This window comes from Passer domesticus, chromosome 4 (assembly GCF_036417665.1).
Source record: "Passer domesticus isolate bPasDom1 chromosome 4, bPasDom1.hap1, whole genome shotgun sequence".
Classification (NCBI taxonomy): domain Eukaryota; kingdom Metazoa; phylum Chordata; class Aves; order Passeriformes; family Passeridae; genus Passer; species Passer domesticus.
In genome coordinates, this window is record NC_087477.1 from 60236127 (window position 1) to 60380305 (window position 144179).

At 37.4% G+C, this 144179-nt stretch overlaps 2 protein-coding genes across 4 annotated transcripts; one reads left to right on the top strand and one right to left on the bottom strand.

Moving 5' to 3' along the window:
- The first annotated feature begins 7299 nt into the window (after positions 1 to 7299).
- ATP8A1 (ATPase phospholipid transporting 8A1) lies at positions 7300 to 109478 on the top strand. Of its 3 annotated transcripts, none has more exons than XM_064418292.1 (37): positions 7301 to 7547; positions 15126 to 15240; positions 16453 to 16552; positions 17242 to 17340; positions 20277 to 20322; positions 24263 to 24303; positions 25117 to 25190; positions 29273 to 29342; positions 29943 to 30070; positions 33220 to 33331; positions 34156 to 34321; positions 36557 to 36684; positions 39271 to 39348; positions 41745 to 41833; positions 42364 to 42408; positions 44969 to 45041; positions 47031 to 47136; positions 48347 to 48429; positions 48633 to 48682; positions 53416 to 53485; positions 54489 to 54573; positions 58064 to 58203; positions 60016 to 60154; positions 61335 to 61399; positions 66304 to 66476; positions 69042 to 69225; positions 69335 to 69445; positions 75994 to 76068; positions 76185 to 76307; positions 78815 to 78893; positions 82268 to 82329; positions 85485 to 85541; positions 85994 to 86101; positions 96691 to 96779; positions 97186 to 97278; positions 104601 to 104692; positions 105030 to 109478. In XM_064418292.1, exons 1-37 carry the CDS (start codon positions 7499 to 7501, stop codon positions 105125 to 105127), a joined length of 3495 nt encoding a protein of 1164 aa, XP_064274362.1. In that variant the 5' UTR covers positions 7301 to 7498; the 3' UTR covers positions 105128 to 109478. The 3 variants fall into 3 exon arrangements, with proteins under 3 accessions (XP_064274363.1, XP_064274362.1, XP_064274361.1); XM_064418291.1 differs by lacking the exon at positions 25117 to 25190 and adding an exon at positions 27760 to 27833; XM_064418293.1 differs by lacking the exon at positions 42364 to 42408 and having other exon boundaries at positions 7300 to 7547.
- On the bottom strand, positions 108966 to 115970 carry SHISA3 (shisa family member 3). The gene is made up of 2 exons (XM_064418294.1): positions 115588 to 115970; positions 108966 to 114742 (listed from the first exon to the last, which is right to left on the bottom strand). Exons 1-2 carry the CDS (start codon positions 115880 to 115882, stop codon positions 114291 to 114293), a joined length of 747 nt encoding a protein of 248 aa, XP_064274364.1. The 5' UTR covers positions 115883 to 115970; the 3' UTR covers positions 108966 to 114290.
- Between the last annotated feature and the right edge of the window lie 28209 nt (positions 115971 to 144179).

The following is a 144179-nucleotide window of genomic DNA, read 5'->3' on the forward strand; positions in this document are numbered from 1 at the left end:
TGTGTGCCACCAGTCATTACCCTTTTAGCATGTTCTTATAAGATTTGCCCTGACAGAAGAAACCAGTCTAGTATAAACATCTGCATTTTGTTTCTCTTCTGTGGTTTTAATCTAGTATTTGCATAAGCATGTGATCAGCCACAAAGAGGCCATCTGGCTGGCCACACTCTCCCTGATCCATTTTCTTTATGCACCAACAGTGCTTGCTCCTGTGCCATCTTCCTTGTGGATAAATCCACTCACCACAACACTATACCCAAACTATCAGCATGACTGTTTCAGTTTCTGTCTGCTGAGCAATGAATACTTGTGTGTTTGCCACAGCTTTACAAACATCAAGGAATGCCTGCAGAATGCTCCAATAGCCTTGAACCCACTGTGCAGGCTAAGTAGTCTGGCAAGAGTTCAAATCTTTACCTTGCTGGTTTGTTTGGTTTTTTTCAGACATGATGAATTTCCTCTTATTTTCTACAGCTGTGACTGACTAGCAAGAGAGTCACATGCAGACCTTGCTTTCATGTTCCCCTTTAACTGTCTGCTCTTGTATGACTGCTCTTTCTGTTTACCCAGCTTACTGCTTATATCATGACAAGGTCCTGTGAGGTCCAGCAGGTAGGTACTGTAAGAAACTGCCTCTACTGTGGACCTATATTTATGACTTAACACCATGGAAACCCAAGCTGATGATCATTTCAGCCCAGCCTTGCATGGTCTTGAACACCTGCAGAGAGACTTTGACAAACAGGGCAATCACCAGTTTGAAGTTTTGAAGTATTGACTGGGCTATCACCAGCCAAATGAAATTCAACATGAAAAGTGTTGAAGTGTTACAGACTCTGCAACTGAAATGGGGCAACCCTGGATGTACAGACAGACTGGGGAACGAGATGCTGGAAAGCAGTGCCACAGAAAGGGACCTTGGGTCCTGGTCAACAGAAGGCTGAATGTTACTCAGCAGTGCCCTGGCAGCCAGGAGGGACAACCCTGTCCTGGGAGCATCAGGCACAGCATCACCAGCCAGGCAAGGGAGGGGATTGTCCTGCTCTGCTCTGCACCAGGGTGGTCTCACCTCAAGTCCTGCGTGCAGTATTGGTCAATATAAGAAAGATATTAAAATACTAGGAAGTATCCAAAGGAGGGCAACAAAGATGGTAAAGGACCTTGAGCAGAAGCCACGTGAAGAGCAGCTGAGGTCACTTGGTCTGTTCAGCCTGGAGAAGAGGGGTCTGATAGGAAACCTCACTGCAGTTACAACTTCCTTTTGAAGGGAAGAGGAAGGGCAGACATTGATCTCTTCCCTGCAGTGCTCAGTGACAGGACCCAAGGGAATGCCTGGAGTTGTGTTAGGGGAGATTTAGGTTGGATATTAGAAAAAGGGTTTTAAGTTGGACACTGGAATGTGTTTCCCAGAAAAGCAGTCACAGCACCAAGCCTGACAGAGTTCAAGAAGCATTTGGACAACACTCTCAGGTCCATGGCATCACTCTTGGGAGGGAGGGCCAGAAATTGAAGTCAATGATCCTTCCAACTTATTCTCTGATTCTCTGATTCTGTGACTACCTCTGAAAGGCTAAGCACTGCTCTTAGCATTATTGAGGCCAGGATCTCACTGTAATAGGGCTGGCATTATTCATGTCAATATCAAAAGAGAATAGCAAAGGCCCTTAAGGATATTCTTGTTCCAAACCCCCTGCAATGGGCAGGGAACCTTCCACTCAACCAGGTTGCTCAGAGCCTAATCCAGTCTGGTCTTGACCACCTCCACACCCTGGGCAACCTATTCCAGTGCCTTACCATCCTTACAGAAAATAATTTCTTCCTCATATCTAATCTAAAACTCCCTTCTTGATTAAGGCCATTTCCCCTCAGCCTAACACTACATGCCTTTGGAAAAAAAAAATAAACCTGTTCAAGAGATAAATAAAAGCTTCCAAAGCTGAGAATTTGAAGTCAGGTGTGACAACTCCTAAAGTATATGGTACAATGGACAGAAGACAGCAGAGGTCTCCAAAGATCTCTTTCTACATAGCCTCTGTCTATATCCATCCCTCATTCTTGCAAATTGACTTCTAGCAAGGCCTATTTTGGGAAAAGATAAACAGTAAATTCCCTTCCCTCCAAGTGTAAAAAAGCAATTATGAAAGAAAAGGATAATGACGTAGATTTAAAGAAGAACTGATACACTGACTTTATTAACCAAAAGAAATGCTCCTGATGGCACATTTAATAGTATCTGTACTGTCTTTTCAAGGCCAAGCTACAAAACAGACCAAGAACTGACCATAAATGTGTTGCACCATTGCAGATATCTAGGTTTGCTGCTTCCAACTTCCCCAATTCCTTTTAGCATGTGAGATCATAACCTTCCAGGAACTTGCATGTCTGATGTGGGCCAAATGATGCTGCCACACAGTGTTACAGGATGCACACCAGAGATCTTCTTGCAGACTTCCATTGCAAGCAACCATGAGTTTGGTTTTATTCTATGGAATTATATATCCGTAAGTATTTTGTTCCTTCAGTGCCATGAATGTGGACCTGTAAGAGTATAAAGAAAATTTGAGTAAAAGATCTTTAGGCTCAGGTATGGAGTTTGATCTACAAAGAACGGGATATACAGATGTAGCATCTGTTACACTCTGGATCTGCTTTGTTTCTGTTTGTCTGGGGTTTTCATGCTTTCCAATGATTTGTTTATGCAGTCAGGTACTGTTACAGCAGCTGAGGGAAAACTAACAGGAATGCCTCCACAGGTTTCTATAAATCAGCCTAGAGACTGAATTATTTAATGTGATTTGTGGCATGTTCTATATGTCTAAACATCCACTTCAGGGGGTTGAGGTTTCTTTTATTAACATGTTTTGCCTCAGAAAAGGAGAAGTTTTGTATTTCATAATCATAAAGGATATCAACATAAATTTACACCGGCTTGTATGAAACAAGCACATTCTATAATAAAAATTTCACAGATGTAACATGTGGGCAAACAGAAGATTTGCTGTTTTCTGTTAAACTAACAAAATAACTGTCAAGAATTTCACTAGAAATATTTGAAATATCAGCAAATTCAAATGTTTTTAAAAACTTGCTTTGGAGATGTGTTTATCTGAGAATATAAAACCTAACATGAGAAATTCCAAAGTTTAGAAAATAATGAGTTAATATGTAATTTTGTAAATAAAACTAATTACCATTTTAATGGTTTCGGGAAGAATTTTAAAGCACTTAATCTGATCTACTTATAGAATAGATAGCAGAAGCTTATGCTATGGTTGATTCCCCATATCTTTTTGAGTTTTAGATGTAGTTATTTATAAAATTTCATTAGACACTTCCCATGTTATGGGAGTATCCTGTATATTCAATTACAAAAGTAACAGGTCAGAATTATGAGAGTTTGAGATTAACTGCACAGCCAACAGTTGCTGCACTATCCTATGAAGCAGAAAAAGACATATACCAGAAATCCTTTCCACAAAGCTCTGGAAAAGCAGCAAAAATTACAGTATTAATTTTCCCTTCCATTACTGTATGAAACCTGACCACTTATCAATATATCACAAAGGGAAACTGCACCCTGAAAATTCACATGAATTAATAGCATTACTGGGAAAATCTAGACTAAAATTTTATGCATGTCAAGTTTGTGAAAACTTCAAGCCTGCAGGCCTCATTTATCCTGCTTTATATATGCAGTCATTTTACATAGCGTATTTTTTACCCTGGTAGGCTACTACAGTACACAGTTAGTATACCAGAAAGAATGAAAACTTCTATATTTTCTAATAAAGTAAGTGTTTATACTATTTGCAAGGACAGATTTGAGTTGGGTTAAGCAGTCTATATCCCTGAAAGCCATTACAGATGAAATGGTGATGTAAGACTGGATCATCATAACTCAGTCAAATCATCAAACTATGGCATAGTGAAGGTGATATTTTTGACATATGTATAAACGTGTATTCTTTCACAATTTTCTTTTACTAGCTCAACATTTCAGCTGTCATTGCAAGACATTTTATGTCTGAAATAACTTATTCCTCTCAATGAATATGCAATTTTTCTGCATATATTTTAAAAACGAGGTTTCTGTCATCTTTTGTTCCAAAAGGTAGGGTGTGCTAACAAATTAATGCTAATAAATTTCTATCTGTTCCACCAGAGCTTCCACATATTTCAAAATACACATTGAAATTGAAGAGAAAACTTAATTAAGAGTGTCATCTAATCTTTAAAGCAGAATATAGGCATATTGTTTAATTTATAGCTATGTTGGAAAGCAGACTGGCTTGCTTCTGTTTTGCAGTCCTGTCATGTACACTCCAAACAAGTGATGATCCAAAGCAAAATATTGGATTCCTTAAATATAGAGCACATTTTCAAGTGCATAAACTAAGCATAGTCTCAGCTTAAAAAGCTGCAGAAGCCTTTTCTGACCTGTTTGTATCAAAACAGGCAGGGTGGCATGCGGAGATGGAAACTTCTTGAGTAACACAGGTTCAATTTACACATAAGAGGTGAAAGGATGGAGCTCATACAGTTGTCTTCCAAAGGAAAGAAATAAATATAAGGGCCAGCTGGTCTTGCTAGCAGATCATGTTGGGAGAAATGAAGAAATAGACAATACTGTTCTTCTCCTGGAGTAATGTTGCAAGTGGACAGGGAATGTTAGGAAATATAGAGCTGAGTTGCATTCTTTGGATGACATCTGGATGAACTGTCTGTTGTGTAACTAAATGGTTAAACGTGTTTGTCTTACCATTGAGACTTTGTAGAATAAAACCTGGAAAAATGGAGAATTTCTTAACTGATGGCAAGAACCTTACTTATTCTTTCAAATATTACTCATACTATAACTTCAAAAAAGGCCTCTTCTTAAAAAAAAAATAAAAAGGACTTTTAAGCTTTCATAGTACCTCAGAGTACACAAAAGTATACCAAGATTAAGGCTAGTAATTTTTTTGCTGCACTGTTTTGTGAGGTAGATAGTGGCCTTATTTGTAAAATAACTATTCACAATTTTAAATAACACTTGGCAGCATTGTTATAGTATCTTCTGTTCTCAAGAGGGTATACTTCCAGCTGCCCAAAGGTATCAGTAATAAGCTCTACTTGCCAGGGATATTACAGCCAAAAAACCCAGTTTAGACATAAAATAGCATCCAAATGTGGATTTAAGTGACAATCCTATTTGTCACCAGCACTGCAGTAATTTGGGAGGAAATGCATGTTGACTGGCATGTATATTGCTTATAGTGAATTTCACAATTCCATTGCAGCCTTTTAACAATAATGAAGCTGCTAGAAATTGCAAACCACCACTCCCACCCTCCTCAAGATTCTCTTCCACAAAAGGGCCCCATTGATTCTGGGAGATTTATATATATATATATATATATATATATATATATATATATATATATATATATACATATGTATATGTATATACATGAGACCCCAAAATAACTGCTTCAGTCAGGCTTCAATGGAATGTCACAGAAAACTAGAAGCTGTTTCTTGCTGAAAGTAATTTGCACCAGCCAAGACTGCCCACGGCTGACTGACCCACACTGAGTATTTCTTTAAACTGGATGAGCAATGCATGCTATTTCCAGGCACTTTTGTTTTACCAGAAAAATGCATGAAGAGACATCTTTCTACAACCTTTGTTTCTGGTTCAGAAAAGAAAGAACGCACAAAAACACAAACAACCCACACAGACTGCTGCATAGGATGATGCAGAAGAGCATTCCCTTTTGAAGGATACCCTCGAGCAGGTTTTCTGACCTGGTGACTTGAAAGAAATCCACAGTATTTATTTCCTAATGCAGTCTTCTCTGAAGCAAAGTGTTCCTCTTCCTTGACACGTGAGCTCAGCATTTAAGAAAAACAAATTCTTGGTTCACTTTCCTCCATGAATGATGCACTGCTTCATACAATCATAAAATCATTAATGCTGAGAAAGACCTCTAAGACCATTGACTCCAACCACTAGCATAATACTGCCAGGCCCATCACTAAACCCTAAACACCAACAACATCAACATGTTTTGCTTGATCCATTTACAGAGATTAAATTTATACATTTTTATCAAATATTCACTCTCTTGCTGTCAAGAAAGACTATATATCTCTTATTTTCTTATAGGGGGTGTATATGCTCTCCAGTGAACACAGCAGCAATCCCACATCTGTAAGCTGTGTTATGTACTTTCTTGAGGACACAATGGTGGCCTTTAGGGGACACGTCAGCCTCAAAACCACTCAAGATTCATGAGACAATAGTAGCTTTATTCCATTCCATCATCATCTAGGCAGCCATAGTATGGTTTATGCCTGAAACAGATACAAGACGTAATTACGCCAAGCAGACCTGCCTCCAAATCCCATCACCTTTCCTATTTTCTTCTGCATCCCGTTTTTGCCGAGGCTGCTTTCCACCGAGGCATGGGCACGGCGTGCGGCACTGCTCAGCCTGTTGCCGTCAGCCCGGAGTCACGGTCTGGAAGCGAAAGCGCTGCTGCTGCTTCCGCCCGAGGCATCTGCGGCTGGGACCTCCTTCCCAACAGCCCACACGGGAGCAGCGCTCGGCTTCACACTGACTCACGGCTGTCAAGCTGCGGCATCCTGACTGAGATTAAAAATAAAAAGTCGGGCGAGAGTTTGAAGGCTGCCTGTCAAACAGAGCGTGGCACAAACACGCTCCTCGCCTGAATGAAGGCTATGGAACACCGTTTCAATTCCCTCTCCGGATGAACGCCTCCCGGCCCCCACCGCGCCCGAGACCGAGGGAGGGAGGGAGTCGGGGGCTCCGCTCTACACATAAGCACGGCTGAGCGGCTCTGCCGGCTCGCCGCCAGGCGCTGCCCCCCGCCCCTGCCCCCCGGCAAGGCCAGCGGGGTGCACACGCTCGGCGGGGCCCCGCTCAGCCCGCCTGGCCCGCAGCACTCCCCGCCCGCCGCGGCTGCCGGAGCCACCGGGCGACCTTGCCCGGGGCTTCCCCGCCCGCCCCCAGCGCCGGGCAGCGGCCCAGGGCTCGGCGCGTTCCATTCCCCCGCGTCACGGGGTGGGGGGCGCCTCGGAAGCCCTTCGCTCGCTCCAGAGGCGGGACACACACCGCCGTAGTGCCGGTGCCCGGTTAGGCGCGGTGACCCGACAAGCCCGAGCACGGGGAACAGGGAGATAGCGGCGGGACGCCTCGGGACGGGGAGGCGCGGGGGGAGGGCGGAGTTGGTAGGTTCCGGAGGGGGCCGGCGAGTGCGGAGCGCGGGCGCCGCGGCTGTCAGTGAGCAGCGGCGGCGCCAGCGGGGACGGGCGCAGCCGGGGAGAGGCGCTGCCTCGGGTTGCCGGAGCCGCCGCCTCGGGCTGCCGGAGGAGCCGCCGCCGTCGGGACCCGCCGCCCTCGCCCCGGGCCTCGCAGCGGCGCAGGGCGCGCTCCGGCGCGCGGCAGGTGCAGGGCGCGCCGTCGGAGGGAGGCGGCCGCGCCACCGCCCCGGCGATGCCGGCGGTGCAGAAAACGGTGTCCGAGATCCGCTCCCGCGCAGAGGGTAAGAGCCGCCTGCCTCCCCGCGCCGGCAGGGAGCGACGGGGGAGCCCGGCCGGCGTTCCGGCGCGGAGCCGCGGCGGGGTGTCCGCCGCCTGGCCGGGAGGGGGCGGTGGAGCCGGTGTCGCGCCGCCGCCGCGCTCCTCAGCCCCGGCTCCTGTCGTGCCGTGCGCCCACCGTGGGGCTGAGGCGGCAGCGACCCCAGCCTGGGGCGTGAGCGGGGGCGGTGTTCTCGGGGAGGCCTCGCATTTATGGCTGTCTGTATCCGGTGAGCCCCGCGCAGCCTTGTGCCCCTCAGCGATGGCAGCGGTGCTTTCGCTTTCCCTGCGGTGTGTGGCTGCTCGGCCGCCGGCCCCAAGCGGCAGCGGGGGCTCATGGCCTGGGATCCTCGGCCCGGGAATAAGCCGGAATCCCGCTTTTGTGTGTAACATGTACGTGTGCGCTGTTCATCGCAAATAAGCGTTTCTGATACACGGCTTGTGCCAGGAAGCTTCGGACAGTGCTGAAGTCTCGTGCCTAAGTGGATTTGTTTAACCTCAGGTAATGTGTCAGCAGCTGCCTTGTGAAAAGAACCATTGCAGTGGAATTACATTACTATAAGATTTATTTTATGCAGAAGTAACATTTGAAATCTTGGACCCCAAAGCAGCAGTATGTTGGGGCTGCCTGTGATTTTTGGTTGCTGTAGGTAACAATAACAAATGTCCCGGTAGTGGCATAAGAAGTATTGAGGCAGTTATGCTGTATTTATCCCCTTTTCTGAAAAGTTTCTTGCTTAAACCGTATATCCAGTTGATGATTTTTTTTTTTTTTGGCTTTGTTGTTCTTTGTTTGGTATAGGGAGGCAGAAACTTCCTCTCTGTATCTTTTTTCCTTCTTCCAAAGAAAGAATATTTTATTTAACTTTTGTGCAAGAAAAAGCACAAAGAAACATAGGTTAGAAGTGGGCTGTTAGATTGATGTTCTTTTCCAGTTCTACCATGTTATATGCCTTCCTCCCCCAAAAGTAGGTTGGTAGGAGGTCTGTCTCTGCCTAGGAAATGTTACTGACAAAGACATAGAAGGATGCGTCTTTCTAAGAAGACAGAGAGAAGGTGAATCCTTTCAGGAACACTTCTAATACGTGTTTACAACCAGAGCAACAGTCTATATAATCATAGTGATTAGTAGATGTATATAATGAGACTAGTTAAATGTCCAATTTTTCAGTGCTTAATTTCAATTCCTTTTCACTTACCCTTGTTCCAGATAATTGGTTTTCACTGCAAGCTGGGCATTGCATAAATAAATAGGGAAAATTGATGCTGTCTTTAAAATTATCTAATTCCAGAACTCTTAATGGTTATTAACAGAATAAATGTGGTGCTCCCTAAAGGTAACTGGCTAAGATTTAAAATTGCAATAAAAGGGGGAAAAAAAAAGTCTGGTTTATTTTTCAAGGTTGAATGGCTGTGAAGCAGTTAAATACTGGGTTTAAGAAGCTTACCAAAACCACTTTCTTTAGGACTGACAGCAGGTATAAAGCATCTTTTAAGAAACTTAACTTTTAAGTTGATTCTATATGACTCGTACTGTGTATATATAGTACTACTCAAAAAAAATTGAAATCTGTTGCTGTTTTCTTAATCTTATATTAATGTGACACTAATTAATTGGATCTATAGTCTTTGTTTAGATATAATTCGCAATGAAACCAACATAAATTAGTTTCTTTTTTTTTGTTTGTTTTTGAGATGAGTGCTTCCAAGTCCAGATACTCCATACAGTTAGACTACATAGTTGCCATTTCTAAACAGCTCTTTATAAATGCTACTGTTTTCTAAAACAGAGAACTCCAGCACTCTGCTGTGTATTGACCAGGACATAAAGGAACTGTCAAACCCTAGTTCTGGCAACAACCCAAGTCTCTTAGATAAGCACTATGCCAAGTGATGATGAAGCTGCTTTCAGAGAGCTCCACCAAAGTCTTACTCCCAGTGCAGAGTTGTTACTGGCAGGGTCCCTCTGTGTTCTTGGAACACTGGTGATACTGTAATCACAAACAACAGCTTCCATGACTTCTGTTGTGGTGTGGACCATTCCTTAGTCTAAGACTTTTGGGGTCTGACAGATGGTAGTACTTGCCTTATTGTAGAATGTTGGTATTGTATCTATGGGCTTAGTATCTCACTTTTCTCTCCTGTCCCTGCAGCAACTCATTCCTGCTTCAGAAACCTTTTCCATGGATCATGAACTACCTTACCAGGCTGGACTGTCTTGAACACCATCTCAGAGAGAACTAAGCTCTCTCTCACATGGAGAGATAGTGATACTGTTATTAGAAAAAATGAAATGTGCTCAGATGAAACTAACCAAATCAGAAATGTCAGAATGATGTGCGCATGTAGCATTCTCAAGAAGTGGTCAGCAGTTGCACAGAAGAATTGACACTACAGTCTGTAATTTATTGCAAAATAAAAATTGTAGGTGTTTAAGGGTTTGTAAGTCAACATGTTACCTGCATAGAGAAAGGAATTTGAGCAAAAAGGAGCTACTGATTTTGTGCCATTCTTCCAAACCTCTGCAAATTGTTCGTGGCTGATAAAGGATAACCAAGCATGCTTATAACCATGTTTTAATAGGTTTTTGTGTCTGTTATCCTGTTGCAAGTAATAGGTGCTGCTTACCATTGTGAAGTGGTATGTGTATCAATAAAATCTCGCTCAAGGCACAGAAGATCTGGACCTCTCAAATAAATATAGGAAATTGGTGTCATGTATTCTGCAATTGCAAAACACAAGGGGAATCTTTGAGTAGTGTGGCCTACATAAAGCTTTATTAAATACAGTAACTAACTGTGGTTATTTTAGCTATATATAGCTTCCAGTTAATATATGCATCTATTAAATAATATGAAATTGAATCATTCAAGTAATTCTTTTGATGAGATTCTGGGTAAGTGGAATTGTTCTTCTCAAGCCTTATTAGGGTTCTCTGAAGATTGAAGCATTAATCCTTTTCCTCTGTGTGTTGGTGGAGTTCAGTGAACTATATTAGGTCTTTGAGAAAGGGTAGAGAGTTGAGATGCCATAATGCTGCCTACTAACACTAGTAGGTAATAACTAGTTCTTGTTGGTGTTCTTGTACAAAATCTAGTCAACAGAAGCTGAACTGGGGTAAGGTAAGATGACTTTCACATGAAGAAAGAATGTATTTTGAAATTCTGTAGTGGTCATCAGATTGTCTTCAGTAAACTATTGGTTTTTGTAGTGCCTAATGTATCCTTAGATATTTCTGCTTTTGGTCTTTAGGACTATATAACAGTTTACCAGATTTAGTGATCTGGTTTATTTCTGCCAAGTGTGTTTTGATCGCAGTGTTTCACAACAGTGAAAAATCTTTGTTTAGTTCTATACAGGCTTGGCCATCTCAGTAGTACCAGCAGGTTCAAGAAGGTCATTTAAATGTCCTTCTGTGCTCTGACTCTTCAGAAGGACAGACTGATGGGTCAGGTTCCCAGTGCCTGTTCTGCAACTGAAGGTCTGTCATGGCTTTGCAACAAATAATTCTGAAGACACTTTCTTTTTCATAACAATTCCGTCTTTGAACTATGCCACGTGCTTCAGAAATATGAGCTAGCAACCAGACTATTCTGGAATTGGCTGGCATAGACTTAGTTTTCTTCCTAGCAGCAGATACAATGCTGTGTTTTGGATTTAGGATGAGAATAATGTTGATAACCCACTGATGTTTCAATTGTTTCTGCAAAGCACTTAACACTAAATCAAGGACTTGTCAGCTTATGCTGCCCTGCTGGGGACGAGGCTGGGAGTTCAAAAGGTAAAGGAGGGGACACAGCCAGGGCAGCTGCCTCCTAGCTGACCAAAGGGATATCCCAGACCTTTTGGTATTATGCTGAAAAAAGAGAGAGTTGGCAGGGGGCTGGCAGCCTGCTGCTCAGGGAGTGGATGGGCATTGGTCAGTGGTTGGTGAGCAATTGTGCATTACTTGTTTTGTGTGCTCTTTTATCATTATTTTCCCTTCTTTTTCTCTCCTATTAAGCCGTTTTTATCTCAGCCCATGAGTTTTATCTTTTTTCTGGTTGTCTGCCGCAGCACTTGGGGTAGGCAAGTGAGTGACTATGTGGTGTTTAGCTGCCTGCCAGGTTAAACCACAGCACTTAGTTGTATAAGAGGTTCTTGGCTGCAGCATCAGCATTCAAAGGTTTTGAAAGCTCTACTTAGAGAATAAAAAAGAAATTTTTTGTGATGAAGAGGAGTGTATTAAAATCCTTTTGGCAATTTGTTTGGGTTCTTCTTTCCTTCCCTTTATTTCCATATTGTAGTATATTTGTATATAGCATTACAATCTTGTTGTGAAAATGAGACTCTTTTAAGGAATGAAAGCCAAAAGTCTAAACTGCCCTACCTAAAGTTAAAATTAGGGGTATGGAATATAGTGTTGGTGTTTTACTAATGTAGAAACTTCATAATCAGGACTGGTTTAGGAAGAGTCCCTGCAAATACCGAGTGTTTGAAGAGAGATCATCAAAAATTTATTCCAAATTTATTATTGGGTCAAAATATGGTCTTCAATGGGTGCTCTTGTTGAAAGAAGCTCTAATTGGTTTGGGGGCTGTGTTTGTTTGTTTCATTAGTTACTGATTTATTTGCAATTTGTTGTTAGGGAAGATATTATGGTTTTTTCTCTGAGTTAGGCTGCCAATTGAATCTGTGTGGTTCCTTGAGTATATTTTTCGCACCTGTTAAGGTGGGCCAGTCTGTTAGGTTGGCTTTCCTTCCTCTGGAAAGACTTCTTGAGATAAATACTGATGTTTGAATGTGTGTGCCTTTCATTAGGAGAGGAAGGAAATAGAGAAATTGCAGAGGGTGGATGTAGTAGTGGGGTTTTCCTGTACCATAATAGAGCCTGTGAATTATGAATAGGAAATGGGATGAAATAAAAAGTTTCTGCTGAGCCTTTTCTCAATGTGTGGAGACTTGATCTTGCAAAATAGTGTCTGAAATGCATTTTGAATAGGTAAGAGGCAATATACTGGGCCCATGGACTGGTGAATGGCTTGGGTTTTGCCTAACGTGTTTGCAAGCATTTATGGAATATGATAGAAATAAGCATTAAGTTTTCATGTACAGCCCTAATTATCCTTTATATGCTATACATTCTGATGTATTCAGTTGCGTTATAACATAGGAATTTTCAGTGTCTTTTCCTCATTCTCATACAGAATGGACAGTGTATTTTTAACGAGCAACTATATACACACATTACTGGTAGCATGTTAAAACTTGATGGTGATTGATTTATACTATACCTGTTGATACTTTACAAGCTCCAGCCTGAAGACTGCTTAGGCCTGTTGTCAGCAAGGTGGTGGCTGACTGGTTGACAAAACATTAGTGAATAGTCTTGGGAGAGAAGAATAAATTTTTACAGTTGATAGTTGGGATGCAGGCTGGTGCAAGATTCCTCATAGTCCATAGAAGAACATACAGAAAGCTCAACTTTCACTGGCTAGTGGAGGCAGGTGCTGGGAATGTCAGTGAGTCTAATAAAACTATTTCAAATTAAGCACACACAAAATTAAGAATATGCTGATGCCACTTCTCTGGGAATAATCTAGCTAGTGTCACAAAGAAAATCTGGACCAAGCGAAGGAATCTCATTAACCAATGAGACCAACCAATTAAGATTAACCAGCTTAATGGCCTTGGCTTCCAATGATCACATCCTTCCAGCTCAAGATTGGTCCATCACAGTGAGCACAAAATCAAGCCAAGGTGGCAGAAGGACTGGATGAAGCAAGGCATTTGACACTGTTCCCCGCAATATCCTTGTTTCTAGAGACACATGGATTTGATGGATGGACCACCCAGTGGATAAAGAAATGGCTGAATGTTTGCATTCCAAGAATTGCAATCAACAGCTCAGTGGAAAGCAGTGACAATTGGCATTCCTTAGGGGTCAGTATGGGAGCTGACCTTTTTGTTCACATTTTGTCAGTGATTTGGACAGTGAGATTGAGCAAGTCTGCTAACAATGCCAGGCTGTGTGATGTGGCTGACATGCTGGAGGGAAGGGATGTCATCCGGAGGCACCTTGACAGCCTGTGTGAACCTCATGAAGTTCAACGAGGCCACATGCAAGGTCCTGCACCTGGGTCAGGGAAATCCCAAGCACAAATACAGGTTGTGTGGAGAATGGACTGACAGCAGCCCTGAGGAGAAGGACTTGGGGTGTTGGTGGAAGAGAGGCTCCACAGGATTTGAGTGTGCATTTGGAGCCCTGACAGCCAACCACATCCTGGGCTGCATCAAAAGAGGTGTGACCAGCAGGTCCAGCTGTCAGCACCTCGATGGGCAGATGGGTGCCTCTGCCCATCTTCTCTGCTCTTGTGAGACCCCACCTGGAGTACTGAATCCACCTCTGGGGCCCCCAGCATAAGAAAGACAGACCTACAGAAGCATGTCCAGAGGAAGGCCACTGAGTTAATCACAGGGCTGGAACACATGTGAAGACAGGCTGAGAGAGTTCAGCCTGAAGGAGAGCAGGCTCAGAGGAGACCTCCTAGCAGCCTTCCAGTGTCTACAGGAGGCCTGCAAGAAGGTTATAGAGGAACATTTAACGAGGGCATTTATTGATAGGACAAGGAGGAATGACCTTAAGCTGAAAGAGATTAGCTATTAGAAAGAAGATCTTTACTATAAGCATGGTAAGCATTGAACAAGTTGCCTGGTGAGGTTGCAGACTCCCTGTCCCTGGAAGTGTTCAAGATCAGGCTGGATGGTATTCTGAGTAACCTGATTGATTGGAAGGTTCCCTGCCCATGACAGGAGGGTTGGAACTACATGATCTCTAAGGTTCCTTCCAAACCAAACCATTCTATGAATTAGCAAGGAGTCCTTGACAAAGCTCACATATAGAAAAGGTGAACCTACAAGAGGTCAAAGCAGCAACAGGTGGCTGTAGGGGAGTAGAGAGAGATGGACTTAGGTGGCATAGTCACAGCCTACCTGGGGTTATAGATACCATTCTTGTTCTTGAGACGTAACAGCAGGAAGATGATGACTGAGAAAGGTGGTGCCTCTAGGCTGCGTGCTGCAGGGAGCCCAGGAACAAAAGGCAGAATAGCATGCAGTAAACAGCGTCTTCTTCCCGTGGTGTCTACTGATAAGATCAGCTTTCAGGAACCCCAGGATCCTGATACCAGTTGGAAAGTCCAAAACAAAAAAGACTTTCCTTGGTGGAGAGTGATCAGTTCAGGGAACAGTTAAACTGGCAATACAAGAATCCATGGATCTAATAAGATGCAGTCATGAATGCAGAGGGAGCTGGTAGGTCTCACAGATATGCCACTCTCAGTGATCTTTGCAATGTAAGGATGGTCAGTGGCGAGTGCAGGTTTTTACTGAGCTTCTTGAATATATAAAAAAGACTTTTCTGTTTTTTCAGGGGTCATTACCTGTGAGAAATGGAAATACATTGAGTTCACGTCCACAATAAATGTCCTTTTTGTCTCATGAAGTGCCTTGACTCTTGTGTAAGTAAATCTGTTTATATGGAAAATCATGCTGTGTTTTTACAGGCTATGAGAAGACAGAGGATGCTTCAGAGAAAACTTCCCTAGCTGATCAAGAGGAAGTGAGAACTATATTCATCAATCAGCCCCAGCTAACCAAATTCTGCAATAATCACGTCAGGTATTTACAAAAACACTAGAACACTGCATGCTGAATAGTAAAATTGAAAAGGTTTCATTTATTCTACTGTCATTTCTACTGGCCACCAATGACAGTCCAGAAACTGGAGGGAGGAATGAAGTGAAATGAGGAGACAAGTAAGCTGTTTCAGTTACAAACCCAACCTTCTGAATTTTTAAGAATGGAGTGGGGAAGATACAGCTGCTTTACAGCTGTACCATCAGTGTGTCTCTAGAGGATGGATTTGTTCTTCAGGTTTCAGTTCAGTTCCTCTTTGAACCTATTCCTGGCAGCTGAATGCTGATGCAGATGTACTGCACTTGAGCACAGCATTGTTTGTGCTTTGGAAACACTTGGCTTTTTCAGTCAGCCACTTACAAAGATGCTGTAGTTGCCTGTGAGGCTAGTTTTCAGTTTCAGGTTCAGGCTTTAGGGACTTTGTTGATGGTTTATGTTTATGCTGGGTTTTTTGTTTGCTTTTAATGAATTTTAAGTCATACAGTAAATACTTGTAAAGTAATGTGTGTTTAGATCTGATAACATCCTGACTGCTGTTGTTAAAACTCAAAGGAAATGAACAGCAAAGATACCTCTGTCCCAAGTAGGTGTATTTTCTGACGGTACCTTTGATAATGTGCAGAAATTTTGTAGGCATTGAGAATAATGGGGGGACGGGTTGGGGAGGGTTTCCATGACTTTGAGAAACTTAATATGCTATTTCTTGGTGTATACAACTTCTCCTTCTGTCTTTTGCTTGGTTACAGAGTAGAGGGCTTCTGCAGTATACAGTCATTCCCCCCTTGTATTGACAGTTTTATGCAAGGTCAAAGTAAATATGACTGACTTAAAAAGAAGTTGAAATATTCTTAGAAGTCTTTTGCTTAAAAGTTTTTGGCATGATTGTTTTTGCATATATTATTTTAGAACCTTAGATGGTTGGTGGTCTGTTCTTTAACATTTGTAAAAGGCTGACAGAGAGATGGGAGCTCAAACGTTTTGTGAGGATGGCTTAGCAGAGATTGTTTTGCCAGGATAAATTTTATTCACTTCTTCCAACCTAGCAAAAGCACACTTAATATCCAGTATTTATCAGTTTAGAATCAAAAAGCAAACTGTTTTGTTTGAAAGCTTGTATAGCTGAGAGGGAAAGAATACATTTGAAGAAATTTTTGTTCAGTAATAATAGCATGTGTTTTTGTCTCTTCCTTTCAGCACCGCAAAGTACAACATAATCACATTCCTGCCAAGGTTCCTTTATTCCCAGTTCAGAAGAGCTGCTAATGCATTTTTTCTTTTTATTGCATTGCTTCAGGTAAGATCAACAATAAGATTCTAATGTTTTAAACTTGCTAAGAGAGCATTTATATTACAGACAGAGATACTGAGATACTTGAGGTTGCTGTACTGTTCTTTCCAAGCTAGCTGGCCTATCAGAACAGCTGTATCATGTAGACATATCTTCAATAAAATGCTTGGGTTTGTGGCTTTCTAGCTCCTTGGAGATAACAAAATGCACACAAATATTTTTCTATAAAACAGGTTAAGTATAGCTGAAATTCTATTGGGTCAAAAATACTTGTGAGAAGAAAATTCCATTTAAAAATATCTGGCATATACAGAAAACTGTTACCTGTTGTTGTCATTTCTTCTAGAGGTATATATACTGAGCTATATGAGCAAAAATTTAAATTGGAAAGTTTAGTTATATTTTATAAATGTATATTTTATTTCAGTTTGAAACACAGAAAAGGAAAGTGAATATTCTGCAAACACTAAAACTTTGGAAATAGTACCATTGAACGCTATACTGCTTAAAGTGCAGATGTTCTTTTATTGTGTCAGCTGCTTTTGAATTGAAGACTATAAAGCTCTCTTGGAAATAATTAACACCATGTCTAAAAAGTGAATTCACGTGTCTTTATTTGCACAGAAAGTACTGTTTCTTGTATTAAAAATGTTTTCAACCAATGCAAAATATTTTTTCTTTTTTTTTTTTAATAGCAAATACCAGATGTATCACCAACAGGCCGCTACACAACATTGGTTCCTCTCTTATTTATTTTAGCTGTAGCTGCAGTGAAGGAGATAATAGAGGATATTGTAAGTATTTAGTAGCAATATTTTGTAAATACCTATCATATTTTTCATTTATAGTATTGCAAAAATGGTTCCCAGTTGTCAAATCCATGTCCAAGCATTTGATGTACCTCTTTGTTTCTAATGTTCCCATGCATGAAATCCTTAGTTTCACTGTTGTGACTTTTCTTGGTTTTTGTAAACAGATGGGAAATAGGCCTTTTCAGTTTTTTTCCTGTTCCTCCAGTCTAGTGCATTTAGGAAATTTGCATTTCCTAATTGCAAATTTTCCTGGTGCTAGATATGATCTTCTGACTCCTGATGTCCAGGAACAGACATAGAATTGGTCCTTGTTAGGCACCTATGCTAGGCTTTCCTAGGCTCTTTCTAGTCACTGTCTGTGGTAGTGGTTGTTTTGCTTTCTTCATGCATTAAAAGAAAACTTTTTTTAAAAGAGGTGGGACATTGTCAACATAGAAGCATCCATTCTGATTTATTTTATTTATTTTATTTTGAGGGAGAGAAAGGAATTTCAGTTTCTGTTTTACTTCACACAAAAGATGTTGGAGTTTTCTGAGTACCTTCTTGTCCTTTCTTCACTAAAACTGTATGATAGAAACCTGTCTCTCTAACTTGCTTAAAATAATTTAGTCTTTTCATTGATGTCTTTTGTATCTAAGGAATTAAAATTATCTTCATTATTTACCAAATCATTCTATATACCAAAAATTTCTTTATCTGCTTTTGTTTTATTTTAGTTCTGCAGGTATATTAGGAGGACAAGACATTAGATATGTTATGATACAGAAATGTCTTGTCCACTAGAGAAATAGTGTTCCCATTTGTGGGCTCTTCTCTGAGTTTTGTAAAGGGTTGCAGGTAGTGTAGTCTTTCCTTGCACACAAACAGTAAGCTGCCTGGGAACACCGGATTTATTGTCTTTGAGTAGAATTACAATGTATATGCAGAAACATGACCAAGAGGAAGAGTGTTGAGCTGCAAAGGAGGTTTGGGATGGAGAGTGGTTGGTCCCATGCTGCCTTTATTAATCGGTTTTCTCCTCAGTTACCTCTATCAATGGATGGTAGGCAAGATATAGGCTCCCTAGGTTGCTGAAGCTCCTGGATCACAGAGTTATGTGGTCCTGCAAGACACAATGAGGTTTACGTTAAATATTTTTCTTCTATTTGTCATTTCTAGTTTTTGCTGCCTTACAGTCAGCTTCTCCTTAAATGCCTTTGTTGCTTTCGCTTTACATAAACAAAATCCCTTTTTAAAAAAAAGCCATAAAATCAATTCATGTTCTTTTAGATATTTTTAACCATTCTGCTGTTAATGCTTACAGACTTACACCATCTGTCAGTGTCTAGGCAAATATAAAACTGAGGATGCTGCTACTGTACAAAGTGTCCTTTTTGAAATTATCTCATCCACTCGCTTTTCTTTTGTTATTTATTTCTACCATTTGCTCTTTGTAACTTGAAGTGTACAGTTTGGTGGGGCAGGGGAGAAAGGCAGGGATCAGATATCAGATATAGTGGGTTTTGCATATACTAGCTAAATAAAGTTCTCATTACCAAGTGCTACAGAGACACCTAAAACAAATACAGCTGTACCATTGTTTTGCTGAGAAAGCTGACCACTTTCTGCATAGTAAAATATTCAAAGGGTTTTCTCTTAACCATTAACTTTCATTATGTCTCAGTTTTTTTACACAGTGAAACATCTAGGATCTCCATGAATTGTAATCTTCATCTATATAAAAGCTTTTGGATGGGAACCTTGTATACTGATAACAACAAATACACTTGTCAAAATAATAGTTTTAGTTCAAGAACCAAATGTTTCTCATTCTGGAATGAAATACTAAGAGAAAGACTTTAGCAGAAGATACTATTCATGAACAGCATGTGTTTTCCATATATGCTTCAAAGGAGCTAGCAGGATTTGTGACATGCAGTGTTAGTTTGTCAAGTGTTTCCAATAATTTTCACCTGTCACACCTCAGAAAGCACTGGATATTAACCTTATCAAAATGGAGGAGATTCACCCTGTGGGCAAAAAGACATCTGCTGTGGTCAAGTTAGGTTTTCCCTTTGATCAAAGGTTATTTATCTGCCATCTTTTTGAAAGGAATATCTTCTGGTTATCTATGAAAATCTAGTAAAAAATAATATTTCAATTTTACAAAGTTACAAGGTGGCCTTTTAAGAGCTGCTGCTTCAGAGTCAAATCAGCATTTTATTGGCAATAAATCACTGACGTATCTTGACCCATTTTTCTTCCATTTTACAAGATTGCTTCTATTGTGTTTGTATCACAAGGCATGAATTCTGAACATCTGTTTTAAAATCCTAAATAGCATGTTCAACTAGTACTCTCCTAAGCTTTTTGTGTCTGAGTTTGGTCATACCTTGAAAATGCTGGCTGTTAATAGGTGTTTCAGAGCTATATTAAAACTGAGGAGCATCATCACCTCTTTGCAGGCGTGTGCTGTTGATTTTTTATTTGTTTGTCTGTTACTGTTGTTGAAGTCTGCAGGCAGCTTTGTAGAAATGGAGTCATGATGTTTACACAGTCATTGCCTGACTTCAGATGTCTGCATGAGACCCTCAGATGGAGATAGTGTTCCATGATCTTTGCTGTGGTAGAGTCATCTCCAAGTTCCAGGAAAGGGCAAAGTTAGGTATTGAAATGCACCAGTTCCTTATGTAAGGAACATGTCCAGATAGAGATTGCCCACATGAAAGGATATTTTAATACAGTACAATTAGCCTGGAACTGGATGTGACTTTCCTGGTGTTCATAACTATGCAAGTAATTAATAGTCCTGTTTAAATACTTACGTGGTTTATTGAATAGATGAGGAGGAGGGTGTAATAGATGGGTTTTTTGTTAGAAGTATGAAAGCTTTATCTTATCCACAAAAGTCTTTAACCACTCTGCATTTTTTAATTTAGAAAAGACATAAAGCTGATAATGCGGTGAACAAGAAACAGACTCAAGGTAGGAAATTTTTTAAGCCTTTTTGGGGGGGATGTTGAACTTTTGCACATGGTAGTAATACATCTTGAACTGCTGACATCATTGAGTGGGAAATCACATGTGCAGATTACATGAAAATTTCTAACGTAAACAGTTGAACTAATAATTTGCAGTGATGTTAGCCCCACAAAATAGAATGTGTTCTAGATTAAGGTTGTGAGGTTGCTAAGAAACTTGAGCATTTATTCATTTAGCACAGGTGATGCTGTCACTATTAGAAGATTGTAATCACCTGTATATTTAATAGACCTACATTATAATTAAAAGTCTGCATATCTGAGTACAAATATAATTTTTTTTTCAGCATCAATAGGAAGGAAGCATCAAAAAAATAGAGCCATCTTTCTATGCTGCTTCAAAGCTGTGGATAAAGACTAATGGAATTTTTTTGGGGTTGATTTGTTGGGAGTTTTTTATTAAATCAATGTACCAGTTTGATTAGAAATTATGAGATACTTAGCCAGTGTACCCTAACCAAAATATTGGCATGTGTTTTTTTTAATAGATTTTGGTAAAGTGGTATAAAACTGGGATTATTTTAGCTCAGGAAGTGAAGTAGATACTAGTATACTAAACGTGCTTTTCAAGGTAGTATGTCAAAATTTAGGTTCCTGCTTTGCTGCTCTTCAGCTTTTAATGTTACTTGTTCTGAGGTAGACCTCTTGATGGAATTAGTCCTGTTTTTATAAACAGAAGGAGGAATGAGTGTCATGTGAATTTGATTCCAGAAAATATGAAAAATACCACAAAGAGAAACATCTTCCATGGAATCCTTTTAAATATATAATAAAAATAACCATTATTTTTTTAGTGAGAAATGTACTCATCACTTAAAGATAAAAAATTGTGTAGGACTGCTAAATACTGGAAACATAAATTTTAAAGCCTACCTAAATTGTATGTAAATCTTTACTTTAAAATATAGTTGGGCTGAGAGGGCGAGATAGGTTGGGAAACTATTGAGCATGTAGAAACTACTGAGCTCCATAGCAGGTATGGAGAGATTAGGATGGGTAAACAAAGCTATTGACTGAAATAACAGAAATAGAAATCTCCAGAGGCCTGGAGAAACAGATAACCTATTAGCAATACATAAAAAAACAAAGGAAGACAATATCAACATCCAAAATTCTTTCATCAGCCACTCATAGTTTTTGAGATTACAAACAACAGTTTTGGTTGCAGTGAAATCTTAAAATGCCTTTTCAATTTTTCTTTTTGTCCAGAGAGTACAAAGTTTTAATAAAAGGCTTTTTTTAGTCTATTTTCTGACTCTTCTTGGTTATCTCTTATCAGGGTCTTTGGTAAGTGTTCTTAGGATTCCTGAATGTTCATTCATGCAGGAGAGTATCTGCGAAGTTAAAGGTGTGATGAGGAAAATAAAATACTGCTTGCACTGAGAAACACATTTCTTAAGCTAATGCAAGATTCACATATGTGCAGCATTGTGAATAATCTAAAATGATGTAGATTTAGATCTAAATATGATCTAAAAATCAATTTTTAGATGTATTGTCAAGTACAATCTATTGTCAAAGCAATAATTAAAAAGTTAATCAGTATGGTACTCTCTAACTTTGTTTTCATGTATTCAGCAGTTCTGTGACCCTGAAAAGCAGTGATGTGCATAGTACATTGGGTATGCAGCTCCACCTTTGGCTGCCTTTTAAACACACAGAATTGTTAGTGAAATGACATGAGCGTGCATAGATTCTGTATATGGGTCCCCATTCAACTTTCTGTTCCTTAATGATGATCTGTATCTCAGTAAGCTATAAGTAATTAACTTTCTATAAGTTTAAAGTTTACTATAAAAAACCTTTTGCAAAGGATTTGGATGTATTAGACTGCATTGGGGGTATTTTTTTGTTGCCTCAGGCTGCATACATGTATGATACAGGAGGACACCATCAGACATTCTGACAGGATGAAATCTGCATTTCTGTGGTCTGGTGAAGTAGCCTTCTGTAGGGCAGATGGAAAATGCTTTTGAAAATTAGTTGTTAGAGACAGCTGAAAAGGGGAAGATACAAATGAGAAAGGCTGCAGAAGGCTTTATGGTGCAAGTTCTCTAACCATTATATAAAAGGTGCATAACACCACTTCTTTTCTTGTTCTCATAAGAAAATGGATTTAAGTGTACGTTAGTGTGTGTTAATTGTCCTTAATAGCTTACCGGATCAAGCTAGGGTTAGAGTTCTCTTGAGCTTTCAGGTGGCTCAGCATGTTTTCATGAGTCTGACTCATGTGTTTTTGAGCTGATTTTAACCAGTTAAACCAGCAAGAAACAAATCCAGAAAGAGAAAATGATGGTATCCTTTAATGGAGTGGATTAAACTGGCTCATCAAAGGGCTCACCAAACCCTGCAGGCAGTGTGCCGAAAGCAGTGAGTGAACACCTTGGCATGGGGGTGACAGCAGGACAGGACCTTCCCTTTGCAGCCAGAAGCCCCCTCTTACAAAGCCCCTGGCCACATCTGGTGGCATATTTCAGGCATGCAGAACTCCTGTTACAGTTATTATACTGTAACTTTTTGTGAAATGTAGTTGACTGGACTGCTGCAAGGTATATTTTTAATTCCTGTCAGTTTTTTCGTCTGATTGGTGCCATGGCCCCATCAGTATTGCTGTATTATAAGCTGTGTTGCTGGCACAAGGGGATGGAAATAGGTAGTTGGCAGCACAATTATCAAATGTCTTGGGGTCCTTAGGACAGTGTTACAACCAGTCATCATGCTGAATCTGTAGTTTTACCAGTGGAGAGAAATGGTTTGTCAAAATAGATTTTGTATAATGATCAGCTGGTTGGTGAGGCAGTCATTAAACATCTTGCTTACTGTCAGAAAGGGAGACTGTCCCATCTACCATTGCCCTGAGCATATCAACACTGATAAATCTGGGGGAAGGACAGGGAGGACTTACTAAACAGGTTTGTGTTAATAATGATTGCAAATACCATTGAGGTACCCAAGAAGAGGAGTCAGTCTGGACAGACTCTCCAAGAAGACTTAAATGTAAAAGCCATGTGTAGTCCTAGATTTTGATCCACTTTTTTGAAGTCAGCACACTCTTGTGTAAGAATTTGGTCCTAATTGGGAACTGAAGCTTCCTGATGGTTTGAAAGCTGGAAAACACGGTGAAAGGGAGCAGTCTCTTAAAGTTATCTGAGTATTGATACATAGCAACATGTTTCTTTTTCTTTTTGCACATCCATCTTCAGTAACTGGGGCTAAAAAACCTTTACCTTTGTTATTCTCTGAAAATACAATCTTGGTAATTAACTGGTGACAAAGCATGGTTTTTGTATCATAATAGTAATGCATAAAACCAGAATAGTGGAATGTGGTTAGAATATCAATTGTTACTATCGGGGGGAAAAACTATACTAAATACTACTCTGAATAGCGTGGGGTATTTTCAGGATATTTTTGGAGGAGGTGACTATAGTGATCCTTAAGTGCTCTTGTATGCCAGTAACAACAGAAGAGATAAATTATAGTGAGCCTTCTGGCACTTTTAATGAATATTGAATATATTCCTCTCACCCCCCCCCAATAATTTCAAAACTTTTTAACTTCAGAGCTTTTTATTCCAATTACTGATTTATTTTGGAAAACACATTATCATAAAATCTATATCAGGTTTATTTGATTCTCAAGCCTTGTAAAATGTTCTCATTGACTTTGTAATATGATTCAATGGCACAAAAACTGTTATTAAGAATATGTGCTATGTATTTGAAATGCTTGATCTGAATTCATGAAACAAGGCATGCTCTAAAGTATTATGTAAATGAGATGTGTCTGTATGGCTTTTCATAAGGAATCTAGCATATACCTGTATACTGCAGTTAGATTGTATGACTGGAAAATTCTTTTTTTTTTCTCTTTTTTTTTTTTAGTACTACGAAATGGTGCATGGGAGATTGTCCACTGGGAAAAGGTGTGTGTCTTTATTGGTCATTTTTAGAGCATAATGCATATTTAATATTTGGTTTGTTTCTCCATTGAATTGTTAATGATAAAAGTAACTAGTATTATGGGAAATGCATAATCTCTTGTATTTTTTTTTTCTTTTTTGATATTTGTCTCAAAACGTACTTTGAGGTCAAGTCAGTTTTGATGGCATGAGTTCAAACTGGTCAAGGTCAGTGGGAATAAGCTGAATAATATAATGGCTGTTGCAAAATTACTCACTTCCTTAGTATAATGTGGTTTGCCAAGGCAGAAACTTCTTTAGGGAAACTAGTTACTTCCTGTATTTGTTGAACTTCATCGGCTTAAATCATGAGAAGTTTAAAGGCATATATGCAGTGGTTAGGAAGGGCTTTAAAGGTATCTTTCAAGAACTAAATGTTATGCTATCATCTAGTCACTTAGTTTTAATGGTTGCCGTATGAAATTGGCTTATACCTTTTAAGAAGCAAGGATATAGTGTGATGCAACAAAACTGTGGTCTTAGGTGAGATTAATTTCTTCTTTAACTCAACTTCAGTCTTTCAGTAAAGTATTTTACAAAATCAGCAAAATTAAAGAACTGCATAGAGAAGGCTATTAAAGGCTTATTAAAGATTAGATTTCCAAAGGATTGCGGTAACTTTTGACAGAACTCCAGCTGTACAATCTAACTTCTCGAAGTGAGTGAGTTTCTAACAGTCTTGCTAGCAAATTCAGCAGGTAAATATTTACTGTGCTTAAAACAAGGGTATAATACATTTTGTTTGAGACCATTAACCAATTCCCAGTTTTCTTTCAGGTAGATGTTGGAGATATAGTTATAATAAAAGGCAAAGAGTATATACCTGCTGACACTGTACTGCTCTCATCAAGGTAGAGATGCCCACTGATACTTATAGTGTAGAGGCTGGTTTCTCTACCCTGCATTTATTTATTTATTTGTGATTGCTCCAAGGAAATAAAGAATAAACAAAAGTGCTGCTGTTCTGAAGTGTAGTCTTGTGTTCATTTGGTCATTTATCATTTAAAGCAATGTTGATTTTTTTTAAAAACTGTGACGATTGCAGTTTTGAAATTACACTGGCAATCAATTTACTCCTAAGAAAAATGTAGTATGTTAATTTTGTTGTTGGATATAATAGAAAAAAGGCTGGTTCTCTGTCTAAAAATTGGACGTCAACTGCCATATTTAGCCATGTTGGCTTTTTGATATATACCCAACAAATTTCATCCCTTAAGTAAATCAAAATTGATGTATTGCAGGGAACAGAAATGCTTTCTAAATTATATAGTCTCCAGTTTGATAATTGAATCAGGGAAAAAAGTGAACATGAGATGTGAATCATCAAATTAGTACTGTCTCAACACTCACTTTGTTATCTAATATATATATTATGAATAATTTCATCAGTTGGAAGCAAGACTTAATTTTCAGCATGTCATGCTGTGACCCTTTTTACATAGACAATCAGAGATTGTTTATCATCATTTCCTTGGACAGTTTTATTTAAGAAATCCACATCTTAAGTGGGAGATGCACGTTTTTCAACATCTATTTGATCAGGTCAACAGACAACATATTCTAAGAATCCTTTTTAATGGATTTTACCTCAATGTGAATGTATTTTTTTTCTGGCACAAGCAGAAGTGTTATGTGTATGACTGTGAATTAAGTATAAACCCTTTATGACCTCACTGAAGTTAATTAATCTACTCATGCCTACAATTAATAAAGTTAAGATCCTGTGCATTTCTGTTGACACACTTTGATATAACGTAGTACATTGTTTCTCTGTCTTCCATTATATCTCAAAAGTGCAGCTGTTTCTAAAACACTTCTAATAAATTATTATCAAGTGTAAAGTAGTTCCCAGAAAATACTGTAAATTTCCCTCATAGTCTCTCTTCAGTACAAGTGTTAGTCATAATTTAGCTTGTGTTGAGTGTCCTTTGTAAACCTTTTACTTCTGCACTTTGAGAAGCATTTACAAATTCTCCACCAAGATCTTTGCTTCTCCACCAAGAACTTTTCAGGCCATACACCAAGCAGCAAGGACACTTTTTCTATTGGCCTGATAATAGCTTCTTTCATGCTAACCATAGTGTCCTGCAGGTGGAAGAGGTTTCATCCTCTCAGAGCAACTTCTTCATAAAATCTTCCTGAGTAATCCCCTAAATTTTAAACATTCCTAGATGTCTTCACAATTTTGCCCTTTCAGATTTGGAGGACATTGCATCATAGTTGTGGTTTACACACAGGAAAATACCAACTGCCTGAATAGCCTACTTTGCAATCCTTGTACCCCTAAAAGAATCTTGTATCACGATTTGACAGTGAAAATAATAGTTAGCTGCTACTGGACTTGGTCAGGACGGTTTCCACTTTGTTTAACCCCTCTTTAGTGCCCTTATTAGAACACACTATGTGTGACCTGCTATGTTTGTCCAGCTATGACCATTACTCTCACTGAATTTTCCTGGCAGCTTTTTTTCTAGGATCCAGTTTGAAGTGGGGACTCTTTGAATCACAATTGCTTTTCTAGGCCCAGTTCAGGCATTTCTTCCAGCTAAAACTTATTCCCTAGTTAAATTACTAGGATCCTGTTCCAGCCTTGTTCCCAGGAGAGAGCCCTGTACTACTACCTGACCTCTAATTCTGCCTGCATACTGGCACGTGCTCTCCTCCATCTCTCATCTCCATTTGGCCATGTTTCTTCTGGAAGACTCTCATCAATTTTGCTTTCAGGTCCTTATTGATGCTCAGCTACATTTTAGGTTCCAAAAGCAATGTGAGTCTGTGGGCCTGGTTTTAATTCAAACTAATAATACTGGATTTTTTTTTTTTACCAGCAATAGCAGTTTCTGAAGAAAAAGAGGATCTTATTTATTTTAGGAAACTATAATCTCTTACAGTGAAGGACATAAACCTCTGAGATTTAATTCTGTATGGTTCTTGCTAGTTCAATGTGCACTGAAATTTGCGAAACTGGAAAAAAATACAGAATAATTTTCAGCATGTCTACATAGAAAAGGTACTTGTTACCTGGCTCTTCAGAAAAGCTGGTGAAAAATTGGTTGTTTTAGCTTTTATTTTCTTAATTGATATATGGAGAGGCTGGAAACTTGATGAGTTGAGAAATAAGCATAACACTTTTTTTATGTTTACATACAATGTCAGTGTGTTTTGCAGCTTTAAGTTTGTGCCTTACCGTAAAATAAACCACTTGAGTAAAAATGAAAGTGTTCTAGCTCTTTTCTTTCTGACCTGATTAAAATAGATTTTGAAAAAATTGTCATCAGACATTTTAATTAACATGTATTGTTTGAATAATAATTTTAAACTCTGTCTTTTTGTCTTTGTTCATTTGTTTTGTTTTGTTGTTGTTTTTTTTTCCCCGTCACTTATTTTTCTGTTCTAATCATTTCAAACTGGGATGTGTAGGTGGCAGTAGGGGAAGTAGTGAAAGTGACCAATGGGGAACATCTCCCAGCTGATCTCATCAGTCTGTCATCAAGGTTAGAATAAAGTAGTTGCACAGGATATGTGTATGTGGGTCCTCAAATACCAAATATGAATAACACTGCCGTGTTGATAATCTTTGCTATTCATCTTTCTCCAAGAAAACCTACATATTTATAAAATTAGAAAGGGTTCTTTTATTAAATGCAGATCATTAAAGTAAAAATACACAATAAAACTTCAAGAAGTTAAAACTGTTTCACTCCTCTTGGTTTTTACGCCACCCCTATGAAATTTTATCAAACAAGTTGTCATTGAATGAGCACAGTTAAACACCAGGTTAACTATATGTTTAAGAGGAATATGCATGTTGCTACCAACTTGCTGTTTTCAGCAAAGAATATAGTTTAACATTGGTAGGACTGGTAGAGGACCCTCTGCACAAACTTGGATGTTGCACAATCTCTGCTGCATGTGGTGGCAAAAGCAGCATTGTTCTTGTGTATTGTGACAAAATGCATGTTTCTTAGACATGTCAGCTTTATGCTATTGTCTGCACTCTTACCACACTTTGTTTTTTCCCTAACAAATCAATGGGCCTGCCTTGATCTAACTGTAACTTACTTTGGAGGTCACTGTAATCTGCTGCAGTTCTTGCAATTAAGCATGTGTCTCACTTGAAATGTCTTTGCTGCCTTAGTTTGTTTTAAAAGTGCTTTACAAAAATGCTGTTTGTTTTTTATTGTTAACTAATAAAAATGTTAGAATTGCGAAAAATGTTAGAATTGTGAAAATGTCTTACACAGGTGGTTCCATCCAAGCAAGCTAAATAAAAGTTATTTATATTTTTAGAGAAGTTAGCCAAGAATAAAACAGTAGCCTGAATGCACCTTATTATAATTTTTCACATTTTAATGCTTATACTTTACCAAATTGTGTTACAATATCCTACTTAACATTATCCTGCAAATAATGTAAAGTCACTTATCTGTAGCCACTTTTCCATTAATAAATGAAATTTTAAAAATAATTAATGCTCAAATTTCATGCTAGAATGAAGGAAAACACTAGAAGCATTAAAATGGTGTAGGGAGTAAACCTTTGTTCTGTAAGTGTTAAGGTGTTATGACTTATTTGATCCTTTTCAGAATCAAAACTGTCTTTCGGTCTTGTTTCTGTCTTAAACTCCTGCTGCCTGCTCTAGTAAGCACTACAAATGCACTACACTGTGCCCATGTGTATCTCATGTGTAAAGATAGAACACTTTTGCCGTGTACAGTGATTTTATCAATGTTTTGTTTAAGAAAATAGGCTTTGGCAAACTTCTCTGAAAATATAAAGTACTGTTAGTTTTTATAGATTTGGCTGTAAATTATTCTGGTTTTGAATATTGGTAAGACAAACATGTTTGCATAAATAAATATTACAAGATTGCAGGAAGTTTATGGATTCTGCCATTATAATTTTGAATTCAGGACTTTTTTTCTCTTGATAGTGAACCACAAGCCATGTGCTACATTGAAACATCTAACTTAGATGGTGAGACTAACTTAAAAATTCGACAGGTAGGATTTTCATTTTTGGAAATATTGCTAATATTATTTTTGTCTATTAATGATTATAAAAATATCTTATTACATTGATGGATGTTCTAGAAGACCGAAATTTTAGTGTTTTGAATAAAAAACTATGGATTATTGGCCTCATAAAAGTGGAGGAATGAGTGGTTACTCCTAAGTCATTCTTTTGCTTTGTTTTAGGGCTTTTCTTTGGGAGAGTAGGTAGACACGTCAGTGGTTTGGTATTGACTTTGTAGAGAGCAGATGATGGGGCAGAAGCCCTGCAGAAAGCAGCTGATGGGGCCAGTACTGTCCTTCAGGGACAGGTGGGGAATAGCAGATTTTGACTGAATGTACTGTCACTATGCAGGGACATTCTTGCAGAGTTCTGTGATGGATGATGACCCTGTCTTGGTCATGGTATTTTCAGATGCCAAGGTGACTTTTTCACTGCAGCCCCCAATTGCGACAGTAAAGTGTAGCTGGTGCGTTTTGCTCCCATAGTTTTCTGGTCTTGCTATTAGATCATAGAAAGATTTGTTATTAGATAGTGTTTGTTACTGGATAGTGTTTTTTAATGCCATGACAAATGAATTTTGTTTACAGGGTTTGCCACTAACATCAGACATCAAGGATGCAGAAAGCTTAATGCAACTCTCTGGCAGAATTGAGTGTGAGAGCCCAAACAGACATCTCTATGACTTTGTTGGAAACATCAGACTGGATGGGCATGGGTATGTAAATACGAGGAAGAAGACCTTGGGAGATTCAGTCTAACAGTAGACAGCTATGTGTTCTTAAACTACTGAAGTAAAAATATGAATAGTAAATCTTTGTTTTGCATATTCTCTGCTAGACTTCACTCTTTTGAAAAACTAGAAGCATAAAACCTTACTTCTGACATCTACAACTTGAGTTGTTTTATTAGTTGTCCTTCAGAAAGTGTTAAGTATTAATAATAGGAGAGATTGCTAATCAAATTCTGACAGTTCTGGAATATGTGCCTGGTAGCTCACTTCTTAGGCATGTCATTTGTTACAGAAGCTGAAAAGAAATAATTTCTTGTCTTTTTTATTTTTTTAATTATTCTTTTCTTCTACCTGTCTAAGTGTAGAATGGAACAGAATCCATTGCAATGTACCTCAAATTCTTCTAATTTGGTAGCTGAAAAATGTTTAATACCTTAGTTTACTGAAAGTATGTTCCTTTAAAAATAGAAAATGTGCACTTACAACACAACTGTTAAAAAATTCTTTAAATACTAAAATGCTTACCAAATACTGATAGTCAGGGTCCTCTGTGAATTCACTGAAGATTTGTTGCTAGATCCAAAATTGCTAGATCCTTCATTCCCAAAGATTTCCAGCATTTCTTATTTATTTGGTGTTTATTTCTCCATATCCAGTATTGTACATTTTTATGGTTTTAGACTAATACATATAGTGCTACTTACTAAATACCTCTTTTTTTTTCCCCCTTAATATTCCATTTTTTTATTTACTGATTTCTTACAGATGCACTCTAGGATTTTTCAGTCACAAGAGTGTGGATATATAACAATTCCACTGTACTTGTCATTAAGAAGAGAAAAACATTTCCCTGTAATTCTTCTCTGAAGGTAATAGTTATAACAGATCCACACATTCATTCTTCCTCCCTGGCTAGAAGGAAAAACAGCCTTTCCTTTTCAATCTAATAATTTAATTTTTTTATTTGATTTAAAAAATAAATATTAAATGTGCTGACGGTTGTTATGCCTTCAAGAATGGGTAACAGGCCGCCCTCTGCTGGTCAAGAAATTTTTCATTTGAGAAATTACGTTTTGGAATATTTTGCCTATAGTTCCTCTGCAGTAGAATAGTTCTAAAAGTGTGGGTCTAATATAATATTTACCTTCAGTGAAAAAGAATTACAGGTAAGTAACTCTTTTTGGATCTTGGCCTTACTTTAACCTGAAAAATCAGGAATGTGTTCTTTTTCTGCCTGTCATAGAGGGAGTGCAAATTCATCTAATTGATATTTATTTGTCCAGATCTTTAGACCTTCCTACCACATTATGTAGGTCCAGCAGTTGTGATTTACACTTTATTCATTACCATCTTAACGTATTTGCAAAAGCAAGAGAGGTAGAGGATACTGAAAATGTGTCTCCCTCTTCTTTCACATAATATAAGTCACTGGAGTGCCATAAATGTTGTATCTTGTTTTCAGGCTTTTCTTTTTCCCTTCATGGGAGGGCAACTCAAAAATAAAAAAAGTTTTCTTTGTTTTCCAGTATTCAAGGAGACAAAAGACCATTAGAGGTATTTTGCCTTTTGGCTAAATCTGTGAACTAAAAGAGGCAAAAGTTTTCTGACTATCCTCAGCCTTTGAGTGAGCTAACCCTTATCCCCAAAGTGTGCAACTCTTTATTATGAGTATACAGAAGCATGTCAGCTTGGTTTTAGTCCATGAAGACAATTAGCTAGAGAAAGGACAAAAGTTTTGTAGCCTGATTTATATGAACCTATGACTTGACAGTGGCTTGGTGAGTGGTGAGGGGATTGTGCAAAGCATGGTTGAATTCTGGTTATCCAGGCCTTAAGTATATGTGTTCCTGAAGACATTCTTAAAATTTTGGATAAGAGTGAAGTATACTTGTTAACAAAAACATTTTGTTGTGTAAGTTTTCACATGTATCTCAGAAATTACTACCTCTTAATATACCCTCTGCCAGGAAAGCATTTTAAAAGCATCTTCCCCCATTGAGAATATCCTTTACTGAATACAACCCAAGCATGTTGGTGACAGTCAGTAGTTATGTAAAATGCAAGAGAAATGAGATGTGTTGAATCAGTTTTAAGAAGGCTGAGGTTGGGAAATAAGACACTTGAGATCTCTGTCAAACCATCACTTTATTAGAGTGATCACAATATTGAGTATTTGTAACATGACACCTGGCAGATCTGGGCTTTCTATACCCTAACTATACTCTTTGAGCTACCCAAAATGTTACTAATATCATGACTTTTTCAGATGCTTTATATTTTATATAGCAGAGATACAGCTGCTGTCCTTAATCAGTTAATTTGTGAACTTAATAATGTATTGCTTTCAAACAAATGCAGGTAGTAGTTTTAGGTAAGAATTACAAACACTAGAGGACTTTTGACAAGTGTGAACTGCCAGCTGGTATTTATAAAAAGAAAAGTATCAAAGCAGGGCATGTTTATCCATGGAAAAACGTAATAATTATCTAAAATTTTTGTATTTTAAGAAAATCTTGACATACATTATATGTATAAAGACTGTCTGAATTTAAGACAATTAGATGTTTCCTATGTCTTTTGAGGGTGTCTTTCTCCTTAACTATACATGGTTTTAAAGGAATAACAGAACAAAATATACATTATTTTGCAGTTTAAAGAAGGTGCATGAAATATTATTGTGAATGTTAAATAACTGTGTTCATAAAGGATGGTTATTTCATTAGAAAAATGGACTAAGCTGAGAGTCCACAAAATTATTTCATTTGAAAGTTACTTTGAAAATCAATTTTTTAAGAGATCATTTAAGAGAAAAATTGATAATCATACATCACAGGAGAATTAGATATTTTTACTTTCAGTATACTTGGTTAGTAGTACAATCTCAAAATTAGTAGTCCCTAATAAAAATTAGGTGGTAATTAATATTTTTGAAACCTTAGATTTTTGGCCTGGTGTTTCTCTCTCAAGTTTTCTCTAAGTCAAAACTCCCAAAAACTTAATTCTGAAATTAAGGTTTCTAACCTATTAACAATAATCATGCAAATTTTGAGAAATTCATTTTAACAAATGTTGATTACATTTAATCATTGACATTGGCTGGTTTAGTGTTAAAATGTAAAACTTCTTACTTCTAGTACTGTTCCATTGGGATCTGATCAGATTCTTCTACGAGGAGCTCAGTTGAGAAATACTCAGTGGGTTCATGGGATAGTTGTCTATACTGGACATGACACAAAACTTATGCAGGTTTGTCACTTCGATTCTGTCCAACCTGTCTGTTTTATTACCTTAATTTACCATTTTGTGGTGCAGAAATATGGCTTGATTCAATATAGTACTGAAATGTCAGTAGTAGAGCATCTTTTATATCAATTAAAAGCAATAGAAATAAAGCAATTTCTTGTTATTTTAGTCACTTAGTCCTAAAGTAGTTTTTTCACTCATAAGTATATTCATTGATTTTATCTTGTAACTTGTGCTTTGAAAACTCTTTATTAGGAAGTTCTGTTTTCATACTTTGTCATTTTTATTTTTGACTGCTCCTAAAACTGTCCTGTTGTGGGGCTTTCTTTCCAGTACAAAGATAAGCATTCTTGTCAGAAAACAAAATGAGGAGGAAAGAGACTGAAATTACTTTGCCTGATGTGTTTTGAAGTATCAGAATTGAGATGCACCTGTTGAGAAAAAATAATTTCAGATTGATCATTCATGCATTATTTATTATTTGTCTAATTTGTAAAATAGTTACTTGAAGAAGTGTGTCTGTATTAGGAGCTATCTTCTGTTGCACTGACAAGGTGTATTCACATTCATTTTTAATGTTTACTGTTAACTATTGGTGTTACCAGTGTTCTGTGATTGTTTAAACTTCTTGTGTCACAATTCCAAATCTCCAATTCACAGATTTCTAAGCTGCTGGGTTTTGGGTTTTTTTAAGTTAAGGCATTTTTGGTGATGGTGTATTTGGGAGAATATTTAGAAAAGGATACAGTAGCATGTAATTTGAAAAGCAAGAACCATGTTACCTCATCTAATATTTATTAACCACTGTTGGTTTTTGTCTTTTGCAGAATTCAACAAGTCCACCTCTTAAAATGTCTAATGTGGAACGAATTACAAATATTCAGATTTTGATTTTGTTCTGCATCCTTATTGCCATGTCTTTGATCTGCTCTATTGGTTCAGCTATATGGAACCGAAGGCATACTGGAAGAGACTGGTATCTTGATCTAAATTGTAAGATCTAAAATATTATATTAATATTTTAGTATTTGCTTGCCTTTCATATTTGGAAAGGAGGATAATTACCTTCCCTTGCACAGTGTGTTTTTTTGTCAATCTCTCTTTGTTTGTTGACTAAAGTCATTAGGCTAGGTATATCACAGCAAGTATAAAATTTGACTTATTGTGCTTGCTGTCTGAGCTCTTGCTAAATTCAGGAAGGGCAAGATGATTTGTTTGTCTCTACTTTTTTCAGGCATTCCATCTCTGCAGCTCAGCAAGGTCTGCATTAGCATTCCACTGGCATAAACAGTCAGCTTCCTAGACATCAGTCTTTGAGCTGTTACTAATAGATTACATTTAAAGCTGCAGTGACTTTTCTGAATTTTTAAATTTGTCTTAGGAAGTGATGCTGTGGCTTTATCATTTTTACAGGGCTTTAACTAATCAATATCAGAACTTAATAGTAGAACTTAATCAATATCAGAACTTAATAGACTCCTCCTAAAGAAGATAAAAGAGACACCACAGGTCTCTTTTAACATATTATACTGGGCAGCTGTAGGTAAGCTGGATGTAGGATAGTGTGATGTAGAACAGGTCTTCACAGCAGCATGCAACATACTGACAGAGTCTGACCCTCTGTGAGGAAACAAGATTTAAAAGAAGTTTTCATGAATATAATTTGCAGTCAATTATTCATGTTTTCAGAATTTCTTAGGGCCCTTTTTACTTAGGCAGAACCAGAACTGAAACAAAGCTCCTGAGTACAAGGTTTCTGAATGTAGTCAACAAGAGGGGTTTTTTGGGGTTTTGGTTAAAACCCTTAAACCCTTAAAGAAAAATCTTAAAGTTCTGATTTGAAGGCACTCCTAAAGTTTCCGTCTCTGCATTTATGATGAACTTTGCTTCCCTTCTTTTTGATGCTGAGAAAGAAACTTTTTTTCTAATTAATTAAGAAACTTAACTTTCATGTTTTTCTAGTGAGGTAAGAAAAAGTGAACTGGTTCATAGAATATTGACAATTTCAGGTTATATCAAAGAAGGGCATTAGATGCACTTCATCTGTGCTTTTTTTTTTTCTTTTCTGGGATATATAGTAGTTTTAAGGATATGGTGGCTTATATGTGGTTAGCACAGAATTGAAGCAGTTAATAAGTTGTTGTTATTCCTAAAAAAAGAAACATGAAATAGTGGCCATTGATATTTTGGTTTGTGTGTTCTAAACTGAGTATCCATGACAGTTTCTTTTCTGACGTATGTCCCATGATTGCATGAAATTGTTTTGGGTTTTGTAAGGTATGTCCTTTAAGGCTGTATTCACGATATAGGTGTTCTGATACCAGATATGTAAGAAGCCTTATAATGTATATGTAAATGCATTTTATCCCCCTTTCCCCTTAGTTATTTAATTTTTTTAGCTGTCTGATCCTTTAGGCATTTACATCATTTCATGGTGGAATTGATATTAATGAAAGTCTCCAAAACTTTCGTTCCTGGATCTTACAGTAACAACCAAATCCACATTGGACAGACAGTGGAAACCTATCTGAGGCTGATTTTCTTTGAGATACCTTAAATACAGCTAGGCAGGCTCCATTTTTTACCTTTTTGCTGTACTTCACAGCAGACTTTCCCATTCTCATCCTCTCTGAGGTGCTACTGCTAGAGTTATCTTTAAAAGAAAAACTTAAAACTTTAAAGGAAAAAGTAGTATAAAACTACTTGTTTTATATGTCAATATTCACATTTCCACTTGTTCAGAACTTTCATTAAACTCTCTAATTTCATATCTTCCTTTCATGGGGTATGAATTTACCTCTTTTGCAGTATTTTGCTCTGTTGAGGAGACCATATGATTGTGTGAAGGTGGATGGAGAAAAAACTTTATATTTCCCCTTTCAAAATATTAAACTATAATATTTTGAGTTTAAAACTTGGTTGCTTATATAGATATTCCCAGATTTTGATATTACAATGTGGAAAAAGAGAGAATGGCTGGTAAGTTTGCTTTTCAGAAATTGGAGATGATTGCACATTGCAGAATTTGAACTCTGCTATTATAACTGAGATCCTTAACTCTGAGGAATGTCTTATCTATAGGCAAGTGATACTGTAATTAATTCCAAACATTCTTCTTAGAACACTTTAATAAAAATCAGCTGTTAATGCAATATTTTGAATACAGTACATATATATACTTCTAACTACAGTCTCAAATATTTATTTGATTACTTTGTTTTTTGGCAGATGGTGGAGCAAGCAACTTTGGATTGAATTTCTTGACTTTTATCATTCTCTTCAATAATCTTATTCCAATCAGCTTGTTGGTTACACTTGAAGTCGTTAAATTTATCCAGGCATATTTCATAAATTGGGTAAATATTATTTTATAATATTTATTTCAAAAATCAAGTGGTTCACAAGTAATTGAAATGATGGATTGTTTGTCTATGTATACCATTTTTTTCAGGCTTTTTCTAAATGCTGTTTATTTATTATTGGTGGAATCTGAGGAGATAAGCATAAATTATTTCATTTAGTGCACTTTATAGATTTATAGCTACACCAGATTGGTTTTTGAAGCATGTTTGTTGTGAGGAGCAGAGTGAGCCTTCTGTGGATTGCAGATAGAAACTTAAGGTTCAAATATTCCCCAAATCATGGTTAAAGCCAAACAAGTTTAAATGTTGATACCAAAAAATAGATACATTTTATTTAACAGTAAATGAGAAAGAAGGAAGTACAAAAAGGGGGTGGGGAGAGAGGAAGAGTGAGAGAGACAGATTAAATAGAAATATATCACCCCTCTGTGGGTCCCAACATTGTGTCATTGGTCCTCTCCATCTGGTCTTCTTGTGGTGAGGGTCCCCCTCCAAAAGGCGTAGAATTCAATGGATTCATATCTAATTTCCCAGCCTGATTTGGACCATGTGGAAACATCCAGGGCAACTTTGACACTGTCTCTGGCAAGACTCTGGATCAGTTGCATCATTTTGTATCATGTGCAGTGCTCTGATGCAAGGCCTCAGGAATGAGTCTGGGGAGCACTTTGGGGGTCTTTGATGATTGTGACACCCCTAAGGTTGCCCCTCACATGAATGTCCTGTGGATGTGGCTTTGCTGGGGTGGTGGGGGGTTGTTTTACAGCTGAGCCAGTTTGTGGGACAGAGGGTGGGTGTTCACTACCTCTGACCAGAGGTTGCACCACACACCCAAGGCCCTCCTCCTCCTCCACCCTTGGAGGGGAAGGAGTCTGTGCAAACCTGGCAGCAGGAGATAAGATTGGGAGCTGTGGCCTCCCCTAGCCCAAAGCTAGGGAGGGATGATTTTCAGGGCAGCTGCTGGGCTTAGCCCTTCCGTGGATGCTCCCCCAGCCTTATCTGTTTCTTCCCAGACCTGAGATGACTGAACAAAAGTGTCCTTTTATCTTATCTCAAGTTCTGTTAGGCGGCTTAACTCACAGTCCAAGGTTTCATTCAGGGGGCCCATTCAAGGTGGGCTTTGGTGATGCAGCTTTTCACATCCATGCTTAAGCCATGAACTATAACATTTCAGTCTCTTGACAGTGTTTTTCTGCTTTTTACTTTCTCCTTATTGGTTTTCAGGTATCAGTTTCATTCAGAATGATCAGAAAAATGTGGTTTGCAGTGTTGGGGACTTTTGTCCAGTTTCATATTTTATTTCCAGACTTTGGCATTTTGCTTTGGTATTTTGCTTTTTTTTTTTTTTCCTGCACACAACCCTAGTTTAATGGAGTGGGGTTCATTGTACAAAGGCAGTGTCTGCTAGTATTATCCCTTATGAAATATAAAAATATCATTTGACATATTTTCGGTTTTTTTTCTTAATGAATTAGTGGGGAAAATGAAGGGTTTACCCTGAGTGGGAGTGAGCTGTTTTCCTTAAAGCCGTGTAAACATGCCTTCCATTTTTCCATTTTTTTCTGAATGTAAATTTATCATAGCATTCTGAACACTTTAATCTGATTCCTTGATCAAATGTGTGAAATAGATTTGTATATGTGAGATATGTTATGGAGATACAGATAAGAATGCATGTGAAGTAGCAGGTGAAGCATATGCTTTATTTTAAAAGTTAAATACTTTTGTGAGTAGTCAGCTGGTTTTGATTTCTTGAGGGTTTTTTTGTGCTGTAAAACAAACTGTTCACAAGTTGGAGAATGCAGTGAAATTCTTTCTTAATTTTCTCTATTTTAAAATAAATATTCAACAAAGACCCATCTTGAATGTGTAGATTGCCACTGTTTATACAAGAAATCAGAAAGGCCGTTTTACCTTCTCTTCCTGCCCCAGTTTCTCATTACTAGGGATTAGTTGCCTTTAATTTATCCTAATCTGGGACTCTGGACATTTATCTTAAATAATATTTCTCTTTAAGTGTAGATTATATTTGTATGGAGAAGTTGGTCATCTGCAATTTGTTGCACTACATTACTATGTTTGACAATGCTTTAATCTTTTACTGTATTTAAAAACAAACTCTGATGTTTATTTAACAAGTAAGAGAAAAAGAACTCACACCATATGAATTATATCTTATGTTTATTGTGTAATCCCAAATTTATCTTCATGTTTTTATCTCGAGATATACTTATCTTGCTATTTAGAAATGACTGGTTGTGCATACAATAAAAGTAGGTAATACTAACTTCTCCCTAAGAGTCATTTCTGCTTGTTGCTGATGTCATTTTATATGTGTGGGTAAACAGTTTTTCAATAATACTGATCACTAGAAATAATCTGAGCAAAATCTTACTTCTTCTGGGGACTCTTGGAAGTGATCTGATAGTGTCTGTGGCTTCCCGTGTTGAAATAACCTAAGGTAGATCTATTCATGTGTGGTCTTTTTTTCTACACTTAACTCTTCTATTTATGTGCTAGACTTTTTGTGAAAAGTTCTGGAAGACTGATTTTGAAATATATGTGCTTTTTTATCTTTAGGACATAGACATGCACTATGAACCTACGGACACTGCTGCGATGGCTCGTACTTCCAATCTCAATGAAGAACTTGGACAGGTAGATAAAAGAATTATTGATTCTGGCTCGGTAATGAAATTATTAATATGAGGGTTTATTTAGAAAAAATATATACTCTTGCCTTAGTATTTGCTTATTTCTATTCTCTTTGTTTCATGAGATATTTTTAAAATACTTTGTAGTATCAGTGAATTAAAACCAGCGTTACATGAACAATCTCTGTATCAATGTGCATGTGGTAATCACAGAAGATTGAAGTGTATCCAAAAAATTACAAAATGAAAGGAATTTTGAGCATTAAGGCTGTCTGTGGTACAAAATTTAGTCTTAGTATATACCTTTAAGATAATGTGTGTCTTCAGGATGTCATTTTTTTGTCACATGCTCTGCATTCCTCAGAAGTGACAGCAAGTATCTTAGGGTTGAATCAGTTCTATACATGTCCTCTTTTCTTGCCACTAAAGACTGGAAGCCATGAATGGAATGGGGGCTGAGTTAAACCCTGGAAATTTGGGCTTAATTCTTTGTGCTTTGGAGTTCTCTTTTAATACTGTAAAATCAGTTTGACTTTTCACAAGGCATCACTTGTTATATGTTGTTCATAATTAGCAAGTATGACTTAGTACAAGTGTGCCTGGGGCAGAGGGTGTGCTTCTAGAAGAACTACACGTGGTATTTGCTCTTCCAGTCAATTGCATTTGCAGTCTGGCTTTAAAAACATGCTGAACTTTCTGGTACACTGGTGGTGAGCAACTCTTTCTGTGGAAAATAAATTACAAGCTCATTTAATTGAATTGTATTATGAACACAACTATGTATGTTCTTGCATTTCCTAACCTAGAAGTTCTCATAACTAATTATTTACTTTATTGCATGAGCAAGTAAAAGTTGTCTCTAGCTTTCCAAATCCAATAAATAATTGCTTAGTTTTAGCCATATAGTAAAGCAGTCCTAGGGAGTAATACATAAGACATGCCTTTTGGAAAAACTGGTTGAAGGTTAACATGTTCTATGACTGGTCTACATAGAGGAGTACAGAGCCTTTGCCCGCTGGGTTTAACATGTATATGCAGAAAATTTTGTTCTTTTCCTGGCTTTGAAGGGGAGTACAAGCTACTCTAGTGGGGAAGAGTCTTTGTTGAATCTTAACTTTCCTTCTGTTTCGTTTTACACAACCTGTTTTTTCTGTCTCTGCAGCTAGTTGGTTATTCACATTCCTAGACACATTCTTTCCTTTTGACTTGAGTAGTTCTTGTCTTAATTTCTTAGGATTCTCATCAAATTCTCCTTCACCATCAAGAGCTAGTCAGGCTTCTTGGGATCTCCAGTTTCATTTTCTCAACAGATTCTTAATTTGAGCAGATTTTTGTACGGAGACCAAAAGACTCTACTAAAAAGAGTAGGTTTCTTCTTTGAAATACATGAGGGATGCACATAATGAAGAGATTTCCCCCAAGAGATCTTCAGGTTTTATGAAAGGCAAAACTTTGGTGTTGGGAAAAAAAGGTTGACTTTTTTTAGCTGCAGTTCCCATATTCCCATTGTGCCCACACACAAGAAAAATTATACAATTTGCAGCATAAGCCTGACACAGAAAGATTCCTTCTTACTGCTGATTTGACTAAGGCATAGTTCCTCAGAAACATTTTTATTAATGCATAGCTTTATTAGTCCCAGCTATAATGTAGTTAATTCCTAATTGAGAATCCTTGGATTTTTTTCTTAGTTAGAAGTAAATTTTAATGAATTGAAGTTTACCTGTGACTCATATAAATTTTGGTTCATCACAGACGACCTAATTTCTTCATACATTAACTTTTTTCATAAGATTAGGTTTAAACAAAACTTTAAAATATCACAGGTTCATGTATTTTTTTGAATTTTAAAATGCTTTACCTAGTAGTTTCTGGAACGGAAGGGTTTATAATGCCAGGGGAATAGAAGATGTAGAGTAGGTATAAAGGAATGTACTTCTCCTTTTCCTGTAATTTGGCATTTCTAAACTGTTGTGCTTTTACTAACATTTTGGTTTTAAGAAGATATTTCTGTGTCAAAAGATCAGTTTAGAAATGCATATAGATACTTTTCTTAGCATATTGCTTTCTTCCCAAAGTTTAATGTTTTACTGGCAAATTCATTGGTCTTCACAAGTTTGTTTCACTTCAGCAATCTGTAAAGATGGTTAATTACACCACTGTGCACTGAAGACAGCTTAAGTTTCCTGACATCTCAGTTGATTGATTTCTTTGGAAATGGGTATGAGGGCTGTGTATCTGCCATGTTTATGTATTGATTTTGTTGCTGGATTTTTTTCTATAAACTGTGAAAATTGTAGAACAGGTAAAAGTATTTCATATGTTGATAGTCATGAATTGTACTAGATATGTCACTAACTGCTGAATGTTGATGTATAATGGATTTTATAATTCATTCAGGTCAAATACATATTTTCTGACAAAACGGGTACCCTGACATGCAATGTCATGCAATTTAAGAAGTGTACAGTAGCAGGAATTGCGTATGGGTAGGTATTTTTATATATGTCTTCATCTGTGTGCCTCTGCCTGTCCATATGTATTCATGCATTAATACTGTAGTTAAAATAAACTTAAACCTGAAAATATCTACAACTTGGTCAGCTTTTTGTGACTATAAAATGTTACTTATAAGAAACAGGATCACTTCTGTCATTTCATCTTTTTTTTTCGACGAGGAACAAAAATAAAGTTGAGATACCACAGGCTTTCTGCTGTTAGGCAACTTCACTATGCATGGTTTTGCCATCATTTACCATGTTTAATGTTGTTAAAAACAAAAGCCTTGCAAGGAGACTTGCAAAAACTTGGTTTGTTATAGTTTATGAAGTCTCAATAGAAAGACGATATTTTTGCAGTTATCATTGCAATCTAGGCACTAGCAAAATAGTTGCAAAGCAGGGTTTTTTTGGTAATTTGTTTTATTAACTAACTACTTTTTTAACACGCAATCCAGTTTTTTAGCATTTGTGATTCTTTCTCCTCTCCCTGTTCTGTTTTTTCCTTGCTTCTTGTGCAGCCATTGCCCTGAGCCTGAGGATTATAGTGTTCCTTCAGATGATTGGTAAGCTCTAAAAATCACTTAGCTTCTGCTGTTTCTTGAAGATTCAGGTTTAAAAATACTGAGCAATATATTTAGATATGGAGCTACATGTGAGATAGTTCACTGCTCAGAAATTAATTCAGCATTGAATTCATGCAGACTGAGCATCTTACACAAAGTTATGCCATCCAAATTCTATGGCATTAGGTTGCATACTCTGGAATAGAATCTCTAAGTGGGTCCCTGAAATATAGTGTAGTCATTATACTAGCAGTCCTGGTGCAATCGGAAACTACTTATTGGACGGAAAGTTTTGTCTTTTATTATATATCTGGTACTATGGTAACTTTAATCACACTTTTGTACTGATAGTCAGTAATATGTTAGTAATAATCGTAATAATATGTTTAGGAAAAAAAAATCCATGTTTGAGAGTGAAAAATATGTAATGTTATTGTTACTCTTTTACTTCCTCCAGTTAGTTTTAGAATATTAGCACTACATAGTTCTTAACTGGAACTGATATCAGAGCACCCAAATACACTTGGGATTAACATTAATGTCTTAATGAGGACTTCAGGAAAGAAAAGTCCTGGCTTCCTTTCTGCTGTCATCTACGTGAACCCCTGTGCTTCTTCATCATACTTTCTTACACTAAATATTTGCAATACCATTCAAAGTAAACTCAGATACATCAGAGAAGAAAAATGTCATTACAGTCTTTAAATTATCTTTTACTTTTTGAACTGACAACAAGACAATGTCACACAAAATTGGAATGTGTTGTCATCTTTTGTTGAAAACATTTGAAGGAAAAAAAATCTTGACTAAATTAGAATTAATAATTCTTTGTTTAGATAGAAAAAAAACTAAAGTCAGAAAAATTCCTCCTGCAACACATAAAATGTAGTACACACACATACCCCAGAATCTTACGTGACCTGAATATAATTTGATGTAGAAGGAAAATGTTTCCTAAAGATGCATAAGTTTGCTTAACTGCATACAAGTAATTTCACACTGCAGTGCTTACATGAAATTAAGCATGCTTGGTTATAACCGTTAATGAAAAAGGACTAGTTTGGAATAAATATTTATTCACATAAATATCTTTATGAACACATCTGAAATGGATAAACTGATATCTGAACAGTAGTTTAAAAAAACCCAACCCAAACCTTATAGGCAAAGAATATATTAGAAAATACTTAGAAAAATGTGATACTTGAAATTTCTTGGTGTGTATATCTATTGCAATTAATAAAATCTCTTTGTGCCAGTAACATTTCTAGCACTAACATGACTAATACACTAAATCCCAAATGGGTTTTTTTTTGTATTAGAAAGAATTGTTTTCCACTTTGTTAAAACTTACTCTGCAAATATTGTTCTTTATTTTAGCACTGAGAATCTGGAAAATTTATATCAGAAAGCTTTAAGCAAACAAAGCTTAATGCTTAGACTCTAAACAAATACAATATGTCTGAAGGTGTTAATATTGGCACTTCAAGATCTATTTGCTTTGCATTCAAAAAAGAAGTCTTGCTGAAGAAGAATGCTTCAAATTTTTCACTGTAATTAGAAAGTTAGAAAAAGTAGTCTTTGCATGGCTGTACAGAGGACATTCTGGATTACTGCAGGACTAAAACAGTTCACTTTCAGTTTTCATAGAGAATCTTTAGGCTGCCTTTGCTTATTCTTCAACTTAAATCACCAAATGTATTTATTCTTTTGTAAGATTACGTAATCCAAAGCAAGACCCAAAGTAAATGAAAAAAAAATTCCTTCAACTAGATTCACTTTTCAGCACTGTTTTGTTTTACTCAAATTCAGTCATCAGATTGTCTTAATACTTAGCTGTAGTATTGAGACTGTAGCTGTAGTCAGCTGCAGTAACAAAATTTCCTAGAAGTATCTACATATCTGAGCTCTCAAATTCAGCCAAAATATTTGGGCAATTTTCGAGATGTTAATGTATGACTTTATTTCTACAGAACCATTTCCTCCTTGCATCTCTTAAGTCCATACTTGACCACTGGTTCTTTGTCTTCTTTGTCTTTCAATTTGCTATGTTCCTTTTTGATCATAAGCAATAGAAAGCAAACCCTCTGCATGGAGACATCTCTGATGCCTGAACTCATTTGTTTATCTCTTTCAAATACCAGACTTGCTTTTTTGCAGACATTTAGAAACCTATCCCAAAACTGCTTATTTCTTTACGAACTGTGATCTCTTTGGGCATATATATTTTTTGTGTCCCTTCTGTAATCTCATTCTAGAGATCAGAAGACAAGAAGCCTCAGTTTTATGTTGTGGATATATTTTTTACTTCATCCTTCATTACCTGATTTCAGCAGAAAGACTTTGCTGGATTTAAGTGTATTTATATAAACCAAGGTTTCTTTAAATTAAATAAACTTTGGAAATGTGAAACAAGTACCTTTTCAATTCTTTTTCTCACAGTGCGTGATTGTGGCCTTTATTGTAGCAGCTATAGCCCAAAACTTGTGTTTGGGTGATTTGTATATAAACTGTTAAAATCATGCTAAGAGTGATCTCTTTTTTACTCAATTATTTCCAGGCAAGGCCCACAAAATGGAGAAGAAAAAACATTTAGTGACGTATCATTACTGGAGAATCTTCAAAACAACCATGTAAGTTATGTTATATTATCATTGTTTTGTGGCATGTAGCCATTGCTTCCAAATTCAAAATAATTCAGAAGATTATGTCCTTTGAGAGAAACAAATAAATTGTGTATTTATACAAAATCAGCATGACCTCATGAGTACTTTTGTAATTGTTGCTGATATATGTTAATTAAATCCAACCCTTATTTTCTCCCCTCCTTTTTTGTTTTGATGCTGTGGTTCAGATGTTACAACTTTGAAGCGGTCTTGTGTTCTTCTTTCTCTGGGTGTTTTACTGGTACTCCTGCAGTTCAGATGATGTCATGACATCCATTAAAGCTTTCAGGATAAGCCAAGTTACCTTACATCCTGACATGACTTACCTGGGCTTGGACAGGAATCAGGAGTTAACCATATGCATTGGGTTTATGTACATGCTTCCATAAGATTAGATCTTCAGATGATGAAATGAAGGAGGCATTTTGGAGACTTATATTTGCCCCAAAGAGACAATACATTTCTCAGAAAAATAACAAGTTATTTATTATCTGATTAAGAAACAATACCATCATTACAACTTTCTGCTTTTTGTTTGTACAAGAGACTTTTTTACCTACTCATAACCAACACCTTCTTTAAACAGTGTAACTGTTTGTTCTCTTTTTGAAGAGTTAAAGTAAATTGTGCTTTTCTTTTCTGAAATTTTGTCCTTGCAGGAGGCTAGTTCCAGTTTAACTGACAGACAGTGAAGCATCTTTTTCTTACCAATGGGGCAGTCTTTAATGGTAGACATCTGAGAACAATTCTCAAGTGTAACTAAACAAAGGGGACTCTTATGCTTACCTGCACAGGCCATTTATATTTACTGTGCTAGTAACAGGGAGAGTGACATAGTTGGAAAGAGGCATCAGCTATTACTGCTTTTATTGAAATGTCCTTGGTGTGCAATTTTTGAATCTTCAAAATTTTCTGGTAGATATGTAGTATTAAGTATATATAATATGAGCATGCTATAAAAATGTGTTGGTATGCATCTTAAAAATTCAGGCACACATTCAAAGACAGGTTTCAACACTGTATTTTGAATGTATTCTGAAGTGCTTTGGAAACAAATTTGTAATTCAGGTTTGTGCATACGTCTTAGAGGATCTGGGGGCTGTCAGTGGAAGAGAATAAGAACCTGCTCCCATTAGTGATTCTGCACTACAGAATTAAATTAGGTTTTCAGAGATTATTGTATTTTATAGAGTAATTGTAATGTTACTCTTAGTCTGAAATACAAAACTGAAATACCATAAGTATGCCACAAGAAACCCTGAGCTTAGGTGGCAGCTGCTTTGGGGTCACTTACAGGGAGTGTTGGGGTTTTAAACCAGTCAGTTCATCCATTTTGCAAATGCCAGCTGTAGTAATAAGGTTCTTAGCTGTATTTGTCAAGTCCAATCAGCTATTCTACTTATAGGTTTCTTTACAGCTCTTTTGGCTAAATAATTGTAAATTGTTTCCACTTTTTATACTTTGAAGTGCCTGATATATTCATCTTTAAAAGCAGTCTGATCTTGCAACATTTTCCATGTGATTTTTGTTTGCTACATCTTTCTAAACATTCTCAGTGTTGTCAAATACAGTACTAGACAAAAGTAAAAGAGAGTATTTTTTAGTAAAAAAGACAACATACAAAGAGACTTCTGTGAATAAAGTAACATTCTTTCAGTACATCATTCATACTTACCTTCCCTAAAAATTATTATTTGAACTGTTCCATGTTTCTGGTTATCTAATTTTGATTGTTATGATAGCAAATACCACTAAATTCTATTTACGTAACCAGTATGTAAGTACAGCAGAAAGAAGTTATCCTGCATGCTGATATTAGTTTACAGGTAGTTTTTAAAGAAAAGAGGTTGGTTTCATTAAATTATTGTGGGCTATTATTTGTCTATATCTGTTATTTCATTTTGGTTGTTTATTGCTTAAATGATGAATCACACTCTGATTTGGTTTTTTTCTTAGCCAACTGCACCTATAATATGTGAGTTCTTGACAATGATGGCAGTGTGTCACACAGCAGTTCCAGAAAGAGAAGGTGATAAAATTATATATCAAGCAGCATCTCCAGGTGAGACTCAAATAACTCAGCGAACCTATTTCTATTAATTCAACAAGCAAATTTTATTCAGTTTATTGTTTTTGAAGAATCTTCCAAAATTAAAAAAAAAAACAAACTTATCCCTCAAAACCTAAAAAAATAATTGGTGTCAGCTAAAATCAGTTTTTTACAAAAGTATCTAGACTTTTTTAATTTTTGTTAGAAAATACATTTGAATGTCACATGGATTATGTAAGGGCAAAGAATCAGAAACCATAAAGCACTGCTAAGGTGTCAGATTGCTGTGGAGTTCTATAGGAGGTGCTCAGAAATAAATAAAAATCAAATCAAGACAAAAAATTGATGTCCTTGCTTATTCTATAAGCCTATTCTGTACTTGGTAGCCATGATACTCATTTAAAAGAGAGACTGTGTAATCAAAACACAAATGTTTTTAATAGGATTGAAGTTGTGATAAATTCTGTTAAGGATTGAGATAAAGATTATTGTGCAAAAGGTCTCTTTCAAGCCTATTGTGGTTCATGGACAATTCAGGAAATTATGAAGCAAGGCAGAAGGATTAAAATATGCTCAGCTCTGCTGAGCTAATATGTTGCAATTTATGGTGGGAAAAATTACTTCAAGTGCAGAGATTCTTCCTTGGCTCCCCAGCTTCTTCAGCTACCACTCTGAATCCTGTCCTTCAACAGCTTAAAGACAAGGGCAGAGGTAGTGCCATAAATAAACTGGGTCATGGCAGTGTTTTACTGGGAATTGCAAGCAAATTCCTTTCTGACATCCTGAGCCACTTGGAGACAACTGATGACTGCTGGAGATGTGGTTGCTGGTTTCCTGAATGCAGACGTTGAAGTTACCTGTTATTTACAGGAATGACTTACCACTCTTCTCTTCCAAGCCAGAACTTAAACAAAAAGCATTGTACATTGTCCAGTGACCTGAGGAAGGTGCTAACCTAGGTTGTTTGGAAAGGGTGCTCTCATTACTGAACTGAGAGATCTGTTGCTTTCAGGGCTCATTTTCTCTGGACTGTTAACTCACTTCATCAGTTTTCACAGGAGAAACTAAGAGTTCTTTCCAGCACCACATTTAATCATAAAATCTATAAAGGAAAAAGGAAGTGAAAAGTAGAAAAGCCTGTGTTGATTAAATGATGTGTTGATTAAATCATGATTAACAGCTTTCTGGTACATTTGTAAAATAACTATTGAACTTGCTGCAGATGAAGGAGCATTGGTCAGAGCAGCCAGGAATCTTCGTTTTGTATTCACTGGAAGGACACCTGACTCAGTAATCATTGAGTCTGTAAGTACACTGGAATAACATTATAATTTACTGTATTTGCTTATGCTTTAGTTTAAATAATCTGAATAATTGCATTATGATACATTTTTAGTGACATGTTGTTTGGTTGATTTTGGTTCTTTTGCTTGAGATATTTGTATCTTTTTAATTCTTTTAAAAATCTTTAAATCTTTTAATTCTGGTTTGTTTTTTTTATTCTTCAGTTGGGACAGGAAGAGAGATATGAACTGCTAAATGTCCTGGAATTTACAAGGTAAATTTGTAGCTGGTGTCTTATTGTGAAAATACTTAGACACTCCTCTCATGGTTAAAAATGCTTGCACTTTTTCTACTTTTACAGGTAAAGTATGCAGGTTGTGTAGCTTATATCTGTGTAATATGTAAACACACTATAGACAGAGCAGAGTACATGATTAAGATTACACTGCTTGGTTTATTGTAAAACATTTTTGGAGGCTTATTTTTTCTTGTTGTCTATGATATGACTAATACTTTTCACTTTTGCCTTTGCTCAAAGATTAAAAAAACCTTTGATCTCAAAACTTTTTTAAAAATCTGTGGAAAATAATGTAGGAAGGTGCTCAAACTTCTAAATGTATTTCTGAAAGCCCTGACACCATATTATTTATTTAAAAGTAAGTGTATTTATCATGACTGAGAAATTAAATTCTGCATTTGACCTTAAATACACTTGTATTATTATGGCTTGTTTAAATACTCTAGACTGAGACTCATTGTCTTCTGAGCAGCATCACTACAGTAGTTGACTAGTTGGTTTACTTGGGATATGAATTTATCACATCTTTTACTTTCAGTAAAAATTTTATGTTAAAGTTCTTGGAGTTATAAATGTACCCATAAGAAATATGGATGCAGTTTCAATTCCTATGTAGAGCTGTTTGTATTGTATGCTGTCTGTGTTCTAAATGTTTGTGTAGCGCTATTGCTTACTTTGGCACAGGATAAGGAAGAGATTTGCATGTAGAGGAAGTCCTGTTTTTTCTTAAAATGATTACTCATAATTGTGCCTGTGGAAAGTGATTGTTGTTTTCCTTCCTGTTGTATTATATTTCCCTTAAGCTTAGCTAAAAATAAAACAAAACATAACAAATTAAAAAAAGAGAAAAAATAAAACAATCCAATGCATGAGAGACAGACTGAAGATGTATAAGTTGTGTGAAATCAGAGTAGTTCCCTATAGTTACAGTAATAGCAATAATAATATGGAATAGTGAAAGATTCAACAGAAAATAATTTTACTCGTTTTCAATATATTTTAATGTCTGTTTGCAATTACTGTTTTTTTATATATATTGTAGAGGACATACGTGAATTTAGATTTATGTCATGATTTCATTTTTTTGCAGGCATTGCTTGCATTTTATTTTTCTTGTAAGTTACCAAATACATAGTGCAAAGTGCATTGCTGTTAATTTGACTTCTATGAAAGTTCGTACTGTATTTCTGGAGTAGCAGTGAATTGCTACTTTGTTTCTGGTTTTGATCTTTGTCTTGATTTCATAGATTTTTTTAAACTTCTGTGTAAGTATAAAATTGTAATTTAAACACTGATACTTTAGGGAGGTGGGAGAATTGCTTTTAAATCTCAGCCTTTGGAGGTGTATGTTTTTTGATGGATACTGATCTAGAATTGTGTTAAGTATTCAGTTTTTATAGATGTTTTTGTTCTTATTCTGCAATATTTAGCTGTGCTTGGAATTGAGTTGTTGGAAGCACTAGAGGTCGCCTGTGTTCCACAGCAAGAGAGCTTTTGGCTCCAAAATGCTATTTGTATGGGTAGGAGCATGTGCCTTCAGAGAAGTAATCTGTTTTGAATAAACTGTTGAGTTAAGAGTTTGCAGGTGTTCCAGGTTTTTCCCAGAAAAAATGCCAATGAATTCCTTGCTGCTTTCCAGTACAGAAAGATTAAGACTCTTCTGCGAGTGCAACAGCATCAAGATTTGATAGGACAGCCTTACAGAGAAGCATGTTGCAGAAGTAAAATTTGTAGGAATATTTGGTAGACTTGTCACTTCTGATATTCTCTTTTTTCAGTGATTACAGTTGTGCCTGTGAAAAGAGAAGCATTTACCTTTAGTTACAGTATTTCCCTGTAATTTGTACCTTGATTAGTCTCTCCTGTGTGATTGGTTTCATGAGTAATCCACATTGTTTTAGCTGTTCTACTGGGCAGACAGGAGGCATCCTAAAGCATTAGGAGCCTTACCTCCTCTCATCCATTCAGAGAGCTCCGGAATACACTGATTTTGTGACTGAAGACCTGATACTTGTAAAAGTAAAAAAGAGGAATGGCTGACAGAAAAGGCACCAAAACCTCTGTAGCAATGTTTGTTTTCTGTGATTGTTTAATCCTAAATCAAGTCAGGTTGTAGAGTAACTGGACCTACCAAGAGCTGCTTGGCAAATCTTGTGACTGAAGGAAGTATTTTTGTCTCTTTAAGATGCTTCTGTCTATAATTCCACTGCAACTCCTTGGGAGTTACCAGCTATTCTGCATCTTAGTTACAACCCAAGGGGTTACCCAGCCTGCAGGTACATAGAGTTCACAACAGTGGGTTTGCAGGATTCTATAGGACACAAGGACATGGGGGCTTTTTTACCTACTTTTTTCTTTTTTTAATTGCAGATCGTTAAAAATTACTGTTAGCAAAGAATGTATACAAGCGCACCCTTGAGGGTGTGCTTGGAGGTGAGGATGAGGATGAATTTCTTGGGTCTGGCTCTTAGAGAGGCTCTGTGTTGGGTACAAGTAAGTCATTTGTGTGGGGCACAGAGATAAGGAAATGTAGGATACAACCACATTCAGCAATCAGTAAATGCTGCTAATTTCTGTATTTCACTTGGAACCACCAATAGATCATGATGTGTTTTTTTCTCCAAGACCAAGTTTTATATTTCCAGATTCCTAATTTCTTATGATGTTTTCTCCATTTTCCAGACAAAAAGTTCTAGTTTCAGTTTTGTGCATATTGATGGTATCTCAAGATGTCTCAAATTTCTGGACTTGCAGACATTTTCTCTGTCACAGTTTCAGCAAACATCTTCTGTTCACTATTTTTCCCATTGTAACCAGGTCATCTTTATGGCTGCTCACATTGCTTCTATGGAGAACAAGCAGAACAAATCAGTGGTCTCACAATGACAGTTGTTTGTAGTAGTGAAATATAGTGGCTTACTGTAGTTCACCAGGAAAAGGAAATAAAACTGTCACTGCCATAAAAAGGTTTTTAAGAAGTTAGAAGTCCTTGACAGTAACTCTTGGTCATTAGCTTTATTGTAGTTTTACTAAGAAAGTTTATGTCAGTCAAGTTTCAATATCTGTCTGTATAGCTAAAATTTCAGAATGCTGCAGGGAGTCATTGGTTATTCTTTTATACATCTTCAGTAGAATAATATGCAGCTCCATACAAGACTTCAAGGTTGCACTCTTCTGGTATTGCAAGACAAGTACAAAACTGCTGAGTTTTTATATGTCAAGGGTAAATAGATCAAATTACTGTTTTATACACCCCGTAACCTACTGTAATTCCTTCACTATTTCTGAATTGAACATTCAGGCAAGTGTAATGAATTCAAGTAGCAGAAGCTAGATAGTCTTGGATGGAATCAATGTGGATCTGAGACTTGATTTTATTTTAGGCAGTTTAACTGTAGTTTAGCTGATCCTAATTTCTCCAGTGTCTAAGTAGATTCACAACTGGGCACTGTCTAAAGCTTTTCGGAATTCTACTTATATGAGGTTTAGAGGTGAAATGGAAAAGAAGGTGCAGTAGTTAATGGCTTTGTATGCATTTTTGTGCAGTATTCACAGTAACAATGTTATTTAATATTGCTGTTCAGAAATTTCTACTTGAAGCAGAGTGCGCCCCCAGGTAGAATTAGAAAATGTTTTCCTGAAGATACTCTTCAGCCCGTTACTTCACCTATAATTATAAATTTCTTTCCTTCACCTATGTCCACATTCCATTTGCAGGATGTTTTCTTTCCACGGGAGTCTGAACTTCAGGAACCATTCATACAATAATGCTCCTTGATGATGTATAAGCAGGATCCAGTTCCAACAGGAACCAAAATTGTTAAAGAATCATTAATTTCCATCACTGTTTTACTCTGAACTGTTCTCTGAGAAGTGTTTTGTTCCCTGAATAGTTTCTGTAAATTTATTTATAAAGTTGAAATTTGAAAGACTTATGATATAAATACACATCTTGACAGGACATGATCTTGCACCTAAAGAATGCTTGTTGGCAAACCTCAAAGGGAAGAAGACAGAAAGCAGACCGTGACAGTCTTCTCCATGTTTTCTTCCAATTTCTATCTCAGTTATGAGGACAAAAAGAAAAAATAACTTGGATTTTATTAACAACTAAGAGCCAGAGAGTAGTTAAAATTAATCCAGCCCCTTTCCAGCTCTTAGCATACTGAAAACTTTGTGTGATAAACAAAATTCTGGGATAAGAGTAATAGCACTGTACAGTGTATGAGTGACTCTGGCTGGCGGGGAAGGAAGAAAAAACTGAAACAGTCCATGATACACTACCTCTTTATGATATTGATGACAAGTGCTTTGTGCTTTAACGTGCTTTTTTGTCATACAGTATTTAGATGAAGGTGAAAATTCTTAATACCATTTTAATGGAAGAAAAGCCTACAGAAGTATGCACAGAAAGATAGCATTCGTTTTAATTGGTAGACACTGAAACTGTTTTCCATCCCAGACAGTTGAGAACATAATTCAGTATAGATAGCACTGACTTGTTATTCTGTGTGTAATATAATATATATATTGATATTATTGATATATATTGATATATTGATATTGATATATTGATATTATTTTTATTCTGTGTGTAATATAAGATATATATTGCTACTGAATTATTATATATATTGATATTAGGTAAAATATTAGTAAATGCTTATATTTATGAGCCACCTTATATAGAGAATTTATTTCTCTTTCAGCACTAGGAAGAGAATGTCAGTGATAGTTCGCACACCATCAGGGAAGTTAAGACTCTACTGCAAAGGAGCTGTGAGTTTTACTCTTTTTTCACTGTAACAAAGAGTACATGCTACCAATAAAAATATGAAAGCAAAAGATTGTAGTAACTGTAGTCAAAACTGTTCCCCCCCATTGAAGATATGGGGGAAGGTGTGTTGATGTACCTATTTCAATTTACATTGTTTTGCTATGTAGCTGTTCAATGTGATGAACTGGTTAATGTGTTTTTTTACAAACTGCCTAAGAAGTTATAACAGACCTGTTCATCCTATTATTTCTACTGGGCTAATACCTTTATGTTTCCTAAAAATTGCTTCCTTCTGTACTCCCAAGAAAATGGATGAACATGTATTAATGACTTGCTGGAGTAGCTGGGCACGGATCACTGGATAGAGATAGTAATCTAGCATAACTGACTAGGTGGGAGTGTTAACCAACCATTGACATTACACAGAAGTAAATTTTCCCAAAAGCAGGACCTGTGAGAAGGTATCCTTATCATAATGCATATGGGAATGGCAGAGCTGCTCATTAATTCTCAGTCTGTATGTCAAGTTTGAGGGGGAAGGAGATGAAATCCAATTCCAGAATGGTTTATGGAAAGGAAGTTTGTTGAATATAAATGTCCATTTTTTGTCATCTCCTGTAAAAAAAAAAAATCAAACCTGTCGTTAATATTCCATGTATTAAGCTGGCTACAAAAAAATCTGAGAATAGCAGTTATGAAGCACTAATTTTACTTTGTGTGCATTAAAAGAGGAGGACAGCATTATGGCATTTTCAAAGTAAGGGGAAATAACATCAAGAAGTGTAGAAGAAAAAGACTGCATTATAGCAGAATTTGTAAATTTAGAAAGTCTAAAGATTAAGAAGTCCTTTACTTTATGAAATAAGATTATGTTTATTAATTTTTGATGCTTAGATAATACAGTTCTATTTTTCAGCCATTTTCCTACATGATTTGTATTGTCTACCCAAAACAGAAATTATTTTTCTGTTAAAGTGTTCTGAGCTATATTTATTTGTTTTGTAGGATACTGTAATTTATGACCGTCTTGCTGAAAGTTCAAAATACAAAGAAATCACCTTAAAACATCTAGAGCAGTTTGCTACAGAAGGTGGGTGATATTATCCAGTATAAAAATAAATATGAAATTCAGTTTTTGATCAACTTTCCATTTTTTAAATTTTGTCTTGCTGTAGTGTTTTACGCGTTATGTTTGAAAATTACATTTTAGCAATGTCTCCTTAAGAAAAGTCTTCCTCTTCCTAAGAAATTTCAGTAATAACTTCATACTTAAAAAACACCTAAAAAACAACCCACACACCCACAGAGTATACAGTAGAATCTTTTAACCAAAACATATTTTTCCAGAGAGCAAACACATAGCACATTGTTTCTGTGAAGATCTCATTTCCCATGGTTGCTTTCATGTCCCATACCCAGTGATGCTGTAGGGATGGGCACACAGGAAGAAGTAGCCAAAGTAAAGACGGTTGGAAATGATTAGTGTAGTGCTTTTAAGGTAGCTTTTGGCTGTATTGTTTCTGTCACCAGTCCCAATAAGGGGGATTGCCAGCGCCCATATGGTTTGTTTTGGTGTCTGCAGTTTTAATAATCCCTTTCACAAAACAGTTGCCAGAGGTGGGAAACTTCTCTGTGAGGGTTTGTGAAGTAGGAATAGTAAGTAAAATTTAAAAGACTGTGAAATTAAGATGATTGATACAAGCAGCCAGTTAGTCATTTAATTATATTGGATTTCACAGTACAGATGTGATGAGAAAAGCAGACTGTAGAAACGTTTCTGCACAGCTCCTAGATGTTCCATGCCATACCCCCTTAGTATCTCAGGAGGATTATAGTGTTGTACTGTGCAGTATCATAGAGTAACAATTTATCAATAAGTTGGTAGAGAGGAGTTGGAAGCAGAATTATAAGAGTTATGGAAATCTGAACTGCAGAGTTTCTGCCTCTTTATTTTTCTAAGACACTGCTACTAGAACATTAAAACTATCTTTAATGTGTCTTAAAAATAAACTTACACTGGGAAGAAAACTAAAAAGCAATGCTTATGTTTTATTAACTGGTCTCTGGCCAGATCTTCTTGTTATCCTGAAAGGTCATTTTTTGTCATGCATAAGACTTCTCTAGTTTTCGTCTTCCGGTTTATCATGGAATTGAGAGTTTTGGCTAGTGTATTAAGCAGCTTCAGTCTCTTGGTTCTATCAGTGACAGCAGAAACAAGTCACAGATCTGTTTCTTTTGTTAGTTTATCATATCAAGATCTCTGCAGGAAGCATTTGGTTAGTCTTAAAGAATCTTAAAGTAATAAAGTTAGAATGAATTTTACAATAAAGTTGAATGCAGAACCACACCTGAAAAAATTTGACTGGTGGTATAGCCCGAAGCCTCAGCTACACACTGGGGTTCTAGAAAGGCTTAACAGAATTAGTCAAGAGAAAGTTACTTAGGTGTGACTTTAGTTTGGGCCATAAGGTATATATTTGGTTACAGAAATTAGATCACTGTCTTCTGTCCCGTGTGAATTGATATGAAAATTTCAACCCAGTTCTTAATTACCATTCTCATTAGATCAGTAGTACGACTCCTTAGCGGTCAGGTTGCACTAAATAAATCAACATAAAAAGTGAAAAATTCCATCTGTCTTTAGAACCACTGTACATACAGTAGGATTAAGAAGTTCAGATTTTTTTTGTATCCTTCTTTTAAACAGATTAAAAGATTAACTGTTCAGAAGAGTGAATTTCTAACTTTTTAAAAAGCATAAAATTCAATCTTTTAAAAAAATCACATATCTCTGGAATTGATTAAAAATTGGTATTTATTTTTACTTCAGATTTAAATTGCAGCCAACTATGTTGCAAAGTTTCTCATGAGTATCCTTTCATGTGGCAGGACAGTATGTCCTTGGCATTTGCTGCCTGCTCTTGGTGTGTTGTTCAAAAATGAAGTGGTTAGCATGGCTGGCATTTATATGTAAGCATTTATTAAACTGGAGTGTTAATGCCTGCTTGAATAAAATAGAAAAATTCTCTGTAATTTTCCTGTGTTGTTCCAGTCTGTTAATAACCAGGCTTAATGATATTTTGTTTTCCACATTTTATTTGGAAGATTCTTTTAAATCACAGTGAAAAGAAGCATATTAATTTTTTTTAAATATAATCAGGCAGTGATTTAAAAAGAGAAAGCAAATACCTTGAAAAAACTATTTGCTGACATTCCATACACTTGGATTTCTTTTCTTCATTTTATTGTCTGCAGAAAATATGTTGAAAGCATTGTGGAAATAGTATCACTGTTAGTCAGACATAAATTCCTTTCTCCCCTTCACCTGTATTCATTGCTTTTTACCTTGTAAGCATATCCTTATCATCAAGAGAAAAAAAATCAGTTGGGTTGTCAGCCTTGAGTTTATTCTTCTAAGACTAGATGGTGAGACACTGTGTTCCTAATGCTGTTTCGTTGTCAGAATACCCACATTACACATGGTTTTTATTCTGAAGATACTAAATTACTCTTACATCTAAGACACATGTATTATTTCATGCCCAACCTCTTCTAATTTCAAAATTGCCACTGCTGCTGAGCTGTATGCTCCAGAAACCTGTGATCAAATAAAGGTTACATTTAACCATCTCTGGTTGTGGTGCTGTTTGTCTCCTAGGGCAGAGTGGGCAAGTGACCAAAGGGTGACTACATTAATCCTCCTAAATCTACTGGCCTGCAAACTGTGGCTAGTATATAAAGAGTTATGTCAACTTCATTCTCTAGAAATCTGGTAATATGTGAAAATGAGCTGTTAGAAAATTCACACCTAGCTGCTTAAATTGAGTGTAAAATGTGTGTTGTCACAAAATAGATATTTCTTAAAATCATGCTGTCTCAAATTTATACTGTAATGCTCAATTCAAATGTTTGCTGAAGGAAAAAATCTGTTAATAATATCAACCAGCTCAAAGGTTGGTAAGTAAAATTGCCAAATGGTACATAATGATTTTATTTTAAGAATTTGGAAAGCTGAAACAATCTGTGAGATGGGAAAGTTAAATGAGGGGATTCAAAATTGGCTTCTAGATGATAGATTTCTAACTAAAATTCCTCGAGAATATTGAGGAGGGGTGAAGAGGGCAGTTGTGACATTGTGCTGATATATTTTAACTTCACTTCTTTCCAGCATGGCAACTATTAAGTTTATAAATCTTTTTCTCAAAATACGATTCAATTTTACACTTTAACTGTTTCAATGTACATACTTGTTCAGCAAGTGTTGGGATTTCTTCATATCTTTTTACAGTTTAAGTCAAATCTTGCATAAAATTTACTATTTTTTTCCAGTAAAATACATCACCTGTATTAAGTGCAACTTCTTTGAAACTGTTACTCCGTTGAATAAATTTATATTTATAGTTCATTTTTACTTTATGTATAGTTAAAAAGTACTTCAAGATGTGCAGCAGTAATTTGAAATCAGGTATAAACATACATAAAATACAGAATAATTTCAGCTTTCAAAAGGTACTCAGTGCAGGCATATCAGGAAAGGGACTAACAAATACTGAATCATTCATTATCTGTTTTCTCTCTAGGCTTAAGAACTCTGTGTTTTGCTGTGGCTGAGATTTCAGAAAGTGATTATCAAGAATGGTTGGATGTCTATCACCGTGCTTCTACAGCTATACAAAACAGAGTACTCAAACTGGAGGAGAGCTATGAGCTAATTGAAAAAGTATGTGTAGCTTGTTGTAGCTTTCTGGGGTTTGGGTTGGTTGGGGTGAGGATGGGATGGGCAGAGGGATGAGCAGAAAAGTGGGTTTTTAATTATTGTCCTTATTTTCTATTCACTCACTGTTGAGGAATAACGCTTAGATAGAAAAAGGAAATTAGCAATATTCTGACAGTTGTGTCAGGTAGTCCTTGCAGTTTAAATAATGAAAATGAAGGAACAATTAATCTGACAAAGTTTTTGCTGCAAGTAGCTACTTTGCTGGAAAGTGTCATTTATGGGTTGAACTACTGGAAAGTTTTTTTCAGAGTTCTTCTACTGTGTAAAAAACTGTAATAACAGATAAACAACATCTGCTTCATTATATAATGATCTTGGAACAATGGAGTAGTCAAGATTGGAAGGGACTTCAGGAAGTCATATAGACACAAATCCCTGTTTAAAGCAGGGCTAGTTTTGCTTGCCCAACACTTTAATGAAGTTTAGAGTATTCACAAGGAGGGAGTTTTCCCAGCTGCAGCAGGCAATTTTTCTTGATGCTCAACTCAACTCTTTTTCCTTCTTCTGAATTAAAATTTTTGTTGCTGCAGAATGTGGCTGATGCCTCTTGCTCTTCCACTGTGCAGTATACATTTTGGAGAAGGATGGCTGCTCTGCAAGCTTCAGATAGCAGAAGGAATCTCTCCTTTTTCCCATGTCATCCTAGTTCTTCAGGTGTGCTCTGGGCCCTAAGACATTTTTGTGTCCCTCTGTTGGACTTGTTCCACTTTGTCGGACTGTTTTACTGAAGGCCCATAAAGCAACCTTATACCTAGAAACAGCATCACAAGAGCAGAGCCTTAAGCTTCTGGCAGCACTGCTTCTGGAGTAGCCAAACATGAGGTTAAGACTTCCCTGCCTCAGCAATAAAAGGTCTCATGAATATTAAATTTATAAGAAAAAGGAGTGCACGAGACCAATAGTGCTTGAAGTTTTGATACTTCAATTTTTTGGGGTTATTTTTGGATTTTCTTCCTATGAAAGTATAAGAGAGATTACATTGATGAAACTCTTTAAAATTCAGAGCATTGCAAATCTGTGGTGTTTAATTAATGAAAAAGACAGACGAGAGTATATAGCTTCAGTCACTAATAAACATTGCTGAGCAGTTTATCTGGATGTAACAAAACAGTCTTGAAACTATATTGCTTTTTAATGCCACGACAACCCTGCTGCCTTTACAAATTTGTGTATAAGCTGCAAAGGTGCTTCCTCAGGATGTAGTATGCAGGCCATGCTGCTACCAGGATTGCACACAATTAGATGTATAATGGTGTCTTTAACATTTAGCTAGTTTTAAAGTTATAGAAATAGGAAATATAAAAATTACTGCATTCACAAAAACTGTATAGATTTGCTCCATAGGAAGCTAAAATCAAACAGAAAATACTAAGATAAATTTACAGGTGTTTCAGATTTTTCTGCAAAGTGAAATCATTAAAAGAGAGAAGGTGTAGTATTAGCATTTCTGAAATCTTGAAATCAGAGAGGTACTCCTCAGGAAAAGGTAGCTGTTGCTGAACAAGCTACTGAGCTTCTGAGAGAATAATTGGTTAACGTTTGAGTTATCATGCTGAGCAGTTTTTTCAGGCCACACAGATATCTAAGTTAAAGCTCATGGAATAAAGTGGAAGTTCTTTATTTGTTGATACCAAATTTAATGAGTTTAGAGTGCATTAATCTTGTAAATACAGAGAGTTAGGTAAAATAAATGGAACATTGAAATTGAATTTAAATCAGAAAAAACTGTAGGTGTGAAATATTTTATGTTCACAGAATCTTCAGCTGCTCGGAGCAACAGCAATTGAAGATAAACTACAAGACAAAGTGCCTGAAACCATAGAGACACTCATGAAAGCAGACATAAAAATCTGGATACTTACTGGGGACAAACAAGAGACTGCCATTAATATTGGTATTATACTTATATTTATTTGATGTCTTTGTTATGGGTTTAAAAATAATAGGAGTTGATGCAGTAAAATTTCTTTCAGAATGGAAAGTTGTCTTGTAAAAATAATGTTACATATCACTCCAGAATTTGAATATGAACTTACTTTTTAGTCAGTGATAGGGGGAGGATTGGAAATGGTGGATTCTGCCTCCACTAAAATACTAAGAGCAAGAAAAAGTTACGTTAGAGAGGAGGCAAAAAATTAGGAAATTGTACTTTTTTCTAGCATATGACATGAATTAAAAAGAATATATTGACTTCAGAGAGTGAGAGGGAATAATACCAAGAGAATGGAAGTATTCTTAATTTCCCTTCTCTATTTTTCCTTCTTTCCAAGAAAGGTGAACTAGAGTACTATAACGTTTTAAAAAAAGGTTTATTTTTATTCTTTCCTTTTAGTATGAAGGATGGTAAAAAAAGACTGATTTCAACAATGATTAATCTGTATCTTTAAATAGCCATCCATTAAAGCTGTTTTTAACATTTAATATTCTTTGCATGTGACCACATCAGCACTTAGTGCTGCAGTGTAGATACATGTCCATAATAAAGCCTTGCTTTAGTCATATATATCCTTTTTATTGGATATTATTATTTCTAATTTTAAAGAACTCTCCATATGCACGTGATACAGTTGATCTAAGGTTATTTTCCTTAGTACCTTCAGGTTTGAGGCAATACACATAATACCAATATTCCCCTTTATTAAGAATGGTGATACATATTTTTGACTAGGCAGCCTACATCATTAGCACAGAAAATGCATCCTGCTCAATGCATCAAAGAATAAAAGAAAATAATGAAAAGGTGTATATATGGAAATTTTCAAGAAAATGCAAGTTGCATTCTAAAAATTTACAAGGCTCAGGGAGATCTGTTTGTTGTTTTCTGTAACTCTCTTTAAAAAACCTCTGAATAAGGCAGAGCAGTTGCAAGTTGCAGCAAGGGAAATTCTAACTGTTCTAGCTTAGTACCTGTATGTACTTAAATAAAATGCAGTATAATTTTTTTATTATTTATTTCAGCTAGGGAAATCTTATTTTTAATTCTGTTTGTAGTTCTCTTACAGCGAAAAAATATCTTGTTATATTATAATGGATTTTTTTAAACCAATTTTTAAAAACAAAATCTTTTCTAACAGGTCACTCTTGTAAACTTTTGAGAAAGAACATGGGACTAATTGTTATAAATGAAGGCTCTCTTGACGTAAGTGAAATCTTCAAAGTTCTCAGTTAATAAAATGCTATTTTATTGCTTAAAATATCCAGACATCATGATGAAGGTGGTATAAAAAACAAGTTGGAGTGTCTATTTATCTGGAGAAACAACAAATTCTGCCAAAACTGTGGTTTGGGGGGATGTTGTTTATGTTTGTCTTGGGGAGTTGATTTCATAATTTTAGTATTCCATGCTGGGAAGACTGTATAGTCTTGGTGACAGAATGTTACTGAATAAATGGAAAACAGTCTAGACCTTCTGAAATCACAGTGCAGCTGCTACACAAAGGAACTTCACAACTATGAGCAAATGAATTCCAGGTAGTAGACTTCATCCACACAGGCTCAAAGCCAGGAGCTTCACATCATACAAGCATTACAGATGAACTACTTCTAGTGTAATGATTCAAAAGTTCAATAAATATTTATCAAGCAATATATTTTATAGTAAATTTTAATAAATACATTATAAGAATAAAAGGTAGTATCTGTAATGATAACTGCAGTGTACTCCCTATTTCAAACTGGAGTGTCTAGATTGTATGGAAATTGAGAGATCCTTTCCTTACATGCCCAAAGTACAGACTACATGGAGATGTAAATATCTTATGCCAGCTGAATTTCTGCATGTAAACTGGTCACTTGCAGTTCTGGTTTTGGTGATAACATATATAATCGTTTTTTTCAGCAGCACGTGAACGTAGCCTGAGAGGCAGTTCAAAAAATAAGAGTAAACTAGCTCTATGCAAATATTTTAACAAGACACTATAAAGTTTTCTGCTTCACGTGATGGTGTGCATTCTTATGTTTGAGTGTGTCTCTTGCGTCCTACCCTTTGCTTGCTAGTGTGGTTGGAATGACAAGTCAGTGTCTATTTCTAGTGTGGCTCGTTACCTTGAGTAAATTACCTTGAAATTCTGATAAGAGGAGTGGATCAGGTCTCAGGAAATGAAGACAGGGGTGGATTGCTGTGATTGCAGAGTGCTCAGTCAGTGCAGTTGCAAAGGTGGATTGATTCCTCATTCCTTTCTGTATACCAGTAACAGTTGGCAAGAGACTGTAATACTTTGTTGGAATGTTGTCTGTTAAGGCAATCACATAGAAGGACACTTTGGCTTTTGAGTAGCATAGGTCCACCTCATGTACTGGGACTCTGCACCTTTGAGGGTGGCTGGACAACCCAGTTTCGTGAGAGGAACTGAGCAGCCAGGAAAGCTTGGAGGAAATAGTCCCAGTGTTGTGGCACTTGTGTATTTGGGATGTTTGGTAAGAGTTGCTCTGTGGCAGTCCTCTCCTCCTTGTCTCTGAAGTACAGCCTCTTGGCTATATAAAGATGGTGATAGGTTCAGTGGGGTTAGGGAGGCTGTTTTTTCTTGGTCTGCATACTCTTCTGAAAAACACTGAAACCTTGCACTGAGAACAGTGGCATTAAGTGAATGCTTCTTCCCCTTGCTGTTAAAATAGTAGTATTTGTCCATTGCATACCTGGAGCTTCTCCTAAAACATAGCTTGCTTAAATCTAATCCCTTTATGGACATGCAGAGTCCCCTGTCTCAAAGACATGTAAAAAAAAAAAAAAAGATGTAACAAAACAAATAACTCATCAATTTGGTCATTATTATGACTTAAGCATGCAAGACAGGGGAAGTTAGAATGAAATGTATTTTGTTCAGACTGCATCCCTGCTCTGTGAACTGAGCTTACAAAGAATATGCTAAAATAAAATATCCTCTTTTATTTGAACAAATACCCTTATTCATGAAATTATAAGAAAAATATCCCAACCCCACCCACCTCTCCAGTCCCCAATAGACATTAGGTGGTATAGAACTGAAAGTATTTAGGTATCTCGACTCTTTAGAATATTATTTGTTTTGGAGCTCTAATCCCATGAACGTCTTAGCTTAGCTTCACAAGCAAAACGTGGGTTTTGTTAGTCAGTTCTTATAGTTGTGTACAAGAACACTGGATTTTATTTGCCTTCATATTGACCTAATGGACTACTAAATTTCACTATAGTACTGTTGATCATAGACAGACATCCTAACGTAGCCTTACTCTTTTATTTGTGAATCTAAACTGGAACTAGAAAATAGTTTGATTACTATTCAGTTTTATTGAAAAATATTCCATTGAAATATGTAAAGTATTTCATAAGGGACATTTTTATGCTGCATTTAATCTGAGGCATGGGATTTCAGCATAGGGACTATGCCCACAAAAGAATTTTAAATGCGACAGTTTTACAATTAGAGTTTTGTTTTGTGTTGGGGTATGAGTTTTCTTGTTTTAAAATGTAGTATTCTTGGAGCTACCTGCTTCTGATAAAAAATTAAGGTCAGTTTCAACAAAAGAGTTCACCACTAAACAATATGCCCAAGTGCCACATCCACAAGGATTTTGAGTACTTCTGTGGGAAGTGACTCCACCACTTCCCTGGGCAGCCTGTTCCAATGTCTGAGCACCTTTTAAGTAAAGAAATTTTCCTATATCCAATCCAAACCTCCCCTGGCAAAACTTGAGACTATATCCTCTTGTCTGTCACTAGCTGCGTGGAAGAAGAGACTGACCCCCCATCTCTCTACAACCTCCTTTCATGCAGTTGTAGAGAGCAGTAAGGTCCTCCGTGAGCCTCCTCTTGTGCAGGCTACACAATCTAAACTCCTTCTTCTGCTCCAGACCCTTCCCCACTTCCATTGCCATTCTCTGGACATGTGCTGACATATCAATGTCTTTCTTGTCATGAGGGGCCCAGAACTGAGCACAGGACTAGAGGTGTGGTCTCACCAGTGCTGAGTACAGGGGGACAATCACTGCCCTGGTTCTTCTGGCCACTCTATGGCTGACACAGGCCAGGATGCCGTGTTGACCTGGCTCATGTTCAGCTGGCTGTCAAACAGCACCTACAGATGCTGGTTTTACAGTTCTTACCCAGTAAACAGTACACCCATCCAAGTCACAATAAGCCAGTTTCTCCAGGAGAATGGTTTGAGACAACCTCAGGGCTTTACTGCAGTGCAGGTAGTCTACAGCCTTTTCCTCATCCACTATTTGTGTCCCTTTGTCACAGGAGATCAGGTTGATCAAGCAGGATCTGCCTTCTCTAAATTTACGCTGGCTGGGCCTGATCCCCTGGTTCACCAAAATGTGCCTTGTGATGACAGTCAAGGTGATCTGTTCCATGACCTTCCCTGGCTGATAGCCCTGTAGTTCTCCCAGACCCTCCTGATGATCCTTCTTGTAGATGGACATCACACTGGCAAACCTCCAGCTGTGTGGGACCTCCAAGGTTAACCAGGACTGATGAAAAATGTTGAATGTGGAAGAGCCTGGTGAGCTCTTTCATCAGCTGCCTCAGCACCCTCAGGTGGATCCCTCTGGGGTCTATACACTTGCATATCTAAGTAGCAGAGACCATTTACTCCTGGATTATGGGACCTTCACTACATGGAAGAAACAGTAGATGGGAGGAACATGACTTTTCATGTGTTGTTTAAACTTTGATAGAAATAGTCCACAGAGATGAGAAAAATTAATACTTCCTTTATGTTGCAATATTTCTTAATTAGAGAAGATGCTCTGGAAAATAGTTACAGAACCTGTTGTCATTTTAAAGACTTTTTAGCATGTAATTTTAAACAGTGGAACTTCATTTCTGTCACAGTTTCTAGTGGGTGAGAGACAGGAAACAAGTGCAGAATTCCTCAACAGGCTTATCTCATTTTAGATAAACCAATGAATCTTTAGAAGACCAGTAGAAGCAAAATACAACAATGTGTGGAACTGGGTGGAGTAAGTTGAGTTGAAAAGGCAAAGAGAAGTAAAGGCAAAAGCAAACCCCATTTCAGGGGGGTTTGAGAGTTTTAATTAGTTCAGTGTTCTGTTTTTAGGTGGTTACACCAAATTTGGTTTATGTATGCCTGACATCACTGAAGTAGCACAATTATTTGGTTGGTAAACTTGTAAAAAAATATAGCTACATGTTGTCATAGGATGTCACCAGCTTCCAAAGTCAATATTTTACTAGCAGAAGAGTTTTTTTAAATTTTCCTTTCTCCTCTAAAACACTTTTTACTTCTGGGCTGTGAAGCAGGAAACAGAAGAAAAGTATGTTGTAGCTCTGTAAAGGTCTTTCAAAAAGAAAGAAGGGCAACAAGCAATATTTTTTGTCCCTCATGACACTCCATGGGAGAACTGCACTATAGCAAACTAGATGTCATTGACCTTCCCAAAGCAGGCTGCTGCATAAATAAATACATATGAATGTATTGTCTACTGAATGTAATCTGAAGTTCAGTACTAGTCACAAAATAGTGACTTCTGTAGGTGTGATTCAAACTGTCATTAGCAATTGAAAAATACAAAATATGTTCCTTTGTATAACGTACTTTTTGTTATAATTGTTAAATTATGTTAAAATATTAATTTAGTGTCATAAGATCATCAGTTATAATGCCTGTATTTATATCACTAATTATCTGTGTTTCCTTTTTTCTAAACGTTTAGGAACATTTTTTAAAATAGCAAATTCTAGTATCTCTATATATGTGAATCATCTTTTGTATTATCATATTTGTTTTCTGTATACCTGTGTTCTTCTGGCAAATATTTATGCAACTATTGTTGCTGTTCAAAGAGCATTAAAAGTTCCACCATAACTTATACACTTCTTTTTTAGCAGAGTGAAAGAGTAATCCTACACAACATTTCTACTGTGTTTCTAGTACTGCAACTATTGCAAATATTCTTTTCGCTTTATAATATTTGATAGCAGAATCAAAAAGTACCTTCCTTAAAAAACCAACGTGCCAGTGTTTCTGATCACACTGAAAAATTTGGATTTAAGAATATTAAGAACTAAAAATAATGGACACCTTTTTTTTTGTGCAACAGGGAACAAGAGAGACACTTAGCCATCATTGCAGTACTCTTGGTGATGCTTTAAGGAAGGAAAATGATTTTGCTCTCATAATTGATGGTAAATCTCTGAAGTATGCTTTGACATTTGGAGTAAGACAGTATTTCCTGGATTTGGCTTTGTCATGTAAAGCTGTTATTTGTTGCAGGTAAGATTTACATTATTCTCTCTCCATGCTATTTTTATTGACATAAAAAATAAACTGAAGTTATGAAATACAGTCATTCAAGTGAAATATCACTGTAGAGCAGTCTGCAACAAAGTGTACTTGTCAGAGTCACTCACATTGCATATTTCTAGAAACATCATTTGTAATCCATTGAGAGTAGTCTCAGTAAGGTTGAGACACTAATTTTGACCTTGGTATTACAGTTAACCACAGGTTTTAGCATATCTAGAGTCATCTGTAGATCTTTCTCCACAGGCTACTTTTCTGTAAGATGTGGATTACACTGTATAAGAATTGCTCAAAAATGTTGAAGGTACTATTCAGGGAGCTTTTTATTACCTGGAGCCGGGGGAAATGCCTTTATTAAGCATTATTATGCCCAATTCTTATAGGGTTTGTTTATACAACGAACCCTTTCATCCTTTTCTGTAAATATCAACTATTACGGCTAGAAACTTCCATTGTTCCATTAAAATAAGTCAGATTCATCTGAAAAATCTGTTCAAATGGAACTATTTTTCTGCTTTGCAAAAGGACACAGAAAAAGAAGTAATATTAAAATATCCAAATACTGACTGTGTTTCTAGTCTTTCCATCCCTTCTGTCATGCTACCACAGGATTTTTTAATTAATGTTTTTGTGGTTAAGCTTCAGCCTGAAACAGTTTGAATTTCAAACTAAGTTTTTACTGTCTTCTAAACTGAGCAGTTACTCTGATGTACAGTTTATACTGTGCATAAATGCCTTCCAAATGGCAGTAGTCTTTCTGACAGATAATTTGGAGTATTGTGCTTGTTCTCCTAGGTTGAGTTTGCTCAGTACAGTAACAAGCAGGAGATGCATGTAGAATTGATCTTTTAAAGCTTCATTTATTTTTCTTCTCTTTCCTTGATTACAAAATACATTTTATGCCATTTAAAGAGATAATTTTTCTGGTTTTGTTGTAATGGGGATCCATTGAGGAATATTCTGTACATAAAGCTGTCTTTTAGTGTTGGCATTCTCGTAAAGAAACAACAAAGAGCAAAATGAAAGTTTCTGCTCTAGTAGTATTCCCTCTGTAATTTCTTCATTTTACACTCCCATAATTTACCTAGGTCAATTGGTTTCAATGCATATCTAGATATATGTCTGACATATTTTGTGGTTGCTTAAAAATTGGCTAGAGGTTTGAAACTAAAATACTTGCTTATAACAGTCACTGTTTTAATGTGAACATATTTAATACCCCATGTTTCCCAAAAGTCAAATTTCAGCCAAAATATTTGTTTCTGTTAAATACTTTGTCTTTAGTATCCAAAAACTTCATTTCCTTGTTTATGAGCTTGAAAATATAAAGTTCTAAGTGGTCATTTTTGATTAAGGTAAATCACTTTTAAAAATTTGAATATATATATATATATACATATATATATATATACATATAAAACCAGACTTAACAAGAATGTAAGCTCTTTCTTCATCCATATAATGACAGTAAACATCTAAAATTCTTCTTTGTTCTAAAAGTACAAATGACACTACTTTCTTTTAAGTTTGAAGGCTGCATTGACTTGTGCAGAAGTATTTATTACCAATGGATTCTCCTAAGACTAGCTGTAGCACAGATTATGCTGACAAATATTCAGTAGACATTTCTCTTCAAAAAAAAATCTGTATATGTTATTAATTCCAAGCAGATGTTTGGCTTTAAAACTTTAGCAAACTGAATTCCAGCTCTATATTAACTTCAGAGTAATATATGCAAGAAGAATGTTAAATCCGTTATTCTGGAGTAAAAATGTACAGCTAAGAGTGAGCAAAATGAATGAAAAATATTTTTTACTGGTTTTACCATGAACTTGAGGCAGTGACAATGCCACTTTCCAGCAGGCCCTATAACATTGTCTGAAAAGGAATAAAGGCACTGTTCCTGAGAAGTTAAAAAGATGAAGAAGAAGTACTCAGGTCAGGAATCTTCTGTAGAAGTAGGCTGTAGCAACTCTTGGTACAATTCTCAACAGCAGAGTTCAAATAAAACATGTACCAAAAGATCATAGACAGATTTTTTCATATAGGTGGACCACAAAATTTTTCAGAAGGGCTGTTGCCCGGAAACTTTCAACCCAGGTTTTCCACAAGGCTATGGACTCATCCCACACAGCTTTTTCAGAAGTTCAATAGTTGTGCATGTGTTGGGCTGACCACTGAATAATGTGATTGCACAGCCTCCTTCAATTTGAAGGCTGTATTATTTTCATTCCTTTATTTTTTAAAATACGTTTTCAAACAGTTCTCTCTAACTCACTTGGTAAGGTGACTTCCTCAACATAGAATCCTTTTTCAGCTTTTAAGTCAAAATTTCATAAATGTTGTTTTTTTATGAAGTCTTCTGTGAATGTGCTTTTAGCATATACCCTTGAAGGGCAATAACAAGACCACGTCACTCACCAGGATGTTAATTGGCCTGAGTTTATTAGCTTTTCACAGAATATAAAGTATGTTTTAAAAATTCATCCATTTGAAAGTCCTGTATTAAACCTGTTTGGCTTTTTTATACCTTAGGGTATCACCGCTTCAAAAATCTGAAGTTGTAGAAATGGTTAAAAAACAAGTTAAGGTAGTAACTCTAGCAATTGGTGATGGAGCAAATGATGTTAGTATGATACAAACAGCACATGTTGGTGTTGGTATCAGTGGGAATGAAGGTCTACAGGCTGCTAATTCTTCAGACTACTCAATTGCTCAGGTAAGTCATTACACTGCAAAATACAACAATAAAATATTTTAAAATATTATTCATATTCATGTATATATATTTTAATTGTATGTTTGTTCATTTTTCATGTTTTTTGCAGTTCAAGTATTTGAAGAACTTGCTGTTGGTTCATGGAGCCTGGAATTATAACAGAGTTGCTAAATGCATCTTATATTGTTTCTACAAGAATATAGTCCTTTATATTATTGAGGTAATTTTACAGCACATGAAATGTTACTTCTTGAAAGTACAACCTTAATTTTGAGCTTTTGGTTATTATATATTATTTTTTAAGTATTTTAATTTTAAATAAATACCTACTAGTGCTTGAAATTTTTAATAAATTGATTCATATGTTTGTTTTTTTACTTTAAAAAACTACAGTTGTTTAAAAATGCATGATAAATATTAGTACTAAATGTGTTGCTAATATTGCTAGCTTATTAAAATGCTGCACATGTAACATCATTGCAGTAATTAAGGAATGCAGTTGCACGTTTGCCGTACATTTACCCTGAGATGTGTGTGCTGGAGCGCTTTGCGCTGGTGGCAGGGGCTGTGGGGTTCGCAATCTGCAGCCCTTCCAAAGGTCTCTGCTGCACTGCAGGGCTGTTGCTGTTCAGAGCAGTGCCCAGGGTTTATACAGACAGGTTTAGTTCCACTCCTGGGCACCTTTCACTTGCTGAATGGGGTGACCCTGCATCCTCAGGCTCCTGCTCAAGAACAGGATACTTTCCTGAAAGCTGACCTAGTTTTTTCACCTGGGATCTTAAGGAGTGAAATCTTGTGAAAAATATGGTGGTGTGAAAGGATTGTGTTGTAATAAATGTACATTTATTGGTAGGTATGGTTAGAACAGAATGTATAATTGTCGTTTTCACTCCCTTCATGACCGCACAGCAACCATAAAATTTTGAACATATTTTTAAATAATTTTTTTAAGCTCCTCTCTCCCTTCGCTTCCTTTTCTTCTGCCAGCTGCTGCATCTTTTATAATCAAATATATATAGTAATTGCATTTATAATTGATTCAAACTTTATATTCACAGTGCAACTTCGGATTAAAAATGTGGAAAAAATATAAATCTTGACCATAAAATAAATTTTATTGATAGCCTTATGTATTTTTTTACGTTAATGGGGTTAACACATATTCTTTAAATTTTCATCATTTCTTTAAATATATTTTCAATTTAGTATCTTAAACTTGCAAAGTAAATATTCAGTTTTACTGGAAGAAAATGGCTTATGTCTGCTAAACCTGATGTAAACATTAGATTCTTATTTCCAATTTTCATACTTACATATGTGACCTTACTCATAATATTTGAAAATACTTTAATAATTTTTTCATGTACAAAAGTTGTAGCCAAAGGAGTGCATTTTTCTTACCATATTTTTTACATTTTCTGAATTTTCTCTTTTTTCTCTCCTTACTGTGTTATGACTGCAAATAGATTTCTATCTAAGTAGCAGCAACTTTGTAGCCTGTTTAGAAAAATGTAAATAGGGAAGCTATAGAAAAAGCAAGTTCACTAAAGGTCCATTTATGTGTAGAAGTGGCAGACTTTAGATGCTGCATTTCAAAGGTTGAATATCTACTTCCAGAAGTACTGATTAGCAGTAGCTCTAGAAAAAAACAATATTAATGTATACTTTGCTTATAGAAAGCGTACAAAGGTTGGCTTTAGAATATATCAACTTATTTTTCTTCAATGATTTCTGTCATTGTCACCTGCAAGCATATTGTAAATTTATAACAAATCAGATATAAGTATCCCACTATTTATACTTTTCAAGAAAGAAAGTTAAATGCAGGGTACAGAGATCACAGTCTAAAGATCAAAAGGCTTTGATTTGATGAACAGGTAGTCTCTTCCTCCTGAGCAGATTGAAGGGCAAAGAGATCATTTTGATATGGGTTGCTATGACCCTTAATATAGAATGCATGCAATTATTTTGCCATATACACCTTCTCTGGTGTAGACAAAATAAATTCTACTTGAATTCCTGTATACCCAACGTTTGTCAGCTCAGAAAACTTTTCAGAAATGTTAATAGCTCATGTCAATACTGTGAGTGAATGGGCAGAAATTCATCATTGAATGTCTCCAGAAAGGACAACTGCCAGTCTTGAGTTTCTCTTTTCAGTGTTTTTGTACAGATCAGGCGTGGGAGCAGGGAGCTCAATGAGTATTTGTAAGCTGCTGCTTAATATGCAGAAATGCTACATCAGGAAAACTTCTGTGAGGCTTTTGTGGCCACACCTCCTCTGTCTTGGAGTTTAGAAAATAGTACTGTGAAAGGCATGTCTGGAAGTTACTTTAAACAAGTTTCCTTTTATTCTGACAATAACTGAAAATACCTACCATTACTTAATAGATGTGTATCCTGTTTTTTAATATCTGCTCAGTAATAATCAAGAAAGTAATGGCAAATATTCAGTTTAATCTAAAGTACACCCTTTATCCTAGGCATTCATGGGCTGATATGAAATTGATGTCAATTGCTTTCTTAATACAGAAAATGGCAAAGGTCTATAATAATACTCAAGCACAGTGATCAGTGCTTATTGACATTTAAACTCCTATTCATAAGAAACTAGAAGTGGTCTGTAATAATGTTTTTCTACTCTGTGTCTTGATGCAATAGCTATTTAAATGTGGGCCTCAGTTTTTGTAAAGGACTAGTCGCAATGACATAAGAGGTTATGATGTATCAATCTAAATTGTGAGTGAAAACTCTGAATCTCTAATAGACCACTAATGTGCTTTATTAAGCACAGATCATCACACTCATGTAGGGTAAGCCTATGCAAAGTCTCATACTTATTTTGGAGGAGCTGTCATTACTTTATAAAGGTGGTTGAGATTGAGATTGATCTCATAATTGAGAACTCCTTTGTGGATTGGTTTTATTTTTATAATTACCATCACTGTATGCACTCTGTCATTAAACTACTCATTTTCTGAAGTTATGAAAATCACCCTTTGACATCAGAGGAACAAAATTTTCCTATTCCTACTTCTCATTTTGCTATCTAGTAATTATTAGTAATAATGCAAAATAACTGGTTCATATTAAATAAAAAGGATTTTCCAGTTCTAAAAAATAAGAAGATATGATTTTTACCCGACATTAAATATCAAATGAAAGTGTAAAAGACCAAGACAAGCAGAAAAAACAGATGTGTGGAGTTGAGATTTAAAGTTCGGTCACAAATGTTTAAACATGGCTGTTTAGAGCAATTTAAGTGATACTATGAAAATAATTAATTTATTAAGTAATTAGAGCTGTTATGACTTTTTTATTACATAAACTTTTGATGATGGGGAGGTTATTTTCCCCTTCCCCTAAGCTCTTTTCTTCCCCCTACTGAGTTACCCACTTTCTGCTGTTCATGTCCATAACTGGAATTTACCGCTGTGTTCCTATTTCCTTTGCCTGACATATCAGAGGAATAGCCATGAGCATACTGAGCCCCATGTAATGCATAACCCCAAACATGAGCAGGCTTCCTGGGCATACTCACCCTGGGTCTGAGCTGCACAGTTCAGCTGCTGTGGTTCACTATACCATGGCTTACTTGAGGGATGCAAACTGCACCAAGTTCAGTTTGAAACACACACAGCAGAAAGTAATTGTGCTCGTGCCCACATTTTGGCGTTACTTGATTGGAAAACTTAGAAATACAAGGATCTTTGTTGAGGTCTGTCTCATTTTTAGACAGGCTGGGATCCTAATTCTTTTCAGTAGAAAATTTTGTAGGCATTGAACTACAAAATAGTCCCGTTTTCACTGCCTGATCACATATATAATCTAAAATACATTTTTAAGAGCACCAATCACTTGTCCTTCTGTAAAAGGGAGCTGGATTAGTAATTTGAGTTGTTAGAGTAGGACCTATACCCTAAGAGAGAAGTGTTTGAGCCTGCTTTAAGTTAGTTTCATGTCCAGCATCCTAAAAACATATTTTGCAGATACAGCTGCCTTCATTGTCCATCATAACTAGGATGAAACGCACTTGTATCTGAATAAATTGCCCACTGCAGAGCAAGTGTTTCTTGTCACTATTAATAATGTAGTAAGCTCCATATTACTTTTTTCATATAGGGTTATGAATGTCATTTTCTAGGGAAATTCAGAAGTTAAGGCAAGTAGGTGGGTTATTTTCTTCTCTAAGTTTGAGGTGAGTGCTGTACTTGTCCTTTGTCTTTTCTTTTTCCACCTTTTACGTCTTTTAATTTTTAGCCATTATGGCATGCATGAGCCATTTGTTCTTAATGTGAACATTCAAATACTATCTTGTAAATAATATAAAAGTAATGTTTCTGCTTAGATACTAATGATGTTTTGTCTCTTGAAGTGAAATATGTGGTATTCCACTAAACAGTAGTGTTTCTACTACAGACCACTGCTTTTAGCCACATTGAAAGATTTCTTCTTCATTGACTTTTTTTTAATATATTCCAGAAGAATTTCAGAACTTAGAAATGCTACCAGATTTCATCTCTAGTTTGCATATAGGCCTCTGACCAAGATATATTCTAGTCCCTTATTACACTAAAATGAATTAAAATTCCTATAACTTGTGTGCTTTCTTTAGAAAAAAGTAAATGCTAATATTTCAGGAAGTCAATACAATGCGTTAAAGGATTTCTTTACAATTTTATACTAAAACCATTTTCAGCTTAAATACCTTGAAAATTCTTACTTAAATTCTGTACAAAATAAACTGAAAGCAACATTCAATTGCAAATTTAATTTAAAAATTTATTCTAAATTTTCATTGAATTAAAATTTTATTCTAAATACTTGCCTTGTTTTTTAAAAGTCACTCCAAAACATTTCCAAGTGTTGCTTAACATTGTTTACCTATAAGAGCAGTCAACATGTCGAATAGATTCAGTGTACGTATTTAGGCCTTTCATTTAAAATTAGAGTTTTATAACACTTTCCTGCTAGTTAAATCACAGTGGAAAGTTAATGTCTTTTCCATATACTCCTTGGTTATAAAGGGTCAAGTCTTGCATTTGTGGTTTTCTATTTTCTTCCTAGCGAGTGATACATTTCTTAACTCTATCTGAAATTACTAGCAATGAGATGTACACATATTTGTGACCAGCTACTGAGTCACATATCTTCCACCACCCTAACCCTTTCAAATCAATATTTCTAAAATTTACTCCAGTATTTGTTACAAAAAGGGGGGAAAAAAAGCATCAATTGTACTGATGTTGAGTGCATAATTAATTATTCTGTAATGCACAATTGATTAGGTACTCATCTTGCACCCTTACACTCAGCTACTGCCAAAAAAATTCATCACAATTAAATCATAATTCATGTTTTGAAAGTCAAAAATAAAAATACAAAAGATCTGCTAAAAATCTGATTCAGCTGAAATAAAGTAATTCCACTGTCTTTTCGGTTTATAGTCTGAAAGGTTAGAAAATTGTGCTTGCTGCACTTAAATCTGCCAAAGTAAACAAATTTAGCCTTATAAGATTTTGGAAAATTCAGGCTATTTCTCTTTCTGTATTGCAGCCTTGAGCAGTCATGACTTTTTATTCAATCTTGTTTATATACCTGGCCACCAAAAAAAAATTATCTGTTGAACAAACAGCAATTTTGGCTGGATTTTACCTGCAAATGTTTGTGTTAATAGTTACCAAATTCAGGAGGTTTTCCATCTCAAAGTAGTCACAGACATGTTCAGACACTGCACCACATCATTTAAAAAAAAAATCTGAGTTTGGTCATAGAATTCAGTCACCTGGAGGCCAGGTTGGGTACATACTGATGAACATACATATTGATTATAGGAATTCATGCTTTCTTAATGAAGTTTAATGAAATGTGAACTGTAAGAAAGCAGCATTTAAAAATTCACTTGAAAAACTTGAGTGTTAAGTGGAGTAGAATGTTCAGATTATTTTGACTGGTCAGGTTTGTGACCTGAGAGCTTATGTTTTTCCTTATGTTTTCCATTTAGTTTCAGTGTAATTTTTTAATAAAGATTTATCAGATGTGCTGCTTCTCCACTTTCTCATTGAACCAATTCAAGGATGAGAATAGTAGGAGAAAATAGATATGTTGCATGCTGTGCTGAAAAACATTAGAAAATACATTATCACGTTTCAAATTAAATCTGCTTCCTTTTAACCTTTGTAGCAAAATATGATAAAAAGAGATGTCCACTTCCCTCTCTACAGTATCTTGTAGCTGTACCTTGTAGCTGAGTTAGTGCCTCTAAACTAAGTTGTTCTATTTTAGTGCTCTGGTAAAGCCTCATCCTTTCATGAGTAAGGATTATTGGTAGTTTTAAGTTCCAAACAGCAGGTTAATTTATGAATTCTGTTAGTCACATTTGCTAACAATGGGAAGGCCATGACTACTAATCTGTAGGTTCCCCTTCCAGCAGTCCATATTTCTCAGAAGTTTTATTTCATTAAGATTTGAGCTTAAATCACTCTTAAAACCTTAAAGAACCTGACATTTCTTCTGAAAATAGTTACCTCCTTTGAATGTTTTCCTATTTATATGGGATTGCTCACGAATCTGACTAGAGTGCCCACTATCTCTTCTTGATTGACAGTTGGGTTTATCATTAATTTTTTCATATGGGTTTAAACCAAAATATTTTCAACTGTGTTGTAAATGTGTTGTAGGGGTATCCCTTTTTGTGAAGCTGAGGAAAAATCTGTTCATTGTACCTTGCAAGACATTTGAGTAATACACAGTTCTAATCTTTTGCAGGTCTGGTTTGCATTTGTCAATGGCTTTTCTGGACAAATTCTTTTTGAAAGATGGTGTATAGGTCTTTACAATGTGGTAAGATAATTTGTGTGCCTTTAGTTACATTTAACCATGAATGTTTCTTGAGTAAGCAATCTTTAAGCAAATCCTCACCTCTAAAGTTTTGCAATTTTTCTTTTTAAACCACCTAGATGTTTACAGCAATGCCTCCTCTAACTCTTGGAATATTTGAGAGATCCTGCCGAAAAGAAAACATGCTGAAATACCCTGAATTATACAAGACTTCCCAAAATGCACTGGACTTTAATACTAAGGTACATGTTTGTAAAAATCAAATACAAAGCAAAAATTCATAGGATACCTACGCTTTTTGTTCTATGCTGCTATAATTAAAAATTGAGGGGATTTTTATTACTACTATTTCCAGGTGTACACTTTTCAGTGAATGGTACAAATCTCATGTACATATACATATATATATATATATATTCAATTTTACCAAGTATGGACCACAAGGATTTCATTTTTTCAATTCTTTTTTTTTCCTTTTTTTTTTTCTTTTTTTTTCTTTTTTTTCCTGCTGGTAATAAAGCTGTCTTCTGTAGGCAGAAGTGATTAGACCTCGCTGTTGCTGGGCTGTATGTATTTGTACTGTTATATGGAAATGGATTACTGAAGCCTGTGGAGAAGTGTTGCAGTAGACAATGAGAACTGTCACTAGATTTGTAGAGGGAGGGACATGGTACTATTCTTTGTCAATTTGGAGTTGTGATTTTATGGTTTAATTTTGAGTTTTGGGAAAAAATACTTGGAGTCAAGAATGTGTCAGTGTGGATCAAAAGGAATCTGAAGCTACTTTTGGTGGGAAATGTGTGATGTTCATCTTAGAGAGACCAGCATAAGTAGTAGTAAAAGAATGTAGGACTTTTTAATACAGAAAATACAGAAAATTTCTACAGCATTGCCCATAAAAAATCTCTTTTAAAAAACTAACTTAAACTTGTGCCTGAATCTGTGATTTCATGAGTATTTGACTTTTGTAAAAGATTCTTCTGATTTTATTTTTTTTGTAAATATAATTGTGACTTTTCAAGTAATGCCATTTGATGTTGAACTTGGGGACATTTTCAATATATCCTGGAATTACCAATGCCTATGTGTGATGATCTGCAGTAAATATGCAGAGCTGATACAGCATACTTAACTCTTATATCTGCACCACTTGTGCTATGAAACTGGAGTTACCTCAATATATACATAATTATTTGTCTAAACGATATTTGTTTACTGAAACAGATGAGATTTTTCTCCTTCTTCCTCACTTCATCCCTTCACAAACAAAAGCCAGCCCGAAAGTTGTAAGGACACTGTAACACAGTCTCTTGTGTCCCTGTGAATGCTTTCCAAATATGAGACTTTTCATGGTCCCATAAATACAGACACTTTCGTGTTGTGATAGTTTTAATAAACAGTGTGAGTTATAATAGTACTTTTTCTGTCTTAAAATAAGCTTTAATCTTTTTTTTTTGATTGCGCATATGTATTAATTGTAAATTCTGTGACTGTTCCCATACATTTGCTATGAGTAAATGTCTACAAACTCACCAGCTACAAAATTCCCACCTATATAAGTTGAATAGTTGGTGTTAAAGATTTGGAAACATTACTGCCTTGAATATTGATGCAGATATTTGTTATGGTAAAAGGGATCAAAGGTTATGAGGTCATGACAGAGGTTAAAGGATTAGCATGGAACAAAAAGAATTGGTCAGGAAAATGGAAAAGTAGAACTAATTTTTCTTGCACCCACCTGTGCTTTCTGTCAAATAAAAAGTTCTGGTAATGACACAGCAAGAAGGATGGACAAAGGTTAATGAGTAGCACAAGTTTAAATGTGCAAAGTATTAGAGTGTAAATTGGACCATGCAACCAAGTGTAGCTGCATAATCTAACAAAAGATGTTGAGACATTGTGGAAAATGTGAGACAGGCAACTTAATTTCAATTGTTTGAACACCTTAACACTCAAGATACACATCAGTCAGTTACAATAAAAGCCATAACAGTCAAAAGCATTGTTAGTGAAGAAACCAATATTGCCATTGAAAGAAATGGGCTACATATTGTTTATTAAGTCTTGTTATGTCATTATGCAATATATTATGGAAAGGGTTAGTAGAGTGGTTTTTCTTGAACTTAATGCAATCCTTTGCAGAAAGCAACTTCTACAAATGAAAATTAAGTTCGAAAGTAAAACTTCAATTGTTTAGCAAATACATTAAAGGAATTTTAATATGATCAAATTGTACTCCTCAAGAATGGAGTATGTAAGGAGAACTTCAAGGAAAAAACTGATATTTGTCCTTTTCTAATTCCTTTGTGTGTGGGAATGTATAGGTTAGGCATATGTGTAACTCAGGTTTTAATTTTTCTACTATCTAAATTTATTCTTATACTAAATGCAAATTATAAAAGCTAGAGTCCTTTTTAATTGCCCGCTTAGAATGTAGCAATTGTTCCAGATGCCTAGTTTAGTTTAATTTTTCTGATTATATTCCCATATTTTTATATTTTAATTTCCCTTCTGAATTGAAATTAAAAGGAGGAGATAATACACACTTTTTTCCAAAGTATAAAAATAAACAAATGACCCATGAAGAGCTAAGAGGCAGAAAGTGCCTGTCAGTTATATTACTTCACAGTGGTGGCCTAACAAAAACACATTTTGTGAATCTAACACATGGATAAAAAGAAAGGTCAGGGTTCACAGAGCTAGTTTATTGCAAATGGTTCTCATGGATTTTCTGTTTTCTCTTTCTTAGGTTTTCTGGGTTCATTGTTTAAATGGCCTCTTCCACTCATTCATTCTGTTTTGGTTTCCACTAAAAGCCCTCCAGCATGGTAAGTATTATGAAAAATAAAAATATAAATGTTGAAAAGTACAGAATTTCTAAATATTATCTTTTTTCTAAGGGAAGCTTTATAAATAATAGCAGTTCAGTGTGATTAAATTTCAAGATGCCATTTCTAGAACTAAACCAGATGCCATATACATAAAATGTTTTATTTAAGATCTGTGTAAAAGCAGGAATAAAAATATGTACATATACATTTAACTGTCTCAATAGTGTTGATGTAAAGTGAAACAAGATGGAGAAAAAGAAATTGCTATTTAATTATACTAATTTCTATAAAAGACACTGCCACAGTAAATACCTACACAATCCTAAAACGCTATAATTGCTTGTATTGTTTCTTACATTTTGTCAATATTTCGTTTAATTGTGTATACATTCTGTCCAGTTAGTTCAAGGCCATACTAATGTTCTAGTTTATATTTCTAAGAGTGTGATTGTGGCAGAGGAACAGTGGCACCTTGGACTGCTCAGTCCTGTTCGTCTTCTAGTTCAGCTGTTGTATGTGCTTGAGCTGCAGTGCATACTCTAAAACCATAATCTCAAATTCAAACTGAAATCCCTGTTCAGAGCTGTAGCCAATCCATGTGAGATTTGTGCATTGCATCATGGATAAGCGTTCAGTGAGTGTCTGTGGTGATGCAGAGTAGAGTTCATTTGTGAATGGCAGAGATGCCTGTACAAGCACTTGTGAGAGCTCAGCCTTCTCAGCCTGCAAACCCTGGGCTAGAACTGTCTTGCTGGCAAGTGGCCTCTGTGAGTCTGAACAAATGGCCTGCTGCCTTCCCCTTTCATTGCTAGAGACAGGATGGGTAAGGGAGCAGAACTGGGATTTGGGGGAATTGTGTACATTGTGAGGAGATACAATCAGTACCTAGCATAGGTCTGGTGGTGCTGAAAGTTTTACAGGAAGGCGATACAAGTGCAAAAAAATATATGCTATTAAGTAAATCACTGGTGTCTGCATATGTGGAGAGGAAAGGGAAATAATGCTATTAGTTTCCTAAGGAGTACCAGAGCCAGGAACTTCTGAGAACCAGTCCCTGCTTCCACCTTCTCTTAACAAAGACGAGGTGCAGGTAGATCCTGAAATATGAAAGGTATAGCTTAGCTTTGTGCATTAGGGTGCTGAGTCCCATCACTCTGAATGGTGGAATTAGGTTTAGCTGCCTGCCTATTCCTCTGTCTTATTCTCACTATGCTCTTTACTGCTAGGTATATATTGTAAAGCAGTGCAGTGCAATATTAGCAGGTATTTATTAGAATGTTGAAAACCAAACCTTGAAGATGATTAAAATCTCTTGGTGCCCTTCTCTTGATCAAATTCTCATGTTTAGTCATAGTCTTGGTTTCCACCTGTTTCTTATCTGTAAGCAGAAAATTTCAAACTGCATATGTCATATCAAGAAATACGTGATCAGAGAGTAAGTATGGATTTGTAAGAATTGTTGGTCAGAATTGGCTCCATGGGACCTTACCATTGCACAATACACAAAATTTACACTCTATACTGTCATGTGGATACAAAAAGTGACACATAAATCTTCACAGAAGCTTCTTCAGATGCAACTTTGTCAACATGAATGGGAGAAGCCAAACTTGAATATACTAGTAAATTCATTGGTGCTCCCTCTTTTGTGTAGTCTTCAAAATTAGCTATAGTCTCAGCTTTTTTTTTTTTTCAGGCTTCAGCTGTTCTTCCTGGTGTGTTAGTCTGTCCAGGTGTGTTAGTCTGTCCAGGAAGAAAGTTAAATAGGGGAAGTGTCAGAAATGCAGCCAGTGTCACTAGAGCTAAGTATGCAGCCATTGTGAGCTCCTCATCATGGAATGGGAGACAGCTAGGTTAAGGAGGACTCCTATCCTAATATTGTTGTGTGAAGTTGTCCCCTGCTGTCTCTTCCAGAATATCAGGAAATACATCATTTTTGTCTGTGTTAAACTGTCTTCACAGGTCCTGAAAAGCTTTTAGAGAGGAGAATTCTTCATCCACAACCAAAATGGGTTTAATTTCAAGCATATATAAAGATGATATGAAGGCTGGAAAATCATTCAACACAAATATGAAAACATACTTAATTAGCAGTGTTTAATATACTATGTGCAAGCTGAGATAATGGAAAATAAGTGTTTCCAACTGTTTTTATCAGAATTTATCACCATTTTTGTCACCTTTCTTTGTCCAGCCTAATCAGAGGAGTTATAAATCCATCCCTTAATTCCCCCCACATAGAAATACCTTTATTCTTTTCTTTCCCCAAGTACAGCTTTTTTAAAAAATCCTTCTTTATTATTATTTTCTTCTTTTTTTTTGTATTTTACTTTTATCCTTACTTACTACATATACAGCATTTTGATTACTCCATATAATGCAGTAAAAAGCAATATCCAGTGGTTAGAACCTCTACAGCAGAGTGTTATAATTTTGTTGGTTTAGTTGCAGTATATGAACAGCCTTCAATGATAAAAGCATTTCAAAACTGAACATGGGAAAATGTAGCCACCTCAGTACTTTCAATTGAGAATAAGGAATTTCCTCATAATAATTCAGTTGTTCATTATCCCATGTCTAAAAATAAATTTGATAGAACTGGGATCAGAAAAGCCTATGCTGTAAAAATAGTCGTGAACTTGTGATAAATAATGGAAAATTCACTGTTTTAGAATTGTGAGCTTAAGAAACATGGTTTTTTATGAAAATATGATTTTTTTTATGAAAATGGGTGTCTTGAGAGCTCTGACTCTGCATAACTGATGTGTGTGTGTGTGTTTCCATATGTGCCAAATGGATATGGACTTCTATGAATCCACATATTTGAGTTGGGTACACTTTGAACATTTTATGAATGACAAGCATCTCAAGAATTTAAACTTGAGTATATTTTGCATTTTTACTGAAATCGAATTCAGGAATATGGATAAGAGCAAAGATATGTTTCCTTACCAAAAGTAACAGAAATCAAGAAAATCTGACTCCAAGTTTTCTACTTACTTACATGTTATAATCAATATATACTATAACCATTATATTTCACATCTTTCTGAAGATAAGATTTTATATCTCTGACACTAAAAGAAATTCTAATTGCACTACTACTGAATACAAAGTTGGTCTTATTATTATATGGTGTCACAAAAAGTTCCTATTTCCTGCATAATCCCTGAAGTCACTGAAAGTTTTAGAGCACCAAACATGATACAAGTCATAGTTCTATACTGCAGTTCATAGTTCACTGCAGTTCAAGATGAAATCTCTTAGTACCCTGTAGAAGTGCTGCCTCTTTTGTATCAAAATTAAGATCATATATAGTCCTGTTGTGAATGTTTAAATGTTTTTATTTTTGTCCCTGTTTTCTTTTCCAGGCACTGTATTTGGCAATGGCAAAACTTCTGATTACCTTCTCCTGGGTAACACTGTATACACTGTAAGTCTACATTGGCTCTTAACTATTTTAAAGAGATGCTGCTCCTTTTACTATTAATTCTATTCATAAAAGATTCAGTGCACTGCCTTAAGAAGTGCCTTAAGAATAAGAAATGGCTCTTGAATGACTCTTTGAGAAGATTTGGAGTGCACTTTGTGTTCTAATTCCAATTTTTAAAACAAAGCAGTTTAATAAAGATGCCGAAGATAGATTTGTTCTTTACTGTTAACTGTCTGGGGTTTTTAATAATGGGAATTATAATTCCCTAATTAGCATGCTTATTAATTTAGTTTAAGTTCTTGAATTGGAGAAATCTCAGGTTGTTGATTATAGAAATGGTTTGTGGACTTCTGATGATAGAATTCTGTTCTCTCTCTCTCTTAATTTATCCTGAGGCCTTAAAAGAGGCATTGAGCCTTATTGAATAAAGGTTGTGGGATGGCTTTTCAGAGGCAATCAAACCACCAGAAATACACCTGATCCACACCTAACAGTAAACTTCTGTTGCTCTCATAGATAGTCATAATTAGGGTTTTTTTTCCTTTTTATCTTTTATCTCCTAGAATAAATTAGTAAAGCTAAACATGTGCTTTTCACTTACTAGATATGAATGTTTCTCAATATTGGGTTTTCTAAGATCTCTCTTAGAAGTTATGCTTACTGTCCTCTGTTCTTCAATGTTAGAAGTTTAATTAATTTTTCAAGTTGCTCACTGTTGGCAGGTACAAAAAAGAAATTAATTCTTCTATTAAAGTAAGGGGACTGTAATATAAATTCACATCAAAATCACTTCTTTGGGGAATAAGGAAACACCATCACTGAAATAAAAGGAAAATATTTTAGACACATGCTAAAACAGAGGTCACAAGGCTGCTCATATGTCACATTCTGCAACTGCTTCTCAACTTGGAGAGCTGAAACTTCACCATCTTGAGAGGTTAACTTCTTGCTACTAACCTGCAGAGTGGTCAAGAATTTCCCAAAAAAACTATTTTCTTTCACTTCAGGTTAAAAGTCTGGGGAAATATAGAAGTTGCAATTGAAGTTTTCCTACTCTTGCACAGGAATTCAAGGAAATTTGAAGCATACATGCAAAATTACCGTGGAGAGATTTTTTGGTTTTTTAAAATCTTTTCATGTAAAGTATATGAGTAGTAACAGTTGTCAGTCATATCAAAATTCTGAGGCTAAAGTAATTCTCATTCCTCATACTGTTTACAGTGTGATTTTCAGACATCTGTAGTCATCAATTCTGCAAAACTCTGTATGAAAAGAATTCGGAAGTTGATATAATTTAGTATCTTGGGATCCACAAATAAAATTCAGAAATATGCAATGATTTATAATATGTCCTGGAATTATTTCTTTAAACATAAATTCCAAATAGCAATAGAGTGCTGTGAAAATGTCTGTATGACCATTTCAGAGAGTCTTTTTTTTTTAAAAAGCTCAGTCTTTATACAGAATACCAGTTTGAGTTCTTGCTCCCTGGGTAGGATTTAGTACACTATTGAAGCAGAGGAGGGAGCAATAAACCCCATATTCTTGAGGGAGTGGCTGTGTGTAGTTGGTGATTTTGTTAGGGGTATCAGATCTGATCCCACCACAGGTCAGTAAAGGCTCTTTGCTCACACTGTGTATCTCCTTTTGTAGAGATCTGCAGTGTTTATTTTGTGTACACATTTTGTCTGTGCAGCAGCAATGTTTGATCTTACACTGAAGAATGTTTACTCTTATGACTGAACTAAGTAGCAAACAAGTGTACCAAAGGAGTTTGTTTGGGTTATTTTTCCATAAATTTTTTTATGCATCCAAATACAGAACCCAAACTGGATAGACCAAGCAAATTATAATACTCATAATGGTCCTCAATTTTCTTCTAATTAGATTTCACACATGTTTTAGATAATGAAATTGTGGTGGTGTGACTTTTTTTTTTTTGTCCTTAATAGCACAGTTGAAACAGGAGATTTCAGGATTTCAGAATTGAAAGTATAAGCTTATAGCTGAAAGCCTTCTGTACTTGTATCCTTCTGTGCCCAGACAGAGTGAATGATTTGTCATACATATTTAACTACTTGCTTCAGCTTCTGATTGAAGTATATTTCTTCTGAATTTCTGAGTCTGCTTGAAGCTTGATACAAAGAAACTCACTGACAACCAGTGCTACCAGGTTGTCCAACAAGCTAGAATTTGAACTGTAGCTGTTAGAGTTGGAGCTTGGTCTTTGTGACTCCTTTTATCAGCCTCATATTCTTCAGATTACATGTAAAGCAAAACTTGTGATACACATTCACAAGTGGGTTACAGAATGTCATAACTATTTGTTTGGTAAACAGAAAACTTCTTTGAGTGAATTTCAAAGGAAGGAGATAAACAATTTACCTGGATCAGCTAGTCCTTGTTGTGGGATTATAAACTTTCTCCTGTTGCTCATCTGTAAGCTAAAATGGAGCATGTCCTACAAACGTGATGTTTTCAGAGATTGCTCTATAAAAAGTATAAAGATAAGAAAAGAGTAAAGATCAGAGGGAATAATGAAAATTACATAACAGACTTAGTCAACTTGTTATTGTATGCAGAACAGAAGTCTTATATTACCAACATGTAACTTGGGCTTTTCAGGGTTTGGTGCAGATGACTCATTTACTAATGACATGAACAAAACTTTTGGTTGTTTTTTAAATTCAGATTAATGTAATCTTGAACAATTGCAAGGTTTCTTCAGTCCAGCATCTATGTCTTCTAAATCTCTCTTGATGTAGAAAGTTGTAGTCATCCTGTCTGTAACTGGAGGGTCTTCAGTGTCTACAGAAGAGGACTACTACACTTTTCACAAACCTTTCTGTGTAACCTAAATATTGTCAATAAAGATGCTAACACCTTTGTAAGAGCCAGACTTACAGAGTTCTAAGAAGCAATGATAAGATTTCTAATGCAAAAGAAGAGTTTTCCAAATCAAGGGAGTGGCCATTATTAATGGAAGCTAGTAATTCTTAATGTTCTATTATTAGCTTATTACTGGGTTGTATCTTTAAATCTTCTAGTAGCAATTTATTTCTCATGTCTTCTCCTGAAAGTTTAACCAAACTAATAATTTCTGTATGTTAAGATTTCTGTATTAAGAATCCTCTCTCTGTCTTTCTCTCCTGAAGTTTGTGGTTCTGACTGTGTGTTTGAAGGCTGGCTTAGAGACCTCATATTGGACTTTGGTAAGCAAATGTCTTTACCATATTCTCAAATGTTCTGTGAAATATGATGGATGAATAATTGTATTGTTTTCTTCTTACTTGTTATATTGAACCCTTTAAGAGTTTGTCAGTAGCAAACTGGTTACTGTGTGGAAGGACAGAATATCCACATATAAAAAATAATGCTCAATATTGAAAATTACGACAGATGTAATACTTAAACTAGAAAAATCAAATTGCTCTGGACTTACTGTAACTGAATTTAAATTGGCTTAAAATGCAGTAATATTGCTGCTGATAGTATCATTTCCCTTTAAGAAGTAGCTAAGTGAAGTAGTAGGGTTAAATTAATACAAGGCCTGGAAATTTAATCCAATATATCAAAATAGCATTGTAAACACTAGGTAGCAAAGATCTTATTTTATGTTATAATGCATCTGTGATAACTGTTCTTTTTTGGTTTGTTTTAACAGTTCAGCCATATAGCAATCTGGGGAAGCATTGCACTTTGGGTAGTGTTTTTTGGAATCTACTCTTCTTTGTGGCCAGTCATTCCTATGGCACCAGATATGTCAGGAGAGGTAAAAATATATTTTAACTAACATCCAGATGTGTGAAAAAATATTGTTTCAGTCTGTACTAGAGACCTAATCTTTACTGGATCCTTCTGCTAACTAGAGGTGCATATGTCATTCTGTCTTTTATACCTTCAATATGGCAGCCATGTTTATTTAAAATATAATAAATTTTTACCCGTGACAAAATGGAGCTCAGCTAACAGGCTGTGAGTATATGGTCTAGTGAGAAAGAATAGACAGGTAAGCTGCTTTGCAGTTCTTAGGTAAGCTTTAATTTTCTGAAGTCTCACCAAATGTAGTTCTCAGAATTACAGTGCATATTTTTCTGGAGCATTTTTTTATAATGAAGTAACCAGTAGTAGTCTGGTTAAGGCTGTTTTTAATCTTGAATTTTACACATTTTCCGAGTACTTTGGTAAAATGCCTCAAAAAAAATTTGAGGTGCCATAACATTGCGTGAACTGCTTGTCATGCAGACTTCCTTTTCAATCAATGTGCTGCTTGGAATGCATTATTGTAATGTGTCTTTAACCTTTTGACAGTAATTAGTGGTTTCTCATTCATTTTTAATTGCATTTGTATAAACCTGATCTGAATATTCCAGATTGGATTGAATCTGTAAAAGATGCTTATTTGCTGCCTTATCTGATTTAATTGGAACTGCAGTCCCAAATTCTCAATACCATTCAGTTCCAGAAACATCTGAAGTGTTAATTTCCCAGACACTAATGTCTGCTTCTGGGCATGACCAGTACCTCCTGAGCTGAGAAGTGTGATGTGCATTCTCAGTGGGAATCAAAAACTGAGAATACTTCCTTGTGTCTGAAAGATATTCTTCTAATGGTTCTCAAAGTATATCAACTAAATCAAGCCTTACACCAGTAAAAGAGTGAGTCCCTTTAGCTCCACCACCACTGTGATATAATTCAGCAATTTAAAAATTTATGTAGGATGTGGGAAATGTAGGTGCATATCTCTCCCTCTCTTGAAAGTAATTAAGACTCATAAATCCAACAACTATTTAAACAGTTAAAGGAAAAAATAGTACATAGTCATTTCTGTAACTACTACATTTTAATGGAAAGCACAAGGTGTTACCTTAAATACATGGACACCTAAGGAAAATAATTTGAAATTACACAATTTCTAGCTGGTTTTCCTTTGTATCATAATGTATATCTTATCTGTGTATATATGTAGATCTTGTACATTACCACATTGCCTCCACTACTCAAAACTAAATCTTTATATTATTTTAAATTAAAGTAATTGAAACGATGGTACTTCAGTATTTTTCTTTATATATGCTGTATTTTATAGAAGAAATTATGTTTTTGAAGTTTGGTGGTTTTAGAGATTTTGTAAAAACTTTATAGCTTTTAAGACAGCAGAACTTTCATGGTGATAAGCACAGTGGAAACGAAATGGTGTGTTATACCTGGTGTGACATAAGAGTGGATACTTCACTATTGAAATAACAATGTTATAGTTAGTACATTTTCAGACCCTGAAGTTACTGTGAAAACACCTGTTTTTGAGGGAGTGTAATTCCTGTGATCTTCTAGAAACAGTTCTTCGTTAAAGAGATCTAGCTGGCAACAAAAATAATGCTCTCAGGGTTTGAATTCAACATTGTGCCAAAGTAGTCTGACTTATGAACCTAAAATCATTTATTTGTTGTGATAAAACTTTATCTGTACTTGAAATGGGTAATCTTATTTTGTTCCTATGTTTGCTTATGCATGTATGTGTATATAGCAGTTTTGATGTGCATGAAGTTGTTCGAAGGGGGGTGTTGTTGACTGAGGTTGGTTTTGTTTTCTTTCTAGGAATTTATTTCAATGTCTGTGATGTCAGAATAAAGTCTCCTAAAAGTATCATAGGCCATTAAAGCTTATGTTCAAAACTCTGGTCCAGCTTTTTGCGCTGCACTGTGTGGCTAAAAGTCCTGTTGATGCATACTGCAGCTCAGACTGCAAGCAGGATTTTTGTGAGCTTTCCTGGAAGCCCCTCTACTGACTGAGTGGTCTCTGGCAGGACAGAATTCACTACGTTTCTCTGTAGCAAATCAGGCCTTGCAAAAGTATTGAAACTAAAAGATTCAGGGATTTATCTGTGCAAGGGATCGTGATGTGACAGAAACAAATCTATATAAGCAACTCTGCTTGCATATGCAAATACTACTTGCCTGATTTCTTCAAATGTCAGACTTGCAAAATTCATCAACTATACTTGGCAAAAGTCAGTCTGTCAAAAGCTGATGTCTGCTTCTTAGCTTTTTGTCCATTTTAGCTGGTATGATCTGAGAAATTATGCTGAAGGAGACTTTCATGCATTTTTTTTCCAAATGTGTTCATTAAAAATTCCCCTTTTAAATAAACTTCAGATTTATAAGAATATATATAGTTATAGGCTATATAACTATAGTCCTTTGAAAGTTTATAGGTATTCTTTTTCTTCTTCTTAGAGCTGGTAACAATTCTGTCTTAGTAGGTTTATAGTCTTTTCAGTCTGTATTCTTGACATAATATTCATCCAGCAATTAAGTTCCAGCTAGATGGTATCTTCTGCAAACATATTTTTCATGTCTTCTTTGAGATAGAAAATGAAACATTAATGAAACATTCTGGTAAGGATTCAGTCTTCCTTCATATTCATATCATGAAAATAGTAAGATTCTTCCTGCTTATTCCTGGTTCTATTCCAAGAAGATAAAATTCTAGTGCTCTTGAAGGGGACAGAAAAATATGGAGGTGATGGAAAACTCATTCACTGGATGCAGAGGAAGGTTTTAACCTAAATATTTTGAAACTAATTTTTTTTTTATCCATTCCTATAAAATATTCAACTCCGATAAATATATTTCAATGGAGAACACAGCAAGGTAATGACTCAAGAAAAAACTGAGTTGTAATAGGAGAAAAGTCAGTTCATGCTGCTAATACTCTTATATTTAAGCACTAATGTGGCCCAAAGTTAAAGCATAAGAGTTGTTGGTTTGTGTTCATCTTTTACTATCCAAGCATCATTCAGTCACTTACTGAACAAAGAAACAAATATATCACATATTTTTGCATGTTCTTCTGACTTTTTACACTAATTGTTTCCATCATTTTGTGTGTTTTTCCAATTATACAGAAGATAATTAAAGTTGGCTTTTACATATAGGTTGCTCTATGTTGGCATCACAGAAGAAAAGATGGTAGAATGCCATGCTCTAAAAGAAAATAGCGAAATGAAAAATTATGACAGTTCCAGCATTTTTCTCTGTTGTCCAGGCCACTATACCCCTTTCCTTGACATGATCCTCATAGTGTAATCAAGTGTATTTTTCTGTCTCTCTCTTCTGCTCAGAGTTTTCCTGGAAGAAAAACACACAGGGCCCCCCCTTGATCCAAAATGTCCAGTTCATCTATCATGCTGAGACAATTCTGGCATCAAGACCTTTGTTTTCTGGTTTTTCAAGACTGGTAGATCTGCACTAGGCCAACTCGTACACCTATACAGGGCTATTTCTCAGAGTGGTACAGCAGTCCTGCATCCTACAGGTAGTGATAACTTGTTGCCAAACAGGTAGTGCACCAGAAGAGTTGCAATTTGAATTTTGACTCACATAAGTAAGGTATCCTGGCACAAGTGTTCTCCTGATATGAATAACTAGTAATTCTGTATCTGGTTATCTGTTAGAGATTGATAGTAGGTCTGGGTTAGAGTGGCTTTCCATATTAAAATTCTGAAACCAGTTATATCATTCTAACCTTAAAAGAGTTTCTATTCCAGTTGTGGGGTTTTTTTCTTAAAGAAATGAAGTTCCAAGTGAAGAAAGCTTCATTCATTTCCACTGATTGATGATGTTCAGATGAAAACTGTCAGTTCACCATTGTCTTTTGGCAGACACAGGCTAGAAGGAAAATGGATGAAAACTACAAGAGAAGCAATGGGCTTTATGAAGCTGAAGAAAGTAGAAAAATTTGCCATAAAAATGGAGGATATGTAATAAAAAGGGGTAGTAATCTAAGTAATTAATTATGTAGTATAGTATATGTAGCTAGTTCAGGTACTGTAGCATGTTTTTATATTTGTGTAGTCCTTTTGCAATAATTAGTTTAACTAATGAAATTTCTGTAACTTACCTCACCTAATAAGAGCCTCTATTCATGTGTCAGTAGGCTGTAAAGCTGCAAGAACCCTCCATTAGTGCTTCCATCCTTGCAGTTAATGGGTCTACTTTTCCTTTAAGTCTTCTTAAAAAACACAGACTAATTTTTAAATTATAAAAATAGATACATTTCTAAACGAATATGATTGTCTCTTTCTTGAAAATATCTGGTTGTGGTCTGAGTTGCAAAGCTGTAATTGAGGACGGGTGAAAAACAAATCAATCTGCTGTATATTTCACACTAGTAATGCTCCTTGTTACTGTTTTGTGCTCTGAATTGTTAGGCCTCTTTTTTTTACAACTATGTGATTAATAAGATAGCTTAGAATTACTTGAATAAGAAGTATGACATGGATACTAAAGCAAAAGTTCAGTATCCACAGAAATTTTTAATTTATTATCGCACTGTAGACAATGCACTGTAAAGTTCTCCAGAGCACCATCTGTTTCTGCTCTGTCTGACCCAGGGGATTTATAAAACTACTAGCGGAAATTGGAGTTAAGGTAGAAGCATGTATTTTACAGAATTTAAGATCATTTGATTGAGGTTTTCAGAAGTCTTGTGAAAAATAGTCATATTTCTTTTGGGAAGATTTAGCTGCACTGTGTAGAAAAGGTGTATTAGAATATACTGTATTGACAGCACTGGTTTCTTAAACATTGCTTCTCTCTATATTATGCCAAGTATCCTGCTTATATGAAATCATGCTTATTAAAATGTTAGATATGCATCCTTTAATGCCTTTATTACACTGGGTTTTTTTACACAAAAAACACCAAATAATTTTTTTGAAAATGTACATACTTTGGTATCTAATGAAAAGGTCTTCTCTAGTAAGATGTTTGTCTAAAGTTTGATCCAAAAGTGGAAATTGGTTTTAGTCTAATGTAGAGCAAAGTCTACAAAGCAAAGTATTTAGGATAGAACACAGTCATAGAACAGTTGAACAGGTCTCTGGAGGTCATCTGGTCTAATGCTTCCAACACTGCACCGAGTTGCCCAGGACTGTGTCCAGACAGCTTTTGAGTGTTACCAAGGATGGAGACCCTACAACATTTCTGAGCAACCTGTGTCCCTGTTCAGTCACCCTCACAGTAAGAAAGGTTCTCTTGATGTTCAGATTCAAGTTTTACTATGTGCTCCTTGCCTCTTGTGCTGTGACAGGGCTGGAAACAGCCTGGCTCTGTCTTTGCACCCTCCGCTCAGAGTGAGAGATCCCCCTAAGCCTTCTCTTAGGCTATAGTCCCAGCTATCTCAGGTTTCTCTCCTGTATGAGAGACTCTTCAGGACATTAGACTAATTTCAGTATGTCTGTGTTTCTTGTACTGGGGAGCCCAGAACTGGAGACTTTCCTAGATGTAACCTCATCAGTGCTGAGTAGAGGGGACCTGCCTTCCCCTCTGCTGGCAATATTTTGTCTAATGAAGCCAAAAGATACCATTCACTTCCTTTGTCACAAGGGCCCATCGCTGGCTCATTTTCAACTTGGTGTCCATTGGGACCAAGTCCTTTTCTGCCAAGCTGCTTTCCAGCTGGGTGGCCCCCAGGATATATTGCTGCCTGGGGTTGTTCCTTCCCATGTGCAGGATTTTGCATTCCTCCTTGTTCAAGTGCATGAGACTCCTGTCAGCCCATTTCTTCAGCCCTTTGAGGTTTCTCTGGATGGCAACACTATCTTCTACTGCATTTGCCACTTCTCTCCCCATTTTGTGTCATTAGCAAACTTCCTGAGAGTATGCTTTTCCTCTCATCCAGATCTTTAATGAAGATGTTAAATGAAACTGGACCCAGTATTGACCCCTGGGGTACACTTTCAGTTACTGGCCCCCAGCCAGCCTGACACTGATCACCAGCTGCCATTTAGCCCATTTTCAGTGTATCTCGCAGTCCTTCATCCAGCCCATACATCAACAGCTTCTCTGTGAGGATCTTAGAGCTTTTTAACCCTGCTGTGTTGTCCCTCCAGCTGTAAAAGGTGCTGTTAATGGATACTTGTCTCTGGCACTTTCAAAAAACAGCTGAATATTTTTAATAACTTCTGCAGAATACAGCATAAAAAAAAAGTTTAAGTGGGTGTATATTTAAGAAAAATTGCTGTGGTGCTTTTCCTCAGTGTTAGCAGGGAGAGTTATAAATAATGCTTCTAAAATTTGGGAAGTAATGATTTCTCTAAATTCCTCCAAAAAGAGAATTACTGTGCCATGCTTTTAAGGGAACATGGCAGATAACTGAGTTGGCAATAGGTATTTCAAAAAATAGCTTTGAGCTCTGCATGGTAAGCAAATACCAAAGTCTATCAATTCTCACTTCACTATTACAAAACTTATGGAATATGGTCATTCTTCAATAGTATCTAGGGTAGTGGGGGTTTTTGTTTTGTTTTTGTTTGTTGGTTTGGTTTGGTTTTTTGCTGTTGCACTGCTTTTTAACCAGTCTGGATTAAAATATTATCCAAAATCTGTGTCTCCATTTCATGGTGTACTAAATTTTCAAGAACATTGAAATAATTCAACAATAAAAGCTAGGCTTTTCCTTCATAGTCCAAAATATTTCTCAAGTCCATCCTCAGCAGAAGGCCCCTGTAGGCATAATCCTACAGTTTCAGCACATTTTCATCCCCCTTCCAAGTTTTCCCAGCTTGTCTTTTAAGACCTTGAGTCTTTACAAAACAAAAATCAGTAATCTGTATGTCTTCCTTTCTATACCTATGTGAACATCTTGTTTAGGGAAAAAAAGTTTCAGTGTACATTTGTGGGAATATTATTACTTTTTTAAAAAAGTGATTTATTGATGATTTTTTTTAAGTTAATAAGATTTCATCACATATCCATTTAAGTCATCTGTCCTCACCTGAGGGCCTAAAATTATGTTACCATTCTGATATTAACATATTTTAACTGTTTAATAATTTATATTTAAAGTCTGCTTTTTGTCTTTCACTTCAGGAATCAAAGGTATTTTGTCTAAGGGGTTTTTATTTTTCCATTTAATTCCCAATAGGTACCTTCCATTTTTACTCCTCAAACCTCCATGTTTAATTGTACCTGGTCTAGTAGCAGACATTTATTCATGATCCAGAATCTGCTATTCCCAGTTAAGCTTCAAAGATCCTTCTCCATATTCAGTAGTTACATTCTCATTCTCTCAAACAGGAACAGCAGAGCTGATCTTTGAACTGCCAAATTTATCTTCTCTGCTTCCAGTGGTCTGTCTTGGTTAATATACCTAATAACCAGAGATCCTAATAGAGAGGAACTTAATTCTTGGTAATTCTAAGTAGCACAGTTCATAATTAAAAGGAGCTAAAAGATGTTGTTTAAATTCTACATAGCAAAGACTAGAAGCAATACACAAACTTTCTTGTAGGAGCTTCATTGCACTGGAAGTTAATGCAGATCTGTTTTAGTACTACAACAGTAAGTACTTTGGCATATATGAGGCAAACACATGCACATAACTACTACTAATGAAGTTTTTTCAGTAGGTTGAAAAGATAAACTTTTGCTGGTTTGTTGCTGTTTTGATATTTTATAGCTTTGTAGTTTATAGGAAGGAGATGTGTACCTAGATGATACTTGAAATAGATAAACTGAAAAGGGTAAGCTTTTCTGCAGCAAGAATTTTACCACTGTTTTTGTCTTTCTCTTCTTATTTTTAAAGGCTTTTTAAAATCTGAGCCAGCTGTTTTGGCAGATCATTTCATAATGAGGAAAAAGCAAATATTCTCTGTTCATTCTGACATGTAATTTCCTAGCACTACATCTTCAGCAGTGGTTTAAAAATGTTTTGCAGCCAGGATTTCTATCTGCCACTAAATCATGAAAAGGAGTATTTCTCAGCAATTTTTTCTTTTTTGAAAAATGAGAAGCTATATAAAAATCTAAACTTTAAAAAAATGTTAATTTATCTTAGAAAGTCTTAATATTCAGCATGAACTACACATACAGCAAATTATTTATCTTCCCTGCAGGATTTGTAAGTCCTACAATAAACTGGGCTTCCCAGCTCTCATTTTGGATTACTTCTGAATTCCCCTGGGAGCCACTTTTGTGGCAGATTCCATTTGGTTTCACAAGGCCTAAAGGGGGAAGACTTGGCATGGACCACAAATCTCTCACATTAGGAACAATTTGTAAACCACAAACAGAGGCAGCCAGAGTCCGTCCCCAGAACAGGCTGCTCCTGTTAGTGCCATTGTCTGAAAGGGATTGGTTTGCCATTTCCCAGATGACCTGCCTATGTGTAGAGAGATGTGAAAAGTTAGAGACAAAAATGTTTTCTACAGAGTGAGGGGGGAGCTTTCTTGTACAGAAAGGAAGGAAATACCTCTGTGGGATTTTATTTTTTCCCCTCTTCATCCAAAAAATACAAAGAGGGCCTCTGTCTTTAATGCGAATGTCGGCTTTAAATCTTTTAGGTTTGGATTAACTCTGTAAAAGAAAAAAAATCTGACAGGCTTTCAAATATGACGCAGAAAAACTTTTTTTTTTTACCTCAATTCATGTTGTTCATTTGTAAAGCCAAAGGCTGGATGGAGTGAATAGTAGGCGCCAGTTGTTCCTACATTCATAGTTAGCATTACAATGGTCAGAATTAACATCCTAAGACCTACATTATCACTTTTGCTGTTTCACCAGCAAACATTTAATACCGGGTGGCTAACACAAGGACAGCTCTTTGCTATGCTCTTAAAAAATAAAAAAAAATGTTGTTAATAATAGGAAGTAATAATCGTAATTAGTTCAAAATGTATTTTTATGCTTTTTTCTTGTTTTTAAGGCAACTGTCTATCTAATTGCTAGTTAATTATAAAATGACTTGCAAAATGCATTTATGATAGACATTTCCCATTAGCTCCTGTTCTAGAAAATGAGTATTTCATCAAATATGTCAAAAGTCAGGTTTTGCTTTTAAAGTGACTGCTAATACATTTTTTTCTCTAATACATTTCCTCGTGATAGAAAATTTTCTCCCTTTTTCCCCTTTTGAAAATATGAATTGTTTTATTTTGAACCTGCTACTGCTCAGTGTTTACACCTTTGCTGGCAATGTTGGCAGAAGTAGTTAGTAGAATCTCAGGGTGATATCTATGTCCTTTTTACATAGCCATGGGAAGGTTACCACATTTTTAAAGTACATTCTAATGCTTTCCAAAGAATCAATGTCATTAGGAATTTGGATACAAAAACAAGGTAAATTGAACTTTTTGTTTATATGGGTTTTTTCTGAAAATAATTCACTTCTATTTTCATATATCAACATTTTTGAGTATAATTCTTAAATGTTCATGTATGCATGTTGAGAAAATAGACTTCAGCTACTGCAACCTACCTATTTGTCTGCTAATTAAAACTAGTAAAATTTCGGCTTATTTATTTTACATACTGAGACTTAACCTGTGAAAGAAATCAGTCTCCAAGTAATGAAACAAAGGATTTGAAACTACACTATACTACTGTTGTGTAGTGATGTTACTTTCAGCCTCTCTACAATCAAATTACATTATAAAAGCATTTCTAATACTGACTGCAATTCAAACCTGTAGTAACATGCTGCAGTAAGTATTTATCATACTCTTTGCATCCAGAATATTATTAATGTAGGCATTTGAGCATGAATTACAAGGGTAAAGACATGTTTTTTTTCTTTGATGTCCATATATTGTGATGTTTGTTTTGGCCATTCAATATGTTTTAGTTTTTAGTATTTCTACAGACCAAGGTATGAACAGAAGAAATTCCTATGTATTACATATAGTGGTGTACAGAAAAAACAAATACACAGATAAAAACAATTATGTGGTTTTCAAATATTTCACCATGTGTTAGATCTTCATTTAACAATATGTTGCATATTTTAATAATTACATAAAGAGTTGTTTTCCTATTTCTCATTTTTAAGAAATCTGTTTCACAGGAGTCTGTGGCAGTGTGGGAACTGTGGTACAGCGAGTTCTGTGGGAGAAATCTTTGATCCAAGTTACATTGCAGGGTTATTGTAACAGTGTCCAGTATCCAAAGGAAGAGTCAGAAACTGTTATATTCTGTTGGAGTAACATAGTTTGCAAATTGAAAAACTATGCTCCTAATTTATGAGAAAGTTGGATAAGGGTGGATTTTTGATAAATCTGATTTTAATGGAAAAGCCTGTAATTAACACAGTGGTATAGAGCAGCATGGTGATTCCCCCATGCAAAGAGCTAAGCAGTGTATCTTTCTACCAGCTTCCTGACACAAAATAGTGCTTACTATTTACTGGATTTATGTTGCAGCTCAGGGGATTTTAGAAAGGAGTTCAAGTTCTATTTCACATTAGTCAGACCAGAATAATTCACTTAAATTTTCTTTTGATAGCCTCCAAAAACTACTTGCTATTTCTTTTTTTTTGCTAGTTCTTGTCATGACATCGCATTTTGTGCATTTTTCTCTTCAGGCAGCTATGATGTTCAGCTCTGGAGTGTTTTGGATGGGACTTCTGTGTATTCCTATGACAGCTTTACTTCTTGATATAGTATACAAAGTGTAAGTATGGAAATGCCAGTGTTTACAGAAGACAGTACTGACTTTTAAATGTGTGTTCTAATTACTAATATAATAAAAAACAAATTGAGATCAATTCTGAGGATTATACAGAATTCTTTTTTACCGTCTTTGTTTTTTAAAAACGTCATTGCAAGAATTATTACTATTTTAAATGTTCCAATAATTGTAGTGTTTTATTAATAAATACTTTTTGTTTCTAATTTGCAAGAACAGATTATAAAATACATTCTTTAGATTTGATTTTTTTTATATTTCTCCTTGTAAATCTTAGTTTTAAGTCGGGGGAAATGAATTTATAAATTGAATATTTATATAAGCATTAAAACTGTGTGTTGTTCTGCTTTCAAGAAGAGTAAGTCTGACAGTGTTTTGTATGTACTTACAGAGTAAAGAGAGCTACTTACAAGACACTGGTAGACGAAGTTCAGGAGTTGGAAGCAAAGTCTGAGGATCCTGGGGCAGTTGTGCATGGCAAGAGGTACAGTAAAAATCCGTAGAACATTGTCTTGAAAAACAAAGCTAAATATTTTAGCTTCATACATGTATAAAAGACAAAAGGTTTTTTTTGAAAATCCATATAAATGAAAAGCATCTGTGAAGGACCTTCAGGTCTACTGAGCCTCTGTTTTTTCATAGGCTTACATAGAGATTTTTACCAAAAGCTTTAACTGATGTGTTTCTTTGTAGCTGACTGGTTCTTGTGTATAGAACAAGCTTGAGGTGCAATTTTAATTCTGTGACTTTTTCCCGTGTTAACAATTAATTCACAAACAAAATGAGAAGAAAATGGGTTAGAACAAAAATAGTTTAAATCTGTGTCATTTTCTAGTATACCCGTAAACAGGGCCTAAGCACAAAAAAACAAAAATTAAATTTTATAAAAGCTGCTCAGTAGCATAAGAAAAAACAAAAAATGTGTCTAGTATTTTCTGAAATTGAATATAACAAATATAACAAGCTGGTTTTGTATTTAATTCCAGTCCAGAGCAAACTGATTTGATCAATCTATATGAAGTGAGTAAAATTTTTAACTTTAGACTCCACAAGAATTCCCTTGTTACATCCTCCTTCATGGACCAGAACAATAACTTGAAAAGGGAGAAGGTAAAACTTAACAATTGGACATTTTTCTACATGTAAACTCAGCATAAAGGTGTACACTCACTAAAATATTTCAGACTTTTTAACCCCAAGCTGAACTTGTAGCAAGCACTTGCTGAATGTATGAGATGACAAAATCCCCCTCTCCCCCCTAACAATTCATTAGTGCCATCTGGCTGAACTAGAGCTTTCTTTTCTTGTCTTCATTTTCATGAGTTTTGTGAAGTCTAAAAAAAGCCAAAACTGCTGATACTTGATTTTCCTGTTCTTTCTTTTATTTGGCCTGCCGTTCTTTCAGTATCTTCATGGCAAAAAGCATAGCCAAGAAGGCTTTTTTCCTACCAAGCTATGCACAGAAAGAGACCAGAAAAAACACAGCCACTTCTTTTACTATAGGTTCAATTTTCATAAAGTACCTTTTGTTCATAAAGATACTTTAGCAATCTTATTGTATCCCTCTTCCAGTTCAGTGGGATTCAGTTTACAAGGATTTACCAGGTTGAGATCAAGTTACATCAGATACCAAGGTGATAACCATCATTTTTAATGGGGCAGTATCCAGCTTGTATGAGCGCTTTCACAAGAATTTTTTGTCTCTAGTTGGGTTCATCTTTCCTTGTAACAAGGAACTGGGCTTCCAAGAGGCCTGGGAGCTCATTCTGCCACCCATGGAACACCTAGTCTAGTGTGGTGGGTTATAGAAGAGGACATACCTGCATGCAGTTTCCTGCAGCTGTAGAAGAATGAGTTGCAGAAAAGAAAGCATACATTAGTACTGGATGGTGCTAAAAGGGGAACACCTTGTGGGTATAGAAAAAAGTAAGGTAACCTACTTTTTTAATATCTCTTACTTGCATTCCCAAGACTTCTCTGTATTCCCAATTTGGCTACTTTAACTTCAGTTGTCTAGGTAGGATGCTTTTCCCTCATTCTACACACAGCAAGTCTTCCAAATCCCTTCTTATATAGGTAAGATGAACTTGGTGTTTTCACCACCGCTTTTGTGATTATCTTTTTATCCCACAGTTAAATAGTTATGAGTGCTCCATGACAGCTGTTTAGTTACCTGCCAGAATAGTTTTCTTAGGTCTATAGATTTCTTAGGTCTTCTTCTTCTCCACAGTTACTTTTAGACCAGTATCACTGAAGGATACAAGCATCCACCTTATATGCAAATCACTGGATGTTGCGCAACTCAATATCTCTCAAGATTTTATTCCCTCCATTATTTTTTTAATGTATTAAAATTCAGGTGATAGAGCCAAAACTTTACCTTTTATGGAGAAAGTATTCATTGTTAAAGAAATCATCTGATGAACTGACTTTCTTGCATCTACAAAAAGTTGATTCAACTTCTGTAAACATTTTTGAGTCTCCTAAATTGCAGATGCTCAGATTAATTAGTTACCAGTAGAGCGCAAGTAGATAAATGGGTGAGGAATGTGCTCTACATCTGTTTAAGATATGTATATGAGACTTTCTTATTCTAGTGTGTGTATATTTGTGGGAGTACCTTTTTCTCTTACAGCAGAAGAAGGGATTTGTTCTTATTAAATGCCAAAATAAAATAAGAATATATAAATCACTGCATGATTAAAAGGTAACTGGGAAATAGTGAAAATGATAACTCAGAAACTTTTCCTCTCTGTCCACTCCCACCTTAGCAATACTATAACACAAAATAGAAGTCTTAGCTTCCACAGATAACAGGTCAAGATCCTTGCATTGGATAGCTGCTGTAATCAGTGTGTATCTGAGTGTTTACTGAGAAGGGGGCCTACAAGAAAGCCAGGAGATTTTGTAAGGGCATGTAGTGATAGGACTGAAAGAGAGTAGGTTTAGTTTACATATTAGGAAGAAATTCTTTACTGTGAGGGTTACAGGAATTCATAATTTTTTTTTCTATAACTGTTTGTAATTACCTGTAAAGGTATGCATTTCATGTTCAAAAATAGTTAATATTCTGCTTGTCCATATAGGTACACATAATGAGCACAAGTATTTAGTTTCTGTGATCTAACATTGGTTAATTTTGAAACCATGTTTTCCTGGCTTCACATATAGATATTTAAATATGTTTTTGAATGGCAATAGGGTGGTTTATAAGGGAGAGCCCACAGTATTTCAAGTATAGAAAAGGAACAGAATTAAATACTTGAATAGCTGAAAGCACTTTTCTGAAGTGTATTTCCTATGTATTTTGTATTTTCTTTACCAGCAATCAGATCTGTGCAGTGGAAACTTCATTATACATTAAGACAGACATGTATGTATTTCATGTTCTTGTAAAAGTTTAAGGTAGTCTTTTCATTGCTTAGCATTTAAACAATTAAATGTTGTGAAATGAGAAGGAACATCAATAACACTTTTACACTGGACTTCTGGAGGGCAGATTTGGGCTCATTTAGGAGACTTATTCAGAGAGTTCCTTGGGAAGTAGCCCTTAGAAACAAAGGAGTCCAGGAAAGGTGGGCGTGCTTCAAAACAGAGATCTTGAGGGCACAGGAGCGGACTGTCCCTGTGTGCCCAAAGATGAGTTGACGAAGCAAACATCCAGCCTGGATGGGCAAAGAGGTTTTGAAGGAACTTAGGAATAAAAGGAGGATGTATCATCTCTGGAAGGAGGGTCGGGTCTTTTAGGAAGTATTTCAGGGGGTTGCTAGAGCATGTAGGAAAAAAAAATAGGGAGGCCAAAGCTCAGGTCAAACTTAATTTGTCAACTTTTGTAAAGGAGAATAAGAAATGTTTTTATAAGTATATTAGTTGCAAAAGGAATGGTAAGACCAACCTTTGTTCTCTATTGGATGAGGGAGTGAACTCAGGAACTGCAGATGAGGAGAAGGCAGAAGTGCTTAATGCCTTCTTTGCCTCAGTCTTTAGTGGGAAGACAGTTTGTCCTCAGGACAATTGTCCTCTTGGGTTGGTAGATGGTGTCAAGGAGCAGAATGGTCCACTGTTATCCAGGAGGAGGCTGTCAGAGAACTGCTGAGCCACTTGTGTGTTCATAAAATTATGGGTCAGATGGCATCCATCCTGGGGTGATGAGGGAACTGGCAGATCAGCTTGCAAAGCTGCTCTCCATCATTTACCAACAGTCCTGGATCACTGGTGAGGTTCCAGGAAGCTTGGAAGCTGGCCAATGTGACACCCATTCACAAAAAGGGTGGGAAGGAGGATCCTGGTAATTATAGGTCAGTTAGCCTGACCTCAGTACCCAGTAAGGTAATGGAACAGTTTATATTGAGTGTCATCACGCAGCACTTACAGGATGGCCAGGGTATCAGACCCAGCCAGCATGGGTTTAGGAGAGGTAGACTGTGTTTGACCAACCTGGTCTCCTTTTATGACCAGGAGACCTGGCTGGTGGATGCAGGAAAGGCTGTGGATGTTGTGTACCTGGACTTCAGCAAGGCCTTTGACACTGTCTCCCACAGCACACTCTGGAAAAGCTGCAGCCCACAGCTTGGACAGGAGCACCCTGTGCTGGGTTAGGAACTGGCTGGATGGCCGGGCCCAGAGAGTGGTGATGAAAAGTGCTGCATCCAGCTGGGGCCAGTCACCAGTGGTGTCCCTCAGGGGTCTGTGCTGGGGCCAGTTCTGTTCCATGTCTTTATTGATGACATGGGTGAGGGTGTTGAGTCTTTCTTTGTAAATTTGAAGATGACACTAAGCTGGGAGAGTGTGTCAATCTGTTGGAAGGTAGGAGGGCTCTGCAGAGAGACCTGGAACAGTTGGATGGATGGGTAGAGTCCAATAGGATCACATTTAATAAGTCCAAGTGCTGAGTCCTGCCACAATAACCCCCTGCAGCATTATAGGCTGGGGACAGTGTGGCTGGACAGTGCCCAGGCAGAAAGGGACCTGAGGTACTGGTGACAGCAGCTGAACATGAGCCAGCAGTGTGCCCTGGTGGCCAAGAAGGCCAAGGACATCCTGGCCTGTATCAGGAATAGTGTGTCCAGCAGGAGAAGGGAGGTCATCCTTCCCCTGTACTGGGCACTGGTGAGGCCACACCGTGAGTGCTGTGTCCAGTTCTGGCCCCTCAGTTTGGGGAGGAGACTGGGACACTTGAGTGCATCCAGAGGAGGCAACGAGGCTGGAGAGGAGCTTGGAACACAAACCCTGTGAGGAACGACTGAGGGAGCTGGGGGTGTTTAGCCTGGAGAAAAGGAGACTCAGAGGTGACCTTATCACTCTCTGCAACTCCCTGAAAGGTGGCTGAGGTCAGGTGGGGGTTGGTCTCTTTCTCCTGGCAGCACCTGATAGAAAGAGAGGATACAATCTTAACCTGCACCAAGGGAAATATAGGTTGATGTTAGGAAAAATAGTTTTACAGAAAAGGTGATAAAGTACTAGAATGGTCTGCCTGGGGACGTGGTGGAGTCACCATCCCTGGGTGTGTTTAAACAGAATGGATGTGGCACTCAGTGCCATGGTTTAGTTCAGGTGTCAGGGCATGAGTTGGACTCAAGGATCTTGAAGGTCTCTTCCAACCTAGTGATTCTGTGATTCAATCTGAACATTCCATTTGGGAATACAAGCAAGGAATTATGGTACCAAGAATGGTATAATAGGCATGCTAATGTTTTAAATAAAATGGTTTTTATTAGAAAATAACACCTGTCAGACATTTAATAGAAATTTTCTGATTTCAACTCGCATTAATAAGGATTTCACAGATGTGTTGCAAAGGAGATGCAACTGACAGCTGTAACTAAGTGTACCCATAGCCTTCCATCCTCCAATTTTACATTAAAATACTGATTTATTTATTCATTCTCTGTATTCTTGCAGTTTAGATTTCAGTCCCTAATTTTTTATTGATGTCACTTAAACAGTTTACAGCTCTGAACTAAAAAAGAAGGCTCCTACACAGCATAGAGGAGGAAGCAGGATGAAAAAAAATCCCCAGAGAGTTAGCTTAAGAAAGCATTGAGAGTAAAATGTGTTTCAGTACTTCAGCCTCTCCATTCTTGGTTCAGTTAGCAGATGCAAACTACCTTCCTGGAATTGGTACCTAGTTTTTGTTCTTACAAGGAAGTCTCATTCCATCTTTTCATTCAAAACATGGCCACAGAAGCAGTTTCTGCCTATCACCTTACCCTGTGGATTTCCCAGTTAGCATTCCTCTATGGATGTAGAAATAGTAGGTTTATTTTCATTTTCCAAGGAAGCTTTTCGAAGTCAAGCTTTCACCATATGCTTTAACTACCAGATTAGAGGGTAACAGAAAGATGAGATAAACCATTAGTCTCCCCCATCTCTAACAGTGGTTCAGCTTCATATGTAAGTATAGAGTCACTTAAGAAAGAAAGAACATTTCTAATTTAATGGCTTGAATGGTAATCTAGTAAGGAAAGCAGTCTAGTTCCCTTCCTTGCACCACTTAGTCTGGTTGATAGCCTGGGAAGGTAAGTCTGTTGAGCTAATTGACAATAATATTAAAAAGTAATTTGAGTAATCAAAACTTGGTAACATAAGGTGTGTGAAATCTGTTTTTCTTACTACATCATTGCACCAGAGACAACTTTGCTAATCTAGCAAAACTGTAGCAATATCAAATCACTATATACTCATATTAAACATAAGATACATCTCTTTTTTAATTGAACTAATTTTAGACCAGTTTACATTGAGAGGAGGCTGGAACTTTCAGCACTGGAAGTGTTTAAGTGATAGGTTGGTATTTCTTGAAACACAGGCTGTAATTCACAGTGAATATCAAATCAAGAGTACACTGAAGAGTTTATTTGGGTCCCTTGCACATATTTAATATTATATTAAAAGTGTCAGATTTTGCAGTTTTTCTGAGCTATGGCTCATCTACCTGGTATTTATTTAGTAACATATGGTCCTATTTGAGAGGATTTCAGCATAAGACAGAAAGAAAACCCATTACCTTTGCTACTCATTTCACTAAAGTTTGCAGCATTTGGCTGATGCTTGAGTCTCAATTTAAAAAATGTTTAGTGCTCCTGTTTTCCACTTGGGCTGAAATGGGGATACCTTGGGTCACACTAAAGGTACCCAAGTGTGTGCACACAACAACACAACAAACTCAGTAGTGCTGGGAAGAGAGATGGGCTGAAGTGGCCAACCTTAGCAGCAATAGTGGCTTGTTATTTGGGTATGATCTCCAGAAAAACACCTTCTATTGTTTCCTGGGGAAAGCTTCTTTCTAGAACACTTTTCATGGAAGTAATGTTTCTGTACACACAGTTGATGACCATGAACGTGGCTTTCCTTCCACTCACTTCCCATCCCTTTGGGGTACTGTGTTAAGAGAGGCTGGGAACACTTCCTGTGTAAGATAAAAGGACTAGTTCAGCCTGGCACTCACTATTCAAGCTGTGCTACATCAAAGAAGCTTCCCTTTACATTGTGTGTTTCTAAAGGAGTCACACTCAGAAGTTCACAATATTATTCATTTGTTTGTGTTGTCAGCACACAGCAGTGTTTCAAACCAATATTTTGCCTGTACTGTGACAAGGAATATCATTAGCAGGGGTCAGAACTTAATAATCTGTCCTCATACAAGCTTTTAATCATCATCTTAATAATTCATCAGGCACAATATAAAAAGAAAAAGGAGGGTGGACACTTCTCATTTAACAATTAATTCCCACTGAGCAGACTCAAACATAAAGGGATAGGGTAATTAGTAAGTAAATATTTTTCACATGTCTACTTTCTCTCTAGCTTAACTGAAAGAGCCCAACTACTGAAGAATGTTTTTAAGAAGAACCATGTGAACTTGTATCGCTCTGACTCCTTGCAACAAAACTTGCTTCGTAAGTGTTCACTGACAAAAGTTAATATCCATTAATAACAGCAGCAAAATTCTGCCTTTCACTGCCTTTATTTATAGTAAAAGTGCAGTATCCTAAACCCATTAGACCAAATTCTTTGCCTGTGGTTAAGTCGTCTTTCATTCCTAAGGTACTGTGCAGAGCTCTTTCTGCTGTTTCATAATGACAAAATTCTGTAAGAAATGGCACAGGATTTTACTTACTGTTGAAAAGAGGTTTATTCCCCTCTATTCACCTTTGTTAAGTTGCTTTTATTAAAGCTTAAAAAAATAAAAACTATCAAAACTTAATTTGTTTCTATTTCACTTTGTATCTACAGATGGCTATGCCTTCTCTCAAGATGAAAATGGAATTGTTTCCCAGTCTGAAGTCATAAGAGCTTATGATACCACAAAGCAAAGGCCTGAGGAATGGTGAAGGAACACAGCTGGACATCTAGGCCTTAGTTGTTACTTTTGTAAGACAGGCTGCTAGATCTTTGCTGGGAGCTGTGACCATGGTCCAGTTATCAGACATTGAAAGATCTATGATGGTCTTGTTCCATAAAGTTTGGATTTGTGTATTCAGTAGACATAAGCACTGTGCAACTATACTGTAACACACCATCTCTAAATTTTTAACAAGTATTTGCTTAGCTTTTGTAAACAGATTGGAATTTACCTTGTATCTTGCCAGCTTGCTTATTTTACAATGAAATTGGATCAATACTGGTCATATACTAGAAGGACAGTGGTCAGATTGCTAAATGTACTTTACATTGACAGATCAACTAGCATCTGTGAAGGTTTTTAAGTGTTAATATATTTAAATACATTTGATAACAAGCCTTTGATTTCAACAAGTGCTGAAAAAAACCCAGTATCTTAATGGTGTTAATTCACCTTCTTTAAGAAAGATTTTGAGTCAAGATGCTCATAGATGTTTGTGTCAAACTAATCTAAAAACATTTGCCAAAGAAGTTCCATAAATGTTTTCTGTTAGAAACAATTTGAAAGGAAACTATCTCCAGTCCTGATCTCAGAACTGCATGCTTGAGTCTCCACACGTGAGGAGAAGGTATAGTGAGTCTAATTTGAGTGGCCTTTTTGGCATTTGCTTTCAAAACTGCAAGTCTTTGCACCTTTGGCCTTATACAAGCTTTCCCCTTATTTTCATTTAGTATTGTGTATGTTGAATATGGCTGCCAACTTGTATAATGGAGTACACGTAATACTTTATTCAATTTTTAAGAATTGCTCTGCCTTACTTCCCTTTAGCAAACTTAATTATTTTTGTGATGCTTAGTTGTATCTGCTTATACTGTAGGTTCAAAAGAAAGTTTGTTTAAACTTATTTTTTAAAATTAATCAAATTTTCAACATTTTTATACTAGGATTATTTGAAATGCATACATTGAAATACAGAGCAAAGCATGCCCTTCGCTAGTCTGTGGTATGTACTGGTTTATTTGCACTAAAGTCACTTCCTATAAAGGTGTGAAATACATTGCAGCAGTCTCTTTACAACTTACACGTCATGCAGAATCCCTATATACTCTCACATTGAATTAAAATGGAGAGGAAGTGACTGCAGAAAAAGATACACACCTGGTATGAGGGGAAAAAAAAGAGGGTGGTATTAAATGAGAACATTGTGATACATTCTTTAAGTAGCTATACTTGGTATTTCTCAACTTACCATCCAATAATGTCAGGCTTCAAACTAAGAAAGGCTACTTGAACTTTAAAATTTAGTTAATTCTTGCCACTCTTTAGTCCATGTTTCATTATGGGTTTAAAAGCCACCACAATTACATTAAAAATACAATTTTATATAGTAGCAGTTGGTTTTACTGTTAAGTAAATTTTTGTGCATTGCATAGGAATGATCTCTTTTTTCCTTTCAATGGAGATCAACCAGATGGAAAAGCAGAACAATATCCCCAGTGATCTGTTAAATTAACTATTTCCTCTTTGCTCTCCAGATCATAACAAGTCATCCAATCCCATCTTTTCTCTGCCCTCCTTCATTTGTCACATACTAAAGGTGACTTTACCTCCTTGACTTTCATCTAGCTAAATGCTTAACATGTAATTAATCTCACTACCCAAGTTTCTTATCCTCCATTCTAAGAGAAACTTAAAAATACACAGAGAAAGCCCAGCAGAAGGCACTATATGAAAGTACCTGTTTAGGAAGGTGTATCAGTGGGAAGGCAGTCTGCATTTCATATGCATGTTATGCAGTGTCTTCCTCTCACTAGCCCAGAGTGATCTTTAAACAGCAGGCACAAGGAAAAAGGGAACTAGAAACAGTACTGCCAGTCAGTCATGCAGACAAGAACTGCCTTCAGAAAAGCCATAGATAAATAGATGGATCAATATGGGAGGGCCAAATCACTTGACCTAAGGCAAGAAAAAATTCAGGGGCATGCCCCTTTCCTAAAAAGGGGATCCCTATTTTCTGTCATCCAAGGGACAATGACCACCTTCAAAACATTTCTGAAATTAACCATGACACTCTTGCTCCTTTATAATCTTTCTGTGTACTTAATTCATATAAAATTAATCTATGTGTAGTCTGTTCATGGGCAATTTTTTTCTATAGTAATTGGTTGATATGGATTAGAATACACTGTGATATACATACGGTGAGATATTTACATGATCTCTTATTCCTCCTATGAAATAAAATTCTGTCTTACCATTGTAATACAGTTTGAAGAAAACAATACACAGTACATTTCAAATTAACTACCTTAAAAAGGAAGAAAATTACTGAAACAACTCTAAGATCCTAAATTCAGACTAATTTAAAGGTTTGTAAGATAATCTTATGACAGCATTTCATGCTTACATCTTTCCAGAATTTGAAGGAGTATTTCACAAAGTGCATTTTTTTACTACTTTTGATTAATTTTTCCCATGTCTGTACTTTTTCTGGTAATGAGTGGTTGAAAGATAGCACTTCTTAAAAATATAAAGAAATACAAACGTGGCAAAAACGGTGGGTTTTGATTGCTCATACAATTCCACTTTAAAATACAAGATTATCTTATCTCTATGTGCCCATTTTTAAATCAGGGCAAGTATACAATATGCATTTATTTTCATGTTAAGTACACAGTAATATAATCTAGTTCCATCCTGTTAATATGTCATACCTTTGTTAAAATAAGGGGATTCTGCTGATGTTTGTTTAAAGGAAAAAAGAATAGTTGAGGCGGAAATGCCCATAACAATGCCTCTGTTCTTACTGTTTGAAAATTCAGAAGTGTATTAAATTGAGAGTTCACGTGGACTTTTCCATCTCTTCATGGGCACTGCAAGTCAGTATTAAAAATTTCCATCTAGAAGATGAACCTGTGCCACTAAAAAATCGGGTATCTTATATAAATACTTTTGCTTGATTATTTTTAAATATATACATACATATATATAGAAATTATTCAAAAGAGTAACTGGAAACAAATTTTAACAAACCTATTGACAATTTGTATCTGGAATTTTTTCTTGCCATTTCCTAATTTTACACATATTTTTGCAAAGCAGTTTCAACAGATTTATACTTAGTCATCATTCTATTTGTATAAAATGATAAATAAAATATTTTGAAACACTAAGAGATAGCTGAAGATTCTTATATGTCCACATGCATCCATCAAATTCACCTTGTTACAAAGATGAGCATTAAGTGTCTTAAGATGTGTATCATGACATTTGAACCATCTTGAATGATGAGTAATTTGGAATATGTGTTAAATTTAAGGAGAAAAGTTTTTCCCTTTTTTTCTTGTGTTTTGTGTAAAAGCAGTTGTAGTTCTGATGAATTTATCATTCTGTCTGCATGAGGCACTATTTCTAAGTGTTCTGAGGCGATGCATGGTGGTTGTTGATCCCTGTTTTTTAATGCCTTTGTTAAAAGTCTGCTCATAATATATCGAGAAGCTAGTGCTGTGTAAGCAAATGAGTTTGTCAGTTCAGCTTCCTTGGTACTGGATGTTTTCACTGGTTACAAAACTCAACAAATGAGTTTCTCCTTCCCCCTCTCTGCCCTCTCTCCCCCAGTTTCCTCGCTGTTAACCAATAGATCTTTATTAAACAAAGGAATATTTTAGCATTCCAAACCTGGTTCCTGCTTATGCAAACCACGACTCTTATAGGGTTCAACTGGACTGCATGTGAGTGTAAGGACTACTCATCTGAGCAATGTGCAAAGTTGGGCACTTTTGAGGGTTGATACTGAAATAAAGTATTTCCATGTAGAGTGTGATTTGTAATTGCAAAGCTGTGACCAGAACAAGTTTTTGTTTTTTTTTTTTTTTTAAAGTCATATTTTATGGTGGGGTTTTTTTATGTAACGTAGAAGCCATAAATGCATTAATATTGTTTTTCTACTTCAACATAATTTTTCATAACGATTTTCAGTGTTTGATATGTATTAACCGCTGCAGAAAGCGGTCAGTCTGAAACAGCAAAATTTGCATTCAAGATGAAATGAGGTTTTACAGCTCCACTAAGCCATTACTGCTGAAACTGTTGTGGAAATTATGAAGCTGCATGAATGAAGATTTTTTGACTCGGTGTTTATGGTAGTTCTCAGGTTTAGTTTTAACTGGATGTTAAATGCACTGTGTTTTTTAAATAGTTCTTTTAGTAACACATTCAGTTCTATGCAGTGTTAAATGTCATTTGGCATTTGGTGAATGTGCATGTTTTGAACTGCAAATTTTAAATGTTTTGTCATTTAATTGTTAAAAAATGAATAAACTTTGCCATTAAATTAAGAAGCTTTGTTGACTTTATTGGTTGGAAAAGCTAGGGATTACTTTCAGAGGAAAACATATCTCATCATTCTTGGATTTGAATTCTTTAATGAGACATACCAGAAATATTAGTTCACAAATATCATTGAGTTCTTGCATTTTTTAAGGTAAACTGAAAAAGTAGAAAATTGGTTTAAGGTTTGTTGGGGTTGGTTTGGGTTTTTTTTTTAACACCTATTGGAGATGTCTTTTTTAGTTCTCATGTGAAGTCTAGAAAAGTTTAAAAAAAAAAAACCCTACCAAAAAAAAAATTTAAAAAAAATTTAAACCACAACTGAAAAACACCAAGGAGCACAGGAGTCTGCAAGTTAGTGACTTCCAGCCAAGCCCTAACATACTCTGGTGGTGATACCCTATTTTGAAAGAGAAGTACGTAGTACAAGAATGGTAACAGTTAGGAGTAAGGAAACATCACCTCCCTTTTCAGACAACAGTGGTAAATACTGTATCCTTTGGCTTTGAATGTAGCTGGTAATTCTTTCCTCTAACAGAGCCCACCACTGAAAAAAATCAATATATCCAAACCTTAACTGAGTTTTGGTAGTAGCTGGATGACTGATTTTTATATATATACACTAGACAATGAATTTATTTTGTATTTTGTCCAAGCATCTTAGATGGTGCTAGTTTCACAAGATCCAGTCTCTAGTAGCAGATCTGGTTTAAGATATTCCACCTCATAATATTTTACCATCTCTATTATACTGGTAGTCATGGGCCATTGAAATTATTAATTTTGTAATCCGGTTTATAATGATTCAGGCTCCCTCTCACATCCTTTCCCTTCCTACCTTATTTTTAAGCTAAAATCATTTCAGTAACCTGATGTACAGTACAGCCTCCTGAATTTGCACAAGCCATAGATGGAAAGAATAAAAAGAACAGAAAGGCATTTCCTTGTCTGCCTTTGCTAATGAAAACAGGAGAGCATGGAATTATAGCCTTGGTGTAACTGTGAGTCAAAAATTTTATGTGATATTGTGGGGCAGTGGCTCCCTCAAAAGCAGACTCATTGTTCAGAGGAGTTCAAGTCCAGACAGCACATTGCAATAGGCAGCAAAACAGCACTGAAAACCAACTTCAACTCCTTAATATTCCTTAATGTTCCTTACTATCCTTATGTCAAGCTATAACTGAGCAGTAATGACAAAATACTTTCAAAATTGTCACTTTTTTTTTATTCCAGTGAGATTAGTATTACAAATAATCCGTGAGTTTACATAGCCACATACTGTACTGCTTACCTAGTTTCAAACAGAATCCTGCAGACATTCTTGCAAGTACTTGTAATGTTTTTTCTAGCACTGGAAAGTCTTGATGCATTTTGGAGATACACACTTCAGAATCCCAAATTGTGGAAACACAAAGGGCATGCTACTGTTGCTCATTACCCACAGAAGGCTTGGGTTTCATCTAAGTCATTACCAGTTAATGGCAATCAAAGCATTTGTTGCATCATGTGTGAATGACAGTAATCAATTTAATGAGTGTGAATATTCTTTCATTTTGATTTTAGATTGTTGTAGTGCTAGTAAAAAGGAATATGAACTGCATTCAGAATTCCAAAAGAAATAGTTAAATCTACTTTGTTAACATGGCAGTAAAGAAAGTACTGCCTGTAAATGTTACTTCTGATAGTTAGCAATTGCTTTCAGTTCAAGCATACATCCAGCCCTTCAAACATTCCATTAGTCATTAAAGTGCTATCACAATGTCATTTCTGTTCTGTCTGCAAGTTTTAGGAAAATTTCCTGTTCCTATAAATCATAGGAGGATCTAGTGCCAAAAGGCTCTTTCCATTAGGAAGAAAATTCAGCATTCTCGCCTGCACAGCAAATCCATCTGGGTCAGAAACTACTGGCACAGGCAGAGTTGTTTCTATCCATGGGTTTTGTTGTGGCCACCTCCTTTCCTCTCCCTTCAGCTATATGGGTCACTGCTACTGTAACTACATGAACAATAATAGATTTTTTTTATTTATTTATAGTTTCTTCTTTGTTTGCAGATGGTGCATAATCCCCACCTCAACTGTTTTACAGGTAGCACAGTACAGCTATTTTCAGTACAACTGATCTTTCCCACCCTAAGAGCCACATCTGCAGGACTTGTTGCAGTCTGGCTGCTGATCTGTGAAGTACTTAGCACTCTGTAAACTTACAGGCTTATCTGATTCAATGAAATTATTCCTGTGTGTCAAGTTCTTCAACCATTCTATGCAGACTAACCCATTATGCAGCATCAGGGGAAGAAAGGAAGTGGCTCAGAGGGGTCTTCCCTGCTAGACTGAGTTTTTTGCTACATGGCAAACTGAATAGTCATTAAAGGACGTATGCAAGTGTAGAAAAAATCTGTCCCTCTGTTAAAACATGGATAACTGACTGCAGAGCCCTCTGAGACCGTCACACTGCAGCAGCCTGGCCTGTACAGCACCAAATGGTAACAGGGAGTGACTGAGCCGAGCTCACAATTTTGCTGTGCAGAGTCTTTCTTTGAGGAAAACACTGAATTTCAGCCACTCACCACCTGTGTCAGTGGCTCTGAGGACAAATCGCTCTTCAAAGGTACCTAAATTGCCCCTTCTTAGCTAAAAGTGATCAAGTTTCTGCTTCCAGAATGGGTGTGTGTAGCTTTGGTTTACTACATAAAGATTTCTTCTAATTGGAGAGTAACTATAATTTGTAAAAAAATACATTTGGGTTGGTTTGCTGTTTCTGCTGTATACAGGAGTGATCAGTACATCTCACAGTATGCTTCTGAACAAGACAGCTGATACATCTTTAAATATTCAATGATTTTTCAAGAAAGTTACTTGAACAGTCCCATTCATAGCCATTCAAAATACGTAGTGAAGAGTCCTATGAAACCTCATCAAAGGCAAGCAAAAATTTTCTTCCTTGAAGATTGTTTCTACAATAAAATTACAGGCCAGAACACTTAACTTTCAATTCATTTCTTGAATACTTAAAATCTAATTTTTAGTATCTTACAAAATATACACACAACTGTATATTATGATTTGTGTTGTAATTAACGATTACAGCATTCAAGCTAGAGCCTATTAATTAAAAAATCACTGTAGAGAACTTGTCGTTTTGCATTTCTAGCAGTAATGTTGGCTGGATTATAAAAGTTACTTGTTCAGTAAAAAACTTATTAAAAGGGTTATTTTGAAAAATTTTTGTCATAACTACTGATCACTAGATATTTGCTAGGAAAAAATTATTCAACTCTTGAGAAAGAACCAATGAAACTTTTCTAAACTACTTGTTAAATAGGTCAGCTATAATGTACTTCAACAGATCCTACACACAGGGAGTTTGAGGCTGATAAAATAGGAAAGCTCAGCCTCTGATATTGTAGATTCTGACCCACAGAATGACTTCAGTTTTTCACAAAAAACAAGTATACAGAGAAGCCCTTTAATGACTGCATTTTTTTACTTGTGTATTTTCCATTTGCTTACAGCATGTATTTGGTTTAGATGCTTTTTTTTCTCCTTCCATTTGGTTTGTTGGTTTACTTAGGTGAAGGAATGTAGAAGGGCAAACAGAATTTATTCCTAGTGCAGGATGTTTAATCTAAAATACCCAACTAATCAGTGTCGTTTTCAACACTTTTTCACTGCAGCTGCATGTAAAAAACATAAATGAATCTATTAGTCTGCTATATAGTCAGAATTTGTATTATATTAAATCTGCACAGCAGGTGCAGTTAAAGTTGTAAATAATAAAGTTGTAAATTTCAAAAAGCAGAATAAACTATTTTAACAGGAAAAAAAATGCAAGAGTTACACCAACCAAATTCAACAAACACTACCTGTACAGAGTCATACTGATGACACAACATTTCAGTCACATAGTTTATTGGTAATTTTTTTGCGTGTCACTACTAAATAATTAGTGATGTCAATGGTGTAAATGCATTTTAAATTACAAACTTGTCTTTACATTTTATACATGGCTAATTTTACAAACAGAACTTCATTATCAGTTTGTCCAACTTATACTTGGTGAGCAAAAAGCTGACAATAAATACTTCCTTCTGAAAAATGCTTTAGTAGAGTGCTATTTTTAGAATTTTATGTGGAGAAGTTATTGGTGATGTTGCTGAATACATTCTGCTTTCCTCATAGATAACTTGGCTTTGTGAGACTGTCTGATCTTCAACTAGCCTAATTACCACTAGTTTTATCTACCATCGTTAAAGTCACTAATACAAATATGCAGTGTAAGTTCAGGTAGATTATGGGTATTTTTAAAAAACCTTGAATTTTGATATCTAATAAAATTCTTCCTCTTACTTTCATTGCTTATGGAAGTGGTAAGCAGTCAGATGTTTTCAAGGATCCTCTTTAGTAAGTATTACTCCTCCCTTACTTCTCAGGCTTATTGGTGCTTTATAGAACTTGTCTGATTATTATCAGTGGAAAGCAGCCACTGTTTGTTAACTGAGTTAACTGCATTAGGGTAAAATATCATTTATAACACTGAGTACCTTCGTCCCAAAATGGTTGTTTTACTTGTCTCTGAACACATTCTGCACAAATTAGGCAGAGCAATCCAGTTTTAGAGCAACTGTTTGGAGTGTTTTACAATTCCTTTGTGAGCGTGATCCAAGTTTGGGAAATGCAGTCTCAAGTGAGACCCCTCACTTTTCAAGGGCAACTCACCCACAGGAACAGTTCTGGCTTCTGCAGCCACAGAGCACATCAGTGTGACACCCAACAGCAGCAGTCCCTGTGGTTGCAAAGGCTGCATTGCTTCTTCACGAGTTCTTTCAGCTCTGAGTAAAATCAGAGCAGCTCTTCCCAACCAGGGCAGGCTCTGGCTGGAGAGGATACCCAAAGTATGGCGGAGACACCAGAAATCCCGACGGCTGGCTCAGGTGGACTGTGTGGGCTGTCTGGAAGCAGCCGGATGTGTACGGGGGAGGTGAGGACGCCACAAGGCAGCCTGGCTCTGCCCGGGGGAAGGAGAACCTGCGCACCGAGCTGCTGGTGGAACTGGAACTTGTCGCGGTGCTGGACTGCCTGGACGGGGTCCTGAAGCTTGTGGAGGCCAAGATCATGGGAAGAGTCTCGGTCTGATAGCTCCGCAGAGAAAAGCGGATTGGCTGTGACGGTTGTTTAGGTCTTAAACATGTGCAACAATAAACTGCTACCAGCGAGCCCACGATAATGAAGGCAATAAATATTGATCCAACAATGAGGAATGGAACGTAGATTGGTTCTGGGAGAAGAAAGAAGAAGAAAAGTCATGCAAATTAGACCACTTAATATCAGGTCTTCTGTGTAGAAATAAACTCCACAGTGTTTATGAAGCCCCACATTATTTCAGTCCCAATAACACAGCAATCTGCTCAGAAGACCGAGCACCACTAGTATTGAAACGAAATCAGAGTTTAAACCCTCTAGGTTCCAGTAAAAATTTATTTCTGTTACAGTTTTAATAGCTACCAAAGCTAAAAGCTGTCTACATCGTGTCCCCTTCACTGGTTCTTGTTAGGTACAGCTCAAGAATCTCACTCCTCTCCCCCTCCCTCATCCCCCAAATCGCCGGGACTGTCCAGTGTAACAGCTTGAATCTTGCAGGTGAAGCTCAAATGCTGCAGATGCTATCAAACCGCTTCCTTTCCTAATGTGGAAGATAAGCGCAGAGCGTGTGACCTGGGACATCAGTCTCCGTATGCGCTGCCGGATTTCTTTTGTTTGGGAAACTGACGGCCACTAACACGGCGGGCTGTACGTGTAGAGCCCCGGGGCCCACTCACAACTCCGGGAGCAGTAAAGTTACACAGACACAGCAGAATTTGCCGATGCGAACTTAAAACACGAGTGCATCGTGCCGTCAGGAGGGATTCTGCTGCCGGCGCCCTCGGGAGCGCGGAGCTGCGGCCCCCGCGCTGCCGGTCTGTCCCGGCGCTCCGCAGCCGCCACCGCCCGAGCGCACCTGGAGCCGCGCCCGCCTCCAGCCCACCCGCCGGCACGGGACAGGGGGACAGGGACCCCTCGGCCCGGGGATGTTCCGCGGGGACCGTCTCCCGCCCGCCTCGGGACCCGCGGCCGGGCACTCACGGGCGGTGACTCCCGGCTCCGAGGGTTCCCGGTCGTTGGTGCAGCCGCCCTGCTCCAGGCGAGCCTCGGCGGCGGCGCAGCAGTAGCGCAGGGCGCAGGAGCCGCAGCAGATGGTGGCGGCCGCCGTGTCGAAGCCCTCGGGGCACTGGAAGCCCTCGTGGTAGCCCCCCTGCCCGTCCACCCAGCCGTGGCAGTACTCGCCGCCGCCGGGCTGGCCCCCGCCGCCGCCGCCCAGCAGCCCCAGCAGGAGGCAGCGCAGCAGCAGCCGCGGCAGCGCCCGCCGCCGCCCCGCCATCTCCCCGGCACCGCCGCCCCGACGGGGCGCGCAGGGGGCGGCCCCGGGTGCCGTGCGGGGCCTCCTGCGCCGCGTCCGGGGGCTGGGAGGCAGCTGCCACAACACACACAGCCTCACACACCCCCACACACCCCCACCGCACACCCTCACATACCCCCACACACCCTCATTCACACAGCCTCACACACACCCACCGCACACCCTCACATACCCCCACACACCCCCACTCACACAGCCTCACACACCCTCACACACCGCCACTCACACACCGCCACTCACACACCCTCACACACACCCACCGCACACCTTCACAGCCCCTCACACAACCCTCACACTCACACACCCACCCTCAGACACCCTCACATCCCCTCACATCCCCTCACACACACTCTCACACACTCACGGCTCGCCCCCGCCGCTCCCCTGCCGCCCCCGGCCCCCGCGGCCTCCTGCGCCCCGCAGCATGGCCCCGCACCTCGCTGGCCCGGCGCTCCGCTCTGTACCTGCTGCCGCTCGGACGAGGCCGGGCGGAGGGAGGGAGGGAGGGAGGCTGCGGCCAGATCAGCGTTTGTTCTCCGCGGGCCTCTTCCTCTCGGCAGGCTGTGCCCGGCCTCTGCGAGAAAAGCCGAGCGGGAGTGCGGGCATCTCCCGTCCCGCACAGCCGATCCCGGACGCCTCGGGAAGGGTCTCTGCGCTGGCAATTTATTAAAGCAGCCCTGTGCTTCTAAGGGTTAAAAAGCAAGTACAGCGAATGATTTATTACAAAGACTTTTTGCTTTTTAACCTGTTTCCCTTCCTCAATAGTTTTTATGTGCAAAGATATAACAGCATATCCCCAGAAGATTTACAGCCGCTCTTGGTCAAACACCAGGCCCATCACCTCTATTTTCCGAAGGGAGAGAATGGGTGTGGGGCTAGGGAGGAGGAACACATCTGTTCATATAAGAATCCAATCCTTTTTCTGCTAGAAGAATAATAGCAAGTCACCAAGCAAAAACCACAAAAGGAACTGCTTATTCATTTATTCTAGAGGAAAAACACGTTTGAAATGAACTGAGCAGATTTGGACTTCTGGTTCAAGCAAAGAAACATTTCTTTAAATGATGTCTCCCCTGTGTGCTATCTAAGAGGCACTCTTGCTCGAACGGTGAAAGTACTTATGAAACTTATATTAAAGCTGTGCTGAACGAAAGAATGCATTTTTCCTGCATCTGACACTTCCTGACATCATTTACTGCTGGGGTATGAATATGTATATCAGAGTCTGACCACTTGTCTAACATTTTGAATGCCCATGTCACTAATTTCCAAAGTTGGCAAGTTTAGTCAAACAAAAGGAACAAAGTGTGCTGTGTACCAGCAATAAAACTGTGCACTCAGAACCATCTATCAAGACATTAGACTTCTGGCCAACTCCTAAATACAGTCCACAAGCAATATATTTGTGGGGTTTTTTTCTTTTAACTAATCTATTCTATTTTTTTTCCTCTCTGACCCTTTTTTCCTGTTTTGATTTCTGTATGTATAACCAAATCAGAAAAGCAAATTTTAAAAATTTCATAAACAAAAAATATTTTTCATGGCTATTTAACAGATATGGCTATAGAAATAACAAAACTGGATGTAAAAGAAAAACAAATAGATTCTGAAAGTGAAAATTTTGTCCTCCTCGGCATTTCATTTTGAAATGATGATGTGGATTAAACTTTTACCAGCTGTCCTGACTACAAGTTCCTAGTTTTTATAAGCCAATGTTAAATATTAATACAGTTTTGCATTTACTTCACCGTGGTTTTAAAGCAAACATAACCTTCATGGAATGTTTTAAAATGTATGACTTTTAAAGGCCTAATCCAACTTCCAGGAAGGTCAAAAGGAATCTCTGTGTTGACCAGGATGAGGCTTGGAGCAGGAACTCAGTAAGGTCTTCATGGTGTATTTAGCTGTCTCAGGTGCAGAGGAAAGAGGGACAACAGAGCCGCCCTCTCAAGTTTGCAGGAAAGCCTCATTTGGTAGGAGTCAGTGAGTAAATATCTCACAGCTCATATGATGATTTTGTTAATTAATTCATCAGCTTCCAAAAAAAAACGTGGTCTGAAAAAAATCCTTCCGAGATACAGAGATACTTCAGATCCTAAACTATCCTAGGAACTGCAGTGATAGAGTTCTGGGTGGGGGCACTGAGGCTCCCAGCTCACAGACATTGGGAAGACTTTGGCCTGGGTTTATTTCTCCTTGTTTGTTCCATCTCTAGTGCCTGGATTGTTAATAAAAATGTTTGTGTTCCTTCAGGCAGAGGCTATTTGCTGCTCCCGTCTGTTGATGGCACCTGTACAGGATCTCCTGCAAATGGGCAAAGTTAACCTTCTCTTTATTTGAATCCTCAATTTCTCCACCCTGCAAGAAAATTCTTTTAAGAGCTTCTTAGGTATGGGTCTGCAAGTGTGTGTGGTTGGTGTACTTTTGTGTGGCTAAATGGCATTTCAATCACACAAGTGGATTTATCTCCCTTTTGCCAAATAAGTCAGTGGCAGATTTCAGGACTGATCCTGAAACGCTGCAAACACTGCCAGCCTGGAAACCTTTGAAGATACATGAGTTTTCCTATAAACTGCTGAGGTCTTAAGTTACTTCTTTGGTCTTTTTTCTTTCTCTGAAATATTCATACAGCCTGCAGAATGTGATGTGACCGTAGTGGAGGTGAACTGGATTGTTCTGACCTAGACAGTAAAAACCTTTGTTCTGCTCCCTTTTCTGTAAAGGTACATTTTGATGTGCTAGAAGATTCATTTGCATTGATTTTTTTTTCCATTTCCTCTAAACTAAATCCACAAATAATTAAGAATACAGAAAAAAACTATCATGTTGACTGTTGCTGATCATCCTTATCTACATCTACATCCTCATCCTACATCTGCAGTTTGAGAAGATTGGATGGCTCCAAGTAGCTCACTTTTAGACTGTTTTTTGTTGGGTGATGTTCCTGCAAAGTACCAGTGTTGACTTTGCTTATTATTTATTCCCAGCCAAAACCTTCCAGCTTCCAGGTGATGTGTCATAAGCTTAAGCTTATATCCTAATAATTTTCAATGAGAAACATTGTTTATAAAGGCTCGTATAGTTCTGATTGTTGTTGTTCATAAAGCTTAGTATGAAAACTAATGAAGGTGAGATCAGTCATGTAATAAGATACTTAGTTGTATTTTCAGGTGTTATTATCTACCAGGCTTTTTTTACTGTCTCCACAGCAAACCTACAGGGAGAACACATTATAGCTCTCCTCATCTGCTTCTGTGCAAGATCAAACAATTTTTCTTAAATGACTTCTGAAATCATTGGCTCGCTGCACACAGTAATTACCTTACTACTGCCAAATAGATCAATTGTAAAAACAGATATTAAAATCTTCTTAAACATATTCATATTTCCTAATAATTACTTTGCTACATTCAATTTTCTGGATTTGGGCTTTTTTTTCTTGTATTTTCCCCCTGATTTCACTACTATACTTTTGGAATTCTTTCAAACTATAAAGCAAGCCAGTGACCCATGAAGCTCTAGCATGAGAGTAAATCCTAATATCAGTTCAGGCAGTTACCACCAATTTAAGGTAAAGTCCCAGAACTTTGGATTAGCTACTAGAGTCCAAGCAGAGATGAAATCTCCCAAACATTCCTAAATAATGTCAGAGTTCTGTCTTGACTAGGGCAATGACAGATAGGGTCAGCTCACATTTTTCCTGATAGTCATATCTTGCAGGATAAGTCATTTCAACCCAGCTCTTCATGAAATTTTGTCTTGGATTTCAAAGAGTAAAAAAGGTCAAATTGAGGTACCAGCTTCTAAAAACAGCCTGGTGCAAGCACATTTCCCTTTAAAAATAAAACCAAAAGATTTTGCCACCTAAATTGCAAGCCCTTGAGCTACATGCTTTGCTTCATTGTGCATATAAAGACTGTGCTGAATAAAATCCTGTATGCTGATCTCTCAAGTGATATCTTTAGTCTTGGCTGGTTGTGAGAATGTCCTTCCTGCAGCTCTCTTGCTGGGAGAGCCACCTGCCAGGCCACCAGCATCCCTGTCACCTGCCAGGCCACACGTGTCCCAGACTGGAAGGGCTGGCAGGAGTGCTGCGACACGCCCCAGAATCAGCCCCATGTCCCAAGGAGGCTCCAGCTGCATCTCCGCTCCTCCTCTGGCTGCAGAGCCTCATCCCATTGCCTACATCAGCAAAGTAAAACAGGTCCATGGAGCCCATAAAGTGCATTTTGGTTGACTGAATCAAGGGGAAATGTGGTGCTTTTCTTCTTTCTTTTCCCGTGCTCCTTTTCCAGTATTCTTTTGTACTTTTCTGGTCTGGGTTGGAGCTCTGACAGCCAACATTTTTTATGATTTATTCCTGGGATTTGATCAGCACTGCGTGGTTTTCCACCTCAGTCAGGAATATCACCATGTTTTCTGAAGTCTCTCAGAAATATTTGAGGTGTAAGGCTACATAAGCCAGCTGTTAAAGGCAGCACCACTTACTCTTGCCCACAGGTAACCATTGAGAAAGCTGGTTACAGTTTGTGGAGAAAAACGCAGAAGTCAGGTTATCTCAGCCTCATGACTGTCAAATTAAGTAAGATTAATCATAAGTGCCTTGGAGCTCACTCAAGAAGCAGAACGTTTGATTACTGGTATCTTGATCCGTGTGTACACATGTCACCATAATGGCTCCTTATCTGGAGTCTGTAGCCCTGCGAGGTAGAGGAGTTAGGATCAAACCTCAGGAGTCATCATTCTCCTCCTAAGGCAGCAGGAGGGGAAGATATTTTTAAGCCAGCAATGCAGCCATCCCTATTTGAGGAACATTTTTTCCCAGCCATCCCCATCTACCCTTTTGAAGATCACTCTTGCCATTCTTTTGAGCTCTACACAGATCATGTCCTGAAAGATGATTTGGTTGTGGTTACATGCAGTAACTCACATGTGCTGAATGCATCCCCTCTATACAACCACATCAATACTCTCCATCTCCTCATCCAGGGGGGCACAGAGCTGTTAGAAGCAGAAAAGCAGGGACAGATGTCTAGAATAGATAGGAATTTCTGATCTTACATGATGTGCAATTATCCTTTCTTCACACCTGATGTGGCTAAAAATAGCCTGTCTTATGGCTACCAAGCAAGGTTTTCTGAAGAAGTGTTTAATTTTACTTTTAAACCAGAAAGTCCTGTGCTTTGGAATTTAAAAAAAAAAATAATAATAATTCTCCAAGCAACGATTCTTGATTCTAAAAAAAAAGTTCAGTATGGTTACACCAACCACTAGTAGAGCAAGATAATAAAGCCCAAAATAAAAAATAAAAAATGAAGTGTAAAAATTACTGGTTGGTTTTTTGTATTTCTAACAGCTGTTTTCAAAGCACTGAACATGAGGAAATGTTTTGACAGCTAAAAATATTTGAAAAATGGCCACATTTTGACCACTGTTTCACCTGAAAACTGTTACTCAATCATGATTTGGCAAAGAGCTCCTTCTCTGTAACTTGCTGAGAAAAAATGAGTTATTGCAAGTAAATAACCATACTTCCTAATAATCTTAACTGCTGCAGTCATTTTTAAACAGTACCAAGCTTACCAGCTAGAGGTGGAAGGCTCGGTATACTATTGCCAGGCAATTCCCTAATCCCCCAAACAGTCATGTTAATGAATATTGCAACAGAAAGGTCAGAGGAGAAAGATAGCATCAGACCTGCTTTGCTCCGTAGCAAAGTGTGCATTTCTTTTTCCTTGAAACAGAATTAATGACCAAAAAAAGGTAAAAGAATATGAGAGAACATGACATTTGAGTGTAGAAAAGTGTAGAAAGAAAATGTGTTTACCAGGGAATGAAGACAACTGAGTTAGGGGTTTTTTTCACTCACACCAGGAAAAAAAAACATTCAAAAAGAAAAAATTAATACATACCAATGCTTTTTTTCTTTATCTCCAAAATAAATAGTGCTGCATATGAGGGCACTGTTTCAATCCTTAACTCAGTGCCTAATAAACATATGTCTACATTTAAAAATATGCATTTGCCTTTTTTTTTGTTATGCAATTAAAACCTGAGAATAACTGACAAAAAATGCACAAAGAAATCTCCAAATGAACACATTATGGAGTACCTTTAGCCTTAAGTAGGTTACATCCTTTAAAGAACTAAGGCTTGTTTTGTAGGAAATATTAATATCTAGCACTACTTGTTTGCTTATTACACATGAAAGTTGCACACAAGTAACTCACAGGCAATGGAGCGTCTGGATTTAAAAGAGTAATTCCTTTGTATCACTAAACCTGGTAAACTAAGCTGGTCCCTTTAACTTGAATCAGCAACCAGAGATAATTTTATTAAATATTTTAATAGTACAAACAGAAATTTTTAAAAATCCCTATATTACTGATGCTAAAAATTTATTGTGGTTCTTAAATATCAGCTCTCCAATGCTAAAAACAGAGGGAAATTCTGCATCTTTGAACATGGCAGTATATCCCTCAGTTCCCCTGGCTCAGGTCCTCAACACCATCATCCTCAGGCTACATTTCACCCAGCTGAGGACCACCCATCCAGGTTTGTGTTGATATCATTGCATGTTTATAACAGATTGTTGTGGGGTTTTCCATTCATTGAATTTATCCTGTCTGTGGAATGGCCTCTTAACTTCCCACAAACAGCAGACTTCCCAAAGAATTTAACACATTTCAGGTCTGAAGAAATCAGCATTTGGTGATATAAATTAGTTCTATATTTATGATAATCTAATCAGTGAATGACAGATTAGGTGAGATTAAAAACTGAGACCCATTTTTTTTCTGGCTGCAGGTGGGTATGATTTAAGGAAGAGCTCTACCTCATCTCCCACAGCCTAGGACAAGTCAGGGACTGGGTCACCTTGGCACCGTTTTGAGTAGCTGCAGAGTTCCTGTGCTCAAGTGCTTGTTGCTCCTGCTATGCTGCATTTCCAGATGCTGAGCAAGATGGGTCCTGCCACTCACCTCATCCAGCCTCATGGTCTCTGTGGCCATCCAGAACTGCTTCAGGGGAGGTAAGAAGCCCTGCAGGAGTGCCACCTCCACCTCTCCACACATTGAGCAGGCTGTTAGGAACAGGCTATCTGGCAGAGCAGGATGTGCACAGAGGAAATATTTGGTGATCCTGTGCTGAAGTCCACTGCCCTAAATTTTATCCAAACCAGATTTGTGTGCCAGAAAGAGGTCTCATCTAGCGAGACCAATATATAGTCATTTTAAACTTTGGATCAGTAATAACTGGGGACTGGCTCTAACTCAAAGCCTAGAGCAGACACACTGATACACTTCTGCAAATATTTTGCTGGTAATTTTTTGATGGCAGCTGAACATTGAGCAGATGTCTTCATTGAGCTGTCCTTTTCTCTGGAATAATACTGTGGGCTGAAAGTCTTGTTGAGTGTCTAAATAGAAGTCTGAATGTGCCTCTCTCAATGGTATTACCCCGCATTTGCAGGCACAGCGTTTCATTTGCCTTTGTGTTGCTGTGATGGTTTAACCCCAGCTGCAGTTCAGCACCTTGCCACCAGTCCCTCACACTGTTCTCAGCCCAAATCCAAAACACAGTCCTTTACTGTCTACTCTGAAGAAATTAACTCTACCCCAGCCAAAACAGCATGGTTACCCACTCACCTGATTCACGCAGGTCTTGTCACGAGTCTCCAAACACAGCTTCTCTGTTTGAAGATGAAAGATCCCATGAGACAGCCAAACAAGCTGGTGACTTATGAACTGGCTGCTGGCGTCACCACAGCCATGAGGCAGTGCTGCCAGGCAGAGTCTGCATTTGTGTCTCACCACAGTTCTACATGGAGCAACCTCTTCAGTCAGCCACCTCTTCACCTCCCCTTGCCTTAGCTGGAGATATGATATGACAGACCCTGGTGTGTGGTTCCCATGGTACCTCCCTCACATGAACAGGTGCCAGGCATGAGCCCTTCCCCTGCTGAAGGTGCCTGCAAGATGGGCTGCCTCCCAGTGTCCCCTGGCACAGTGTCTGTGAGCAATTCTTCCGTCACTGCTGCTTAGTGAGTAGTGGCTTTCAAACACTGTCTGCTCCCTGAGGGGTCTGGACCTCCATCTTTGTAAGCAAATGCAGTAACTGTGAGTGAATGGTAACTCAGGGTCACTAACACAAACCTGCTGCTGCTCAGGACTCAGCTTGAGAAGGATTGAGTTTGTTTGCAGTGGTCAACCAACCAGAGAAGATTTTAACTGGAGAACTTTTAACAGGCAGCCACTATTGGGATGTATATCCATCCCATCTGATATCCACTCTGCTTATCCCTCTGCTGCAATGAAGAGCAAAGCACTTGCACAGCAATATTGGACCTAGTGGCTTGTTGGGGGCTCCTGGATGAGCTTGGGAGTGACTTCTGCTCAAGCCAGACTGTCCCATGCACACTTTATCATTTCCTATCTTGCTCTCCACACTAATTTTCCTTCTTGGGAGATAAAACTTTTGGGAAGGAACAAAGCTGTATCTCATGCTCACCTACATGCTTAGTTTTAGTTATTAGGTGCAAATCCTAAAGCCCAGCTTTTAGGAGCAAAATTCAGCTCAAACCCTCCTGGCTGGCATCAACTGTACTTCAGTGACGTTTGGAAAAAGGTAGATAATGTGATGTGTTCTTGTAGCCCAAAAGGCCAAAAACATCCTGGGCTGCATCAAAAGCAGCATGGCCAGCAGGGCAAGGGAGGTGATTCTGCCCCTCTGCTCTGCTCTTGTGAGACAACAGCTGCAGTGCTGTGTCCAGCTCTCAGCCCCCCAGCACAAGAAAGACATGGACCTGTTGGAACAAGTCAAGAGGAGAGCCACAAAGATGATCAGAGGGATGCAGCTCCATGAGGACAGGCTGGGAGAGCTGGGATTGTTCAGCCTGGAGAAGAGTAAACTCCAGGGACACCTTATATCCTCTTCCAGTACCTAAAGGGGGCCTTCAAGAAAGCTGGAGAGGGACTTTTCACAAGCAAATAGTGACAGGACAGAGGGCAAAAGTTTTAACCTAAACAAGGAGAGGTTTAGATTAGCTATTTGGACGAAATTCTTTACTGGAAGGATGGTGAGGCATTGGAACAGTTTGCCAAGAGAAGCTGTGGATGCCCCATTCCTGGAAAAGTTCAAGGCCAGGTTGGACAGGGTTTTAAGCAACCTGGTCTAATGAAAAGTGTCCCTGCCTATGGCAGGGGGGTTGGAATGAGATGACCTTTAAAGTCCTTTCCAACCCAACCCACTTTATGATTCTCTGACACAAACAGCAGGGTTTGTACAAACCCATTTCACCCTTTGCAGTTTAGAGCATTACCACCATGTAGGAATCAATGCAATTTTCCTTGATTGTTACTCAAGGAAAGATTGTGTAGGAAAACATGTACAGGCTATACTCTGCCATGTAGGACACTAAAAAAGTAGTAAAAGTTTAAGGAACTATGAGGAGATTCATAAAATATTTTGGTGAACACTTTAGTTATTTTGGAGACCGGTAATGTTGACTTAAAATATTTAGCTTTTGAATTTGACTTAAAGTATTAATGTAGACTGAATGTAGTAATGTGTTTGGGGAATTAATAACTTTATTTCTAAGTATTACTTATTATTCTTATACACAACAGCCTGAGGAAATTTTGTTTTGCTTATCCACTTTTCAGTCTCTGCTTAGATTTCTTCTGGGATCTGACCTATAAAAACAACTGGATTTATGATACTCTAAAGTTTACAGCAAACACTTAACAAATACTCCTATTTCAGATATGAAATTTACAATGTTTAAATATAGTCTTCGATGTTATTATTTTCGGTGTTTACTGAGTGAAGTAGTTTTCCAGCAAATGTCAAGAAAGCAGCTAGTATGTAAATACAGCAGAGAAAGTAACTGCACACTGCCATCTACAGAGCAGGCCAGGCATATGGCAGGAGCAGTTTATCGCCAGGAGACATAAGAGAGGGTATTCATAACCAAAAAATGTCATGGCTTTTCCTCTTCTGGCAGCAGTTTCTGTTAGTGCAGAGCATGTGTTGCAAAAGAGGCATCGTGATACAGACTGTGCATTACTGTTGTGAGGAATGAGAAATGGCACAGAGTCTGGTGAGTAATTATTTCTCTGAATGGTGTTGTTTGTAATACCAAGGCTGCATTCAGAACAGTCAGGTGAAGCCATGCTAGAGTTCAGGAGAAGTACATGTCCCATTCCTGGTGGGAGAGCTGCAGTGGGGATGCCAGGCTGCAGACATCACTGCAGCCCGGTTTGTGCAGTGTGTTGCAAGAGCATCATGTCAGATCCCAGCTCTGGCAAAAGTGGATGTTTCATCCAGCAGTCCCTCCCTCCCCACTCCTGACCTGTACCTGTCTCTCTCCAGCTGCTTCTCACCTCTCCTCCCTGCCAGCTGCTGTTAGTGCCCCGTGCTTGTGTTTTCCAAGAGCTGCAAGGATCAGTCATGGGCACAGGACACTCTTGGTCCCAACCTCCAGCTCTATTCATCCACCCAGCAAGGCTGCAAGAAGCACCTGCTCAGGCCTAGCCAGCAGTTCTCTCCACAGTCTGGAAGAGAGAAGGAGGGTGTACCAGTGTACCATGCACAGAGACTACATTAGTAACACATCAGCAATATTTTACTCTCTCTCAAGGACTCCTTTTTCCAAGTGAAAAAAAAAAAAAAAAGGGAAAATACATCACTGAAGAGTCCTCCTTCAGCTCCCCTCCTACATCTTCTATCCTGTGCACAACTGTCCTTTTCAAGAAGCTTTTGAAGGACACTAGGTGGACAAAAGAAAGTGGGAACCATTGTGTAAGGCAAAAGCAGCCATAGAGGAAGAACCACTTTGCTTTTACCACCCACTTCTGTGGGTCTTGCAGACCTCCACCAGCCACAGGCTGTCCCTTGAAAATCCCCAGTGCTCAACAGAGCATGCTTTGCTCCTAGCCTGGTTTTGAGCCCTTTGCTGCTGGGTGGCTGTGAACAAGAGCATCCTTTTTGTGTTTATCACTTTGTAGCTGAGGCTGTTTGTACATCTTGTGTAGTAATAAACCACTGGGGTTTGGACTGAAGTCAGTGGAGCAAGTGCTGGCATTGATATGTGCAAATACACAACTGGTCCAACAGCTGGGTTTGATAGCTGGCATCTCTATATAAATCTTTGACAACAATAATAGTCAGTAGCCTCAGCCCTAAATCACTGTTAATACTGTTCTAAAAAACCAGTCCTAAATTAGCTGAACCATTAGCCTCCCTCTCAGAAGAAAAGTTAACGTTTATTGTACAGACTGCCTGTAGTCCCCTGTATTACCCATGTTTGGCTTCCTTCAAAGAGCTTATCTCATCCTGAATTGATGATGAATTATTACAAACTTAATCTTACTTCAGACTTTTGGCTCAGGGGTCTAGAAATTTCTTCAGTGCCAGATTGTTGACTTCAGCCTCAATTAATGATCACTTTTTATCAGCTTAGTTCAAATGTTTGGTTTCTAACTTTTGTTTGCATAGTCTAAACATTTCCAAAGTCCAGATAGACAGCTTTAAATTAAAATGTTGTGATTTTGATACTGACTTGGTGCCTTCCTGGCTAAGTGGGAATATTTTATTCTTCCATCACTTTGATTAATAGACCTGTTACAAACCCTATGCTTTAGAGTACCATGCAGTGAAACAAACAAATGCCATGTAGATTAACCTAGTTAAGACCTAATCTTACACTTCCATGAGAAGTTTTTTTTTAATTGTTCAGAAGCTAATGCACACTCTAGTAAAATTTTCATAGTTTTGCAATTATGAATAATTGTACTTCTCTGCAGTCACCTATTTTTCTTTTTCTCAGCCGAAACTTTTGTTCTGCAGATCACATACTGTATGATTAAACATCACTCCATTACACAAACACTTCAGAGTTGAACTTAAGTATCAGCAAATTATTCTGCAAGAGTCTCTGCTAGCAGGTTGCAGATCTTTACCACCAATAGTTAAGACAGGATAAAAATTCATGTCTTCACGTGAAACACTGGCAGTTCTGCTGTTAATACCCAGTCCTCAGGCACTCTCAGTTGTGGATGCTAGACCAGTCACAGATTTTGTAACAGCCTGTTCCCACACCCTCCATCAAATACCCCTTAGGAATTAAAAACACACTACAGGAAATCACAGTCTTTACCACAGTAAGAACAAAAATGCTCAGGTTCACTGTTACTAATAATGAAACTCATCTTGTCATATCGGTTTGTAATCAAAGATGCATCTGTATTTTGTAGACTCACTTTAGTACCTTCTTATAAAGTAACCAAGCAGTTTTAAACATTTTTTTCCTGAAAGATAATTAAGTCAACTTCTGGTAAACATGAGATATGTTTGAAATTGAATACACCTTTTATATTCTGAAGTTTATTGTACCAGCTAGGGTTTTTTATTTAGTTAGAAAAGTTGAACTGAGACAGAGATACTAAAACAATTGTCATTCTTGAAAATCATAAAAAAGCACTTTATATTGTTTTGTTTTGAGTAATTTGAGATTCTTAAAATGCTCATTAAGTTTATTAATGTATGTTCTGGTATGAATACATGTGTATCCCTGTCTTGCATCTGCCAGCCATCATAAAAAGGAATTAACATATTGTCCTAGTGCATACTTCAGATTTATGCAAAGAATCCTGCCAAATATTCCCATCACTTAGGGATGAAAGGTTAGATACATTAGTTCCTTGCATAGCCTTATGGACACTCAGCACAAAAAAGGATTTGTAAATATGCTGAGACTTATTTGAACCCTAATAGAGCTAAATAAAATGGAAGCATCCATGAGATCAAAGCTGTGCATCCCACTGGTGAATTAATGGCACATGAGCAGCAGGGAACTGGTGACACAAGAAACTCTATGGAAAACATGTAGGTGCCCAGAGCAGCAGCTCCTTACTGTGATAGAGCCAAGACTTCTTTAAAGCAATGGCCTCTTGTGACCATTCTCCTTCACAAGGCAACTTAATCACACATAAAATTTATTTGTTTTATTCCATTCTCATCTCTAATAAGTTTATACAAACCTTTGACTTCTGTCCCACTATGCAGGGGGAGAGACATCAGATACTATGTTTTTATGTGCGCAAAAATCATGCCTAATTATCTGCCTGTTAAATGCCTGCCTAACCATCATTTGTCCTGATTAATTCCATGATGACAAGTGAGATGCCTCTTAAATCCTGCCTTTATTGGAGTGCTTAGACCTCTGTGCATAGGCAAGTCATAAATGGAGGATTATTTTGCACCCAGGCTATAAGCATGATTGCTCTGGCAATCACAGTTTTTGTTTGAGTGATGTGCTCAGAAGCAGATGTGTAAATGAAGCTCTGGGCAAGAAGTTAAAAATGTTGTCACTCAACAAAAAGTGTAAAGTTACAACAAAGTAAATTTAGAGATCATTTTCCTTCTGTATTTATATATTTTATATTGGATAGTTGAAGAGGTAAGAGACATAAGTAATAGACTTGTAATGAAATATAAGTTATTATACTTACCTGTGTTCTTTTTTACTCATTCATATGTCAGTTTGAATATTATAGAACTCAGGAGGTCTCCTCTGAGATAACTTAAGAGTCATACTGTTCTTGGTCAGATAATCTGTCCTGAAACAGCTGATAAATTTTCATGGCTATCAGATTATTTTTCTCCTGGCTAGCTGCACCTGAGACTATAATAATACCACTGGGGGTAGTTATCAAATAGGCTTTGGTATTGATAGCTGAACACTTTCTAAATCTCATTGACTAGCTCAGCGGTATAATGAAATATCTGATGCCTATGAAGTTTTTCATACAAAGAGCTTTTTCTGTCCTACTGGGATGTCTTTAGAACAGAACGAGTTCTCTAAAATCTATGTGATTTGCAAACTTTCCCTTCTTTTCTGCAATTCTTCCTGAGGATTCCATGTCCATTCCTTAAATATCATCACTCTCTGTCTGATATTTACCACTGTGAATTCAGTTTCACACCAATAACATCATTAAAATAATCATCGTTTGCAAAAGATGGGTAGCTCTGACCACATGTATGCCTCTGGTGCTGCACTGGTGACAGTCCTGCCTCTCCCTCTGTGTCATGGGCAGGCTGGCCAAGTGCCCACTGTCTGCTCAGGACATCAGACAACTGATGTTTGCTAATGTGCAACCAAACAATGACCAGTCCTGGGGAATGTGAACCTCCTTTCCCCAGTCACACACCTTAGGTAAAGTCCATTCACCCTCTAGGAATAAGAGTTAAGTCTCTCAAAATATCTCTGTGTGTTACACCACCTCCTCTCTCCCTCACTCCACCAAGACACTTCCTTAGAACAGACCCTTTCTTTGCAAAGCAGCCAGAGTCCCTCTCACACGGAAGAGCACAAGGCATTTCAGTGGGGACAGGCTGGTTAACCAAGCCTGCTGCTTTCAGGATGAGCTTCTTGGTGCTGCATGTTCTTCTAAGGTGATTGTGAGGGGGGAAAATCTAAGGTGATTTTGGGGAGAAATCATATAGTTCACACTCTATCATTAACAATGTTCTTTGGACCAACTGTGTCATATCTGTCTGGAACACTGAGAGAAATTGAGGGAGACTTCTGAGTAATTTGGCTCAGTTTCAGTGTGACAGAACCAATGTGATTACAGGGAAGTATTCTGCCACACTTCAAAGTGTATGTTCCCTGCAAACTTTAGTTAAATTTATAGCTTCTCTTAGACAAATAGCTATGCACAAGATAGCTGCTTTCTGACTAGAGACAGACAGAAAAAAACTTGTTCTCAAAAAAATAATTGCTGCTGTCCATCATCTGTATCATCTCAAGAGTGGTCTGCTGCAAGTGTTGTCCTTGGGGTAGCTGTGGGAAATACTATTTGAGTCTTCCAGAACCTGATAATACGAAAAACTGTCATGACACAACTTGGTGCTGGACACCATCATTTTTGGCCAAGGGGTCTACTTGAATTTCTGGGTAGAAGAAGGAAGGATTTTTTTTTTCTTACTTAAATTTGTCTCTCTTCTGATTCAGCTCCATCTCCTGAGAAAGTCTCATCCCACTCAGGCTGGAGCTCTCCAAGAGGAAGAGGAGAAGAAGGGGGAGAAGAAGAAAGATCCTGGCCAGGGCCATGGGGAAGCAGGGTGCTCTAGGCATCATGCCTGAACTGCTGGAGCATCATCCCTACATGAGCAGGGCAGAAATACAGCCCAGCCAGGCAAAATGGTGCAAGGCCTAGGACAAGGGATGCTGCCACTTTGTGGGATTTTGGTATCAAGAAGTTTCATGTTCACTTGAAATCACAATGCTCCCAGAGCATCTTTGCAGCCAGAGCACTTTAAACTGCATTGTCCAGGTACTCAGGGGGCTGTTACTGATGGCACGGGGGCTGGCCAGGGGTGGGACCACACCCCAGCTGTGATGCAGCCTGGCTGCCTCTCCCAAGGTCCCTGAAAGCATCATGGCTTAGGGAAGCTTCCCACAGGCTTGAGTAGGCTTTACATCAAATACCCAGAGTAGATGTGGCTTGGGAAGAGACCGTCCTCTGACTGACTACAGAGTGACTGTCCTCTGGTGACAACTAGAAAGATTTGAGAAGTAGGAAAGAATAATTAATTTTGCTATATTTTTGGCATAAGTTTGGGCACCATAATAACTGATACCTTTTACCATTCTCTTGTCTGCTTTAACTAATTTGTTTTTTGTTTGTTTTTTTTTTTTTTTTAATGCCCTGGTAAGTACACTAACCTTTAGTTTAAAATGTTGCTTCCTTTTGAAATTAAGATCTTATATAAATTACCAAATTAAATCCAAAATATTCTTCAGGCAGTTCGGTATTTACTTATTTTATTTTTTTAATTACTCTAGCTAGAGGCATGCTATTGGATTTATAGGTGTTTGGATAACTTAATTTAAAAGAGCAAAAAAGACTAAACCAGATAAGAGAAACTTAGGCCAAATTATACTGGTTTTGACATACGTGATACATAATGCTGTGTAATTAGATATTAAAATGGTTTCTGTACAGCAGGATGTTTTATGAAAATGGGACAAATGTTTTTTAAATGTACCACTGGAAACCAGACAGATGGTAACCTATATCCCCAAGGAGGATAGCTGAATTTCACCAAGTTTTTTATATGAATTTGAACTGTAGTGAACAGGAAAGGAGGGAATTTGTGATTATAGACTAGTTTGCCATTAGTCAATGTTTGGCTGAATGTGCAGAGGATGCTTATATGGTGCTTAGTCTGGACAGTAATATTTTCTGGGGATTTGTTCTTTCTTGAGCAATAGCAGAGCAGATGGTGACAAAGCAGATCTAGCAATAAATCATGGAGACAGGATACTTGAAGGAAGCAAGATGATCTAGATGAACAAAATAGAAACTGAGGGATAATTGTAACACAAATGCAGAGTGTATTCCCATTAATTTTATTAATGCTGGGGATAGTACTTAAAGGCTGAGTATTTCATGTAGCTTGGCTGTTAAAACCCCTATTAAAAATTTTAATCAACATCCTTTGGGAGCAAAACTTTTCAGGATGCATACAAAAGAAGATCTATGCTATCAAAACTCCTGGTGACCACACAATTTACAAATGCCTGACAATCACAAACTGCAAGATGCCTTTTACAACTCACCGGGTTTGTGGCTACATGGATTTAGCTCTGAAACCCTGACAGCCTTCAGGCCAACCTGATACACATAATAGTAATGGGAAAGGTGCCTACAAATACAAAAGAAACAGCCAGGGAGCAACATCTCAGTGGAAAAATTTTAGCCCACTAGCAGCTGGAGGATAGTGCTCTCTCTGCTCCCTACTTGGGAGGCAGCACAAAGCCACATCTCTGCCAGAAAATGACACCTCTTTGTCAGTCAGGCTGCAGTGTGACCCTGAGAATGGTGCTTCCTCATAATTCCCTCCTGTTTGCTCTCTTGCTGTCACACCAGCACCTGCATCAGTGCTGACAGTGCCTGTCTCTGTCATATCTGTTCTCACACTTAATATTTCATTGGAGTGTTTACAGTTCCATTCCCCAGGTTGGAGGCTGCTGATACTGAGGAAGGCAGTGGTGAGCACTTCAAGGCCCTGGATAGCAAAGGGTCCCTTGGCCCCCCTTCTAGCACTAAAGCGAGGCAGAACCTTGGCTTCCAAGACTTGCATTAAGATGAGGAACTGTCAATTCCCAGCTTGTCAAGCTCAGGCAAAGAATTACTGTTGCATTTGGTAATTGGATAATCTAAAATACAAACTATCTATTGCTTCAACCCACAGATCTCCATATCAGATCATTCTTGGTGCCTTTCAGGATGGAGCAGGCACAGGCAGCATCATAGAGCCCTGACATGCAGTCATGCCCAACTTATCCTGCAGTGATTATCAAGTGGTTGGTACTCATGCAACCACTTGGATCACTTGTTGCTCACTTTAAGTTATCATTTCTTCTAATCTGCCTCATCTCAGTGACCTCTGAGACAGTCCTACTACAAATAATAGCGGAACGAGGTGTGTTTGTGTGCTGCACAAAGGAGTGTCACACAAAGGAGACTCTTTTTAGCAGATGAAGGGCTAGGAAAACTAAAGGCAGAACTACTAAGATGGAAGATTGGCATTTTTAATGAAAAAGTATCATGAAAACATCTTTCAACAGCTTGCAGAGACTAATTTTCAATCAATAATTATAAAACTATTAAACTCAGATGAGCAGGTTTTTGGTATGTAATATCTTCTTTTTCTGGTCACATATTGGAATGACTTGTTGAAATGTGAAAACAGTTTGAAAAGCAAAACAAGCCATTAATGGAAAGAGCTAAAGGCATAGTATTTTGTTTGGTTTTTCAGTAGTTTTTGGTTTTACAGTTCAAACTTGCACCCAAGTTTGAACAAAGAGAGTAACAAAGCTTACATCCCGTCTGCACATATTCTTGCATAGTGGCTGGAATTCAGCATTACATCAAGAAGAAGCAGCCTGATTTCTCGTGTACCCGTATGTATCAAACTCTATATAAATCCAGGCTTGCATGCTGATGTCCATTTGGGATGTGGTTGCTGATTTGTCGATTTCTGATTATCATCAGGATATTTATGTATTAGCTAGACATTGCAGAAGTATCATTCTTTGAAAACTAGACTGTGTGTAAGGAGGCAGAACTTCTGCTAAGTGATACAAACAAAATTAGTTTGATTGTAAACTATGTGGTGCAGACACAGAAATAGCTAGAAAATGAACTGATTTCAGCACAGTTGCTGTGTTGGCTCTTCTTGTCCACTATCCTCTCCCCCAGCTTTGTTTACCTCCCCCTTGGTCTGAGGCAACACCTGGACAAGAGTACTGCCTTTATTTTACTTCAAGTTCCCTCTGTGGTGCTCTAACTTACAGTCCAAGCTCCAGGTATCCATGGAGGCTTATTCAGGGGAGGGGCTTTGGTGGCCACAGATTCTGTCTGTCCCATAACTTGGGCTGATCTTTGTTTCACCAGTGATGGGCCTATGAGCAGTTGCTTCTTTACACAGTTTGCCAAAGCAGGAATTTTAGTTGGTATGCATGACCCAGGATGATCTCTCCTTTTTTCTCCTCCTTCCTATCAAAGAGGGGATGAGAAGATAATGTGAAACAGAATTTACTGATGTCTCTTCAATTGTAAAAACCATTTATAAGAAACGGTGTTAGAACAAAAAGTTTTAAAGAGTCACATTTCAGATGCCTTACATAATGTTTCCTTCCTGACAAGACTAAAAGATCATCAGAGTAACGAGGCTGAAGTTCTTGCATGTGCAGCCTTGTATGTTGGTTATCCTTTAATGCTGTAAAAAGCCAGGGTCATACTAACACCTTTGATCCTCTAGAGTAATTAATTCTGTCAAAACCAAGCCAGACCTATTAAACCTTGACAATAGCAAAAAAATTATCAAACCAGGAGGTACATACATTGTAACATGGTGGTGCAATTTTTTCTGTTGTGAAGAGAACTATACTTCAAGGGCAGAGATGTTTTTACTCTTCCTAAATTTTAATTCTCATCAAAGTCAATATAAGGAGAGAAGCACAGTATCTGGATCTATATTCAGTAATATCTGTTAGAGGTAGCCCTTTGTGACAGGGCTCCTTCCATCTTAAAGCAAAGGAGGAAAGTCCCAGGGACTCCAGACTTGGGAGCCCACCTGCCCTGTTTACCAGAGGGGTTTGGGTGGTGCCTGCTCCAGCAACAGAGAGAACATCCTCATGTTATTCATGAACAACTCTACCATCTTGCTCCTTATAGTAATTTCACAGTGGTGTGAAGTGCAGCATAAAAATTTTGAGAGGCCATGTAACTCCTAAGTTTAAAAATACTCTTTTCATTTAATAATTTTTTTTTGTTAGTCTGAGACATAATGATGACAGAGAAGCCAGTTGTGCACAAACAATTTTACTAAATAATTAAACTTATTTCATCTTACTGTTAGCAGATGAAAGCGTGATGGCTTCTTTTGCCTGGAGTTAGTATTAAGGTTTGATTTGAAAGGTGTTGCTTCAGTGGATGAGTAGTACAATTACAAAATACACTCAAATATCCAATGAGAACTGTTCTTAAGGTATGATTCAGTAAGATAATAGTTACTGGTATAAAATTTTCAGCGCTATCTTGTGCACAGCTGTTATTTTTAAGGAGAAAAACCCCTTCTGGTGCTAAAGCTGTGGAAATGAGACCCATTTCATGTCAAGAATGATGTATGGACTGATAGCTCCTGAAAGGTGAAGACTTACTTATCAGACGTCTACCTTTAGAGTTATGGCTGGCTGAAGTAATTTGACCAATTACTTTTACTGATGTCCTGAGCAGTCTCTGAGCTTGTTTTTGTTACCAGTGACAGTATGGTCCAATTTGATGCCCTCAGACCAACATGACTAAACAAATTAGCTTTCCATTCCAAAGAAAATATAACTTAAAGCAAGCTGTGACTTATGTGAAACAAATGCTGGCTCCAGCCCTTGGGGTCTGTAGTCTTACCTCCGGCCAAATTACCTTTAAAACCACACAGGAAAACTCTGAAATTCAATTAATGGGTACTTACTACCAAAAAATAAATTGCTAGGGCCTGTGTGCATACTGGAAAAAATATCAAACCTTCCAGAAGTGCAGCTTTTTATGAAATGTTCAAATGACTTGAGAGGTTGGGGCACTGGCTGAGCAGCTCTGCTCCATAAGAGCAGTGGAGGGAGCAGCAGCACAGAACGTGCTGCTCTGGCTTGACTTTCCTGTGACACCACATATCCTGCAATTAAAGCCACAAAATACGTGTACCTAACTGAAAATGCGTCTGTTTTGGTTGCCTCTGATACAGAAGCAGAAATCACTTTGCACTTTACACAGTCCAAATCTCTTTCCCTTTCCTGTTTTCTCATTTACAAGAGTTGGTGTTCTTCTGCCCCTCAGAAAGCAGAAGTGTTGTAGGATAAAGGTTAAGAAATAATAAACCATTACAATTACAATTGAGTTTATTTCCTCTATTCCACATTACCAGCTCTCTGTGGTTCTGAGGTCTGATCTCAGTAACACCAGAGACATCAATCCCTGTTGTTATTTTTCACATTTTGTATAAACTAAACCAAAATAAAGAGAAATAAAATAAAAATGTTTGGAATGTCTCTATAACATAGGAAATGTTTAGGCAATGTAAAAATAAAATGCATTTCCTGACAGTATGAAACACTGGAGCTTTTTTTCTGGCCTCTCAGGAGAAAGACAAGGGGAAAGAGTACGGACAATGCCTTTTTTAGAGCTCCAGCCCCTGGAATCAAAGCACTTTGAAAAGAACATATTTTACTTTATTTTCAAGATAGTTGTCTATCCTTGCAGAACTAGACAACTCTTAACATAGTTTGTTTAGGGGAAAAAACAACAGTCTGAGTAATTATTTTAGAAGAGGTGACACAGATAAGACTCCAGTACCTATTTTCCCCATCTTTCTTTGACTCCTGAGCATCTCCCTAGAATTTATACTTTTCTTCACTAGCAGCAACAAGAACTGTTTTAAGCTACATGTCCAAGATCAGACAGATGTGCACTCATCTCTCTTAAACTTGTTTAGCTTTACACAAATGTCAAAAATGTTTACTTTTGCTACTACAGTTACTAGAAAGAATCTCATAATGCTAGTTGTTTGTCTTGTTTATTCTCATTATCCTGGGCTTCACATCAAGATTATCTGGGTATATTTGTGGATCAGAGGACTCTTGCCAATACCTGTGTAGAATTAGATGTCAGACTGCATTTTATGATAATGAAAATACCCAGTTATATCTTCTGGGACTCTTGTGACTGCCATCCTTACTTTGGGCCAACTATTTAGCAACTGCAGTCACATGGGTTTACTCAAATATGGGATGCAGACCGGAGTGTACAGCAGGAGTAATTCAGAAATTACTCTGATGAAAAGTGTTTGTGTTTGGGTGTCCTGCCCTGTACAAAGTGTTTTGGACTGTTTTGGACTTTGGGTGCCCTCCAGAAATTTTCCTTTTAGAGGGACATTGTGAACTTCAGCTGCAGCAGTCTTACAGAATAAAGAATCGATGTTTCATATATGCCTATGTTCTCCAGAAATATCATGTAGCATTTACCAAACACACACTTTTAAGCACAAAGTATAAGTTTATAGTTCCAATTTCTAAGTGTAAACATGCTTGAGATTTTGCTTTTGACAAGTGCCATTGATGGATTTACACTTGTGAAAACTGGAACTGGATTCCTGCAGGGTGCAAGTCTGATTTTATTGCATATAAGAATACAAATGTATTTCCAAAAATCACATAACCAAAGCTCTAACTCTGAAAGAATTGCAGACTATATTTTCACACTTTAAGTTGAAGTTACAGTTTTGAAAAATTCCTTGTTGTTTTATTTCATCACTCTTCTAAATATGGCAGCCCAGGTTCAGACTCAAAAGGGAATCTGGGATCCCAGCTGATTTCTTTCTATTCACATATTCATCCCAGCTGTAAAGGTCTGTTGGTTAAATCAGGCCTTTAAAATTACTCCTCTATAATGCTGTGTCTTACAATTCAGCCTTTCCCAATCATCTTTGTAACTCAACTGCCCTCCAAGGATTCACAGAGGAGTGACTGACTGGCATTGAGACTAGATAAATTATTCTGTTGATGGTGCCTAGGAGGTAATAAAATTCACTTGAGTCCCTCAGATCTGGAAAGCCAATGAAGTCAGAAGAAGGAAATAGCAATAAAAGCTGTGTTTTGTCAAAAAGTCAGTGAGTGTGTGACTGTGAATACCTACAAGGGGTAGTCTCTAGAAAAAGAGGTTACCATTCCTGCAGACACCTTTGACACAGACAAAACCTAGAAATAATGGATGATATCTCCATTACCTAGGACTGTACCTCATTCATTTTCTTTGTGACCAGAAGAATATTTATATAGCAGTTTCCAGCCAGGGAGCAGTTTCCAGCCAGGGAGCTCAAGAAGCTTTAAAAACTACAATTAGTCTCACCTCTGAGTTTGGGCAGTGCTATCTCTATTGCACAGATGGAGCAACATTAACACAGGGAAGCTGTTTATCAAATGAGCTAAACCAGCATGTAGAGAAGGTAAAGCATAAGCCCCCAAATGCCTGCCCCCTGTTCCTGCACTTTGTCCATTTTTCTGTCAAAGAGCCTTAATGAGCTTTATATATGTATAGAAATATCAATGCATAATAATCTGCCTTAGCATTCCGAGGGAGGGCTAAAAAATGTAAGAATAAGACATAAATCATTGATTAAAATGTCAGAAGTGATAAGAATAAAAGATTGCTTCTGCCTTTGCTGAATTACATATGCAAATTTGCATACACTACAAAATGAACATCTCTAAATGAATGAATTAGAATCTCATGTAGAAATGACTGAACCACATTTGCATACAACATTTATTAGGAGGAGACATTCTTATTTTTGGAATAAACAGTGAGAACAAATCCCTGGAATCTGCTGAAGCAGCATGTGCCTGCAGCTTGTCAGAGCACACCATCCGCCCTGCCAGTGTCTGCAAACAAATATGAATTGTGCCCTGAAAAACCATAGCTAGAAGAATCAGGAAAACATTAATGCATCCCAAACGTTTGCAGGAGTTTAACACCTTGTTTGTAGCCTGAAAAAATTAAAACCACTGAGTTTTTCTTGATATTATTTTCTTTTCAGACAGCCATATTAGTACTTTGGCAGGTTCGACGTCACCATTAGGACGGGTATTTATTGAAACAAACTTTATATTCTACTAGCTAAAAGACAGGCAACTTTTCAGTAAGACCAACCCAAAGGTATAGATGCAATTAAAAAGTACTGGAATTGGAAAGTACAGCATACTTTACTTATATATCCAAGACCCCAAATTATCTGGCATAGAGAATCATGAAACAAAAATCCTATCTGAAGTCTATGTTCTTATTCTATGTATGAATTGAAAACATTGTAGTTTTCACAAGATTTCATGAAGGGCTGAATCTTCTTTGAGGCTTTATTTCACCCAGAGTTTCTTTTATTTGAAGTAAAGGTGAGCATGCTCAGCATCTGCATTTTCAGCCACCATAAAAACTATTCCAAGTATAAGAAATTCCTTTCAGTTAGTTATGGTTAAAGCACCAGGGGAGAGAGGAGAACAGGAGGAAATCCATCCTGACTCCCACCCACAGGCATCCCACAAGAGACTCAGACCACCTCTTCCTCCTTTGTTGCTAGTTACTTCTTAAATTGAAGAGCTTATGGAAAAACACATGAGCCTCTTTTCCCTGGGCGCCGCATTTGCAGAGTGACCCTACAACTCTTTCAAACGCTTTGCGTGTTCATGTCGTGGTTTAACCCGGCCGGCAGCTCACTCCCTTCAGCGGGATAAGGGAAATCGGAAGGGTAAAACCCCCATGCTAACCACTAGGAAGAAAATTCACTCTACCCCAGCCAAAACCAGCACAATTTATCAAAACAATGGAATGTAATGAAGGGAAAGGAAAAAAAAAGAAAAAATAAAAAAGAAAAAAGAAAAAAGAAAAAAGAAAAAAGAAAAAAGAAAAAAGAAAAAAGAAAAAAGAAAAAAGAAAAAGAAAAGAAAAAAGAGAAAAAAGATAAAAAAAGAAAAAAGAAAAAAGAAAAGAGAAAAAAGATAAAAAAAGAAAAAAGAAAAAAGAAAAAAGAAAAAAGAAAAAAGAAAAAAGAAAAAAGAAAAAAGAAAAAAGAAAAAAGAAAAAAGAAAAGAAAAAAGAGAAAAAAGATAAAAAAGAAAAAAGAAAAAAGAAAAAAGAAAAAAGAAAAAAGAAAAAAGAAAAAAAGAAAAAAAAAGAAAAAAGAAAAACGAAAAAAGAAAAGAAAAAAAAAAAAGGCGAAGCAAAGCACCTTTTCTATACACGCCGCTGCTTTTCTCCGGCAGGCCTGCGGCCTGTGCTGCGGTCTTTCCCCGGCAGGCCCGCTGGGCTCGGGGCACCGCGCTCGGTCCCGCTCAAACGGCGGCCGGGAGCGCCCTCTGCAGGCGCCGCCGGAGCCCGCGGGCCCCGCCTCAGGCAGCGCGGCCCGCGGCGCGTCCTGAACCTCAAACTGGGACGCTTCGGCTGGTCCCAGCGCGTCCCCCGGCAGCACCCCCGGCAGGTGCTCACCTGTTGGCTCTCTGCCCGGGCAGTCGGGTGCGCTCCCAGCAATTCGCAGGTCGCGCCTGAGGCTGACGTGCCTGAGGCGCAGGATGCCATCCACAGGGACCTGGACAAGCTCAACAGATGGGAACCTCGGGAGGGTCAACAGAGACAAATCCCCTCGCCTGGCTGGGGACAGCCCCAGTATGGACACAGGCTGGGGGATGGATGGCTGGAGGGAGCCCTGCGAGAGCAGCTTGGGAATGCTGGTGGATGAGAGAGAGGCTGGACGTGGCCTGGCAATGTGTTAAGCATGGAGAAAAGGCTTCAGGGAGACCCAATGCAGCCTTTCAGGGGACTTAAAGGGGGCTTACAAGAAAGATGGGGACAAACTTTTCATCAGGGTCTATTGCAGTAGGACAAGGGGCAATGGTTATGGAAGTTATAGAAGTTGGATTTAAAATAAACCTGGATTCTGCTTGACAAAAGACATTTTCCTGTGACATTCCCAGTTCTCAGAGACATAAAACAACACAACAAATAAACAGTAATATTTGGTACAAATAAATCTTGGACAGCTGACTACATTATCAGTAACACTAGGTACCAGATACCTCTTGAGGGAAACTGTGTGAAAAGGAAGGTGGTGGCATTGTGAGCATTGTAACATTCTTATTTCTCTGTCGCTCTGAAGTGTAGGATACAGGACATCATTCTGTGTAAAGCAGGGTCTCAAAACATGCCCAAAAATCAGAACAACTGTCGGTCTACACGTCCTGACTTCAGATTCCTCAGAGTTTCTTCCAAAGATGTGAAGACGTATCGTCCCACACACAGCAACCTTTCCCTTCTTGGCAATTCTCTCTCACTTTTGGAAAGCTTCAGTATGTCAGTCCCTCTAAGCCCATAGCTATAATTTGGAAGGACTATTTTTTTTCTTTATTAGACAAAAGCACAAGTTTGAGCAAGGAACATGGCATTTCTTTTCATCTCTTTAGCACTTCAGTGCTTTCACTGGCTTGGTCATAACCTGGACCCCTCTGAGCAAGCCAGAGAGCAAGCAGAGAGCAATAGGGTGGCTCCTACTCTGGAGACAAGAGAGACAATTTTAAAATAATTAAAGTTAATAAACCTTGGGGGGTTCACTTGTAAACAAGTGTATTTGATTTTATTTGAGTAAGAGGATATCTTCTAGGTTTGATCTTAGCAATGTCACCAAGATATCTACTGGAATTTCTAAATTGTTTCTTTATGCAGGGTGAAGCCTGAGGAAATTCTCTTGATTCCTTGTAGTGACCAGATTTTACATTTTACTTTATGATAATTGAACACTTAAAGACTCCATCCTTCTCATCATAAACAAGAAAGGCTTCCTAGAACAGACAAACAAAAATTTGTCCACCGAGGAGAGTCTCCCTCAACTTACAAATCCAAAATGAAGAAGAATAAAAAAACATATCCAAGAAAATGATCTTTTAAAGATAATCATATTGTTGAAAACACAATATGCATTGCTCTGTGTATATTTTGAGGCAAAAACAATATGTGCTAAATGTATTTTCTCCTTCTTTGGATATAATCTTTTATTGTTGGAGACGTGCCAGTCATCCAGCTCTCCCTGCTCCATAATGGACTGAACATGTCCCCAGAGTCATTCCTCTCAAGTTATACCCTGGATGGGTTTATCCTTTTGTGTCCTTTCATCAGGTTTCACCAGACAGCTGCTAACAGGAGGCCAGAAGGAAATATTGGCAAATGTGTCAAAAAGTGGTCATAGCTGTTTGACCATTCTGAGTCTGAATATAATAAGTATTGATTTTTTTTCCTCTTTCTTTTGTATTTGGTACCATTAGTTTAGCATTTTGTTACCATCATTATTAGAAAAAAAAAAAAAAACAGAATCAATATAAATACAGGCTTTCAGTTCTTAATTTTCCGAGTTATCTACACTCATTTTCACTTGGATTTGGATGCATTTTTTAAATGCTCTATTATAATTAAAAAAAAAAATAAGGAAAAAAAGTCCAATCCTGTGATTCCAGAAATTTCTTTTAAGTTCAGTAGGGGGGGTACTAAGCATTTACAGTGAAAATCAGACTTGTGTTTCAGGAGCTTCCTTCCCAGTCTAGAAATAGCAAAACTGCTGCTTATTCTATGGATTTGTACAAGATAGATCCAAACTGATTGGATTCTAACCCAGCAGTCATCCAGGAGGTGCTTTAGAAACAATTATCTCATAGCAGAAGGATCTTTTGTTAGAAACCTGTGTAGAAATAAGTCAAAATTTTATGCGATTCTGTTGTCATGGCTGTCTCTGTCCAAATCACAAAACTTTTTAAAAAGTCCCAGTTACCACTGCCAGGTAGAAGCACAGAAAAGTCCTCAGGACAAGAAAAGATGAACCACTCTCAGAGGGAGATTATGGAAGATACTATGAACTCAAGGTGACAAACTTCTTCACATTATTCAGTTTTGCACTTGCCTTGGAGCACTGATGATCAAAAAGAAGCTTTGAGGTCTTGGTTTTCCCAAACCAATCCAAATCTGTCATTTTTACAGTATATATTCTTAAATACCATGAGTGTCCTAAAATCCAAAGACACCCACCCAGTATCCAGCTGGCCTGGTGCAATCTCGTTCTTGGGGGAGCTCTGATGAACCTCCAGCTTGGCACACACTGGCCCTCTCTGTAAGAACAATGATCCACCAAAAACGGGTCACTCTACAAGCCAAAGATCTCCTGCCCACTAGTCTGTGAACCTGCCTAAACCACACCACGAGAGTCAGCAGCTCAGCTCAGCCAAGAGTGGGTGTTCTGTACCATGGTCAGAAGCAGGGTAGCTCCTACCCAGTGGCCTCATGGGACACTCCTGCTGGGCTGGAGCTGTGGGTTTAAGCTGAATGGGGCTCTTGGCCCAGACCTCCCACGTCTCATGTGAGGACTCTCACAGACTATTGCTCAATACCAAGCCCTCTGGCTGCATGTCGTGCTCTGGGGGACATGAAACTCACAATGAGAAACAGTGGCCTCTGCTTTACCTTTTCAAGGAACTGGTGCAAATTCTTAGCAGAAGGAAAGACTCTGATATAGAAGTAAAAACCAACAGCCCTGAATGGATGAGCTGGTGATCTGGCAGGAGGGGGCATCACTTTTTGAGTGACCATTAAATGGCATTTGGAATCATCTGTTGGTCAATACATCCCCCCTGAATATTCAGGGTTTTTTAAAAAATATTCACTTTATTTAGTTGCTGAACAGTTAGTGTCTGAATTCCCAACATCTGCAACAAATCTACCAAACCTAACAAGTAATTACAAGAGTTTCCCAAAGCCTGAAAACCTTGTCCCTCTGTCAGCAACAGCTGTTCCATTAGTCTGCATAGTGCCCTCAAGATCCTCAAATTGCTGCTTTATATCTCTGCCTTGGCAGCACTGATGTATTTTGAGAGCCTTTTTGTCACCAACCCACTCTACTCCTAAAGAGAAATACATGAAAACAGGAAACTTTCTTCTATGGTTACAAGCAAATGGTACCAGTGGTCCATGAGATGTGAAACATCCCAGGAAATCTCTCCCTCCTGTGTACTTCTGGAGGGGTGTTTTAGAATGTTGCCAGCATAAATTAATGAAGCACTGTAACATCTGAGCATTATATAAAAGAAGGGTGGTAGTTTTCAAAA

What these genes read in the sequence shown, in the direction of transcription:
- SHISA3 (XM_064418294.1), bottom strand. Translation starts at nt 115,882, where the DNA reads ATGGCGGGGCGGCGGCGGGCGCTGCCGCGGCTGCTGCTGCGCTGCCTC. An exon ending in GGAGCCGGGAGTCACCGCCC is followed by an intron (nt 114,743 to 115,587) that starts GTGAGTGCCCGG and finishes TTCTTCTCCCAG; the next exon opens with AACCAATCTACGTTCCATTC.
- ATP8A1 (XM_064418292.1), top strand. Translation starts at nt 7,499, where the DNA reads ATGCCGGCGGTGCAGAAAACGGTGTCCGAGATCCGCTCCCGCGCAGAG. An exon ending in GATCCGCTCCCGCGCAGAGG is followed by an intron (nt 7,548 to 15,125) that starts GTAAGAGCCGCC and finishes GTGTTTTTACAG; the next exon opens with GCTATGAGAAGACAGAGGAT. An exon ending in AAAGCTGTTATTTGTTGCAG is followed by an intron (nt 66,477 to 69,041) that starts GTAAGATTTACA and finishes TTTATACCTTAG; the next exon opens with GGTATCACCGCTTCAAAAAT.